Source organism: Accipiter gentilis, chromosome 25 (genome assembly GCF_929443795.1).
Source record: "Accipiter gentilis chromosome 25, bAccGen1.1, whole genome shotgun sequence".
Classification (NCBI taxonomy): domain Eukaryota; kingdom Metazoa; phylum Chordata; class Aves; order Accipitriformes; family Accipitridae; genus Astur; species Astur gentilis.
In genome coordinates, this window is record NC_064904.1 from 11,475,518 (window position 1) to 11,619,696 (window position 144,179).

Consider the following 144,179-nt stretch of genomic DNA (forward strand, 5'->3'; position numbering starts at 1 on the left):
TGTCTTCTGCTCCTGTCCTCAGCTAACCCCGCCGGCAACGCCAGTCTGAGCATCATTCGCCACTGGGACATGCTCTGCCAACGTTTGGCTTTCCCTGGCATCCCGCAAAGAGGCGTGCAGCTGAGGTCCGGTCTCACCATCACCTCCCAATCCCAGAAACACGTTTAGGAGGGCTTTGCAAGGGAGCACCGAGATCGCGCCGGCTCTTTCCAACCACCGTGCCTTCCCTCCTGCCTCCCCGGTGGGGTTCCTGCGCCCGTGGCACCCCTTCCCCTGAACCAGAGCCCCTCCGACCCCGCGCTGCTGCGGCGCCCGGCCGACGGGGCGCTGAGCTCAGGCCACGGGGCAGCAGCTCTCAAGCCCGAGGCTGCCGAGGAGGGATGTAAGGGGAAACGGAGAGTGGACCCACAGTTACAGGAGTGCAAGCAGTCAGGAGAAGGCAGTCCAGACCTGCTCCCACCGTAACAGAAGGCAAGGGCCGGACAGGTGAACTCTACTTTTTGGTGTGTCCCCCTCACTTCTGCCTGCCGGAGCTGCTTCATACAGAGCAGGCAGAGCGTAGACTGGAACATGAGTTGCTCCAGAAGCCCGGCACGCAAGAATACCATCTCTTATTTTTTTCCCTTTTCCTTTTAAAATAGGCTAAACTCAGCAGCAAGACAAGGTTTGTGGTCATGATGTGACACCTTCCTTTGAATGTTACTTTGCTTAAAAGCCCCTAATGGTGCAGTTCAGTTCCCAGAGTCACATCTCCCTCAAGGCTCCCCTGCTTCTCAGTGCTTTAGACTACCGTGCCAGCTCTTAAGATGAGTATGCATCTGCCTTCTCCCAGGGCTGCCTAATCTGGTGTTGTGCAGAACGAGGGTGCCTGGACCTTCAGCATGTCCACCCTGAAGACCCCTCCCTGTGACTGTGTTAAGCACTTACCCCACAAACACGAAGTGAGTGTTTATGCACCCCTCCAGCAGATCACACCCATTTGGGAAGCTGTTTATTTTCAGCACATACGCTGTAGGCAGAGGTGTTGGCAGATGCGTTTAGTTCTTGCATAGCAGGTGACACCAGGATGTATTCCAAAATACGCAGCCTTTTGGGGCAAAGATCTGTGCTAGAAGTGACCAAGTTCTGGCCAGTACACCCATTGCCCCAGCTTTGGGACCTGATGTAATGCCTCTATGGAAATTGAATGGGCAGAGGAACGCAGAGACCAAATTATCCTCGTTCCTTGCAAAACTCAATTCCTCACTTGTGATACTAGACTGGTAGCCTCCAGGGAGAAGAAAGTGCACCGTCAGAAGAATATTTCACATCGAGTCTTGAATTTCTGCATTTCTGAAAGTTCTCCTGAGGGCTTAGGAGGACTCTTTAGGTAACCGGAATCAGAAGCCTTAAGGGAAGAGGTTTGCAAAGGGCTGTGGTACAGGACTTGAGGAGGAATTCTGCTTGGCCAGACTTGAGGGGGGAAAAAAAAAAAAAAAGAAGAGAATAATGTATTCATACTAAGCAATTAATTTATTTTTCTAGAAATGTTCTGCTTAAATTATAACCTAGCCCTGGCAGTGCTGAGTGCTATGATTTAATACCCCCATAATTAAAGACTTTGTTGTCATACGAAGTCCTCACTGCACAGAGAAAAATCAGCTCAAGAACAGTAGAAATGTTTTTTAAAAGTCAAAGGCTGATTAGCATGAATACTTGTGAGAAAGCTTCCGGCACACAGCCCTCAAACCTCCTGTCAGCTATCACCCCAGTCCCCAGGGCAGAGTGCCGGTGCACTTTCCCAACCCGCCCCACCTCAGCCTGCTGGCCTTGCCCAGGTGGGTTTGCTCAAGCGAGGAACAACAGCGTCCATGCCTTTCGACATGCACCTAGGCCTTCCCCATTTAAATAACCTGGAGTAGGATGGGCAAGACAAAGCGAGAAGCAATCCAGGAGCACTTAGGCACTCCATAAGGCATGAGGGACACTTACCCAGGACACACTGGAGATGTTGGCTCTGTTCTGGTCCAGTGAGCTCTGTGGTGCTCAAATACTGGAGCATGAGGGGACCTTTAAAAAAATCCCCTCTATCAGGGGCTGCACCATTCACACACCAGTCCTTGAAATGTTCCCAAGTGTTTCTTTGCAACTACTGCTTTGACAAGAAGTCAAAAGTCTTTATTGTTTTATCACACTTAAGTTGCTTGGTATAGATCCTGCAGCCTCCTTACTGTGCTTTGGCCATAAGGAAATAGTCACATAAATAACTTAAAAATGAATTAATGGGGCCAGCGACTCGATGAAATGACAACTCTAACACAAACCAAGGGCACAAAATTTCAACACTGTATTCCACCAAAAGGACTTCCATCACTCCTGAACATGCATTTACGTGCAGAAACACACACCTTTCTCATAGCATTCAGGTATGGAGCTTCAAAGTATCTTTCAGTTTATGTAAGCTGTCCATGTGAACAAAGTGAATCTACCATGAAACTAAAGCAAGTGTCAGCGGTGGACTGTTTTCACATGTCAAGACAGACGACTATGAACTTTAAAACCTCCCTCTTCTGCTTTATTGACAGGTAAATTGTTCAAAAATGTTCTCACAATTCAATAATTACAAAGACTTAGACTTACATTAAAAAAGTAAAAACCAGAAAACCCCCAAAGCAGTAGTGTCCAGCTCTAACTGAGCCCCTTTATCAAGAATCTGAGAAAAAGAGCAAGTACTGTCGAACACTTAACGTAACAGGATTAAATGTTGACTAGAACACTCAGTTTAAACTAAAGATAAGTGCACGTCCTATACAGTGTTTCAGAAAAGAACATTAGCCATTGGTATATCATTAGCCCATTTAAACCAAATTTTAAATAAGTGACATCCAACTGTCATAAAATTGGCACAGAAGGCACACTAGTGTGACAATGACAAACTGGATATGCCAGCCACTGAATTAATTACAAGCTTTTAATGAAACATGGTCACAAACCTTTGATTACTAAATGTATAATACATGGAAGCATGAGATTAAATATACACGCAAAACATCACCACTGCACGTGGGCCATAGCAAAATATACAGGAGTGTGTTGTGCATTTTTCTACATGATCAATACTTGATTAATAATCATGGGGTCTTCATGCAGGTGAGGATACAATTAATGAGAAAAGCAGCACCCCCAGTTACACATCCTTCACGTTCCACTTTGGTAACCAATACAACAGACTGATGTTTTAGTGTGATATAGTCCCTTAGATCAAGCAGACTTCGAGGGCAATGCGTCCATGGGAAGGCTTGCTAGCTAAACAATGTAGTGTGTCCTTACACCAAAAAACCCAGGAGAAACAGCTTCTCAGAAGGAGATAGGCAGGAACTAGGAGGAACATTTTTTTCACAGCAGTAGTTACCAATATTTTGAAAGCCCTGACTAATGACTGATTGATGAGGACTAAAAAGCAGGGTATGGGTAAAAGATAACTGGCAGTAGTCCTATGTACAAGACTAAAAAGTTGGTAGAAAGATAGAAAGACAGTTATGCAGCTGTATATGTAATGGCTAAATGAATTAAAAGGCCACAAAACTACAACCAACTTTTTTTTTTTTTTTTTTTAACTTCCTGGTGATTCTATTGATGTTGGAAACGACCTACAGCTTCCTAGCATTCTCCTTAAGATTTAGGAAACAAACAGTTATGGGAAAAAGGGAGAAGTGTATTCATCTGAGGATGTAACTAGACCTGCTCACATTTCCTATTTAGAGGTCCAAATTGTGTCTAAAAGGATTTCCTGCTAATGAGACATTACATCATTCTATAGAAAAATAATATTCCTGATATTGTAGCAACATTATCAGTATCTCTCTCTATTTCTTCTTCAGCATAAGAATAAGACTATTTACTGGTGGCCTTAAATGCTCCTATGCAATAAAACCGTCACAGCTGTGCAGAAAGGAATCAACCATAACTGAGCAGTGAACAATTCTGCATAAAAAGCTCAATTGCTATTTAGTAAAGAATTTTCTTCAATAGTTGTATCTACAATCTGGATATATAATTATTCTTGTACAACACTAGAGATTCAGTGTCAGTCTTGGCACTAGCATCTGAGACAGCTTTGCCCTGCTCTTGAATACTCCACGGAGTAGTGGATGATTGAAGCCAGAACGGTGAATGTGGTAGTGTTATGCATCACAGGTTGACTGGTCCAGTCCATCTAGTGTAAGCTGATTCCTATGAGGAGAGTTGGGACTTGGGGGACCACTTGGATTTGAGCTGTTGGATGGAGTAGAATGTTTCGTGGAGTCTGAATCAGGCTGTTAACAAGAAACATAAAAAAAAAAAATAATTATGCTTACTTAAAATCAATTCTTTACACTCAAAAGCTTTCAAAGGCACTCAAAAATGAGGGTGAGCAACACCTACGCAGCGGTGTGTATTAGACTCATTTCATAGCTAAATATTCATGCAAATACTTCCATTATCGTCAACAGGCTGCAGTGCAGTCCTGAAGGTGACCTTCTGACTTCACAGGAATTATGGCAAAGTATGTGGAAATTGCTACATCTCAGTCTCCTCTCCTTTAGCCATTGCAAAGCTTTCCTGATGGAACACATCCGTCTGTCCACTGTTGTTCTGGGTTTACCCGCCTGTGTTTTTTAAGCAATTTTTATAGCCCAGGAGTAGATTTATCCACCCATATAAACATGTAAACAATTACGGTCAAATCATCTTCACTTTGGTGAGAAGGAAGGAAACAAGCATATGAACTGTTTACAAAAGAGCAACAGTGGCAAGCATGTGAAGTGCCTGACAAAAGAGTGAAGGTTGCCAAGTATCAGGCTGGAGATCTGGAAACAGAATATACTTACTGGAGACTCCCTACGTCAATATCTAGTAAAGACAGTCTATCTACACTTGTTTCCCCAGCGTTAGACTGGTTGTTGGATATTTGCCTTCACAGACTCCTCTCACTTCAACAGGATGGCTGGCAAGTTTCCCACTATTTTGGTGAGTTACAACTCTGAGCACTGCACACATTCACAGCTAATGAAATACTGCATAGGAAAAACTGGTACCATCGCAGCAAGTTATTTTCAAGAAAGGGAATATATATTTAATGAATAGCTTGAAAGGTAACATCCTTCAAGTATGCTGTTCACAAGGTTTTGCATGGCTCAAACAGTAATAAGATCATCTATAACAGGATTATCCTAGCATGATCCAGTTCATTCTGTGATAAAGCCAAAAGCCATGGGAAAAATAGTATAAAGCCAAAAGGTGTTATTAGAGCCTCCTTTTTTTAATTTAAGAAGTCATAAGAAATTCTAAGATCTACCAAAAAAGAAAATGTAAAAACCTCAGAATCCACCACTACTTGTGCCTACAAACAGCAATTATCGTTACAGCATGGAATGTAATGGTATTTGGGAAGGATGCTGCAGAATAAGTCAACAAGCATAGTCCATCATCAGCACCTTTGAAAATCAAGAGAGTTTTAAAAATACCTGTGTTTAGAGATCCCTATTTTCACATGCTTTTAATGGCTTACTCAAGGTGACAAAGGAAGTCAGAGCACAGCTGTGATCGGAACTCTGGACAAATGCTTTGACTTGGGGTGTACTAAGGCATCCTGCAAAGGTCTGGCTTCAGGAAAACACCCTTCAAAATCCAGAACATTACATGGGCCTATAGTTGGGTATGAAAAAGCACTAAGAAGATGCAAAGATCTTGATCTAGGCGTTTGCTTCCCAGGAATGATTCCTAACACTTTCCTTGCACAGGCAGTGCTTGAGCAAAGCTTGGAAGAAGCTACACCCATGACAAATCAAGGAAACAAAAATCATACATCTTCTCCCCTTAGATTCAGGGACACCAGTTTTGTACAGCCAGGACACTTTCAGTTTGGTGACTACTGGCACGTACTTTTACTCTTGCTCAAAGCAGCTTTACGTGTTTTAAAATATGATTTCTTCTCAAGTTACGTGACAAAAAGTCTTCCTTAAGGCAGCACAGAAAATTACTTAACTAGTCGTATTACTTTGCTATTCTATGCTAATAGCCCAGAGAACATTTTTAGGAGCTTTGAGGACATTTCATCAATTAGTCACATTTCCCTTGTCTACAAAGCTTAATCCAAGACATAATACACTTCTTAAAATATCACCATAAAAAGATCTCTTCACAGCTTTGCTTTTTTGCTGGCATATCTAACTTGCAAACATGTATTACAGGCTGGGGGAAATATTTGTGGAAGGAAAGCATCGTCAAAATCATGGTCTTTATGAAGTATTTCCTCAGAAATTTAATTTATTGGAAAAAGAAAACCATCTATGGCAACCAGACATCATAAGTCTCCATTTAATAAAAGCTACTTTACCTCTTTGTCAAACTCCTGGTCAGGATCGGACATACTTCGGGAAGGCATGGCTCCTCCCACATCACTGCCACCTATAGAGAAAGAAGGAAAAAAAGGTGGGTTTACACCTCTTGTTGAAGCCATAAATTACAGCTCAGAACTGACAAGCTTGCTTCCAGCCTTACTTGACGAGGGCCATGAAATATAGGTTTTGTTTCTCTGCTGCTGCTGCTGCTGCCGTGAGAGGTTAGCTGTAGGTGGACATGGTTTTTCATCCTGTGCAGCAGGTAGGACACTCTACAGTTGAAACGAAACACCTTGTTAGCCAGCAACAAAAGCTATCCAACTAGGAGTTGTAACTCATGAAAACTTTACTGTGCTTTTGAAGCTATTACAACCCAGTGTTGGTAGAAAAACTCTGAACTTACTTGACCACATCCACATATTTTCAGTAACAGACACAAACCCTGAGAAAGACAGAGAAAGAACTAAGCCCCATAGCAGCCACTGGAACCTGTCAGCCAGCAAACCCTCTATGAAGGGGCAGGGACTGTACCAACAGCGCTGCTTTCCTTCCTCCTCCTGCTGAAAGGACAAATGCATTACCCTCATCTGGGCTAGCTGAGAAGGACAAAAGAAAGCCTGACTAGCAGCTATAAAATGGAGGGTACAGAACATAAAAGTGTATCTTCACACCTTCCTCTCATGGATTTAACACTGAATAGCTCAACAAAATGCTGTATTTTTGAAATACAAAATAAAAATAATGCTATAAAGCACTGCAACTTACATGCATCTTAGTTACCTCCACAGCATTAGTTTTTTCCCCTTTGTTTCTGCTCTAGAATTGGCGAAGTGCCACAAGCACACCATTCCAGTTCCTAACAGTTTGTAGCTACTCCTACCCTTGCTAGGGAAGCAGAGGAGGGACAGGAAGAGGAAGAAAGCAGAGGGGAGCCTTGCAGTGAGGAATGGTCACTCTGGAGAAGTGTGATAGACGTGCTCAAAGCCTGTTGGAGGTGATATCAGAGCAGAATGTCAAGAGGATGAGGGGGAAGGAAATTCATTCTGTTATTTTAAGAAGACAAACAAGAAAAAGGAAGGAGGAGAGACTGATTATTTACAAAACTACTAACAAGCTGTTGGCAGTGATATCTATTTCTTTCAGTGTCTCATTCATAAGTCAGCTATAAGTCAGCAGTATTTCCTTGCACAGGATTTAGAAGCATTGCACATCAGGAAGGTTCACCTTTCTCAAAATGATTAAAAGAAGAATTTGGTACAGAGAGAATACTTGAACCCCACACAGCTCAGCTTCACAGTTTTTCTGAGCACAAACAAATGCACATATATATTCCTCCCTTTTAAATGTATTTTACCAGTGGGAGATCCATGAGAACCTGCATTCCATCTCCTGGTCCCATATGAGCCACATGGTTGAAATTTGTTGGGTTAGAAATCATCTTTGACCTTAGCTCAGGGTCTCTAAGCATTTCCCTAAAAGAACAGAGTGATTTTTACTATTAGCATTCTCAGTGTCTGCATGTCATCATGTATATTAAGCTACAGAGCACGATTAAATTCTTACCGCCTTTGTTGTAATCGCTCTTCCTCGGGAACCTTAAATACAAATCTTCTTTTGCTTCTAGTTCGAAGCATTTGCTTCTTGCTATTGTCAGATGTTTCTGGTACACTGAGGACAGCTCCTGCTGCAATAATATCACAATGGAATTTTACATACATAGGTACATGTTGACCCAGATGCATTCAGTACAAGTTTCATCTCATGCAAAGGTAACATTGCTTAAAATTACCCAGTTAGCTTTGTATCATTTTCCTGTATCTCCCCTTGATCAGTACTCACCTGCAAACTTGTTCTTGAAATATATTAGTCTTGGTGGCTCGCAGTTAAGGAGATTCAGTGTGCCGTCCATGTTTAATGGTCTGATCTGTTTTGAGGAAGGTGACAGAGAATTAACTCAAGCCTAGCATACACACTGAAGAAACATCCCATTTGGAATTAACCCAGTTAAGTTCTATATTCAGAGAAAATTACGTACCCTTCGCAGGCCAATAGTCTGGACCCATTCCATAGTGTTAACATCAAATACATCAACACCATACTCGCTATACACTGTTACATATGAAGAATTGCAACCTGCACAGATTAAAAAAAAAAAAACAGAAAACCCTAATATGGTTTCGGTAGTCCAGAACTACATATAGGTGAGCAAATTTCAATAGTTACATGTTTTCCTCTATGTGCAAGATACATTTTAAAACAATTTTTCCCAGCCCCACTTTCAAACAGATACTTTTGTGATAATAGGTTTGCTAACAACAACTGCCAGCATCATGAAAGATCTAAATTTGACCCTTTCAGTATTTTTAAACTTCAAATTATGATTTCATGAAATTGCAAAATGGCCTCTGAAGTTTTCAGATGCACACAAATTTGCTACTTGGTAGGAACTGAGCAGCTAGCTTTTCTACAGATGCAGATTACTTCATTTCGGAAGCAGCAAACTAACTATACATCTGCTGCGTGCAGGGGAAAAGAGAGGGCCACCATCTGTGAGGTGGGTCATGAAGTCATGATGTGGATCCGTTCTCAATTTCCTTCCTCTTTTGCTAACAATTATCTAGCTTTAGATATTCATGTATGGGTTGCTTTCATCAGGTTAACAGAAAAATGTCAATGCTTAAAGCCCACAACCCATTTTCTCTTTTCAACTTTTTTTTTTTAAAAAAGCATAAAAGGCATCAGCAGACAAGTTCATTTTAGGTCAAACTAAAAGCGGAGATCCCTGGAGCTTCATATCAACACACTTCTGCTCATGTAAAGCCTGTGTCCTGATGTAAAGAGCAGTTACTGGAAATTTATGTCATTTAATAAAGAACTGCTTCAATAAACAAAGGGAAAATAACCCAGTAGGATACTAAACACATCACAGAATCTTTTAAGATCTGAAGTAAGGTTGTGGTGCTATTTTTAAAATTCATTCAAAGAAAGTGTTGGACAGCTATCATAAATATGCATCGCAGCAGTGATTTATAGTCAAGTATTTATTACACGGGGTCACAGTTGGCTTGGACGTCCAAATCAAGAGAGACCACTGAGCATCAGACAGAAACACCAACTGCTTCTGCCTAGCCAGCTTGTAGCCAAGGCCAGCACTTACCAGTCAGAGCTGATGAGCTTGATCAGATCTCAACCGATTCCCAGTCAGACACGTCAGTGTCTGCACTGGGCTTGCCCACGCTACAGCTTTGAGACCCGCTGGCTCCAAGTCTTTGCACTCCACTGTACTCAAGCTAAGCAGCCCCACAATGCCTACACCGACTCAGAACAGAAGCAGCACATTAAGCTGGTTTAACTGCAACCTAGTCAGGCCACCCAACGTAAGAGAGTTGACTGTCTTAGTGCAGACCTCGGCCTCTCCCAGCATGAGGGGACTGAATGCCCTAGAGACAAATTCTCCACTGTATCCTAAAACCTCTCTACAACATGGTCCTTTACCACAGCAGAAACTGCAATGGGGGAGAACCATTTCCACTTCAATGATGTCCTGATGGGACAGTTAAAAAAAGTCACCATCACTAGTGACAGATAACCAGGACTAAGGAGGGAGGACAAGGCTAATGAAAAGGGAAGCAATCCCATTTCCTTTGGTAGCGGAAAAAGTTGCTCTTTCCAAAACAGCCCTAGGCCAACACCACTCAGGATTGCACATACAAGAATGCTATAAAATCGTTTACAGTAAGAACAGCTTCTAATAATAACAGACAAAACCATTAACTAGCAAGCCTAGTTTGCTGAAATGCAAAATACTGTAAAGCTGATAAAGGAAAAGGAAACATTAGCTTTGGCTAATGGTGTTTTAAAGTAAATTTGCAACTACATTGTTTCCTTGGGCCTTTGCTTCAGACTCCTGTACAGAATTAGGTCAGAGTAAAGCAAGCGAACAATTTCAGTTCAAGACAATTAAAATTAAACAAACTGCTATTAGAGCCTGGCCTGATCAAACCAACACGCACCTAACTGTTCGCTGTACTATTTAAACAAAAAGCTATTTCTTGCCTTCAATCATTCAAAACATTTTAATTGCTATTTGAGGTCCAAACAGAAATTCCTGTTTTATCATGAACTGTCTTTGACTACTGAATACTGAAAAATGCTCTGCGTGTGCTTCTATCCTAAATAGCTGATAAACCAATGCTCCCCAAACAAGCAGAGCAGTTGAAAAGTCACCCTCCACCTGCCTATATTATTCTTGGAAATTCTCCACCTAAAAATAAAACCAAACGGTGAAAAATTGCTACCAGTTCTGCCAAAAGCAGTATTTTTACCTGTTACTTTGTTATCTTTATGAACCTTTAGAGTCACAGCTACACCATTTCTTCAACTTTCTATTGTACTTTGAGTACAGGATACAGAAGACATCCTACAGACAACTAGACATTTACACTCTCCAGGGGAGCAAAAATCTTTACAGAATTTCACAGACTGGTAGTCTTGCACTGTCCTGCATCCAGGACTACTCTCTGTAAGAGTTATTTTGCATTCCATTATTTGTTCTTCTGTGTCCTGTAACAAGACAGAGCTTCTTTTCTTGCAGCATCCAGGATCTCAGCCCAGGAGATCGCCAAGTCCAAAACTACCATCAGGAAGAACTATGTATGCTGTTAACTCATCAAAACTTGAACTGTAAATATTGAAAGACAAATCAAAGCAAAATAGAATACAGTGCTGATTATTTTTAGACAAGTAAAGCAGCAACAGGGATATGGCAACAGAAAAACATATACATACTACAGGCAACAGGAGTTGCAGGCCACATTAGTTCCTGCATGCGTGACCTTCGACCTTGCGAATCGACGTATACTCCCATATGGCTGAAGCAAAGCAGGTATTCCTCATTACTGAGCTCCACAGCACAAAGGGCATCAAAAGACTGCTGTGAGAGGAAGATAAGCGAGGGGTCATTAGGATTTACCAGGTTTATAGATTGTCCATCTCCCTGGATGGTCAACAGAGAGAACCCAGACTGGTAGCCAACACAGAGCTTGTCCTTGAACACTGCCATCCACTGTACAGTTCCTGGAGCCTGAATTTCACCAAATTTTTTGTGGAAAGGTTTAGTTCTGTGAATTTCATAGCAAAAAACCTGTCGTTTGACAGCCACAAACAAACAAGTTGAAGAACTCTTCTTTAGTGTTCCAGTTGTAATCAATTGGCAGCCTTTAGTTTCTGTAAGCTTAATGTCAAAGTTTCCTTCCGACCCATCCAGAGAGGTCCAGGGGTAAAGGTGAACGTGGTGGTTCCGACCGCAGATGAGGATGATAATTTTCTCTTTGGGAGCAAGCTCGATCTGGTACACCTTCTTGCAGTCAGCAGCTCGGACTATCACTGCAAAGGAAATAAGAGCTGCCATAAGTTAAACAAGAAAACCATCAGGCCTGGAAACACTGCAGTGTTACATACTGATGTCTGAAAGTGACTCTAAACACATACCAGATAAGAAAGAGCACTTATTACACATTTAATGCTCTGTTATTAATTTTCAGAACAAACAATGAAACAAAGCATTCCTGTAACTCTCTCTATGGATGGATACAAAGTCTCAGCAACACTTTTCAGGAAAAGGCTGCTTAACATCTGGGATAAACAGAAATAATAACATCTGTACTATCTATACACTGTAAGATGCTGTACCTTCTGAAATGGGTCCCACCTTCAGGAAAATATCAGTATCTTCAGTAAATTACAGAGGAAGACCAAATTAGCAGAACGCAAAAAGAAGAAATATAAAGTATTTAATGCTGATAACTGAGGATACAATGCTGTACTGTTGGCAAATGTCTCAGCCAATAAAAAAAGCAGTACAGTAAGTGGGTGTTAAACATTTATATGGAAAGGCAAAAAATTCTGTGTGTGATGGGGAAAGGATAAGAAGGAATGGGCTTAAGCTGTAGGAAGAGAGGTTTAGGACAGGCACCAGGAAAAGCTTTCTCACACTAAGGACTAGTCAGGCTGAGGAGTTTCACTGAAGGATTAGAGGCAGCTAAAGGGGTTAGGTACAATGTGTTCTGCTTTTAGGATCATGGGTATACAGGCACTTTCAAGAAAGTAGTTAGTATTTCATGGGGTACAAATAGAAGAGACTAAGCAATTCCAAACTAGGAAATATAACACACATAAGCCAATTATACTAAAATGGCACTTTCATCTTTCTGTTAGCTGAATGCATTCAAAATATTTGTAAATGATAATTAAAAAGAAATATTAGCTGCAGATTATATGCGGTTTTCAGTAATAGTTGAGTAACCTAGCCAAGTTAGCAAATTCTGTAAACTTTGTAACAAGACTTTAGCTGTTTAGATCACAAAGTCAAGTGCTTTTGTGGCACAGCCCCACTTGCACAAATAGATATATGATATGTCTAAAGAAATGTTCTATGAAATAACCAGCTGTTGGAACTTTGCCGCAGAGACAAGATTTTTTCCCTAACTCCAACTCCAGCTTACAGTTTAGTTTATTTGTCAAGAACTAAGTGATATCCTGACCAAAGACCTATGATATAAGCAGCTGGCAGTTAATTAACACTGAAAATTACAACTGCCATAAAATGAAAAAGAGATTAAAATTTATAAAAATGGTATTAACACACAGGAACCACCCACAGAAAACTCCTGCAAAACATCCTTTAACTTAAAACCAAATTTGATAATTTATTTTCACATTTACATATGACACGGTGATGCAGATAATCATTCCTTTATGAAATGACCTTTCAAATTAAATGTACAATTTTCTTTTATGCAAGAAGCTGTACTGGAATCTCTGGAATTATCTGCATCTAAAGTTATGTTTATATCTAAGTACTTACAGAATTGTGACCACTGGAAGTTTACTCAAAGGAATGGCATTTATTACTGCTAAAAAGAATTTCAAGTATCTGCTGTCTCCATGTATAAAGCAGTTTCTCCTGGAATTGGGCAATGGCTTATTCTAAGCAAGAGGAAGCAGTAATATTTTGCTCTTTGCCCAAAACCCACATCCCTGACTTCATTTGATTTTGAAAGTCAATAAAGTCTTTAAAAATCTGTATTCACTGCTTTATTTTACATTGAAATCCAAGTGTAACTGCAATCCAACTTTCAAATAGCCACAACCTAAATTGCATTGAAAAAGGAAATTCAAACTCTTCCATGAAGGCTAAAATTGAAGAAATATCTTTTCTGATATTTGAGTGACGATGACTAAAAACAATCAAAGGGATATTTCAGGAGCATCTCTGTGATTTTTCTCAAGTTGGAAAAGACACCTTTTAATTTTACAAATCTGTATCACTGACCTCAACATCCTCAACACCCACATAGTTAAGGACACCTGAAGAACATAAGCTCAGAGGTTATAAATATAGGTGAAGAAAGCATTAGGTATTTTGTTAGAAACAATCCTATCAGAGTGCCAAGACTGTTAGCTCTTGTACTACAAAAATTATGGATTTAGAGTGTTGTCTAAATTTAGAGTGCCTCAGGATTTATAAGAAAGCATGGATTTCACAGGGTATGCTTGGTGCTTTTAAAGTCAGAGAGAAAGAAATAACTAATATTTCCTACGGTAACTTGGAAAAGGATCTAAATAGTAGTAGATTATTGTATTTTAAATCTGGGTTGCTTCTTAGAAGTATATTACTTTACTTCTACAAATTCAGTTTAACTCAACTAGTTTTTTCTTTCCTTTTTTTTTTTTTTTTTTTCATTTGTTTGTTCAAAATAAGAATACCTTATTTTGGAAGCAGATTGAAAAATTAACCAGACTTGTTCCTTGCTTTTCTATGTTTAAAATTGCATTTTGTAGATATTGACCCCAAACGATCCCCATGCTCATGTCCTAGTAATCCTTTGGGCCTCCATGCTTTCCCCACCATACCAAGGCACATCTCCCATTGTTATCTGTGTTTGTGCTCAGTGTATCAGGTTAAAGGGAAAAATGCTTCCCTTACTCCGTAGCTGCGATGCCTAATAATTCAACGATAGAGGGATATGACTGTGCTGCCCAGTGACTACACAGCACACACTTTGCTGTGGTGCCTGGAGCACACTCTGTGTGAACTTGTGGAAGGGACACGGTAAGTCTTCAGAAAGAATAGGCTAAACTGATCCCATTTTTCCCAAAGCAGAGGGGAGAGGGTATTAAGAATGGGAAGGGAAAAACAGGTTCAGGAGGAAACACAGGATCAGGGAAATAAAGAGATAATGGAAAGGGGAAAGCAAGGCATTTGCTTTGGCCACCATCGGTCTGAAACAGAATGTGAGTGGTTGTCAAATTTCTGGAAGAAACAGACAACAATATGTGGTGGCTTTAATGGAAAGTCTACAAACTCTTGTGTTGCTTGCACTGGCTGTCTAACTTTGAATTCATGGCAGTTTAAGTCCTCTGATGGTGCAGGTCAGAACAAGTCTGTTTCCATGTCAAGTTTTTCTCACTCAATTCAAGTTCTATTTAGTGAGTGCCTGACAATTTGCTGTGCATCAACTGCTGCTGTGTGTGCGTGCCATGTGTGCTCTGTGTGCTGAAGCATTTTGCTACCTGCTGTGGGAACACAGTTAAGGTGAGAATGTGTCAGAATATGCCCAGTAACTCACCTCTTTAATTTCAGCCAGTCAACTGAATGTAATGATAATGACCAAATTAGTGCTTGTATCTCACATTCACTTTTCCTTCTCATCAATTAACTGAGTGCTTAATACTTACTATACATGAAGGGCTGTTGTGTAACCTATATTATAACAGCACTAGAAGTTATGGAGCTCATTATTCTGTATGTAATTACTGCATGCATTATGGCCCAACTTACCGTCACGGGTCACCTCTATCACATACAGTCCTTCTTCTGAACCAATTGCTATTCTATCTCGATCTAAACCAGGAAGGAGAAAAAAGGCTATTATTTCAGCTACACTCAATCTTGTCTCTAAAACAGACTGTTTGCTTTGAACGGCTGGAAAAGTTTTGGGACAAACAGATTTTCAACAGCAAATCAATTCTGCTTAAGTTCACACAGTCTGCCAAAAGCATGCTATATACCGTATTGCTAAAACAACTAAACAGTATTATTTACTCCAAGTGGATGAAGAAATTTGAATATTGATGCAAGATTAGCATTTCCCCCCCATTATTAAATTCCTATGAAGGAATTCAGCTGAGGAATTTATTTCAAGGTGTCAGTGCTCTCATTACAGAAGCCCATGTAAAAGCTCCAACAACCCTCACACACTTAAAAAGTTAAACCAAACATACCTACAATAGCAGCAGCTAAACTTGCTTTAATAAGAGGCAGCGTACTGTCATAGGCTTCTTGTGGAATATGCACAACCTGGTTTTTCAGTCTGTTTTTGTGCAGGATAGACTGCAACCCTTCTAGGATTCCAACCCACTTTCTCTTCTCATTCTCGTTTTCCGTCAGGATGAGTAGAGAACAAGACTTTGAAGGCAAACCTAAGAGAGAAGCTGTCACCTTTTAACAGATAGAGAAAGTGAAATTAGTAAGGGTAATAAAAGCCCTTTTTGTCGGTATTATATACTTCAGAACTGTGAAAATAAAATACACTTTTTCATAATGTGATGGTGTACCTGAGGGATATGGCCACAGTGCTTCGAAAAAAACCCGCACAAGCCACAGTGGTTTTGTCAGTTTTGCTTAATCATTCTGAAGCCTAAAATATGGGCAAGGAATGCTACATTCTGTTGTGGTTTAACCCCAGGCAGCAACTAAGCACCACGCAGCCGCTCACTCACTCCCCCGCGCCCCCCCCCCTGCAGTGGGATGGGGGAAAGAATTGGAAGGAAGAAGGTAAAGCTCATGGGTTGAGATAAAAACAGTTTAATAGAACAGAAAGGAAGAAACTAATAGTGATGATAATAATAATAAAATGACTATCATAATAAAAGGGTTGGAATATACAAAACAAGTGATGCACAACGCAGTTGCTCACCACCCGCCAACTGATGCCCAGTTAGTTCCTGAGCAGTGACACCCCCCCCCCCCCCCCCCCCCCCCAGGCCCACTCCTCCCAGTTTATGTACTGGGCATGACATCACATGGTGTGGAATACCCCTTTGGCCAGTTTGGGTCAGCTGTCCTGGCTGTGTCCCCTCCCAACTTCTTGTGCCCCTCCAGCCTTCTTGCTGGCTGGGCATGAGAAGCTGAAAAATCCCTGTCTTAGTCTAAACATTACTTAGCAACAGCTGAAAACATCAGTGTGTTATCAACATTCTTCTCATACCGAATCCAAGACATAACACTATACCAGCTACTAGGAAGAAAATTAACTTTATCCCAGCCGAAACCAGGATAATTCCTTTACTACAATAATCAATACATGGTAGTAAAAGGCTCCTTCCTGCTCTGGAATTTCAGTAGCATGCCATAATTTGTCCTGATCCCTCCCCCCACCATCATCTAATAACTTACTGAAAATGACATACATGTTTTCTGAGTCAGATGCATTTAAACCCAATGGCATTTCTATGATCAGTTCTAGATTTTGATTTTCCTGCTTAATTTTCAAAATATTTGTCCAGGGGGAAGAGCACATCATGTCTGCATTAAAAGCTCTGGAGGAAAGCAGTGTTTTGAGACTGAAGTAGTGCATTCTCCCACTTCCCCGTATTAAAAGAAAATCACTATGGCTTCACTTAATTTTCAGGTAAATCATCCTTACATCTCAAAGCAGAATGTACCCTGAATAGAAAAACTATCCAGGAACTTTCTGTTGCCCAAAGTATGCACTTACTATTTCTCAATATTAGTTTTGTGTCCTGTATGAAGAGATCAAAGGGTTTATGAGATCATGGGAACTGTGGCTTTCAGTCACAGACAAACCGGCCATCAGCCAGTATCAGCCCTCACAACAGACTTTTAGAATAACAACAATTAGAGAGAAAAAAAGCAGCAGAAGGTGCAAAAGTGCAAACCTGAAAGCTGTGACTATTCATACATGGAATAACACACCTTCAGTCTATACACCTTTATAAGAAAATCATGGTAAAGATGGATGATGTGGTTATGCAACATACACTTTCTTAAAGAGTAAATTAAGCAATAACATTTGTCTTAAAAGATAAAATATATCTGAAAATAAACTTGGAACAATAGGATGTGAAAGACAGAACTCCAGAAGAGAAAAGTGAAGAGCAATAGGAAAAGAACTTAGTAGCCTGCAATTGCTCAAAGCTCTTATTACTCTGCATCAAGCTGTGTTCATGTCTAAACTGTAACTAAGCATTAATATTTTAAAGATGGATGGAGGCATAATGGATAATATTTCTAAATTTGAAAACAAAACCAAACCAAAGCAGACTTCAGCTATGGTTTTCCCTTTGAAGTACCACCATGTATTACTTCTCAGTCTTTTGAAGGTGGCATCTTATATGCAGTCAAATGCAGAAAACATGGGAGAAGTTGGTCATAATATACCTAGCATTATTCATCATACAAAAATCCAGTACTTACTATGAAACTCAAGGCTTCTTAAATCAAACTGCTAAGCTGTGGAAGGACTCCACTACAGACACACTTACACTATTATCAAAAACGTATTGATGGCAGCACTTAGACTGTAGTGTCTGGATGACAGGACGGCCTAACATCCAGCTTTAAAAACTGGTTAACAAGGAGAGAATGTTGGAGTCTGAGACAAGTTCTTCCTCTTCCTGATTTCATGGGAGGGTCTAAGGTGGCAATATTTTAGTGCTTGGCAGCATTCTAATATTGCTTTCTGCTGGTGGAAGATCCAAAAGAAATTAAAACCTGTCTTTGGTGGGCCACCAATATCATCCTGTGTTACATGAAATAACAGATATGAAAGAAGGACCACATTTTTTACACAGATGACAAAGTAACAGTTTTAACTGTTGTGTAGAAGCCACTTTATGTCATTATGTCAGCAAGATACAAACCTAGAACTAAATGAAATTGAGAAAATAGACTCTCTTGCATCAGATATTAGTGGTTTCCAGTTTAAAAATTCCTTCTTTTAAAGGGGGACAGAAAACTGAGAAAAGAGATAGACTTTGGCAGCACCTTCTCTGGTCCCTGTCAACAGGGTATCTAAATGGTTATACTCACACACCAGGCTTCCAGTTAATTCATCAGATCCCTTTAGTAGGGGACAATCTGATCAAACCGTGGAGACATTTTGTCATGTCTAGCCACACAAATATTCTTACATGGGGATATCTGACAAAAGTTTTTTTCTTAGATACCCTTTCAGTTAAAAACCGCAGGCAGAAATTAGAGCAGCAAGTCAGGCAGGCTAAACGGTATGGATGCTTTTTTCTTAAGCAAATCAACCACCATTCTGCATAGTTCATTTTCTCTCCTTAGAAGTCCTTTCCCATAGTATTCCACATTTGCTAATTTGAGAAGAGAGCAGGCAGATGGGAATAAAAAAATAATTAAAAATACATTTAGAAACAAGTAAGAGGAAAATTAAGGTAAAAGCAGTAGTAAACCAAAGGATGAAAATCCACTGCAGAAAATATTTCTACAAAAAAGCAGAAAAGCAAAGCCACAGGAGCATTCAAACACCCAAGACATTACCTAAGTAAAACCCTAAAGGACCAAATGATTGGCACTGCATGTGACTGTCAGGTCTTTGGCTTCCATGTTCCATTGACTTGATTCTAAATGACTAAGGATCAGAGACGCTGAAAACAGTGAGTTTCTGTATTCAAATGCAAGGGATTATAGATAATGGCTACTAACATACTCTTCTCTGTATTTTAACTCCAGATTAAATATAATTCACATAAAACCCAAGAAAGACGTTCCTGTTGTTAAAACCTAAATACAGCATTCAGATATAATATTCTCTTCGATGTATGTTCTAACTAAGCTAATTATTTTCTCTTAATTTTTTTCTACTATACTTAAATATGAAATTAAGGAAACTAAAATTTCAAATGTATTTTTTTTATACAAGACAATACATGGCAAACTAGAATCAGTGAGCACAACCCAGCTTCAGCCTACTGTGTTACAGCATCAGTTCCTAGACTCCATAGAGTCCTCCAAAGCTAAGAAAGAAAAAGCAGAATCTGGTAATACCAATGGAAGTGGAGACAAAAATATACTGAATTATAATCAAGAAAATAAAAAAAGGCCAAACTTGATATACAAGGAAGCAGCAAAAGAAGGAGAACTTTGTTCTTTACAATTAAGTTATGAGAAGTATCGTATTATTTATTCTTCTACACATTTCAGCACCCCTTGTAAATTCTTATACTTCTGCATAGCTTAATGAACATTTAATATGGATAACATACTTCACTATCAAAACAAAACACGGGTATTTAACTTTTATTTTCTTTAAGAGCAAATTGGTAACCATACCCTGAATATACAAGGGATGTCCTTACGAGTTGCATGTATTACATCCGATGCTAGGACAGAGCTCACACAAAAATCTTCATCTCTAGTAAGAAAGAGAGCAAGAGAATCACATACATGCACACACTAACATTATTCAGCAAAATCTAATTGATATCACAACTGTTTCAACAGCCTGCAATCTCCTAACACCGCACAGAGGTCACAACTGCCATCACTGCTTTATTATGCTCTAACCATCCTTGACCCAAACAACTCACAAGCTTTAGTTATGTTTCTACAGCATTCAGTACATGTAACTCAGTCCACCTGAAGTTAAGTGGGGTGGCTTTGTGTAGTTTTGGTTTACCGACCACACCTACTCTACAATTAGCAGCAAGAATATTGCTCTTCCAGCCCAGCAGACACATTAGAAATGAATAATTCATACCTCAATGTGTAGCAAGAGAGGGGCCTTTGGAAAAAAAGAAAAATCACATAAAAAGCTCTTGGCAACATAATTATAGTTTGTGGGATTCAAATAGGGGTTTTCAAAACAGCTAGATTTTATTCTCTATTACAGTAAAATAAACAGACATCAGAACTTCTGCATTTCAGTGCTCCACCCCAGCAGACTTGTCTACACAAGACTTTTTAAACTGAATTTGACCAAGCTGATCACCATAATTGCCAATTTTAGGGTAAAGATGACACTAATGCCTGAAACTTGCCCATGCTAGAATTCATAGCTGTGGTGGTTAACATCTATTAAAACATCTAAGAATCCTCAGAAGACAGACTTGAAGAGGCAGCTACAATAAGCAGATAAAGCATGGGACAGTTGGTATAATATCTGGCTGAGATGCTTCAAGCAATGTACTGATGTGAATGCTGTTATTTGCAATACTTCCACGCTTCTGCTCCTGCTGCCAAAATGTCAGAGAGAGCTGACACTGATGGTTCTTAGAGAATAAATATGAGAACAGAACAGCAGTACTGATGCAACCCCACGGTACTACTGCCTGGAAAAAAAATATATCAAGGTGCTTGTGAATGCAAACTTTATATTCAACAGAGATAAAAAGTGCTGTAACATGAAAAGGTATTACACTGTCTTGATAATTCCATAAATTGAAATTAAAAAAACTTCTTGGTTACTCTGATCAATGTAAGTCCAAGAACTTTTGTAGACAGCATTCAGTGGTTCAAATGTTTCACCATGGAAAAACTCCTGTGAGAAGGCAGGGTCAGAGCCACTGGCACTGCAAATTACTTGGTGCTTTTCTGAAGACTACTTCAGTTTTTCTAATGTTCCTGAAATGACTGGCTATGGGATGACCTGTGACTCAATGTTAAGGTCAGAGTGCAGGGGAAAAACAATCTACCAAATTCTATTTGTTTTCCATGTGTGCATATGGAATTCTAGGAAGAAGCATGCTAATACTGTAAATATTAGTGATTGTAATATAAGTGACTATAAAGTCACTGAAGTGACTTCTTGTTGAGCCAATTTGTTCAGCCTAAACTTAGCTGCAGTCTATATACAGAAGACAGGTCTTCTCAGACCAGAGCTCTCATGATGTTCAAGTTTCCTGTGTACTATAAATATATATTCCTGTTAGGGGAAAAATACAGAGGATATCTACTCTGTCATAATAATACAAACCTGAGATCCAAGACTTGACTTGCAACAACTCCAGGCTGGGTGGATTTTCCTTCAGGCACATCATATAAGAACAGTTTACAGTCACAGACAACTGCATAAGCCCTCTGCCACCCTTTCTTAACTCCTGTAGGCTTTGGGACCTGTGTATAAATAACTAATTGCTTATTAAATGTAAGCACATGTAGTAGACACAAAAAGCAGGGACATTTAGAAAAGCTTATACTTAGATCAACGGAATTAGAACACGTTCTACTTGCCCTTCAAAACGGAGTGAAAAATGTCAAGTAATCAAGCAATCAGTTTTCCTCCCTTAAGTTCAACCATTCCCTGTTACAATTTAATAAGTATATTAGGCAGCATTAGGACAAACAATGGGGCTTGTATATTCCACAAATGCCAAAATGGTAAGAGTTTACCTTTTATATTATGCTTACATCAACACTGACAGAAATTCTTCCTTAAAGCATGCTTCCCCCCACTCCCCTGCTGCTTATGAACGTTGCAGCTACTAATCTACTAACCTTCAGCTCTTGTAGTAAAACCAACCGTTTCTCCCACATCTAAAGCAACGAAGGTTAAATAAGTTACGTAAGATAGCACAGAAAGCCTTACAGCTTTAGCACAATTCAGGAGATCTGTTTAAACATACTTGGAGGTTCCAAGCTGCATAGCTGTAAGTGAAGTTTAGTATTCTTCTCTTGTCCAAGAACAAAAGACTATTACCTTGACATAACCTTTATAGGCGGTTCCTATTCCTCTTTGCACGTCTACTCCAAGAGGCCTTTTGGCTTGCTCAGGGGGTATGGGGCAGACCTGAGGTGCGCTATCCTTGCAGGAAACATGGCATGCAAATGAACACACTAAGTACAAAAGAGAAAATTCACAGTGAAATGCATGTATGAGTCAATCATAACAGGAGATTAACGCAGTCTACCCTTATGCTCAGCAAATTAATTAATCACACTAAAATAGGCAGTCAAATATTGCAATAGCCCACTATGCTAAAGGAGTAGGACATAGATATTGCACGAGACCCTCCAAAGTGCTTTTATTTTCTCTTTTAAGCCTATTACTTCCATAAAGGGCAGGAACCGAGTCCACATTTCAAGGCAACTTTTGAAAGCACTGTCCAGAAGGAAAAGGAATTGGTCAGCCTCACTGGTATTAAGCAGAAACTAACCCAGTCACAGAAGAGAAAAAGTATTAATAAAGGAGGAATAAAAATTACGGGGCAGTGATAGGGAACAAGACAAATATAGTAGGTGTTTAATTTGATCCAAATATGCAAGAATACTGCAAAGACAAAATAACACTGAATTGGCCAAAAAATTAGAAAGGGTTAAACTAATAAACACAGGCAATAGACTTGTAAAGCATAATAAAGTAGAAGCCAAGGGACAAGGACTGAAACGCCTGTGTGGTGAAACGGGTATATCTATCTATCTTAGAGTTCAAATAAGGAGCAAACATCTATACTAATTGTTGCATTCTTTCTTACCATTTACACCACTTTGTACCAATTTGTGCTACACCAGCAAGGGACAGACATCTCTAAGTCCCTTATCTATACAGCACTTCACACGGAAGCACTACACAGAAAAAACTCAGAATATATGCTACTTCATATGAGACAGACTACCAAGAACTGCAGAACGAATTGACACGTTATATCGAGGAATCTGACCCACAGTTTATGGACCAGATCTTTCCACAGAGATTTTGCCTGGTTTGTCCCAGCTACCCTGTTTCTACCAGTAGGCTTGGGAAGGCAGTGGGAGAGTGGCATGGCACTGTGACCTACCCTGTGTGTCCTCCTAACCATATTCTCGGAAGTGAGCATCTGGCAGATACCCTTTGCACATATAGTCCCATTCTTACAAAGGGTCAAAGGATTCCAGAAAACCTGGAAACAGCCTGCTTCTGCTAGAGCCACAGACTGGGCTGCAAACCAACCGCTCACAATGCCCAAGGGAACAGCCAGGAGAGAGGGCAGCCCAGAGCAGGCTGCCTGGCTTGTTCTTTGAGCTACAGTTGCTCCCACAAGAACCGGGGTTACCAAAAAGTCGTGCGTGCAAAGTATTGTAGGTGCTCCCCAAGACCAGATAATAAATTCAGCTCTTTCAGGAGGCATCATAATTATTCGGGACCATGCATATCAAGGCACACACATTGCAGAACAGGGGAAATCCAAAGGATATAGCCAGTTTTACAGGCCTCTGGAAATGCAGCTGTATTTTACCATACTCTCCAGCATTAAAAAGAGGAGGAACTGGGAAAAGCAAGTCATTGGGAGTGGAACATGGCAAAAGTTTTGTTCTACTGGAGTCATCTCTGTTCTTATGTCAATGTGATTCCAGTTTTTTCTGTAGCTGTCAAGATCTGGAGTAGAAGAGGCAAACTGGAAAACTAATGATGCAGAGCTTAATCAAAATACATGAGGGGAAAAAAAAAAAGACCTAAGTTGATAGCTACACTAAAGGAAAAAGACTGTTTCAAACTTGCAGAAAGAGATGCAAAAACAAGAGTTCAGAACTGCCAGCAATGGGAGACAAAAGGCAGCCCCAGGGCAAGTGCTGGCAGAACAATAGGTGCTCCTGGGGAAAAACTGCCACCAGAAGATCTGCCATGAAAAAAGCCCTGAAGGGCAGATGAAGCAATCTGAATATGATACTGAAGGTGTCACTGGAGAGAGTGTCACTAGCATGAACTAAGCTAGGCACAGAAATGCAATAAGGATATATATACTGTAGTGTCTTCAACAGATTTGTGGACTATTTACTGAGTTCATGTGTCTAATCAAGATACAGATAAGTATTTTCAAATAAAAATACTCCCATATACTCAAACATGAAATTCAATAGAGACACATGCATCAGAGAAAGCATTTTAAATAAAACTAATGGACAGGAAGACAGGCTACAGGCCCAAAAACCTAGCAAATGGTCCTTCCAACATACAGGGTTTATGATCAGGATAGCATAAAACAGACTCAGATTCATGTTCCCAGAGCATTCCCATAGTCTGCTCTACTATGGAAACAGAAAACAGTCCTGCCTTCTCCACCTCCCCCTCCCAACTCACACTGTAACAGCACTAATGGTAGCAGAATTAATTAATAATATGAAAGGAAACCATGAGGGCTTACATTAATTCTTTAACTTTAGAAGTCTGATGATGATGCAAAAGAAAGGAGAACCATTCGGTGGCAGCCACCCCTCTCTTTCATGCCCTCCCCAAAGAAATGGTTGCCTTAAAATACATTAGTGTTTTGGGACGATTTTTTCAGGGTCTTGCTGAAAATATAAAAAGTTTAACTGACTCACCGTCACAGGCATAACCTTGTCGAACTAATCCCACCATAAGAGAGGTGCAATGACTACACTGAGTAGGGCTTGTGAATGACTTGATATTGAGCTGGTGAGCTTTAGGCTGAAAGATACATTCAGGATAAAAATAACTTTTCACTTTCTGTACTTAGGTAATGCAAGCATCTCCCTTCACCACCCTCCAGTATATCAGAGTGTACATTATGAAACCTGGGCTTCTTTTAAGTAAGTGCAGCTTGAAAAAGGTGCTGCAAGACAATAGTAAGACTTTTATTTCCAACTGCACAAGACACTCAAACCCAAACCTACAACCAACTATTTTTTGTCATTCCTTCTGACAAATCAAAACCCATCAACTTGCATTTGGAAACATTTGATTAAAAACACAGACCTAAACAAACAAACACATGACAAACCCAAACAGGACAAGAACAAACATGGAGGGCTAATTTATAAATGGTATTTTTTCCTTTGTTCTTTAGAATAAGGTTAGCACAGTCCCCCTACCTTTGGTACAGCTAGAGAAATGGATTGAATGGTGGGGGAAGGAGCAGCAGGCATCCTCTGAAGCCGAATTGGTTCCTGAATCACAAAAAACTGTAATTGAGCAAAATGAGGCTTCAAGAATTTGCTTCAAGATTGGGGTGGCAAAACTTATTGTTTTCTGATTAGTTTTTTTTTGAAAATTATAAAAAAATGTAATTGTCATAAACATCATAATTCTGATTTAATAGAAACAGATTGTGTTTTAAAGCACTCACAGGAAAGCCTGCACACTAACAAACAAGCAGCAATACAAAAAACATATGAAAATGAGGTACATCAACATACACAGAGCCAGAAAAAAGGTTTCATTTGCAACTGTCCTCAAAGCAGGTGCAATTAACACTGACACATTGCAAATAAGCAACATTCAATACTGCTTCTTCATAATGAATGCTGCAATATGTATTTATCATGAACAAGACACAGAGACTTTCTAGTGAATTACTCTTCAGGGTAAAATAATGGCTCTCTTACTTCTTGTTGTTGCTCTGCAGTTACAACTGAAGTAGATGGTGAAACTTCTGACTTGGGACCCTGTGTTTCCTGCTCACTAATAGAACTGGTCTGCAAAAGTGACAGCAAACATGTTAGATTAGATACCACAGATGTGATGAAGTGTTCTCATGTCAACAAAATGGAAACAAAAAACAATGGTGATTTCTATATGCAGTACACATACATCTAACAACTTTCCACTCTGAAAAAAAAATAATATCTTTCCTCAAAACAAACCCTGCCACCTGACGGAAAAGCTGTAAAGCTGGAAGTACTGAAATGCAAAACCTCATAGTAGGTAGCATAAATGCTGTAACAGCTGCCTTCTCCCAGCAAGGCTGTGTCTAATCTCTTGCATGCAGGTATGGAATGATGTTTGTGAAGCTTGGTGATCATCCATAAAATAGCTTATTTCTCATGGTACTACACTAGGATTTTTCTATCACACAGCATCCAGCAATTCTGCCACAAGAAAAATTCTTAAAGTAGTACTACACAACCTTTTAAAAACTTGTTTAAAAATGGTTGGCCTCTGTCATTAAAAGAATCATGTCTACTTAATCACATTGTCTTTTATTTCACTAAAATTTAAGACTAGCATCCATTACAAGCCTTCTATTAATTTCACACTTAAATTAGCAACTACTAATTGCCAGCACAAGGGGGAAGTATGCTACAATTCCAGAGCTAAAGCAGCTGGGTGTGGAAGTAGGATACTGTATTATCGTACTCTGAGGACATCATGAAAATCATGATTAACAAACATCAGATTAGACTTCACATCAATGATGTAATTAGCACTAAAGGCAACAGTAATGAATCACTCACTTCCCAGCCAGCTTAGACAGGAAGATGGCTCAAGTTCAGTTAGCTCATTAAATATGTTCAGATATTTGGTATTTTTTTTGTTATGAATTGATTGGTAGGCCTGGGCCATTTAAGATCAAATTGTACCATTATGTAAGATGAACTATTTAAAAATGCTAAGTGTGATTCAGCTTTTGCCATATAGATAGTCAAAATACATAATAGTAAGCCTGTGAAGAGATATTAAAAGAAAATTAAACTAGCTCTATTTAGTGGATTAAGTTACAGAGAAGTTAAGGAAATAAAATATCTAGTTTTAGAAGGCCATTTTTACTATGACAGGTCACAATAAAGTAAAGAGACAAAACTACTAGCAAAAACTTACTTCTTCCCAAAAGGCTAGCAGAGAAGATGTAGACGAAGAAGAAACAGAATCCTTTGTTGTAACAGATATGAGGGATAAAAATGATCACTTATCACCCACAAGAAAACTTCAGCTAGAGTATTAGTAGCCTAGCTAAATATAATGTTTTGTATGGCCAAATGATATTTATTCAAATTAAATTAACCCAGAGCAGATGGCATGGACTATCTTTATAAGTACACATGAAAAAAATTGTTAATGGAAATCATTAAGTACAGTATCAGCAATTTTAATGTAATTCATCAGAAAATGCCACCTGCATTTCCATAGCGACTACATATTTATTGCAAGATCTGTAGAATGGAATCTTGATTAGTTATGGGCTTGATATTCTACATGCTAAAGTATATCTGGTACTTTTTAAAGCATATTTTAAAATATCAAGGTTGGTAGATAAAAATTATTATTCAGATAGTAGCATATATCATATATCATGTTTCTCTCTCTTCCATCCACTTCATCCATATAGCACATCTTACTGCTTCACCAAGAAAGGCAGCGTTGACATTTTTTGACTGGGAACAGCACATACACAAAGTGTATGCAAATATCACAGCATGTCCATAGGCTTTCTTTTTAGCCACAGTGACAACTGGGGAGGGGGGTACACATTTCAGATATAAAAATCTAACCAGACTGATGAGTTTTTAACCTGAGCCCCTTTAAATCAGCTCCATAAACATAACAGATTATTCTTTCCAGTTCAAGCTCTTGGTTTTATCCTAAACTGTCTGTATGTTTTGCAAAAAAACATCCCAGAAAATCTTCACAGATCAAGAGTTCACGAAGTAAGGAAATGTGATTCAACATTGCATTTAACAGTTGCTTCCTTGGGGAATGCACAAACCTTTTAAAGTGAAACGCCCGCTTGGAGCTGTGATTTGTATGGTTAGTTTTCTAAGGATCAGAGGGTGTGTCATGATAAACTTGTTATACCAACATCTGTGCCTCCTCTGATTCTCTTCCCAGTTCCTTCTACTTTAACCACTCTATCAAGATCTGGAGCCAATAATTTTATGTATCTGTTTAAACACTCCTTGAACCGTGTGAACACTTTTCCTTGTATTAACCAGCATCTTTCAACTGCAAAGCATTTAATCCCTTATTTGTAACAGGGTGTGCCAGCCCTTCCAAAAAGACCCTGAATATATATTATTTAGCCAAACATTTGAGATTAACCTAAACAAAGAAGTTAGAACAGGTAATAATTAATGTGAACTTCTGGGAATATTTCCCAAAGGTGAGAGCTTCTCTACAAAATACCAAGCAATCTGACATCTACTGGGCATCCAATTCTGTCACACTAATTTTGTTAGTATGCCAGATCCAAACGTGCCATATAGTGCCCAAGTATTACTTCTGTGTAATAAAAATATAATTCTGTTACCGTATTTTTATAGTTACTTTATGTAATAACTCACTCTGAAAGTCAGATCACGTGCAAGAGGAGAGGTGTTGAAATATTCAAAAATGGAATCTTGAAAGTCTGGAAGTTTGAGACCTAAAACACAAAGCAGAACAGGCTTAGCTAAAAGGCAACATTGCAGGTGGTGTTAGAACTCTGTTAAAACACAGTAACTTTAATTACCTGAATCTGTTCTGTATTTTTCTTCCAGTTTTTTCTTCAAACCTTCCATCTCTTCCAACAGTTCCCTATTTTTCGCTTCTGATTCCTTTAATTTACTAAAGCAACAAAATATGATCAAAATGCAATCTGAAATATCTCAAAGGCAGCAATGCCAGTGCACAGGGTTGTTCATTTCTGGTCCCACATCTCAGATGTTTGGAAAATGCCTTTTTTTTGTTTGGTTTTTTTTTTTGAGCAAGTGGTGGTATTTTAAAAGATTTTTTTTTTTAAGCTGATTAATTTTATTTTTCCCCTGAATAGGTACCTCACTACTTGACTAGATAGTGAAAACTGTACTTGAGACTCCTGCTATCATTGCAGATATCTGCCAAACAAAATTATTCTAATAGTAGTTTGGCTTTTAATTCCCAATATATCTACTCTCCAGTTTGTCTAAGAAAAGGTATTGAATTTGCTTTGAATTTGCTCTTACGTTTTTTTTCCTCAGGTGCCCAAGATCTGTATCTTATTACCAAACTATTCACAGCAGTGAAATGTTTACTTGAAATATTTTTTACAGTTCTCATTTGACTACGTAAGAAATGTGTAGTCTGTAGAATGGTATCTTCCTGGCAAAGTCAAATATCCCAGACACAAGGGGCCATTTTAAGAAAGTTGTTACTATTCTTATCAGCAGTTTAGAGCAGTACATTAAAACACAAACAGAGCCAAAGCCCTTATTACCTTTCAAAAGATATGTTTGCATCTTTAACTTTTCGTAGTTCTTCTTGAACTAGTTGTTTGGCACGAATTTCTGCATCAAGGGCAGATTGTAATTCCAGCCTAGCTGACATATCCAACTTCTGACTGCGTCGCACTTTCCAAAGTGGATCCTGTCGTAGTAAGTTACTGAATTTTAATATCAACTGTCTAAAGATATTTCTGCTCTTGTTCAAAGACATGAATTAGCTTTAACAATGGTTCAGAGAATGCTCTTTTAATTAGTTATGGACAGCATACCTGTGGCATAGAAATCTGTCAATAGTCACACTTCGTTACACAAAAATGGAGTAATGAGCAATTTTTATATTGGTTAAAACACTAACATAATATGCTTGAAACCAAAATGCTGGATCACTGAGCATCGAATTCAAACTGAGACGACACATTGAAAATGCCTAGTGTTCATTGTCCAATCTAGAAAAGAGTATAAGACCTGCACAGTGACACACTAGACTTCCAATCATGAGATAAATGTAATATTTAATGTAAAACATACCAATCTAAAACATAGCAAGAGTAACAAAACCATGAAAAAATGAAATAATTCAGGTCTTGAGATACCCAAGATATCTAGAACGTTTGCCTAAACAACTCTTATGCTTGCTAAGTAGTATACTCTATACCTCTTCATACACCATGCAATTCTACCTTACTACCCTCAAAAGCTAATATTCCGAGCTGTTCAGGCATTTTTCAGTGTCGACTACCTATTTTTATATTCCCTGATGGATACCTCTCTAGTCACACATGAACTTGCAAGTAACAGTCATGAAAATGAAAGGAATTTTTTATGTTGAGAAATAATTGCCTTAGATCAGGTTCTGCTGAAGTTACAAAACCAGCTGTAATATAAAGAACAGACAGCGCTCTTTATTCTGGCAGTAGCTAAGAGGAAAATGCCAACTACATTTGATCCGATATTTCTTCCTATTAAACCTCTCAATATTATAACTGTCTCTTGATGATGTAGGCAAATGTTAGTTGATAGGAAGTCATAACTTTCTCTTATTCTCTCCGATTCATAGGTTTGGAAGGGGCAAGTAACTTCTTATCTCTATAAACCAGCAGCAGATGGACTCCTTGCATGGCAGACTGTGCTGACTGGCATTGCTAGGGATGCGAGCTTCCATGCCTAGCTGCAAATGGCTCTCCCTTTCCTTATGGCAGGTATTTAGTACCTGCCAAGGCAAACCAGTGTTTTCGTCTTTGAAACCATGCTCCTTTTTGAGAGCTGTTCTATCTTGCAGATTTTTTTCGGGAAATTCATTTTACTACTGTATGGGAAACTTATGGCATAAGGTCTCATTGTTCTGCATGTAAATAAAGCTACATGCTCTCAGCATGTCACTAGTTTGTAACAATATCAACCAGCTAATACTTGTTCACAAAAGAAAACTAACTTTCTTATCTCACTGTAACTATTCACTTGTAACTGTAACTACCTCACTGTACCTATTCACTTGCTTCTAATGTGGTGAGGTACATTTCTGTACTCCCCTTTAATGGTTTAAGTTACTGTTTCTTCTCTCCTCTGTACTGTTTGAAGCAGTTTATGATGGCAGATTAGTGTGAAACAACTGCCCCCTGTAATTATCAAATTCTGATCAGATTACCTAGATGGATTTCACAAGCAATAGATAAAAACTAGACAAGAAAGCAGAGAATTTATTAGAAAAGAATTCTGATTGTGAACAGATAGCTGAAATTAAAAATGCATCATCTTAGACATCCCCAGGACAGCCCGAATGCTTGCTATTTTCTTACCAGTGTTCGTGACCCCAGACTAGAACTTCTCAATGATTCTAGTTCTTCTGTCATCTTGGAAGCTAATGCTTGGAGATAGCCACGAGCATCCTTCTCATCACTTACCCTGTTGTGCAATTACAAAAACCTGTTATTTAAGTTGCATGGCTCATAGCACCAAATACCGTACCACCAAATAATCAGAGTGTCTGCACTGGATTTAGGGATATAACAGAAATGGACAAAGCAGGGAAAACTCCCAACAACAGAAAACTGAATACATCTTATTTTGTCTGCTTTAGATTTTTCTTTTATCTGATCCTCTTGATTGTGGCTGTTGCTAAGGAAACGAAGTTTCCCGTCTGCCATCAGCAAGAGTTCTGCAGAGATTCACTGTTATTGTTTGGAACATGATCTGCATATTGCTTGCTCAATTTTTATAAGGGCTACCTTCAAGTCCTTCTTGTCTCGCATGCTGAAAATACTTGCACACAGCTTGCTAAAACAGCAAATAACAGGGGGAAGAACTGACCTGTGAATTAAGTTCAAGTGCTTGTCTAGTACAGCTAGTGAGGTTCTTCTATATGTTAACATGGATCTTCCTGAATGAATTTATCAAAATATTCCAAATTGGGTGATTTAATGATCACTTTAGAGACTGAAGCAAGCTGACACCAAAACCCTCTCCTTCGTACTTAATAGCATCTGGCAATTTCACTTGTCATTACTACTCAGCAATACTAGAAAGCAGAAGAGAAACAGCTAATCAGCGCTCAGAAGTACCATGCTTTTGTTGATCCCAGACAAAGAGAAAGGGCCTAGCTATACATTGAAAGAAAAAAAAAAAAGCCAATCAATATTTCAAAAGTTGAAAGTAGCCATCTGGATCTCTAAACAGCACATACCATTGAATAATTTCTGCAATCTGAGCTTCCCAGTGAGCAACAGACTCCTTCTTTGCTGCTAGGTCTTGGAGCTCATCTTCTAGCTGTCTGTTCTGTTCTGTTAATTTGTCCACAAAGGAGCAGAGCTGAAACAAAACATTAATTTAATCTGTGACTTATGTCAGTTTCAGACTTTTTACATATGTGTAGGTCTACACACCTACAGAATCTGAACAAACAAGACCACCCTGGGTTATCTGGAGGTTCTAACACAGACCAAAGAACTGGAAGGGGTTCTTCTTTTGTGGAACTGGAGACTAGCTACTGAGCATAGAAGAACACATTGCTAGTTCACACAAAACAATCCAAAACAAAGGAAAAGTAAATGTAGAGGTCATTGAGAGGAATGAGGTTTAACTGTAACCCATCAGGAAGGCAAGCAGTCTTTGTAAATGCTTCCCTCTCTGTGTGGCCTTCATTAAGAAATCAGAAGGTGGTGCCCTCTGAGTTGTGGGAATCAATGCCACAAAGAGCAGTACTGAGATGCTGAAGTTACTATTTAGCTAGATCTCTGACATTTATATGGCAAAAATGACATTTGTTTTATTCAGATACTGCCTGAACATTCACAGATCTTGTTCTGACCAATGAGTACACTACTTCAACAAAAGAAAGTAATGAAGTAAGAATATATTTTGCTTAAAAATGTTTCCTAAAATAATTACCCTCTCATTTTCTGTTGTCAGCTTTTTGTTATCTTCCAAGAGCATAGATCTTTCGCGCTCGTATTTCTCTTTCATTGTTCCTACTGCTTCCTCCATTTCACTGTGCCTAAGGAGAAGGACAAGAAATAGAAACACTTATACTGTAACATTGCTGAACCTGTAGACTGGATTTTCAAAAAGGAATAAACAGAGTTAAGGTGAAATACCAACCTGCACAGATACCTATGCAATGCAATACACAAAAAAAAGAAATCCATGGTTAATGAATCATGCCCAAAAGCTTACCTCTCTCGCTTTGTTTTCTCTAATTTATCCTTTAATATCATGATCTCTTTCTGCAGTGCAAGCTGATGGCTCTCTGAATCATGTACTTCCTTTTTCACATTTTTTACTTCCAAAACATGTGATGCTTCTCGTCGGACCAGCTCCTCTTCATAAAATAAGATTTTCTTTTCCAGCTCAGACTTAATTTTGGAAAGCTCCTGCTGATGTTCTAGTGTGGCACCTGCTGTCCGGCCTCCCTGCTTCAGCTGTAGAACAAAAGAAACCATCAGGAAGAGACTATGATCTTTACATTTTGGGAATATTATTTAAAATTAGAACTGTCCAACTGGTGGCACCTGGGAAAATTTTTATTTGGGCCCCAAGTGATTATAAGGTGCCTGTCTCCAACCATTAAGACCCATAAGTGACTGCTGTGCTTACATGACCCTAATAAGGGGTTCAAATGGGTTGCAGAGATAACAGATTTGGACCATATTGGTTTAGTATCTGCTTAGAATTTATATAAACTGGACATTTTCAAGATGTTCATGTCCAATGAGATACTAAAGTCTTTCAAGCAAAAAAGCAAATAAATCTGAACAGGATAGGTCAGGTTTCTAGTAATGTTGTAGTTTTTAAGTTTCCCACAGGTATCAACAGTTGTGCAAGCAAAACTATTGCAGCTCCTGTGCCATGAGTAAACATTTATCAAAAAACATGTAACCTTTAAAGCTTCCAGTTCATTTTCCAGTTGTTTGGAGAAGACCTCACTGTGCTCCCGAAGCTTGCGTTCTTTTGATGCTTCTGCTACAACTTCTTCAAGTTGGGCTTCCAGCTGTAACAGAAGTAAATTTAAGTCATTTCAACACAAGATAGTGTATTATTTCCTTTCCTCCACATGGACGAGCAGCAAGTTTTCCTTATTTCTATTTTACGTTACACCACTATAACAATCATCTTGGAATGTCATGATAATTGTTTTGCCTTCAGCGATCCAGGCATCTGTCTCATTCAGTAGAACTATTACTATCTGACTTTTGTACTGATATGAACTACACCAAGCATATGCAGGGAAACTGCTCAGCTTCTGTTAATGCTAAGAGAAGGAAATGACACTAGGAAGTCATTCCAGTTGTGAAAGAAGAAAGTCTCATACATTTACAGGTTAGCTCCATGCCTCAGTATCTACTAAGGCAGTTTAAAAATCCCAACCTTTGAGCCAAACTATTGCAAAATACTTCAAATTTGAACACTGAACACTTTTATTTTGCAGTTATGGAACAAAGTAAGCTTGATCATCCATTTATTGACTTCAGAAAGCTTATCAGAAAGACGATTTATATTTAGAAGCAACTGTTGGAATTCAACCAACAGTAGCACAGTTTTAAAACATGACAGGAAGAGTAAGATTTGTTTTTCTTCATTCAAATGCAACTAGCAAAGTTGTTTTTGAAACAACCATATTTACAATTGTGGGCCAAGATAATGAATTTATAGACTATGTTCTGAATAGAAGATTAATACAGCTGTTGGGAAAGGCAGAACAGAGGAATTTGGGAGAACAAAGACAGGAGATTATAAAGCCCTGCATGGAGATATTTAACTGAATAAGCAACAATACTTGAATACCTGCTGCACTCTACTGTAGAGATGAGGTGCCACAGCCCTTCACCTTTCCCAATGAACTACTACTTATTCATGGATAAAAGTCCGAGAAACTTCATCTCTTACTACATTTTCATAGACTGCCCTTCAATTTGCTAGAAGTTTTGTAGCAATGTTTATAAAGCTCTTGAATTTCTCTTCTACACTTCACCCAAAGAATATACAAAATTTAATGTTTTTCAGTAATTAAAACACTCCGGGTTAACTACAATAGCTGTTTCTTCTGCCCTCTTCTGGTTATCTACTTCATCTCATGTAAAACTATAGATTACCTAGAATACTAATTGGAAATAAATTTGCTTAAAGATATTACAGACATTCTCTACAATGACTAACTATAGAGGAAGGAAAACCATGTATTTAGTCTGTATCACTATTCCTCCCTCCAGCTGAAGAGAAAAATTCAGTTAAAACAAACAAACTCAGAATACTCCAACCTTAAAACACATGAAGACATTAAGCTTTCTAGGTTTCAAGCTGACTATGAGTCAGAGTCTACAAGAATCAAAACACAAGAACTAAGAAGCTGGGCATATAGCAAGAATAGTTTCCTCCAGACTAAAATCAGCCTGAGTACAAATAAAAAAAGACGACTCAGTTTCCTGCTACATGAGTAAAACATTTAGAAACAAATTCAAGATCTATTTTGTGACCTGTAGCAAAGTCATATGGAAGAGTTACTGGGGCAATTTCTTACAGATGGACAAAGTAAATTATCATTAACAGTCCCAATTTTTCAATACAATCACATATGAGATACTGGATAAGCAGCAGCTGAAACATGTTGTTAGCTATTTTATCAAGCTACCTCTTTTCTGATCTTCTCTGATTTACGGATGTCCTGTCGCATAGCATCAATTTTCTGCATGCTCACTTCCACCTCTTCTTCTTTGTCACGAAGTTGCCGGGACAGCTTCTGCTTTTGAGACCGCAAGTCTCCCATCCTCTCACTGAGCTCAGAGAACTCCTGCACAGCTAGCTTTCTTTGTTGGTGGGCATCCCTCAATTCTTTGGATTGTGTCTTTAATCTCTCTGAGGCTTCTACAAGTTGCTGGTTTAAATAAAAAAAAATGTAATAAAGAGAGTCATTTGAACTTCATATATTCTTTCCAAGAACAAAGGAACTGCACCTACATAAGCATGACTTGAAAGCTCAACCACCTCACATAACTTCTAAATATTATTTCTAATTCTTAATTCACACTTTTTCTTTTTTCCTGGCTAAGCAGTAGTAACAGTAACATACCAAGACAGCAGTTATTCTGCTTCTAATGTGGCAGCTCCAAAAGCGTCTTTGGTGTTCCAGAAGTTTTTCTAATAAATCTGACTACACAAGGCCACCCCACTTCTAAATACCTTAATATTAGATTACCATAATGTACCTGCATAACAGTAACCTTTTTTAAAGGAATGTTTTAGCAGACAGCACATTCAAGGGACATATCAGATATGCTGTACCAACACTGAGATGCTGCAGCCAATCTTGTGAAGTTCTTCAGAAAACTGAGGAATATTCCTTAGAACAAACTGTGAAGCTCTAATACTTCAACTGAAAGTATAAAAGCTGGTTTTTTTACAGCAAGTAGTTAACAAAAATTAACAAGATTAAAATAAAAATTGAATCTTCTACATAAAATCATTTGAAAGTGGGAGGAAAAAAAATAAGAAAAAGAGCAGAACTAGACAGGATAAATGTATACTGGCCAAGGGACTTCTAAAAATTTCTGCTGTTAGTAGGAGTATTGCAGGAGCATTCATTAACTTCCCAAAAGGCATGTGTTCAAACCAGAAGGAGCAGATTTTCCTTCTCTGCTACTCATACACTCTGGTAAATAACCCTTACCAGTGGTTAACAGACAGGAGAGAGGCTGTTAAATTCTCGTGGACAAAAACCCCAGAGATTTTGGCCCATGGATTACTTTTGGGTCCATTTAAATGCCACATGAGCAATACAGCTGCTAGACTTTTCCAAAACTAGCTCTTTGCATAGATACAGTTTTCTTGATATTACTGAAAGTGGGATGTAGTATATGCAAACCCATATTTACTTTACTGCAAAATATTTTGCTGACAAACTAAGATACTGTTACACTTTAGGAACCAAACAAATGTGTAATTTACAGAAGAGTAAATAAGTCCAGCAATTACATAAAAGTCAACCTCAGCCTTAAGCAATAATTAACCTTTTGGTATTACAAAGAGTAAGTGGGCTCAAGCTAGAGCAGTGACCTAGCTCTATTAACTCTTTCATATATATATGCTTTTTGGTATCTACAGGACTGATGACTAGCCATAGATCCGAGTTTAACTCCTGTGCATATTATCATAGAATCATTTAAGTTGGGCGCTGGGCACCTGAGAAACAACTGGTCTTACTATTAAACACTGAGACAAAGTAGGCATTAAGTACCTCAGCCTTTTCCTCATCCTTTGTCACCCTGTTTCCCACTGCATCCAATGAAGGATGGAGATACTCTTTAGACTTCTTTTTGTTGCTAATGTATTTATAGAAACGTTTTTTATTGTCTTTTACAGCAGTAGCCAGATTAAGTTCTAGCTGGACTTTAGCCCTTCTAATTTTCTCCCTGCATAACCTCACGACATCTTTGTAGTCCCCCAAGTTGCCTGCCCCTTCTTCCAAAGGCCATAAATTCTCCCCTTTTTCCTGAGTTCCAGCCAAAGCTCTCTGTTCAGCCAGGCTGGTCTTCCCTGCTGGCTTGTCTTTCAGCACATGGGGATGGCCTGCTCCTGCGCCTTTCAGATTTTCTCTTGAAGAATGTCCAGCCTTCCTGGACTCCTTTGCCCTTCAGGACTACCTCCCAAGGGACTGTGCCAAACAGTCTCCGAAACAGGCCAAATCTGCCCTTCGGAAGTCCAAGGTAGCAGTTCTGCTGACCCCCCTCCTTACTTCTCTGAGAATCAAAAACTCTTTGTGATGGCTGTGCCCGAGACAGCCTCCAACCATCACATCCCCCACAGGTCCTCCTCTGTTTGCAAACAACAGGTCCAGCAGAGCACCTTCCCTAGTTGGCTCACTCACCAGCTGTGTCAGGAAATTACCTTCCAACCACTCCAGGAACCTCTTGGACTGTTTCCTCTCTGCTGTACTGTATTGCCAGCAGACATCTGGCAAGTTGAAGTCCCCCATGAGAACAAGGGCTAGCGATTGTGAGACTTCTCCTAGCTGCTTACAGAATATTTTGTCTGCCTCTTCATCCTGGTTGGGAAGTCTATAACAGACTCCCACCATGATATCTGCCTTGTTGGCCTTCCCCCCGCTTCTTACCCATAAACACTCAACCCTATCATCATCATTGTCAAGCTCTGGACAGTCAAAACATTCCCTGACAGGGCTACCCCACCACCTCTCTGTCCTTGCCTAACCCCTTCTGAAGAGTTTATAGCCATCCATGGCAGCGCTCCAGTTACAGGAGTCATCCCACCATGTTTCTGTAACAGCAACTATATCATAGTTTTCCTGCTGCACAATGGCTTCCAGCTCCTCCTGTTGCCCATGCTGCATGCATTGGTGTAGATGCACTTCAGTTGGGCTGTTGATCCTGCCACCATTTTTGGGGGAGAAGCCCTAATCCTACTTGACCATCCTCAGGCACTTCTGTGGTTTCTAACACATCAATAACCCTTGAGTCTTTGCCGTCACATGGCTCGCCGTCCCATACCTCCACTGTGATGGCAGACCGCAAGACCTCACTAGCACACCATCCCTCAAACACTGGTGTGCCAACCACAGGCTTATCTCTAGCAAGCAGGTTTTATCCCTTTCCCCCTTCAAATCTAGTTTAAAGCTCTTTCAATGAGCCCTACTAACTCCTGTGCAAAGATCCTTTCCCGCTTTGAGACAGGTGTACCCCTGTCTGTCGCCAGCAGGCCTGGTGTCATGTAAACCGACCCATGACCAAAATCCCCCAAATTCTGGCAGTGACACAAGCCTTGGAGCCAGGTATTGATCTGCTGCCTCTTCCTGTTTCTTCCCACATCATTCCCTGCAACTGGAAGGATAGAAGAGAAGACTACTTGTAATCCTGATCCCTTAACCAGTCATCCCAAGGCGCTGAAGTCTCTCTTCATTGCCCTCAGACTTATAGTGAAACAGCTGAGAAAAATTAAACAGGTAAACTAAAACCATCTTTAAGTTTTTGTTCCATCTAGCGGAACACATCTGAAATAAGTGAGATGCCTATCAATTTCCAAAAAACCAAAGTGTGCTCCTTTGGAAAACTACTTTATTGCTAATGAAATTAACAGGTTTGCTAACATTGTGGTACAGTTTTAAAAAGAAGCATTTAAAACACTAAAATTGCAATCACAACAGAACTGTTCTATAACTACTTTACATGACCATTTTTAAACATATCTGTCTTTGGATCAATACCTTATGAAGGTCCTCCTTTTCTTGCCGCAGTACTCTGCACTGTTTTTCTAGTCCTTTCAGCTTGTGTATAGAGTCTTCATGTTCTTGTCGAAAAGCCACTGCATCTGCAAGCTGTCCTTCCAGCTTACTTATATCTGTAGATTAATACATATTAAAGGTAACTGGTCCCAAATTTACACCAATAAAGCAAGCAACATTATTCAACCAAATTGGCATCACTTTGCTTGAAAAATCAACTTCTTTTCCTTTCCCATGATTTTAGACTGTTTAAGGTAATATTGGGGCACTGACACCAAATAATTTTAATTTTGTCAGCCTATTAAAGAAATCCTCACAAAGACTGTGATCTCTAAGTGAAAAAGCCTTAGCACAGGGCTTTGGCTTGAGGAATGCAACTTCTAGCCCTTTAAAAAATTGATATAAACTTGAGTTGTTCTAATTCTAGTTCTAGTAATTTGTCTCCTAAATAGTTTTAATTATATGACAAGCAAGGCTACAGTCAATCATTAGTGCATCTAGCAAGACATGAAAGGACTATTTATTTCCTAGAGTAGACAAGAACCAACAATCTGGGAAGGAAATACCATCCTATATGAGGCAGGCTGGAGACCCAACTGCCCATGTTCCTGGCAGCATGTTCTCCTGGTAGTTCTCTCTTTACTCTCAAAGATAATTAAAGAAATTTGATTTGAAATTATCATCTTTAAGCACAACAAACTAACCATCTTTATATATTTCTGCTCAATCTTAGAGCTGGTAAGAAAATAAACTGCCATTCTCCATTTGGTTTTAATTACTACTTCTTTTAATCAAATAAATAAGAAATTGCACAGGGAATAACTTTCTGAAGTTCCACTGATGTCTGTGGCAGAACAGGAAAATTAGACATATGTATTCAGGGATCCCAAGCACTGCTGTAATGATTAAAGTATTATTCCTTTCATCATTTCAGCACAAACGTCCTCCCACCGTACATCAACCAATACTACTTCTTTTTAAAACTCAGTCCATACTGCTAGTTTTTATATTTAACAGGACACCATTGGCTGAAGAGCTAGATAAACATGAACCATTTGCAGAAGTAGCACCTTAATCTAACTATTTTGACTCAAACCTAATTACAGAAAACACAAGAATAGCTTTTTTTGGAAGGATAATCTACGTAGGAGAGCTGAGCTGATTTTTGCAATGCACACACCTACAAAGGGAGTATATTGCCAAACTGCAGTTGCATCAGCAACTCGGGATCTGAACTCACTTATGCTATACTACAGGCCCCTATAAACCTCTCAGCCAAGTCATCAGGAATTCAAACCTACAATTTTATCACTGATTCCCACTTAAAAATTAGACGCTAACAGTTTTGGATAAACTAATAGCACTGTCAAGCAACAAATTTTTAGTGATATGGATGAGTCAGTCTTCTCTCAGGACAGATGCCAGTATTTGTTTTTCTGCAATGCTCAGTGCTTCCTAATTAATGCATCACCAGACAGAAACACAAAGGGAGCAGGAGCTCAGAAACATTTAAATGTGAACTATTATTATACATCCTCCCCACCTATCCCCTTATGTTACTAAAGAGCAACTAGTCTTCTCTCCCCACTGCCTCTTACACCTGCCTCCAAGTAAAAGCCCTCCAAAACAATACTCCCCCAAAAAAGAAGTAAGGGAACAGGATGTCCTGGGATTTTTAGGGAAATAAACACCACACAAAATATTTAACTGAATCCATCCATACAATTCATTGTACTCTAGACTCTCCATGCTAGTATATGCTATCAGGCCAAGCAAGTGGAAGAAAAAGTTAAGTGCTCATCTGGAAAAACTGAAATGCCTCTTAATATTGAACGAGACTTTAAAAACCCTTTGGTTTTTTAGCACCTCAAGAACATTAATTTTTCTTATTGCAAAAACACAATACCTAATGTTACCAGGAGTAGCAAAATAAATTGCATTACTATAATTACCATGCCAGAGGCTTACCTGTTAATTTGTTCTTCAGCCGTTCGATTTCTTCATTTAATTTTTTAATCTCCTTATCACGGCTTGTATTTACTGTAACACACACTGGACCTTGGAGGTTCTGCATTGTCTGTGTAGATTCTTAAAATCAGAAGAGGAAGGAAAAGGTTTTCAATAAAATACACTCCAATTCCTCCTAATGAACAGAACTAAGAATCCAAACAAATATAAATCACTAACCTTGCAGTTTTCTGTTCAAATCCTGCTTTTCTTGCTCTAATTTCCGTATTTTCTTTTCATAGCCTTCTATTTGTGAAGTGTTCTTTAAGTCACGCTGTACATCCATATCTTTGGTTACAGTGTCAGACTGCATCGCACTCTTTAAAGTGCCTCTATCAGATAAAGAGCTGAAAACAAATAGATAAGTTAGAACATTTTAATAAATACTCACAGCAATCTACAGCAGTGACATGCTGCGATTCCACCAAATACGCACCTCAATTTTACATAAACAATTAGTGCAGTAATTATTACTGTTGAGACAACTGTCAGGGTAGATAAAGTTACTATTCCCTAGCTACTGTGTATGCTGCTGTAGAATGAAGATACCTGCATTCAGGACTTCAATGATGTGGACGTACATTCAGTTTACAAACTGCCTAAATAACTGAAAATGTTAACTCTCCTACGCCAAAGGTTACTACTACCTGACAGCGAAGTAAGCAGGTAAATGTACCTGTGCCGAGAGCTGAGAAACAAACCCAAAAGTTGAGTTTAAAATGTGACAAAGATGGATTTAAGTTAAGCCACATGATCTCACTCTGAAAAGGATGAGCGTACTGGGTTCTTTCTGAAATAGTGTTGCATGGGCTAACAAACCCCAGCAAAGGCAAATAACAGAATAACAAACAGGGCAGAATAACCTTAAGATCAGAGACAAGTATATGTTTGAGGGATCTCTGAAGTTAGATGGAGGCCATTTCAAAGATGTGCAAAGTGAGCCACTTTGACCATGCTCAGAACCATCTATGTTAAGTTAGACTACCAGCAGGACTTCGGAGCAATGAGCTAATCCTGAACTGTTCCTGGCAGATGTGCAATGTGGACAAGACTTGCTCTCAGCCTCTCAGTGCAGGAACAGCAAGTTTCTACCCAATTGCAAGTGGCATGTCTAGTCCCTTAAATTTCATTTATTTCAAATAGATAAAATATTAAATACAAAAGCATCTAATCTTGACAAGCATGATCAAAACATGTTCAGAAACCTGGGGGAAAAAAAGGGATAAAGGTTTGTCACCTAGGGACATCAGCCTTTCTAAATGTTTATAAAAATGAGAATTTCCTAGAATTAGCTGCATTTAGGAAACAAGTTTAATGAGCAACATATCCTTTACTTACCTATCAGTTGTGTATGTAAACCCAACGAATGGCAAATGCAATCCAGAAAACCCTGTATGAGAACTTGGTGGCACCACTTCCTGCATGAAAACAATGTGCATGAAAACCCGAAAGAGAACCCATACAGAGCTAAAGGCATTTGATTTAGCCTCAACAGTTAAAGAGAGACAGCTAATGGAAAGACTTTTCTTAGCGCTTGACAATTGGCAGTAATGCTTCATTGTATAGCCTTCTATTGTCCCTGGATGAACTTTATTTCAGATTAGGTCACTTAATATAATGACCAGAATTTAGGAGCCTCTTGAACTGCCATTTGGAAGGGCAGCATTTCAACAAGTTCAAAGCACAATGCAACCAACAAAAGAAAACCTGAAATTTGAAGTTTCTAATTAAAGGTGACCTGACAACAAAATGCATGCTGTTAGTTTTAGTATGCTAGTTACTGTTAGATATGTAACCAAAAAAACATGCCAAAAGCTCTTCATTTCTTGGAATACAAGCTGATGAACAAATTACCACATAAGCCCTCTGCTTCTCCTCACCCAAATTTGTAAACTGCTACACAACAGAAATGGAGGAGGGGAACACCGATGTCCCCACTCCAAAAACCAACCTCCTGGTTCTTATGCGAGTGGAGAAATAGCAGTGTGAGCTCTCTCACCTGGACAGCTCTGACTGCAAGCTGCATGGAGAATATATGTGTATTTCTGAAGACAGATTATTTATTTTTTTTCCACCTTTGAAAAGGAATAAATCCAAATACTAGCTCCTGGTAAAGGTAAACTAAAAGGGCAACTAAGGGGTTTTTTCCCCACCTAAATATGTTTTAGCTTTGACTGACTGTGTAACAGTAGTCCATTTTGGCAAGTCCATTTAGAAAAGCAGCTCACAATTTCTGATAACCCAAAATGCCAAAGAGATTAAAAACTTGAATTTTTCACATTTGAAATGGCTTATTTTTCATTTCTTACATTACTTATTTTGAAATAAGTTCTCACTACTACCTTATAGTGCAGCAAGGTTGCATATTTGCATTAGTAATATTTAAAACCGGACTCACTGGATTTCTTAATACATCATCATCTACATCAAAGTTTGAGGTGTCAGAAGGACTGCTAACATCTGGAATGTAAGGTGCTTCTAGGTTTCGGATATTATCCCAATTAAGTCCTTCAAAAAATGCATGAGACTTAAAATCTTCTATTCCATTCTGTCCCAGTCTACGCTCCCTACTGCAGATAAGTCGCTGAATAAGATCTTTTGCTTCTTCAGATACATCTGTAACATGGGATGGAAACTGAAATCGTTCCTAGAAAACAAAACAAATAGAGAAATTTTTAGAGGAAGAATCCATTCCATAACTTTCAACAGTAGTTTCAAAAAGAACATGCTAAGTTACGCCAATAAAACTGGAAATGAATAGTCAAACATTGCTCTTCCAGCAAGCAGCGGCAAAGCACAATGCAATACATTCAGTGTTAGACTTGTCTTAAAATGGATTTCGAGGACAAGTAATCATTTCTCAATTTGTTTAACACAGATCTGTTTGAAACTAACTGCAATTGCAGTAACTCTATTTGGGAAAGCAAACTTCTTTTTTTAAGACATACAGGAATTTTGACACACTACAATATATTAAAGATCATACAATAAAGGCAGACTCTCACTGGTATTCTTAGTCACAGATCCACTGTTCTCCTGAAGATGTACTCCTTGAGATTTTATTAATTTCAATTCTTAAAAACCCATGATGGTAGTAAATTCTTTATAAAACATTCTTCTATTTAAGGATGTATTTTTCTAATTCATAGGTTAAATACCTGGGTTTCTTACCAAAATATAACCTACATTTAGCAAAAAAGATCTAAAAATTGTAGTTACCACTAACATCTGAAATTACTTTAGATAAAAATTGGGAAAACTTTTTCTGTATTTTAGCTTGCTACTACTACCACTGCATAGTCAAAAAGGGCTTTTTGGTTTGTTTTTTTTTTCAATAAAGGACAATAGCATGCACACACACACATATATATATATTTATATATATATAAACCCCCCAACTTTCCAAGTTTAAAATGAGATCATTAGGGACCAAACCAGCATAATTGAAATTAAAGTTTAAAACTTCCACTAAAAACCACACAATCATATTGATTATGTGTCCAAATGAGATTAAAACACTAAGTCTGCAGGACAGCAGTTTCAAACTTCCTCCCAAATAGCTTAAGAGCCACATAGCCAGAATTTACACTGGTTACATTTGCAACCAGTTAGTTCGTTGAAGCAATTAAAGCAAGAGAGAGATTAATATTCATCACAGTAAGGGTGTCAGCTCTGGCAAGGATTTCACATCTTATCCATCACTGCTTCACTATGGGATCACAGCTTTGTAAAAACCAGTAAACTGCATGCATCTTGCGGAGAAGAAAATGCAACAACACACCCTATGCAATAGCTTCTGGCTACCTAGGATGAGCATGCACATAAATACATCCTTCTAATACAGCTCTTGAAAGGACACCATGAACTGGTGTTCTTACTTCTCTGATGTTCAAAATGCACCCAGAAGTTCGAACACTTGTCTACCACTTTGACCCTGGACAAACCCCCCCTACCTCATGTTCTTCATGCAGCTCATGTCTACACTGGATGACTTGCCTTTTCCCTTTTTTGTACTGTTACCAGTGTGACAGAAAATGTGCACAGCTGTGTAAATAATGCATTACTTCATTTCTCCTTCACAGTCCGGAGGAAACTTTCAATGGGCCCAACACGAGAGTTGGTTTTAATTTCAATTTTGTGATGATTGCTTAGGTTTTCCAAAAAGAACAATGTCAGCATTTAGAGAAAAATTTCAATTTGACAAAGAATTCAGTTTCTGCAGTTCAGAGAAGCAAATGTTCCTATAAACCTGAACCAACAAACCTATACAATATGGTTCTAAAACATTGTGAAAAAGCAAAGACCTACTATCACTTCAGTATCTTTCAGTGATACCAGTTTCTCTGTTAACATTATAAACTCAGTGAGTACACAGAGATTTAATATAGCTCTTACTTCATGATTCATAATCTTCCCATAGGTTTCCACTAACGACTCTGCATAAAAGGGTGTTTCACCATACAGCATTTCATACATGCAGACACCCAATGACCACCAGTCACATTCAGGCCCATATTTTCCCATTCCATCTTCCATTGCTTGCAGTATCTCAGGGGAGATGTAGTCAGGTGTACCCACTGCTACTGATGACTGTACCTTAAAAATAAGGCAAACAATAATTCTTGTAAGATTTCAGGTTCTCTCAGCAACTTCCTCACTCACACGCTAGTATTTCTGACCAACAGAGACACCACAACATGATTTTGGAAAAAGAAGAGATTTATAAAATCACTGCAACAACATAAAGAAAATATTAAGAAAGTAGCAAAGACTGCACAGATTAAGTTCGGATCTACTTCTACATAAAATCAGTTGATATGCTTTATTCTGAACACAGTAGAAACCCCAAATAATCACAGCTACTGTGAAAGCAGAAAGACAAGAGAACAATGTTTTGCCTTTGTGACTGTTTATACTTCAAAATTGCAATTGGCTGCCAGAAGTTGAACTGAAAAATTAGTAAGTAGGAAGTTCAAGTCATATGCCCAAATTTTACAGTTTCATTTGAAGATCACAAAACAAGGTGCTCGGGCAAGTAGTCCCTTATTTTTAGTATGACAGAAATTGGTTTAATGCTTATTGCATAATGTGCAACTGGTTGCAATACAGGGATAAGGTGGGGAATTGTCGTGCACCCAAGTACTAGGGAAGCCTGGACCATCATGGCAGTGGCAGAGCAGCTCTAACCTCTAGGAACGTGTTCTCAGATTTCACACAGAGTTACAATGGCTCCTTCCAAATTATTTTGTATGTTATATGGTAAATCCTTGGCAGGCATTTTATGGCTAAAGAATGTCACCAAGACATGAGTTTGTGCCAAAATTGGTGAATGATTTTGCATGTCATACCTTGGCAGGACTGGAACCCCTGGAAGCACCCAAAACTAGGCAAAACAAACAAAACCTATCATGAGTGATTTAGTTTTTAGGGGTGTATCCAATCTGGTGGACAAGATGGCCACTTATCATAACGTTGCTGTTCCATTTGTAAGAAGCATATAAAACAAACTATTTTTTAATTATAGAGTCATTTAGGTTGGAAAGGACCTTTAAGATCATCAAGTCCAACTGTTAACCTAACACTGCCAAGTCCACCACTAAACCATGTCCCTAAGCACCACATCTACACATATTTAAATACCTCCGGGGATGGTGACTCCACTGCCTCCCTGGGCAGCCTGTTCCAATGCTTGACAACCCTTTCAGTGACGAAATTTTTCCTGATATCCAATCTGAACCTCCCCTGGCGCAACTTGAGGCTGTATCCTCTCATGCTATCGCTTGTTACTTGGGAGAAGAGACCAACACCCACCTCGCTACAACCTCCTTGCAGGCAGTTGTAGAGAGCGATAAGGTCTCCCCCTCAGCCTCCTTTTCTCCAGGCTGAACAACCCCAGTTCCCTCAGCTGCTCCTCATAAGACTTGTGCTCTAGACCCTTCACCAGCTTGGTTGCCCTTCTCTGGACACGCTCCAGCACCTCAATGTCTTTCTTGTAGTGAGGGGCCCAAAACTGAACACACTGTTTGAGGTGCAGCCTCACCAGTGCCAAGTACAGGGGGACGATCACTTCCCTAGTCCCGCTGGCCACACTATCTCTGATACAGGCCAGGATGCCATTGGCCTTCTTGGCCACCTGGGCACACTGCTGGCTCATACTCAGCTGGCTGCTGACCGACACCCCCAGGTCCTTTTCCACCAGGCAGCTTTCCAGCCACTCTTCCCCAAGCCTGTAGCATTGCATGGGGTTGTTGTGAACTAAGTGCAGGACCCAATATTTAGCCTTGCTGAACCTCATACAGTTGGCCTCAGCCCATCGATCCAGCCTGTCCAGATCCCACTGTAGAGCCTTCCTACCCTCAAGCAGATCAACGCTCCCGCCCAAGTTGCTGTCATCTGCAAACTTACTGAGGGCACACTCGATTCCCTCATCAGATTGTTATTGAAGATATTAAACTGGCCCCAATACCAAGCCCTGGGGAACACCACTTATGACCAGCTGCCAACTGGATTTAACACCATTCACCACCACTCTTTGGGCCTGGGCACCCAGCCATTTTTTTACCCAGCAAAGAGTACGCCCGTCCAAGCCATGAGCAGCCAGTTTCTCCAGAAGAATGCTGTGGGAAACGGCGTCAAAGGCTTCATTAAAGTCTAGGTAGTCAACATCCACAGCCTTTCCCTCATCCTCTAAGTGGGTCACCTTGTCATGGAAGGGGATCAGGTTAGTCAAGCAGGACCTGCCTTTCATAAACCCATGCTGCCTGGGCCCGATTGCCTTGTTGTCCTGTACATGCCGTCTTGATGGCACTCAAGATGATCTGCTCCATTACCTTCCCTGGCACCAAGGTCAGACTGACAGGCCTGTAGTTCCCTGGATCCTCCTTCCGGCCCTTCTTGTAGATGGGCATCACATTTGCTAACCTCCAGTCAACTGGGACCTCCCCAGTTAGCCAGGACTGCTGATAAATGATTGAAAGTGGCTTGGTGAGCACTTCTACCAGCTCCCTCAGTACCCTTGGGTGGATCCCATCTGGCCCCATAGACTTGTGTGTGTCTTAAGTGGTGTAGCTGGTTGCTAACCATTTCCCCTGGCATTATGGGGGCTTCATTCTGCTCCTCATCCCTGTCTTCCAGCTCAGGGCGCTGGGCACCTGAGGAACAACTGGTCTTACTATTAAAGACTGAGACAAAGCAGGCATTAAGTACCTCAGCCTTTTCCTCATCCTTTGTCACCCTGTTTCCCACTGCATCCAATGAGGGATGGAGATACTCCTTAGACCTCTTTTTGTTGTTAGTGTATTTATAGAAATGTTTTTTATGGTCTTTTACAGCAGTAGCCAGATTAAGTTCCTGTTGTGCTTAGTTATGTCCTCATTTTGGATGACTTATACTTCAAGTCTGTCACAGCTTCTAGGTTCCTGGTCACCTGTGATTCCAATACATAATTAGTATCAAATTTCTATCCTTTTTGAACAAAGGGTGTTTGGACAGTTCATAATAATCTCATGAGAACTGAAATGGCCAGTAGAAGAAAACATGAAAGACAGAAAACCAGCAAAGGATAACTTTAAACGGTAGCAACCTGTAAAACAAGGAGATGAAGATGTCAAAACAGTTTTTAGAAGTATGTTGAATTATACTCTTCCCTAAATTTTTAGCATGTTAATAAGCTTACAATCTATCACCTCCCTGATGCACGCTGACAATGTCTAATAGCTTTAAGACCAGGAACTTGCTCACAAGGTCCCACTACCAGTGACCCGATTAAATTTTGCTTCATACATACTGTGCCATCTTCACTCATTTTCAGACAGGACCCAAAGTCTGCCAGTCGTATGTGACCATTCATGTCCAAAAGAACATTATCAGGCTTTATGTCCCTGTTACAATAGAAAGAAGTGAGAAGATTTAAATATATAGTATTAGCTCTGCTTGTAAAGATTAATCTTGCAACAGAAGAACAAAGAATTTTATGTTGGATATCCACTGATGCAAACTCTCTTTACTGCACTACTTACGACCGTCTCCTCCTGCCCAAATTAAAACTTTGCCCGCAATATTGAAGCTTTAGATTACAACAGTTTTTCAAGCTCATCAAAGTTGAACTCTGAATGGTCAAATAACCAAGCATTATAATTACAGTGAGTCATACTGACTGTAAAAGATAGGCAGTTTACTTCACCAGCATTATTTCAAGATTATATGCATCACAATATACTGTTTACAGGCAAGATAGATAGAAGAGAAAAGGCAATCTTTTAATCTCATGTTTTTTACCCAGACTTAACAACTAACTCCTAGCTTCTTATCTAGGAAGATTTTTTTTCCCCCACTGATTCTCTAAATTTTGTCCAGCGTTTCTGTTGGCCATTATTTTTCATTTGCTATTCAAGACTTTCTATACACTACTGCACAGCACATTTGGTTCTACGGATACCTAAAGACTTTTGCATCCCATCTACATGCAGCAGTTACTCTACAAGCCACTGAATTCCCCCAGCTCTGGGATCAGGGCAATGCCATTTCAACAGGATACAGTAACATTAGAAAGTCTCCAATATCAAACAATTTTTGTCCTATTCTTACACATATATAGCAGGTTATAAAATGATATACAGCATGCTAAAATGATATACAGCATGCTAATGCTACTAAATGACATAGAACTAAGATTCCAATTTCATTCTAGCTCATTACTTGATATTCTTTTTGATATCAGGAAGATAGGCAAAAAGAATTTATTAAAGAGCACGTTAATTAAATTTAGTCTACCGATTAACCACATTTTATTTCACCACTTTGTACTCAAATTCACACAAACTAAAGTATCAGTAAAAGATCAATCATCTGGACAACTTAAGAAGACAGTCCCAATCCATATTATGCTGGGGTTTTTTGTTTTGGTTTTTTTTTTTGTTGTTTGTTTGGTTTTTTTTTGGTTTTTTTTTTAATAGCTTTAAAATATCCGTAATGGATTGTAAGAGCACCTAGCCAAGATGTTGGGAAGGTGACAAGAAAGGAAGAGAGAAGAGCAAGTGCAGAAAACAAAACAAACTCAGTTATGCACCAATTCTGCAGGCTAAAAAGGAGAACATCCATGTCTTCCAAGGTAACATATGCCAGTCTTCTTCCCTTTCTTTACCCAACACTATCCAGGATCAGCTCCCAACATGGCAGCATATCATCATGCTATTCTGAAATATTATTATTTATCTGAGATAGCCAAAAAGGATAACCAAGCCTATAAATGTGTTGATTTGGTGGGGTTTTTTAGATATCATACTTAAATAATACTATCTATTAGTAATAAATAAAACCACGTGCTTTACCTTAAACCCACCAGTCTTGTTGCACCATAAAATCCTGTATTTCTTTTCAAATGCTCAAAAACTTAAAAATTGTATAATAGCTTCAGCTTAATTTTTGAGAGACTAGAATTACTAGGAACAAAGAAAAAAAGTGCTGTGATACACCTTGCTACATAGATGTGTAAGCTGACAATGTCTGATTTTTAAGATGCTGAATTACACAGTTTCACACCTGAGGAGACTTATGAGAAAAACCATGATAGGTTTAACAAAGGGTCCTCATATGTGTAAAAATCCTGCCAATCTGATAAATTTTTCAAACACAAACTTGGATTAACACTTTTTAACCAAGGGCTAATGCTTTGAAATTAATTACTGAAACTTCACTAATACTGTTGCTCATTAGCCGTATTAAGACAAAATAGTAAATGCTAATCTATGCCCGTCAACATAAATTAAATGCATACTTGCTTGTTATAATACAGAAAAATATGCATTAACACAGAAGATTAGACCATCTCACTATGCTTTCCCTATAAACTCTTTAGTAATTTTCTACTGTTAAACTTATTCCATACATTTCAGTTCCAGATACTGTTAACATTTCCTTACAGGCCAATGACCACAAGTCAAGCTCAGTAGGTGCAGAGAACTATTAAAGCTTATATATAACTATACACCAATTTGTTTGTTTGTTTTTTAAAGAACACCGCTCACAGTGCCACTCAAAGCATGAGCCAATCTCATCCAACACATCTCCTCTTTTCTGCTTTGCATGCAGATCTCGCTGGCCTAAGGGAACACTGTTTCTGTTCAGAAAAGCTTAATGCCTCATCTCTGAGCTCTACTGTTTCCTATCTACAGCTAACAGGTCATATAAGCCTTTAAAGGGTCCTTGAAATCCTCTCCAGAGCAATCATGCTTCCTCCTAATCCATTCCAGTTGCCAAGCAGTAATTTCTTGGGCATTCATATATCTCCTATTCAAAGCGTATGTTTTGGCCTCAGAGCCATTCATTCTTATTGCCACAACAGACATTCATTCAGTCTCATGCAAAGATGTAGCTGGTCAGTTAGTCAGGCCACTTTCCTCAGAAATGGGTGCAATGGTGCCTCTGGTGAACTTCTCTGAGTCTGTAACATTTTTATATCTCCACATATTGTCCACATTCACTCACAGGCGTATTAGAGTTTATGCATCTTTTCTTTTTTTTATTTTTGAAACAGTGATCAAAGTCTGAACAGAAGAATTCGAAGTTTTATAGTCTGAGAATTCCCTGTGTCTTTTAAACAATGATTGTAAATAAAAATCACCTCAATTACCTAATGGTTTTCACCCATAAATTTCACAAAACAGACAGTAAAACTGTCCTTATTTCACAGTCTAAGAAATAAAGGCATAAAGAGGTAAAGGGACCTGGCCGAGAGGGACCTGCCAAGTCAGATACAATGCTAGTATGAAGTCCACTTCTCCTGAGCTGGGACTTTCAGTGACCTTCCGTGAACCTACACATACAGCCATAAGCAGTATTCAGTTAACTGAAAAACTTCACTGCTCTCACACTCTGTATTTTCTAACTTCTCTGTTTATTGAAATCAAGCTGCAAAGGCTTCCAGAATTAGTTTAATTTTGCTTTCTAACTGACATCTCATACACAGTTGTTAAACCTGAAAAGCAAACAAAGGATAGAAATTCTCCCCGATCAAGACTCTTACAATGATGAAAAAATATTTATCAAATGCCTCCCTTGCACTACTCACAGCTCTTCTAAAACAGCTGTTCCAAGCAGCAGCCAAAAAAGCATCACACAAAGTATACTCTACCTTCCTGACCTGTTTCCTCTGACAGAGAATGAGGAATATTATATACTCCTAACTACTACAGAACACAACCTAAGTTAACATGATGGCAGGCACTGAGCCGGAATACAAAACCTGTGCACAGAAACAATTAGACCAGCACATACCACTCATTACAAAAACCGTTTGAGGATGACCTCAGGTAAATAGATGCATTAATGTTATCATGGGCTTACTGTGCGTAAATTTTGCAGAATGTCTAAACTTTTGCAGAGAATTCAAACTGCTTCAAACTTTTGGCTGGCTTGGACAAAGGCAGATAAATATTCATGAAATGAATTGAGAATAAGTCAAGAAGCCTGATTAGAAATAAAAGCTTTAGTAAAAGCTTAGTCAGATAAATGTCACTGCTTCTAATATCAATCCATCAAAACCTGATATTCAAAGTGTAATAGCTTATACAGGTATTTTACAGTATATAGTAAGCAAGTACCCACAGTAGTTTGCCTGTGGCTACTGTGTCCATCTGTATACATAGCAGTATCTTTACAATTAGCTTCATATAACTGTGCATGTATTCTTTGCCAAGTGAGACGGTATTTTACCTGTGCACATAATGCAGCTCATGTATGGAATGTATAGCAAGCACCATTTCACCAATGTAGAACCTAGCCATATCTTCAGGAAGCTTGTCTTCAAACTTACTGAGAAGTGTCAGTAAGTCACCACCAACATAGTAGTCCATCACTAGATACTGAAAAGGGAGAAATAAAGCAGTCAAGTACTGAGAGACAGCTGGTAAGAAAAAAAAAAAAAAGAAAGTTTATCAGTTAACCCCTGAAAAAAACTCTTTCACTAATTTTTTTCTGTACCTGGGGAAAGTAGTCAAAATTAGTAATCTTTTGCATTACTTTTACTTCCTTATTTAGTTTAAAAAGATATCATATTCCTTTAATAATAACAGTAAGGATGACACATCAGCATTCAGTTCTCACCATGAAAAAAAAAACACAACAAACACCCAAGATACAGCAGCAACAAACAAGTAAATTGGGGTGAGTTTGTCTTAACTACAGTGTCACACAAAGAAAATGATCTAACATCACGAAAACTACTGTAGGTTATGAACCCTTAAGGTGAGAACTTCCAGAGGATGCAGGAAGAAAAAAAGATATTTAAAACCAGTACTTGATGCAGCGTAGTATAAAATATACACTTCCTTACTCTTTTTAGTTTTGGTACCATTTCAATACTACTAGTGGTTCCAAAAGTAGAACTTATCACATCAACATCTTCAAATATTTATCTTGGCACATGCCACATCATGGATGCATAACATAGCTGGCAAGAGCTTGATGACATGATATATTAGGGATGCCCATGACAAGCCAGAAGCACTGTCAAGCCAAAGGCACTACAGTGGGAAATTAAAAAACAACAACAACAACAAAAAAACCAACAAAAAAACCCAAACAAACAAACAAAAAAATCAAACATTAATGTTCTTTTGAATATATTTCAATGAAAAAGTAAATAGCCTCCTAGGCCAAACAGCCATTATCCTCTCCATGGAAAGGACCAACACAGATGGGGTAATATGAAAAGAAAAGGACTCAGACTTGCTATTTTATTTCTTATACCACAAACTGAGGATTGCATTATAGTTATTTCCTAGCACTATCCACCTAAATACAGACCATCACTTCAGGTATAATGACTTTATCTAGTACTACCAGTCTTGAGCCATTTTGTTCCATGCTTCCCAAGATGATTTGATAAGTGGTTTTAGGAATAACTTTGCTTATTCTGGAATTAACTTCCCAAAGCAGTCATCTTATTTTTCTCCTCAAGGTAAAGCAACCTACAATCCACTGTCCCTGCCACAGATTCATCTTCCACAAGGGAAGCAAATTAAAGAAGATAGGAACCCAAAGGAACATAAAGTGGAATACTATCTCACTATCTTTTGGCTTAAAAAAGCGACTCCGAAAGGCACAGGTTGTGATATTTTTCTCCATCTTATTCAAATTATAGCTTAATCTGATAGGCAAATTTCATCACTTATGTTGAAATCAATCCGTTCATATTGCACCACCCATCAAGGAATTTTAAGTGTGTGTTGGAACACTGTAGACATGCAACAATTACATTTGAAAACAAAAAGCTACAGACAGGAACCAGCAATGTTTTAAAAGGGATATTGTATTAAAGGATTTTCTCTCAAATTCAAGGCTAAGAGAGCTTATAGAGGCTTCTGTGGGAGCAGAAATATCCTGCCTGTCAGAGACAAGGTAATGCACTTCCCTCAGCTCCCACAGCATTCATAACTCAGCAAGAACTCAGCTGACCCATGAAATGAAGCACTTGGATCAGAGGAAGGTTGTGAGACCTCTTCTGTAAGAAAGTCTAATTTTATTCATCTTCCAATTCACAACAATCTTCTTGCCAGGAGGCACTTCTCCCTTCACATGGGGTTAAAATAAAGGCTATTCTGATGCTGAAATCTAGCGGTATTGCATTTCTTCTAGGGAAGTGACTACATCAAATAGGGACAGTAGTTGGAAATCAAAGGAAAAAATACATCATAATACTCTTATGAATACTCAGATGCCTTTAAGAAGCTGACAGAAGACAAACACACATATGTCCTTCTTCATGAATAAGACTGAACGAAAATTTTTCTGGTAAGTCACAAGAAAACTAAAAGATTTTAATCTGGAAGAGATTAAGAACTTCAGGTCCCATACATGTTTCTAATATTCATGGACTATGTTTCACCTACACCATATCTGCTTCAGCAAAATCACAGAAGGTTTACTTAACCCATCTTGACTCAAACTGTCTCTATGAAAGCTTTCTAAGAACCAGAAAAAAGCCATGCTAGCATTTCCATATAATGTCATTTAAGAGTTGGCTGTTTAGAAAACAATACCACAGGGTGTATTTGCCTCTCAAACATTTTAAAACTACAGGAGCAGAACCAGAAAATGAACCCCAGAATATATAAATTTCATGGAATTTTGTGTTTCTTGCTTATACTTAAGTTCTGCATCATCACATATTCTACTAATATTAAATAGAGGGAATGAAACCTCAATTAATTCTAGACTCTCAAGGGCAGCTACTACTTTTCTACCTTAACATCTTACCTTCTTTTTATTTGTCTTGTTCAGAACCCTTTATCATGCAGCCAGAGGAGGATGGCAAAGCCCTAGGTGTGGGAAGACACCAAGGTTCTCTCTCTGCTTCAGGGTTAGCTTATGTGGTTTTGCATTTAAGAATCACTAGCTATAATGCACAAACATCACTGGGAGCAGATACCAGAACCTAGAGCTTTCTCTTTCAGAGGACCGATGTCCACTCTAGGTTGAAGAACCAAGCTCTCTTGCCTGTTCTTGTTTTGTTCTCAGCTTTACATTCCATTCTACAACGATCAAGGATGCACAGCACAACTGAAAAATAAACCAAATCTGCCCAAGTTCTGTAACATGGCAGCACTCTCCCAGGATGTGCAAAAACGTGGCTACAAACTTCTTCAAGATGAGCAGAGATCTTTTAGCCCCTGGACAAGTGAATCACTAAGATGTTATAGAAGAGAACCTTCTGCCCAGGTTCTTGGATGAAAGTCACTTCCTAACGTGTTTCACCTTTTCTTCACGCATCATTTACAATAGAGTGACTGAGATGCAGACACACTCCATCTGTGAGCACCAGACATTTACATAAGATGGATGCTGAGTAACAAACAGACCAAATTGGAAGGCAGCATCTCAGCACACACAGAGCCAGACCTCAGGCAAGCTGGGAATCTGCTGACTTTGGCTGCTAGGCAGAGTTGTTGCTTTCTGAGATACTGGATCTTAAATTAGATGCTAGATGTCTAAATTCTGCTGTCAAGTGAAACTTCAACATCTAAATGTCTTTGGGAACTTGAGGAAAAGAAATGTATTATACTGCTATAGCTTATTGGAACAGATTTGTATAAAACAGTATTAGCAACGCTAGAACCATCTCTATACTGTCATTGTTACTGCTTGCTATCTTGCACAGTTAACAATTTTTTGTTAGGTAGCTCCATTCTTACAAGCTACTTGGAAGTACATTACAGGATGTCTTAGGTTATTTTTATGCAAGTCTGAAGGCTGTTTGGTTCCAAGGGAATTTGAAATTATGAGCTATCTTCATGAGGCAGTGCCAGAGATGACTAAACTTTGAGAGGTTGAAAATCTGGATCCATCACAAAGCATTCAATAGAAATAGCTTGCAAATGAGGGTAAGACCGGACTACTTATTTGCTTACAATGTGCTTGTTATTCTGAAAATACTTTTAACATGACAGTCAAAATAATTTGTTTTGTTTCAGCACCTGTGAAAACATTTGAGTATCTCCTAACTCTTTCATATACTCAGTTCCTGAACTCGCTGACAGCCTTTTATCAATACATTTTTCTCTTATTTATAACCATGACTTGCTACTGTGGTACTCTCTAAAAAGCATTAAGAAGGTGAAAACTTTCACGTTACAACTATGTCAGTTGTTACAGAAATAGCAGGTTTGCAAATGCAGCCTCAAGTAACCATTTGTTACTGTATGGTTCAGTATATTGCAGTATGTTGGGGCTTTACTGACTTTGCTCCTGACCAGTACTCTCCTGATTTCTGTGACTACAGTGACATAGCTTATATGTTACAGTTCTAGTAACTCACCATTAAAAAAAACATAACAGGAGTAATTACTTACTTTATAAACATATTTTATTTAAATACTTTTAAGAAATGGGCTATTTTTTTTCCTGAGGCCTTTAAAATACCAGTTTAATATTTTTTAAATAAAATTTTAAATTACTTTTGTCATTTTAAAACAAGCTCTTGCTCCAAAAGACATTCTGAAAGTTTAAAATAAAATAAAAATATTCTTTACTTTTGCAGGGTTAACTCCTCTCAAATTATTTAACTGCAGTGTTATCCAAAACATTAAACTTAAGCATGACATATTTTATGCAAGAGTAGATTAGTTAAAGTGCTTAACTAAACCTCTATATACCATAGTACTACACGTCTTTCTCACTCTCCTGGAATTACAGTCAGTCCCTTTGAAGTTTCTCTTCAAGAAGAAAACAAGAATGTTGAAACACTTTTGAGGCATGAGGTGGACTGATTTATTGCACAAATATCCTTACATGTATAAAAAATAAAGTTTTTTCATAACCTAAAGCTTTTATTTGCTGATGAATCAAACATACCAAATAGTTCTCGTCTTGAAAGGCATAGTGCAACGTAGTAATCCACTGACAATCTCCATTCACGAGGACATTTCTCTCCTCTCGGAAGCAAGCTGTCTAAAGGAAGAGAGAGGAAAAAGCCATTGTCAACATCAACAAGTAGTTTTCACAGGATGAATATATATGGATGTTTTATGGGATTATTTAAAATTACTGAACAGAGGTCTCTATTCATTGGAATTCAGTCTGCACAAGTGACAAGCCAGGGAATCTGTGCAGGCTTGTAGTCAGGCATTCAGTCACTCTAATCCTGACTGTGACCTTAAAAAAACTGAAACAAAACAAAACAACCCAGCCAACACACACCCACCACAACACCAAAAAGCCCACAAACCAATTTCAGTCAACACTGAATCTTTGTTCCATAATGTATTTTTAAAAGCCAGAAAAATGGTAACTTGTCACTGCAATCTGTAGCCGAAAGATATCAGCTCTAAGAAAGTAAGTCTGGTGGTTCTGAAAAAGACCTTTGTGAAAATAGAGTTTCATGTATACTTTTCTTACATTACAGTTCCAGTTCCAGACACTGCCAACACACTACAGGAAATAAGCAGATTTTACTATTACTGTCTTATCTTTGTTCAGTATAATACATTTTCATTTTCAATAATCTTTCCTCTACTTCAAACAACACACTGCAACACTTCAGAGAAGCAAGCTCTGTGTAACAACAGGTTTTTCTCAGCATCTTTACATAAAACCAACTTTCATAAACTTCAAGTGAGTCCTCCTTAATAAAAATATATTAACGTTTTTATTGGATCAGAACCATCAAGATGCAGACCTTGGGACTCTTATGCTACTCTCAACTCAGAGAGCCATTATTAAGATATTCTGTAGCCGCAGATTCAAGTGTTTGGGTTCTAGATAATAATTGTTGGGTTTTTTTGTCATTACCACTTGTCCAGATGTCTTAGAAAATGCACTATGGAAGACACATGCCTAGGAAGCCCAAGCCTTACCATATACTGATTGCACCTTATAAAGGTATCTCAACCATTTTTCTCCCCAAGGAAGCAAAAGTCAATCTACAGTTCTACTGAAGACGACCATACTGTGGCCACATTGTAAAGTCAGCAATTATTGGTGCAGAGAGATGTAAATTGTAATTAAATGTTAACTGAGAGTGGTTTAACCGTTTATGAATGCAAGGGCAAAGTATCACTCTACAAAAAGTTTGGCAGCAACAGCAACTCCAAGTAATCCCATCGCCTGCCTGCAGGACCAGAGCACAGGACTTCACAGTTTTTCTGGCACCACAATGTGGGGAGGCTGCCAACACAGAAAACTAGTTTGTTTATTTTCAAATACATCAGTTCCTTGATCCAGTTCACTGTGCAACCTCAAATAGCAAGGGAATGTTATGAACCCTCCAAAACCAGTAATGCTGCTGAACACTTTGCATCATGACTTCGAAGTATAAAACTCTCTTTCTCTGCTTACACTATCTTAAAAGGCCTTGAGATGTGCCTTGAAAAAGCACGACAGGCTACCTAATCAGAGAGTCAGGACTTATTTGGAGCTGTCAACAGTAATACGCTAATGACTATGTATTTTGCTGTCAGAACAACAAATACAAATGGTCCACCTTATCAACATAAATGGCATGCCTATTTTTGCTTGCAACCCATTTAAGGATGTCAGCTGATATTCACTAATCTTTCCTGTATTTTAGTGGCTTCCGACCATATGTTTTTTTCCTGCAGCTAGTGCACAAATAAGCAGTATTTAGATAACTTTTTGCTATTTTTAATAAGTCATACAAAACAAATAAACCAGTACAAAAATGTGCTTCTTAGACCACTCATACAGTGGATAAGAAACCACCTGAAGTCTGCTTTTCAGTGGAACTACCCACTTAAGAGGCTACTGTATTCTTGCAGGCTTCATTTTAAAAACTAACAAGTTTTACCACATTTGGGAAATTTTAACACACAGATGTTTTATGAACTTGATATGCAGGTTATGAAGCCTTGCTTATCCAGAAAAGCCAAATCAAGTAGCAAACTTTACTGGAAAAGACAAAGGGGCACAGCAGGGAAGACAGTTCCTTTATTGCCCTTTGTAGATGGGGAAAATCAGTGGAAAGAGAACTTAGCTGGACTGTTACTTGTCCTAAGTGTGTACTGGGAAAACTATTGCTCATTATACATCTTTCTTGGTGGATAATTCTCTTCTACCTCTCACCTGCCTGAGAGGGCAAGAGGAGTTAGTCGCATAATTTGAAGACAACTTGTAAACATCTGTCTTCTCGGGACATCTCTACATGTAAAAGTTTCAGCTATTTAGGTAGGCCATTTAATTAAGTCACTTTAAAAATGACTGAAGTAAGCCAGTGTAGCTGTATTTCCATTAGTGTTTGGGAGCCCTCTACAAGCATTTGGGTTTAAAACAATTCTATACTGACCAATGAATTAACCCAACTGAAATCTGTGTAGAAAGGGCACCAAATTTCCCCTGTACAAGGGAAGGCTTAATGCAGAACCACTGATGCAGCACAGCCAAGAGTGTGAACACTCCTGACAGCTCAAAGAACAGCCGAGTGGCAGTGGCTGCCGCCGCTTGTAAAGAAGAGCATGGACCGATGGACAGAGTGTGACTAAATTAAACTTAACAAGAGGGAGAAGATTTATTCACAGGAAAAGAGCTGGCACTGATTCACTGAAAGGAAGGGAGGGACTAGGAAGGCTAGGCTGGGGGGAGGAGGTGTCAGGAAGGGGACAGAAGAATGGGACAAGGAAGGGTCAGCAGGCTCAATCCTCAGCAAGCAGCTAGCTTTCGCCCCTTAACAGAACTGCTGCAAGTATTGATGCACTACATGTATTTTCCCCTCAAATCTACTGCTCATTTACCTGCTGACTTATGTAATATTACATTTGCCGTAACATTTTCCTCTACCATGCAAGAGTAGGTATCCTAGGAATATGCCACTTCCCATGGCATATTCTTAGTAGGTCTTTTCCTAATCTGTGAAGTACCCATTCACATTTACATAATTTGTTGTGACAACGTACATATCCTTTAATCAAAAATACTCTTCTGAAACAGATTTACCTTCTTAACACATTTTGTTTTACAGTCTGAATCTGTGATTCCAAAATACTTAGTTATAGTTTCACCAGTTATATAAATCCTGTTACAAACTGTAGGATGCAAAGCTCCTTAATGTATGCTTTCTGAATGCAAGGCAAACAAGACCTTTTCATAACGTTTTTGTATACAGCTGTGAATGTCATAGTAGCACCAATCTCAGCTTTCATGTAGTCTTTAACTTGCCTTTATTGTAAACAAAAATCTGGCCAATAAATTCAGGGTAAGAACTAGGGCAGACTGTCTGGTAAACGAATACACAGTAATGCTGAGAACAGATGCCTGGAAGGGACTGTCAGACTTGATTGCATTAAAACAGCTTAAGAAAAAAAGAAAAAAGAATGAAGCTCCTATGTTCATGAAATAATTCTTCCTAATCTGGAAGAGCTTCAATGTAATTTTCTTAATACCATTTAAAAAATTCTCTGCATTAAAGAACCATATTACTTACCTCTGCCCTTTTAAGCATTTCCCACTTATTTAGAATTTTCATTGCATAAATGCGCTCTGTACACTTCATTTTAACAACTGCAACCTGAAATAGTAAGATATCTTTATTTAACAAAAGCATGGTCAGAAGAGAAATACAATTTTCAAACAGCTTATTGGTCACAAATTAATGAAGTAAGTTACTAAGGAGTCATCAGCAATCAACTCACACATTGATAAACTACAGCTTGAGTCTTTGCTCCTTCTATATTCCTCCTACATTATTACTATGTGCTTGATGCATAGCACACCATGTGTGGTCAAGTGCTCATGATTAAGTACACTGGGGATGATACAGGAGGAGCATGAAGCTTTTCATATGAAGATGCACAGTAAAGTTGCATTGTTTGCCAAGAACAAGTGATGCTTGTACGTCATGCCTTCAGCCAATGAGGCAACATTTAAAAGGGCAGCCTGAGAAAACAAGAAAGACTGCTGTCAACAGAAATACACTGCCATTTGACTAATTTGTTTTCACATTTCAGGTTTCAAAAACTTGAAAGACATTTGCAAATTAACAGGCTTTTGTGTACTCTATGCAGATATTTAAAAAGAAGCAAAAACAGTATTCATTTACTTATTCATCATTTTGCTTGAAGCATTTTACTATGCATCCTGTGTATCAGACTTGCTTGGACTGGTCTATTACAAACAGTAGCTGTGCACATAGTTGTACAGTGAAAGAAAAAACAGAAGACTACAAAAACTTCAAGGCTTAGGAATGCAAAGACTTTATTTTGACCAAGACTTGTATTCTTCAAGACCAAAACTAATTTTTCTTGTGGTAAAGCCATCATTTCCACAAAATTCTTCCAGCTGGCAAAAGAAAAGCAGGCATCATGACTAAGACAGCAACACTTTCACAGGACTATACATGGACTGCTTGAATATTTCTGCTGCTTCTCAGCTCATCTCTATTTCAGAAATAGAAAACCAACCGGCTTTCATTGCTTTCAACAGGGCTCTGAGTAGCAGTGGGAAATGTAACAGCTTACCCCTTCTGTTGCTTAAAAACTCTTGTCTATAAGGGATTCAGGAACTACAGCAGCTCTAAGACGACACTGACTATAAAACAAGGTTGGAATAGTGCGTCAAGCAGAGCAATACTATACAAAGTCAGAAGTTCTAAGGAGGGAAGAGGGAAATACACCACCTCCCTGCACCTTATCAGTAAAGGACTTCCAGATGAGGGGCAGGGAGACAACTGCTTCTCCAGTAACACAAGAATGGGATTTTCACATTCAGACAGACACCTCACTCTGCAGATGCATACCTAAGCCTTCCACCCCTCAGTGTGTGAAGCTCCACTCACCAGGTCACGTCACAGATGGGCAACACCTAATACACACCTCCACACAGTCATGTAATGGAAACAGCTTAAGAAAAGGACTAGCAGGCACCCATCACAGGAAAGACGAGGGAACCTGGCCTTAAACGCAGCCAGGAAAGACACTAAGAAGAAGCTTCTGTAAGCAATGCAGAATATCCACAGCTACATTACATCCCAGTGTCTCCTGGCCTACAAACACATCCCGCAGACACTGCTCGTGCTGTGGGGGAAGGATGAGTAAGGCAAGAAAGTCTCAACCAAACACATGAGGTTCCTTGGCACATAAGAAAGTGCTCAACACTGACTTTCAGTAATGGCCTAAAATGTTGAGCCTTGCTTCTAGCCTCATCACGGCCTTGCAGTTAAAAGCCATTGTAACAACCTCTCTTCATACACTTAATTGAATCATTACCCTGATACAGCTGAAGGCACACTAAGTCAAACTGCAGATTAAAAGCTTTGAGAAACTGCAAGATGCTGACATTACCCGCTATACACTTTAAACTCTGTTCCATACAGAACATGATGACTCAGGAAATACCCCCATTTCCACGGAAGGGACAGACCAGAATTGAGTGCAATTACCCGCTGCAGACGAACAAAAGCTCTGGGGCAGAAGCAATTTGCAAGCATAGCTCTGCAAGCCCTGAAGAAGCAACATTCAAGTTTCATTACACCACAGCACTAGAACTGCTCAGCCATTTACGTACAAATATAGTGCACAAATCAGAACCCAGATATGCATCTACTGCACTTTATCCAAGGCCATCACTGTCTGAAAGCACTGCAGGATGGCAGAAGTTTGAAGCGTGCTCAACTGCTGAGGAATGATGTGAGCCTGGCATCCCGAGCACCGGCACAGCTGAGGAGCTGTGCAAATGTTAGAACAAAGTAGTAAATGAGAACAGGCCTGGAAAAAGAAAAAAAGAAAAGAAGGAAGCCGAATCTGTAGGACCTATTTAGCAATTCCCCAGTTGCTATCTGTATTAGTGCTATTTATTTTCAACTGAAAGGACTGCTTAAAAAAGCCCAATTTAAACTTTCTGGAGGAAGATAATTGTCTTCTGTGGAAGAAAAGTAGAATTAATAAAAGGAAAGTTGACTCATTTTCACATTAAGGGGATGTCAAGTTATGGCACCAGTAAACACACTGCTGCTTTAGTTGTAAGGGTGACAGTAGGATAGATTCTCGTGCCAGTAGAAAAATTCATGCAACCATACAGCAAAACAGGTAATTCCCCAAGAATTTTACCTCTGAAAAGAAACCTGAAAAGTGCAGACGATGCCTCACAGAAGGAATAGAATTTTGGCCTCACTGGACCTGACTCCTCAACGCATTCTAATCATTAGAATTTTTATTTTTTAAGAAAACGAACAAACAGACATGCACAACCTAAACCTCACTGATGCCTGAACTGAAACAGGAAATAAACTAAATTATGCCTTGATAAATTCAGTACTATTATAAGAAAGAATATTTTCACAATATTGCAAAAAGTCCTACACCCTTTGTTCTATGAAACACCTCAGTGTTTCCTTGAGTTAGCTTTCTTTCGCTTTCTTTGTCAGGTGGCAGTATTTTTAAGTTTATATTTGTCATATAATGCTTTGGCTGCTTCTGAGATGCCATGGTATAGCTGCCTTTTCTTACTTTTGTATTAATTCCTCTTTCTCTGGCATACCTCAAATTCAACTACAATAACCACACTGACCACTTTACGAGATCAAACAGAAACCTCTTATATTGCAATTGTGCTAACCATGCAAGATGTCAGGTTTCAAATATGATGGCTCCTATACTACATACCAATCCACCACATCTACTAATGCAAGAAAAAATACTCGGTGTTCAGAGGTATTCCAAAATTCCAAAGGATGCAGATTTGTACACTGCTGCAAATGCCTACTTTAAGAACAAAAGCATTGCTTCTATTTTCAAAGTTTAAAAGGCTACTGGCTGAACAAGTGCTCATGTTATGCACAGACTGTAAAAGACCAGGATTTAATTTTGATGCTCACTCTTCACTTCCAAGACTATTACACTGTAACAGGAGTTAAAAAAAAAAAAGTATGTTAAGAATAATGAAATGAAAAAAAGGCACAAGCAGAGGTATAAAATAGCTTCTGAAGAAGATTTAATAACCTAAAACATTCCAGGCCTGGAAGAGATAACAGCTATGATAGGCATACAAAACCATGAATGTTGCAGAGAAGATGAACAGAGAACAATTATTTGCTGTTTCTAGCACAGAAATTGAAAAGCATCAAATAAAATAAAAAGGTAGCAAGATTAAGGAAGTATTATTGTCACACAACAGTTCTGGAACTCGGCCACAGGCTGCTGTGGACACCTTAAGTATTCAGAGAGTATCTAAGTACATGCTTAATACCCGAGTAACACACCTAGTAGAAGTCTCAGTGACTACTGACCACAGAGTTACAGGTGTGGTTAGGGAGTCCCTGAACCCTCAGCCACTGGGAGCTGGGAGGCTTCAGCTCTGCTCCATCCTTGGAGTCTTTTCCTACACCTCTCTACCTGCCCAAAGGAATGGGAAGTGGGCTAACTAATCCACACACCTTTGACCCAGAACAACTATCTTTGATACCTGTGTCAAATTAAGGAAATTAAAACTTACTCAACTTGCATCTCATTATGCTAGGCTGGAATGGAGAATCAGGGGTTCCGAACACTCAACAATTACAGAGTGGTTTAGTAGATAGATTTAAATGACTCTGTTTTACCAAGACTAATAACACTGACAAGGAAAAATTCCACATGCAGGGGTTCCCCCACCACTGCAACTCCCCTTCCAGGCAAGCCCGTATGGGTCTAATCTGTCACCAGCCGATTTGATTACCATCACTGTGACTTGTCATGCTCAAAATTCACAGCAACAGGGACACTGCAATAAAAATCAAGAATGTTTCCTCAGGGACCTCAGAAAGCCTAATGAATCCTAGTGTCTACAGTTCAACCAACTTCAGACATATTTACATGAAAAAAATGTACGAGAACTGGGGCTAAAGCATAAGTGAGAGCCAGCTGTGGTAACTACATACCACAACACCCTATCAGATTTGTATTACTTCTGCTATCCATTTTCTTGTCATGCTTTTTGCCTCAAAGCTCTGTTTCACTTGTACTGCAATAAAATAAAAAAAGAACCAATATAGCTAAAATAACATTCTTAGAGTTTGGCAAGAGCTAGTATTTTGCTTCTTGAATTGCTTTATAGAATTATTTTGCTGTGTTTTGAACTTCAAAACCCACTTCATATTGACATTTAGGGCAGTAATTCACAAAGCCATCCTAGGCCAAGTTCTGCCTTTCTTCATGCCCTGATGAAACCTACAGGGTGGGAATCTGAGCCAAATCAGCCTCTACAAACATGACAGAACTTCCCACCACTGTACTCTGCCCTTTGAGTGACACGATCAGCATTAGTAAGCAGCATCAAGTTACAAATTATCTTTTATGTAAATGATAAGTATGGCATAAGAAAGTGCAGAAATCATTTAAATGCAAGACTGGATTTCCAGAAAACAGTTAAGATAGTTAACAAAAAGACTTCTTGGAAACCATGCTGGCATTAATTTCAAAGCAAAGATAAAAAAGCTAAGTAGGACACTATTCATGCTCATGGCATGTTGCAAGTAAAACTTATCCTCAAGGACTGGACTTTCAGGAATAAGGCGAAACACAAATGCAAAAAGTTCTCAGCTGAGAAGAGGAACACAGACAGGTGATAACCCTCATGCAATCAGCTTATAACAGCAGGTAGTTAAGACAAACACAACTCTGGAATTCATAGGCAGATACACACCACTAGAGATGGGTAAACATTACTGCCTTGTAGAAATACAAACTCACTGGAAACTCCACACACAGCCACACCTCAGAGAAATAAACTTTATCTGGAGCAGATGTCAAGGAGGGCTATTGACATGATCAAGGAACTAAAGAGCCTCTCACACTACTGTGGGAATAGAAAAAGCTTTACTTGTTAAAAAAAAAAAGTGGATATGATTGCTGCCTACAAATAAAATTGAAAGGAAGGACATCAGTAATAAGGATGATAAAAGATCTGTTTAGGCTAATGGACAATAAAATTACATAGATAAAGTAGTGTAAAATTACCATGAGTTAACCTTTGGCAGGAACTTGGAATGGTTCTAGACATTTGAGCAGAGATTTTAGACAAGCCTTTCAACCGGGAGAAGAGTTGAAATGTCACTTCAGATGTAAACAATTTATCCATAATGTCTTACTACCAGATTCATAATTGAGTATTACAGCCATTTCCCTCAGTTAAAGCTTGTATATGCCAATTTTACTCTACTATTTCAGTCTCATGCTATTGATAACTTGGTCACTAGCTACTGAAAAAACACTGCAGGAACTGCTTTACCCTCTTGATACTTCACATATGAGAAGTCTTTGATATATAGCTCATTAGTTAACAGTTTTAATACTGCATCTTTGAGGAAAAACTGGTCTGGACTGCTTTATCAGTTTTTTTCATGTCTATTTTACATTTAAAATGAGCAACCAGAGTGTCTTTTGGTAGGGTTCATATGCCACAGTGCACATTCCCAAAGCAAAATCATATTTTTGAACACACAGTGTGGATCTTCATGTTGTGCAAGTACGAAATCACATAGAAGTGCCAGACAGAAAAGTTCTGCAAAAGAAGAATAAAGGCCCCGAAAAACACCTAAGCTCTTCCTCAGCAATCAGGGGACTGCAGAGACAAATGGCTGGTCTCGCAGCAGCACTACAATGAACTGTGTCTCTCCAGCTCCTTGCAACCTGCCTGTCACCATAGTAACTTGGTGCTGCCATACAAACAGACACGGAGCTGGGGAGGACTAAGATTGCAACCAGCTCTTTTGAAGCATTTTCAAAACAAAGCAGCTTCTTTCTTTGTCCATTTCCACAGCAGAAAATAGCTTGCTTTGGTATTTTTCTTGTGAAGACCACACTATAGAAAAGCAAAGCTAATAAAATATTTCTTCTGCATCATATTCTGAATGCTCCGACTCTTTGAATAGCTGGATGAAAAGTGTCATATGTCGTGTGCGATACTTAGGAATTCAGTTCATCTACAATGTAGGAGGGTATAGTCCCTGCTGGGTACCTAATACCAATCACCAAAGCTTCTGAATAGGCGAGACAGCCTTAATTGCAGTCCGTAGGCTCATTGGGCCCCAGGTTAATTTCTAGAAGTACATAAAAACATTAAACTCAGTACCCTACAGCTGCGGGAAAAGGCACAAACAGCTCTGCATCTCACTGCCAAACACAACTGTCCACAGGAAGCTTAGGTTTTGCATATTCACTTTTGAGTCTCACTGCACCCTTAGCCAGTATATCTCTCATTAGGAACCACATAATTTATCAGAAACCGGTGGTACACAGGGGATCATCTTGTTCTCTCAACCATTATTTTTTGTCTTCTGGAAACACTTTTTTTTTGTGTCTGTTGATTCCAGCTCAGACTCTGACTAAGCATCCTTAGTCAAGGTAACACATCCTATTGCTGAACACTACAGAGATCAAGTCTGTACACAACAGCATTTATATGAAAAGGTATTTCTAATCCATCCAGAGCAGTAATACTTAGGTGGGGCACATTAGGAGTTTTAGTTATTTTTGTGCTAAGCAAGACCAAGCAGTTCCACCCTTCCGCTGGAACCACAGTAAGCGTTGCTCATTCAAGAAATCCTTGCTAACAAACAAGGGAAGGAAAACAATTGTTTCAGTCCCATGCTGCCAAATTTCCAGGAGGTGTCAGCCACGTTATACAATCCAAGTTCTCAAACAAGGTAGATCATGACCCGGTTCTTCCTTCAACAGCTGCTCTTCATTGAAATGCGTTAATCTACAGCAGTGTGCCTAAATTGTCCTTTAAACAAAATGAGGAAAAGTGATCTTAAAGACTTACAAGTACATTACTAAGAGGTCAGATAAAGCTTGCAGAAAAGCAAGCACAAGTATTTAGAGCCAGACAGCCCCTATACCCAGGATCCTCCTCCCATCCCTCTCACCATACTGTAGCACTAGTACTCCCAGTTCCTTTGACATGCAGAGGCAAACACCAAGCAGACAGAAGGCACTTCTTAGGCTGGCATAAGTTCCTCAGGCAAGCAAATCCCACCCAGCCGAGGTTCTCAGGACATTATTTCATTTCAAATAATGGTCCACTGTATTTCCAGATAGAAGGAATAGTCAGGCACTTGCAAACTTCAAGCCACAGGTGGTTTGGGTTCTTTGTTTTGGTGTGGTTTTTTAAAGGTCTAAAAGCTGGAGGAATTTTCCATTCCATGCTCATATTATTTAAAACTTCTCTCCTAAAGAATGTGTATTTTCACTAGTTAACAAAAACCTTCACCATACACAACATACTCGTTCTTGTCTACAAAGACAGACTTCTACGTTAAATTTATTAATAGAAACCAGAATTAAGATTATAGAAAGCCATTTTAGTTCTGATTTTATTTCAGGTGGATTTTTAATTATTATTAGTTTTATTCCTCATAGAGGTTGCCCCCCTGTACACGAGCTATCTGCCTATCTGACCCACAAAAAAGAAAGACTGAAAGTAATATTGGGGCACTCATGAAAATGTTCTACCCAGCTGGGTGTATACCCAGGCGAATACAACATAGACAGGGAAGAGTCAGGAGTAGTTTATCCTTCTTACAGCTAGCATTTTAAATTATATGCTATTCTAAGTGTCATGCACTTAAAGAACATTTCAAACTTTTCTTCGTTAACTATGAAACTTCTGAAAATATTAAATTATGTTCTCAAGCCAGTAACTCCAGGAGTCAAGAGCCTTAAATTAGGTAGTGGGTCTGCATGGCAAGGTTTTGGTAGTGGGGTGGGCTACAGGGGTGGCTTCTGTAAGAAGCTGCTAGAAGCTTCCCTTATGTCTGACAGAGCCAATGCCAGCTGGCTCTGAGACAGACCCGCTGCTGGCCAAGGCCGAGCCCATCAGCGATGGTGGTAGCGCCTTTGTGATAACACATTTAAGAAGGGGAAAAAAAAGTTGATGCGCAACAGAAACTGCAGCTGGAGAGAGGAGTGAGAACATGTGAGAGCAACAACCCTGCAGACCCCCAGGTCAGTGAAGGAGGAGGGGGAGGAGATGCTCCAGGTGCTGGAGCAGAGATTCCCCTGCAGCCCATGGGGAAGACCCTGGTGAGGCAGGCTGTCCCCCTGCAGCCCACGGAGGTCCACGGGGGAGCAGATCTCCACCTGCAGCCCGGGGAGGACCCCACACCAGAGCAGCTGGATGCCCGAAGGAGGCTGTGACCCCGTGGGAAGCCCGTGCTGGAGCAGGCTCCTGGCAGGACCTGTGGCCCCGTGGAGAGAGAAGCCCATGGTAGAGCAGGTTTTCTGGCAGGACTTGTGACCCGGCAGGGGACCCACGCTGGAGCAGTGTGCTCCTGAAGGACTGCACCCTGTGGAAGGGACCCATGCTGCAGCAGTTCACGAAGAACTGCAGCCTGTGGGAAGGACCCACATCGGAGATTTTCGTGGAGAACTGTCTCCTGTGGGAGGAACCTCACTCTGGAGCAGGGGAAGAATGTGAGGAGTCCTACCGCTGAGGAGGAAAGAGTGGCAGAGATAACATGTAATGAACCAACCCCAATCCCCATTCCCCATCCCCCTGCGCCACTCGGGGGGAGGAGGCAGAGAATTGGGGAGTGAAGCTGTGCCCAGGAAGAAGGGATGGGTGGGGGAAGGTGTTTTTAAGATTTGGGTTTATTTCTCTTTACCCTACTCTTATTTGATTGGTAATAAATTAAATAATTTCCCCAAGTTGAGTCTGTTTTGCCTGTGACAGTAATTGGTGAGTGATCTCTCCCTGTCCTTATCTCGACCCATGAGCCTTTCGTTACATTTTCTCTCCCCTGTCCAGCTTAGGATGGGGAGTGATAGATGTGGCTTTGGTGGGCACCTGGCATCCAGCCAGGGTCAACCCACCACAGTTGCTGTAAAGGATATTCAGACTTTCAGCTTACCCAGCATGCAAAGTGGCTGGCTTAGTTTACGAGAAAAGGAGAACGGCGTGTTTTGGCAGGTGGCTAGAGAAGAAATCTCTATGTTCTGAGCTAGGCTATTTGTGTGCTAGCATAATAATGAGAACTTTAAGGAACATTTTTTTCTCTTGCTTTCTCAGATCTCCTGTGCTATGAGAACTTTCACTCAGGTGGGTTTGGATTACCAGTTAGGTTTTGTTCTCATATTGCTGGAGAAAGTGTAAAGAACCAGGCTGAGTTCTCCTGGTTTGAAAAGGAAAAAGAAAGAAAAAGGCACTGACATGCCAGTACAGATATGTACTGGTGATTATATTAATTTGCCTTACATTAGATACTGATTTTGCAGTTGTGTTCACAGGGACCAGCTCACATCTGGTCTCAATCCTCTCTCCAGTCAAAGACCATGTTTCCTTGGCTTACATGTTGTATGGCAAAAATTGACCACTGATCCTGACTAATAACTAATAGCACACCTTTATTTTGTTTAAGCTATCTTTCTTCAAAAGCTACTGATTTACACAAAAGTTCTTTGGTAAGACTAAAGCCCCTGGCATTCACCAAAAAGTCCAAAGTAGCTAAACTGGGAAGAATGGAATGTAGTTTTCATCCTTTTTCAAGTCTGCCTTGTTTAGCTGTTCAGCATTTAATTTAAACTACTTAATTCTAATAGGAGTATGTTTAGTTTAATTCTGATTAATTTCTTTATGCATTCTAACAAATATTTTATAGGTATTTTTAAAATGTATTTCTAGCAGATAGTTGTGTTTGGGTTGTTTGTTGTTTTTTTTAAACAAGAACTAACGAATAACTTTATAACCACTACAATCTCATCAACTAATTTCTAACATAGCTCCTACGTATGTGTGAACATACTATGGAAAAATTACAGCTCCTCCATTCAGTTTTCTCAGAGTGTTACTTTATACCACTCAGATGCCAGAAGTCCCTCTCAAGAAACTAGATTTTATTTTCTTATTATGGAATGCCAACCTTTTTATAATTGCTACCTTATAATGCCTACAATATTTGGCAGTTATAGCAGTGTAGTATACACAACAGTCAAAGGATTCATTCATAAGCAAAACCCACAAAATATTCTCTGGCAAGTGGGATTAAAGTATAACGAACTTAAAATCAATGACTCCTGCATAATTTAAACTGATAAAAAAGTTTCAAGCTGCTACAACTATAAACTGAAACTTTTATAATTAAAAGATGAACAAGTCAAGGTGATATTGACAGATAACTAACACCACTGACTTTGTGAGCACTCACAGCTCTAACAGAAGGATGAAATTCAGATACTTTCTCATTTCACTTCTGGGAAATTTCATTTCCACTTGGGGGGGGGGGGGGGGGGGGGGGGGAGATGTACAAATTTCTTTAGTTAAGTTCCATGCTTTTCCAAATGAAAGAATATGTAAGACATTGTTGATTCAGGCACTCCAAACACTATCAATACAAGTTTCCACCCAGAATTTGTATCTTTTATACACCTTAAGACTCTTGATCCAAAGCTAAGAAAGGTCATCCTAAACACCCTAGCAAGCATAAACTCAAGTATCCTGAAGTTCATATAAATACTTCATCTGCTGTTTTACTGGGATTTCCAGTTGGTCAATCCCTTAAGTGGAGAAGAGCATCTCTCTGGAAAAGAACAGAGCAAGTACTATGGAAAACAGCCCTTCCTTAAAGTTACACTGTGTGAAGGAATTCCCAACACTGACTCCATCTGCAAGTCACTATAAAGGGCTCCCTTGACCTGAAAGCATTTTTGATAGCTATAGCATTCACAAGTCTTGCTCTGAAAAGATCCAGAAAGCACTTCTAATCTCACAAAAAGACAAACTGCCAAAACACTAATCTAAAATTCTTTAGATATCAGTGGTCACAGCCACTATAGCAAGTAATTTGGCACAGCACGACCAGAACGACAGATGAAAGCAGCCTGTGCTGTGCCTTCCCATCTATACTGTATGCAGTTTGGGAATTTTGCTTCAGACTGTATCTAGCCTAGTCTCCTGGACCAAACATGCTTTGAAGCTGTTAGGAGAGTCAAACCCAGTGATTGATTCTTATGTACTCCTTGGGGCCAGAAGCACATTTGGTGCACACCTGAAACAGAGGTTCTGGCTTAGTTTCCTCCAAAAGAAAGCCAGCTCATGCATAGCAAAATCATTCCGCAGTAAGTGGGGGCAATCTCTTCAAAACCGTGCTACTGCTTTGAATTAAAACCCTAATGGAGAGATAGACAGTTACCTACTACTGTCTTGATTCTCTAGGCCTTTTATCTATTTATAAACCTCTTCGCTCAGACCTCTTTTGTGGACTTAATTTGTAGCTTTCAGCCCTTCCTTAGACTTATCTAATTTTTTTTCCCATTTCTGCTTTTTCCTGTCCAACTCTTTGTAGTAACTTTTCTAACAGCCATGTTCAAATAATACATGCCAGCTAAAATCAAACACTCAAGTAAAAGAACCAACTGATTTTCATGCAGTATTTCTACTACCCCAAGAGAACAATTTCTTTTTGTAACAAATATTACAACTTCTCAAGTTCAACATCCACTAGAAAGTGAACTTTTGTCTTACATGTCAAGATGTTACTATTTATCTGGACATTTTACTTAAATTTCCTTCAGCGGCTATGCTCACAATGTTTACATGTGAGCTACATGTTACCCATCACATCATTAGATGATGGCACAGATGAAAAGATGTTCTTTAAACACTAATTTCTGTCTTAGGTGTCCACCTTTCTCCAAAGCAGTCTCTAAGGTAAATTATGTGGATATGAAGCTATTACTTCACGCACTACCAAGTGCATATGCACATAGAAACCTCATTGCTTTCTGAACCTAGCTCAAGTAGGGTCCTGGCATTTTTCTAGCTTAGTTTCTGGTCTGCCCCCGATACCTCTGTACCACAATCAAACCCTATGAGAAAGAGTTTGACATGTCCAGGGCACACCATGCCTGGAAGGAGAGCCCTGCACAGCACACAGTCCTGCTCTCTGTGGAGAAAATGGGAGATGAAAATAAGGAAGCCCAGCCTTAGCCATTGGCAGCAGAAGTTGTAACAAAGTGCTAATGGGCTGAAGTGAGCCGCTAATGGCTGTCACTACATTTGACTTTAGTATGGGACTACTTAAAAGAAGCTTCCTGAAAGAAATCTAAGGCATTTTCTACTTACAGAAATTCTCTAGTTAATAAACTCTTTTGCTGACACCTATGGCTTTAGTTACACATACTTAAATGCTGAAAGGGTTTTCTTTGAGGTTCTCCAGAAGTCTCAGGTATCCTATTCCTACTGGAGGGGACATACCCATGAATGCTTTTGCCAGTGGCAAGCCCTATCAGACTTCTGTGACTGGTGAGACTTTCATCAAGTATATTAAGTAAAGCTTCAGTCCAGGGTCCTGGGACTGGCGAGTCCTCAAAACACAAGGCGTTCCTATCATCCCAGCATGATTCAACTTGCTGTCCAAAAAACAGATCCAGCAGCCTTTGATCTTCAAAGATGACAGGGAACAGCCTTTGAGGCAGCCAAATGCGTCTTTCTGCATTACCAGATTGCTACAGAGACAGGCAGATGGGTGGAGCAGCCTCCACGTTCCTACCATAGAAGCAGTCCAGTTCTGTGTTAAATTATAGCAGCACAGAAGAGTACATATGGCAAGTGGGAGAAGAGATCCCAAATTCAGCTGTGCAGCTGCTAGGTGGGACCACCCTGTTCATACACACATTGAAGAGACACTTGTTTTGCTACACTGAAGTCAGAAGAGCCAGTCACAGAAATGGCAGAACTGGACACTAAATATGCTGCTTCAAAAGGACCTTTCACTAGTACCTAGCTACATCCCACATTTGGTAGTATTTTAACACATCTGTGTGAATCTTTTGTCTTTAGGACAAGTACAGCTCAACTGTAGCAAGAAATCAGATGCACAGACGATGAAAGTTACATTACTACAACATTAAAAATCTCTTACCTCACCAAATGCACCTCTTCCAATCACTTTTATAATTTCAAAGTCATCTCGATGCAGTTGCATTTCCTTTACCAATTTTGTAAATGGTCTTGCTGTTTAAGAAAAAAAAGAATCAATTATGAAGAGAAATACTGTAAGCCAAAATAATCCATAAACCAGAGGTCAAAAGTACTCGTTGCATAGCCAGTGCAATAATATTTTTTCAACTACTATTAGAACTATAGAAGTAAAAAATATTAATTACGCTATTTAATTAACACTTAGAATTTTTTAAAACATTCAATCCTATGATTGGTTCTGCCTTGCTGCCAGTGAGTAAAGACCAAAGTAGTCTTTCAGAATGATTTCCCACCACCCCCTTTCTTTAGGGTTTTGTGAATCGGTGAAGGACCATATGAAAGGAACAGAGCTGATTCCTTATTGGTAAACCCTAGAGAAAATCTGTCCTATCCTTTAGTCACTAGACTAATTCTCTTCTTAAGCAGAGTTCAGCTTTACTTTTTATTATTTCAGCTAGTACCAGCTAAAGCTTTAACAACCCACTCTCAAGAGGTAGCTGTATCTACTCAATAGCAATGCAACCATTTTCTACAAGATCTGTGGCTAATTTAAGATTCTTTACTTTGAACTATCTTTCCTGTTAAGCAACATTCACCACATCTCAATTAGACCAAGTATTGAAGGGTTGCAGCCTAAAAGATGTCCAGCAATTAACTAAGCTACACTTACTTTATTGTTGTGGTCCCACTGGATTCAAGATATTTCTCAAAATACCTGGTTGATAAAGTTCCACTGTACCTGCAGATCCTATCAATTTTCTCCTCTCCAGTTCTGTCCTGGGTTCAGCTGGGATAGAGTTAATTTTTACAGGAACCTGGGAGGTGGGGGCATAGCCGGGGCAGCTGACCTGAACTAGCCAAGGAGCTATTCCATACCATGTGACATCCTGCCCAGTATATAAATGGGGAGCGGGCCGGGGGGTGGTCTCTGTTTTTTTTCGGTGGGGGAAGTGGCGGAGCGTCGGGTCCCGGGTGGTGAGCAGTTGCACTGTGCATCACTCTTTTTTGTATACCTTTTTTCATTAGTGCCGTTGTTGTTGTTGTAATCTCTTTTGTGTTTGTCCCAGTAAACTGCCTTTATCTCAACCCTCGAGGTTCCAGTTTCTTTTCCTTTTCTCTCCTCCGTCTCCTCCCCATCCCACCGGAGGGGGGCGGAGGAGTGAGCGAGCGGCTGCGTGGTCCTTTGTTACCGGCCGGGCTGAAACCACGACAGTCCTTTTTGGCGCCCAACGTGGGGCAGAAGGGTTGAGATAACGACAGATCTGGCCAGAGCGTGTTGAAACAAATTTGCCAAACGCATTTCTTAGATATATAGATGTTAGTCACAATGTTGTTTCATTTGTTTACATGGTGGCGTTTTGTAAGCTCTTATATGCTCTATGTATTGCCTGTAGTTGCGTATCTCATCTCTGGGAGAGTGATTGGGATTATCATTTTGCTGTACTGGGCAATGTCGACTTATGAAATGATTACATCACTGGTCATGAGGTTAAGCTGGTATCTGTATGAGGCAGTGATATCATTTCCATACTTTGGGCGCCTTCTGTCGGATTTTATTGGTAATTACACCCAATCCATGGGGAAATTAGGGGGGGATACCTCCCCCCGTCCGTTCACCTCCCTCTTCTCCTTCCGACTAATTACAACAGCTTTTGAGAATTTTGAATATCCTTGGGATGCGCAAGCCAATGTGCTGTTAGTGCTATGCCTCCTGAATATGTTTCAGGTCTTGTTTAGGGCTACAAAAACGCTCTTTAAGAGTACCACTCAGAGATCTCCCCCAAAGCTGGAGACTCATGGGTGGCACGGCATGTGGGAGCATATGGGCAAGTATCTAGAGAACTTCTCACCGCCAGTGACTTGGAAGTTCACTCCCGAACAACTACAGAACCCTTATGAAGTGACAGAATATTTGAAAGAAAAATGCTGTGGCTATTCCAAAGACATACAACTCGCTGCACTGTGCTGGGCTCTGGCCAATATCTACCAAACACTGCTTGATATTATGCAGCACCCTCGGGGGGAAAAGGGGGAAAAGATGGAAAACAGGACAACATGTACCGTGGCTACCCAAACCCTGACAACAGACACCGTGGCTGCCCCTACCCCGACAACAAGCACCGTGGCTGCCCCTACCACGACAACAGGTACCATGACTACCCCTACCCCGGTGACAGACACTGCAGCTGAACCAGAGAACCAGCCTGTGCCAGTATCAGTCGCCCCTGTACAGAAAAAGAAACACACAAAGAAATCAGTTCGCTTAGCGAGAGATGAAGATGAACCAGGGTCATCGCGAGAACAGGAGGTAGAGGCAGAACCTGAAATAATTACCCGATCTCTATCCATGAGTGAGTTGCGTGACATGCGAAAAGATTTTAGCCGCCACCCAGGTGAGCACATTGTTACCTGGCTGCTCCGATGCTGGGATAGCGGGGCTAGTAGTGTGGAATTAGAGGGTAAGGAAGCCAAGCAGCTGGGATCTCTGTCTAGGGAAGGGGGCATCGACAAGGCGATTGGGAGAAAAACACAAGTCCTCAGCCTCTGGAGGCGACTTCTGTTAGGTGTAAAGGAAAGATACCCCTTCAGGGATGAAGTTACATGTCACCAAGGCAAGTGGACCACCATGGAGAGAGGTATTCAGTACCTGAGAGAATTAGCCGTGCTGGAGGTGATTTACAATGATCCAGAAAATGCGCAGTCACCCACAGATCCAGATGAAGTCCAATGCACACAACCCATGTGGCGGAAGTTTCTACGAAGTGCACCACCAACCTATGCCAACTCATTGGCAGTAATGTCCTGGAGAGAAGGCTATGGACAAACGGTGGATGAATTGGCTGTCCAACTCCGGCAATACGAAGGGAGTCTCTCTTCCTCCCTACGGGCCTGTGTCTCAGCTGTGGAGGAGTTGTCCCGAGAGTTCCAGCAATTCAAAGTGGATCTGTCCTCCTCCTCACCTGTACAGGCCCGCATCGCAGTTATTGGGAGTAAGCGTTCCTCTGCCCAAGAGAGAGGAGAGAGAAAGTACACTCGACGGGCTAACCTGTGGTTTTACCTGCGTGACCATGGAGAGGACATGAGGAAGTGGGATGGAAAACCCACTTCAGTCTTGGATGCACGGGTACAGGAATTGCGAGAAAAAGCAACCAGAAAAGAGAATTCTTGGAAAACTGCTGCTCCAGTTTCCCGTGAGCAGTCCCCCAGACGCAGTAGATGGGCTGATCTCATTTCCGATCCCCTTGAAGGGACTTCCGATTTACGTGTGCAGAAAGTGAGTAACGGATGTTCTAACCAGGATTAGAGGGGCCCTGCCTCCAGCCAGGTGGAGGAGAGGGACAACCGAGTCTACTGGACAGTGTGGATTCGATGGCCTGGCACATCAGACCCACAGGAATATAAGGCTCTAGTGGACACTGGTGCACAATGTACCCTAATGCCATCTAGTTATAAAGGGGCAGAACCCATCTGTATCTCTGGTGTGACAGGGGGATCCCAAGAGCTAACCGTATTGGAAGCTGAAATGAGTCTAACCGGGAATGAGTGGCATAAACACCCCATTGCGACTGGCCCAGAGGCCCCGTGCATCCTTGGTATAGATTATCTCAGGAGGGGGTATTTCAAGGACCCAAAAGGGTACCGTTGGGCCTTTGGTATAGCTGCATTGGAGACGGAGGAGATTGAACAGCTGTCTACCCTGCCGGGTCTCTCCCAAGACCCTTCGGTTGTGGGGTTGCTGAAGGTTGAAGAACAACAGGTGCCAATTGCTACCACGACGGTGCACCGGCGACAATATCGCACCAACCGAGACTCCCTGATCCCAATCCATAAGCTGATTTGCCAACTGGAGAGCCAAGGAGTGATCAGCAAGACTCACTCACCCTTTAATAGTCCCATATGGCCCGTGCAGAAATCCAATGGGGAATGGCGACTAACAGTAGATTATCGTGGGCTGAATGAAGTCACGCCACCGCTAAGCGCTGCTGTGCCAGATATGTTAGAGCTTCAATATGAACTGGAATCAAAGGCAGCTAAGTGGTATGCCACAATTGACATTGCTAATGCATTTTTCTCCATTCCCTTGGCAGCGGAGTGCAGGCCTCAGTTTGCTTTCACTTGGAGGGGCGTCCAGTACACCTGGAATCGACTGCCCCAGGGGTGGAAACACAGCCCCACCATTTGTCATGGACTGATCCAGGCTGCACTAGAAAAAGGTGAAGCTCCAGAGCACCTGCAATATATTGATGACATCATCGTATGGGGCAACACGGCAGAAGAAGTTTTTGAGAAAGGGAAGAAAATAATCCAAATCCTTTTGAAGGCTGGTTTTGCCATAAAAGAAAGTAAGGTCAAGGGACCTGCGCAGGAGATCCAGTTCTTAGGAGTAAAATGGCAAGATGGGCGTCGTCAGATCCCTGTGGACGTCATCAACAAAATAGCAGCTATGTCCTCACCGACTAATAAAAAGGAAACACAGGCTTTCTTAGGTGTTGTGGGTTTTTGGAGAATGCATATTCCAAATTACAGTCAAATTGTAAGCCCTCTCTACCAAGTTACTCGGAAGAAGAACGATTTTAAATGGGGGCCTGAGCAACGACAAGCCTTTGAACAGATTAAGCAGGAGATTGTTCACGCAGTAGCTCTTGGGCCAGTCCGGACAGGACAAGATATTAAAAATATGCTCTACACTGCAGCTGGGGAGAATGGCCCTACCTGGAGCCTTTGGCAGAAAGCACCTGGGGAGACCCGTGGCCGACCTCTGGGGTTTTGGAGTCGGGGATATCGAGGATCCGAGGCTCGCTATACTCCAACTGAAAAAGAGATCTTGGCAGCATATGAAGGAGTTCGAGCCGCCTCAGAAGTGGTTGGTACTGAAACACAGCTCTTCTTAGCACCTCGACTGCCAGTGCTGGGCTGGATGTTCAAAGGGAAAGTTTCCTCTACGCATCACGCGACTGACGCCACGTGGAGTAAGTGGATCGCACTGATCACACAGCGAGCTCGCATAGGAAACCCCGGTCGCCCAGGAATGTTAGAAGTGATTACGGACTGGCCAGAAGGCAAAGATTTTGGAATGTCGCCAGAGAAAGAGGTGACACGGGCCGAAGAAGCCCCGCTGTATAATAAACTGCCAGAAAATGAGAGGCAATATGCCCTGTTCACTGATGGGTCCTGTCGCATTGTGGGAAAACATCGAAGGTGGAAGGCTGCTGTATGGAGTCCTACACGACTAGTCGCAGAAACTGCTGAAGGAGAAGGTGAATCGAGTCAGTTTGCAGAGGTGAAAGCCATCCAGCTAGCGTTAGACATTGCTGAAAGAGAAAAGTGGCCAGTGCTCTATCTCTATACTGACTCGTGGATGGTGGCAAATGCCCTATGGGGGTGGCTACAGCAATGGAAGAAGGGCAACTGGCAGCGCAGAGGTAAACCCATCTGGGCTGCCGCACTGTGGCAAGATATCGCTGTTCGGATAGAGAAGCTAGTGGTAAAAGTACGTCACGTAGATGCTCATGTACCCAAGAGTCGAGCCACTGAAGAACATCAAAACAACCACCAGGCAGATCAGGCCGCCAAGATTGAAGTGTCTCAGGTGGACCTGGACTGGCAACGTAGAGGTGAGCTATTTATGGCTCAGTGGGCCCACGATACCTCAGGCCATCAGGGAAGAGATGCAACATATAGATGGGCTCGAGATCGAGGGGTGGACTTGACCATGGACACTATCTCACAGGTCATCCATGAATGTGAAACATGTGCTGCAATTAAGCAAGCCAAGCGGCAAAAACCCCTGTCACATGGAGGACGATGGCTGAAATATAAACAGTGGGAGGCCTGGCAGATTGACTATATCACACTCCCACGAACACGCCAAGGCAAGTGCCATGTGCTTACAATGGTGGAAGCAACCACTGGGTGGCTGGAAACATACCCTGTGTCCCATGCCACTGCCCAGAACACTATCCTGGGCCTTGAAGAGAAAATTTTATGGCAACACGGCACCCCAGAAAGAATCGAGTCGGACAACGGGACTCACTTCCGAAACAACCTCGTAGACACCTGGGCCAAAGAACATGGCATTGAGTGGGTGTATCACATCCCTTATCACGCACCAGCCTCCGGAAAAATTGAACGGTACAATGGACTGCTGAAAACTACATTGAGAGCGATGGGGGGTGGAACTTTCAAGCATTGGGATACACATTTAACAAAAGCCACCTGGTTAGTTAATACTAGAGGATCCGCCAATCGGGCTGGCCCCGCCCAACCAAGAGATCCACATACTGTAGAAGGGGATAAAGTCCCTGTAGTGCGCATGAGGAGTATGTTAGGAAAGACAGTCTGGGTTAGTCCTCCCTCAAGCAGAAGCAAACCCATTCAAGGGGTTGTTTTTGCTCAAGGACCTGGGTACACCTGGTGGGTGATGCAGAAGGATGGGGAGGTTCGATGTGTACCTCAGGGAGATTTGATTTTGGGAGAGAATAGCCAGTGAATTGGGCTGTATGATATTTAACTGCTAAATAACCTGCCAATGCATGTCATTGTATCTATAGTGTCTATATGCCATATCAAGGGTATTATTGTGAGAATTATCCAAATGACTACAGGATGGACTTTTGAAACTGAGCCAAGTACAACAGCGATAGAACTTGAACTGGCACCCACCAATTTCCTCAAGATCAACATCTTCGACCTGCAGACCAGGGGCATGAGTTGCACCAAATGTACTAGCCACAAGTTCCAGAGGCAGCGTACAACAACCCAACATCTCACACCATCTCTCTCTTATCCTGAAGAACTGTTACAACAGATAGAGCCCCAAAATTGATGGACACATTAGAGGGATAGCCCATAGGCTAAAGGAACACCGTGTGTGTGTGTGCGAGGTCAGGGGGTGGAGTCCATATACTTATATATAAGACAAGGAAAGTTGTAGTGGTTGATTGGAAAAAAAAATAAAAAAAGTAAGATCTGGGCATGATGTAGATGGTATAGAATAAGGGGTGGATAATGTCCTGGGTTCAGCTGGGATAGAGTTAATTTTTACAGGAACCTGGGAGGTGGGGGCATAGCCGGGGCAGCTGACCTGAACTAGCCAAGGAGCTATTCCATACCATGTGACATCCTGCCCAGTATATAAATGGGGAGCGGGCCGGGGGGTGGTCTCTGTTTTTTTTCGGTGGGGGAAGTGGCGGAGCGTCGGGTCCCGGGTGGTGAGCAGTTGCACTGTGCATCACTCTTTTTTGTATACCTTTTTTCATTAGTGCCGTTGTTGTTGTTGTAATCTCTTTTGTGTTTGTCCCAGTAAACTGCCTTTATCTCAACCCTCGAGGTTCCAGTTTCTTTTCCTTTTCTCTCCTCCGTCTCCTCCCCATCCCACCGGAGGGGGGCGGAGGAGTGAGCGAGCGGCTGCGTGGTCCTTTGTTACCGGCCGGGCTGAAACCACGACAAGTTCCCATTCAGAATATTTTATTTGTTTCTAGCATATCACAGGATAAGGATTACTGTTTAGATAAAACCTGTTACAATTCACTACTCTGATTATGAAGACCAAATCAATAAGGAAAAAACAGTGGTGCAAGCTAAACTCCATAACAGCAAGTATGGTGTCTACAAAGCAGCAGCTTACACTTCTTACTAACCACAAAAAAGATTGCTCTTCTTCATCTCATCACAAACATCATTAAAGAGACTGAAGTTTTTAAACACATGTATTTTTCCCATTTGCAACTGAACAAAACATCACAGAACTACTACTTGTAATTCAGCTCAGACTCCCGTTTTACCTCACCTTACGTTATGATTAAGCTAATGAGTTATAAACCAAACAGAATCCCTGCAAGAGGGGTCACTGCTTATTGATGTATTTCAGACACTAACACAAACAAACAAAACCTTACAAACACACAGAAGATATGGAAGTCTGAACTGGAGATTACAGACTTCATACTAAGTCTAACCAAGAAAGCCTGAAAACCTCTCATCAAAAATTCATATAACAACTAATAAAATGAAGAAATAGCTGTACTGAAGAATAGCCATGCTGCTGCTTTGTATTTCGGAGAGGTGTTATTGAAAAGGTTTCCCCCACAAGTAATACCCCTTTCACTGGATGTTTCTTTTGTATCTGATTTTCTGCTAGATTCCTCATTTCAGCTGGGCAGAAAATGCCTACCACATTCTGCCCCACCACAAGGCCATTGAGACTACCATCCCAAAACCCCAAATTGTTTCTAACAAACTTACCCAGCAACGCCAACTCAAACCAGTTAGAGACCTATACGAGTCCAATCAGACACCTATACAACTAAATACCACTGCTGATGGCTGTGATATATATCCATTATTTTGCCAGGTTCTCTTGCCCTCTTTCCTTCCCATCAAATCAGGACAGACTGAGGAAACACAGCTACAGATAAGAGATAAACATGTAAGTTCTATTATCAAGTTATGGATGACTATGACAGAATGCAGGTCATTAGACTAATTTTGCAGAACACCAGCTTCTGTTATTGAAATTCAAGCAGAGGGGAAGCAAAATCTAGTCATTTTACTTCTGGGGGATACTAATGAAATAATTTTATTTTTTTTTAAAGAAATAACCAATTTTAGCAATAATTCTGGTCAATAAACAGAATACAAAAGTAATTGGTTTAAATATTTATAAAAAAACCCTGCTGCTATAAAGTGATCACAAGCAACTTTCAAAGCAGGAAGACGCAAACCTACGCAAGCTTAAGCTGTCTTGTACACTCAAAAAAATCACCCTTGTTTCTTACATTTTTCTTGTTTTGTCAACTGGTGACAAAATATTTTATTATTTGTCTACAGTTTTCCTTGAAGTGTATCAAACTTCACCTCGCTAAAATTGGGATTCGGTTTAGAAATGCATTAAGTTGTATTAAAGCGAGTGAATCCAATTAGTTTTCTGTTTTAAAAGATAATAAATATTATGTATCAAGCAGAGCATGTACTTAAATTTGAGTAAACAGAAGAAACAGTGTCTGCAGAGAAAGGCATTAATGCTATATTTCTAGGAATTGTATCCTTTAGGAAGGAAGGATTAGCAGACCTCATTCTCTTTACCGCTATTACAGTTGGAAAACTGCAAGAGTCCTAGATTGGTCCTGCTTTTTTGAACTCAATTGGTCAACTGAAGTAGTACATATTAAAATGAATTAGTTTAATACATATAAATGAAAAAAAGTATTCCCTCCTAAAAGGAAGCTACTATTTTTACAAGGTATTTGTGCACTTAACTCATGTTGGCTTTTAGTATTTAGCAGGTGTGTTGGTATTCAGAACCACTGCAGCTTCAGTGGTCTCTCTCTTGGAAAGCTAAGCACCAAACATGAATATTTGAATGTACAGAAAAACTTTAAATTGGATAGGACTTCCACTGAAATGCAAAAATTGATTCTTTGTCAAGGTATCTAAGATTCCTTAAAAGTAAATAAAATTTGAAAATAAAACCTAATATCCACAGAATCTCATCATCACAGAGACTGTAGCAGAGGTTATGCAGCAGATCAGAGCTCAAGCAGCAGATCAGAGCTCAGAGGAGGCAACACACCATTAATTCATTTAAATTGATATTCACCTTATTGGCATTTTTGGAGTAGAACCTTGTTTACACCAGGATCTGACCTGCTGCTTTTAAGCACTGGATTGCACGATTTTTACCTCTTAGTAAGTTAAATCAAAAAATATTTCCAATTTGTTTTCCTGCTCCCCCCTCAGGAGGTTGCTGTTCCTCAACACTCTCATATCCAGATCAATAGCATGTACAGAACTGGCACAATTGAGTGAGCAGAAACTTGCACCAAAAAGTATCAGAGAACTGTGTTCACTGTGCTTGCCAGAATGATGCCAAGTGATAGACCCACCACTACATAACTGGTAAAAAGCTCCAGCTTCTCCTTTTATATATCACTATTTTACAAATAGGGAACTCAAAGCAAACTTCTCTCCATGTAATGGAATGGATAATTACACTTTACTCTTTAGTTTTGATCCCAATATTGAAAGCAGGACTTATGGAGTTGATTTAATAATTAATGAAAGTATTTCATCCTGGCAAACAGAAGCGTTAGCTGTACTGGGGGTTGTGTTGGCAGTGATTACTGAATTTTGTTATATATACACTGTTGTCAGGGTAACATTAGCGGAGAGCAATTGCAAGAGTTTGTTTATTCGTGACTATGAGGCTGTAATCATAATTTGGGATAGGCCTTCTATGTGCAATATATTTGTATGCATCACTGCCTTTTCTCTCAAGCTGATTTTGCATTATTATACTTACATTTGTTTGGAAGAAGGGTATTCTCCATAAGGCCACACAAGAAAAAAACTCAACTAATTTTAAGGAGCCAAGAAATCCATGCTCTCAAGAATAAAATACAAAACAGTAACAGTCGATGTTTTGATCAATATTCATAACAGGAAGTGAAATGCCAGCATTTATTTCTTCATTGAAAACCAGGTTATGTATTAAAGACATAATTCTCCACCCACAAACAAATTCTATTCCGATCATATTCTCCTCTTCCCCGATAGATGGGACTAGGATGTTTTGTTTGCACAAAAAGAAAACATCAATTTGAATAATTTGAAAACATAATTTGAAGCGCAGTCATACGTAAACAGGTTTGTGATTTAGGTTTGTAAGCTGGTGCATCTACACTGAAGTCAATTAGTATTGTGCCACCTGATAAAAGATATTTGAAGACTGTTCAGAATGACTAAAAGGTGCAGGAAATGCCGGCAGAGATAATCTGATGCAGCAGATCGGGCACTCTGCACTGCTACCCCAGGAATCGGTGCATGCTGGCCTCTGTCAAGATCAGAAGCATATGCAAACTTGCACTCATTTCCGAAAGCAGGTCAGGGAAGGATGGTAGTATTGTCAACATCACCCTCAAAAAAATAATAGGACAACTCTTCCCAAGCTAGAATGTGGTTAAAAATGAGAAGTGTTGAGGTATGTTTTGGATTTTTACTTTCTGTTCAGATTCTGAACCATTCAATTTATGTCAATAGTATACTATCTGGAATCACAAAAGCTAAGCACCTTTATATTACAGTGGACAAAAGACTACCCGCTGGGATTATGATAACTACTGCTTCAGTGGTGGAACTACCCAACAGCTCTAATTTGAGGACTCCTGAGAATTCTGTCAGGCAGTGCAAGTTTCCAGAAATTCAGAGTCACAAAAATCACTGAGTCAAAGCTGCCAAATGTTCAAGAACATCTGATGTTTTGTATCATTGGCAGCTTCAAGTTTTAAATAAATGTGACAACTGCAGGAAAATAATACACAGACTTACAAGTCTCTCCCAACAATTCAGGTTGAAAGGGACCTCAGGAGGTCTCTAGTCCAACCTCCTCAAATCACAGTCAATATTGATTTCAGACCAGGTTACTCAGAGTTTTGCCTGGTCAGGTCTTAAAAACTTCCAAGGATGGAGACTCCATGGCCTCTCTGGACAACCTATTCATATACTGGACTGCCCTGCACCAGACAGTTTCACAGTTTGGAACTGATCATGTAAGTGATTTGGGGTTTAAGTCATTATATAACATGATGATAACATTCAGGTATATCTACCCAGAAAGTATGTCCAAACTGTCTGGTCATACAGAAATTCATCTGCCACCACGCTCCCTTTATCTACTCATCCCCTTTACAAAACATTGTGGTAGGAAAACTATGCGAATTGCAAAATATTAATGTCAGGGAAACAACAAAATGACGCAGATAATTGTCTGTGGAGCCATACTCCCACCAGGCAGATGCAATATTTTATTTAAGATGTTTTCTTTGGAGGAAGAACATGAAAGAGCAGCAAGTTTTACCATTTCCCTCAACCATTCCCCTTAACTTACATTCTAGAAATCAAGTAACTTGTTTGCCCTTTGTGCACCCTTTTCAAAGAAACAGCATTCCTGTGATATTGCTACTAAAACAGTAGGCTGACAGGTTTAACAAGTTAGTGCTTGTATACATGTCTTGGGAGATACCCACACCCAGGTAGCCCCAACCTGCTTACTAGAGTGATAAATACCAGTTACAACCCACACTTGAGTTTTAAAGAAGTACAATCCTCTTGCAACCTGACTGTGAAATTTTCCCTGTATTTTAGAAATGTAAATTTTTGTTAATTCTTCCATCCTTTGTTGACTCCAGTCTTAATTTTTCCAGTATAAATTTTGCCAATAGATCCTTGCCTCCCTTTTCCTGTGCTGGCCTGTTTCCTCTTACTGTCTACCCCTGTGCATGTTTTTTTCAGTCTGGTTTCCTAAGGAAGTAAAGTATGTGTGATCATACTGTTTGGCAGTCCGAGTCCATTCCTCCTGCCTGCTACCTTTTGATCCCAGTGAAGACCCTTAATATCCTCTTTACAAAATGTCACTGAAGTTGTCCAAAGATACCAAGTTGCTACAAGTTTTATAAAAAAAAAAGGCAGTTAATAGGAAAGCCACCCACAGTATCATCTCCACTAAGGGAAAGGCTGCAGCAGGAATAGAGCAATCACCTGCTTAGCTGGACAACCAGCACATACTAAGGTGCAAAGCAGACGTATCTTGCTGTCCATAGTCATGGAAGGACAGTAGAGCAATACTGACACAGAAGAGGGAAGAAAAGAAGCATACAGCAAAAAAGGGAAGGTAGTACAGTGGGAAGGGCAGGAGTTTATTCCACCGAGCGTTGTAAAGGAGGCAGATCCCAGTTCTGCAGGAAGCCAAACTTCACCAAGTTCTGCTGTTTACAAGCAAAAGGTGACACGTTCTGTGTTCTCTGACACATTTTCTGCCGGGCCTTTGACTTCTGCCATGCCCTCCCTCCCGTTTTTATAACATACATACACACGGTTCACTTACTCTGCCTCCTGCTCAATGATCCGATTCTTCATCATTCATCAACATCCATTAGACAATAAATTCAGTGGTGCAAGACTTTGATTATCATTAAAATGACACAAGCTCCACTGGGTAGAAACCTGAGAAGCACACCTGGTTACCTTTTGCAAAGTGCTTACAGCCCTTGCAGAACAGCCTCTTGATACAGGGACACTGCTTCACACACTGTCAGAGTCCCCTGTCCACCTAGCCAGTGCCTACCTAGTTAGTACTTCCCAATTTTAAGATGTTCTCATCTAACAGTATTTATCTGAACTGAAATGCCAGCAGAAACAGATATATACACTAATACAACACCAAGAAAGTCTGAATCTTCTTGAGGCCGATTGCCAGCATTTTTCAAGAAAGTGGTAAATATTATTAAATTAAATATTGTATTGTGATACTTAATCTGGTATACAAATGATTTAAAGAAACCTCAAACTTTTCTGAAGCAGCAGCACACAAAGATAGCCACTTGCAGCCATGATTATGGATTTTGCTTCAATTTATGAAAGCCTTCTGACATATGCAAAAGAGTGCCTGACCACTTTCAATCAGATACCTTGCTGGTATGAGTTTGGACAAGATTTGGATTAGATAATTACGTGTGAAATCCTCAAAGGTTTAAAAGGATAAAACTGTCATTACTTTTAGGCATAAACCAAGACTGAGTGCTCATAGCTTCTCCATTTTGCTCCACGAGCATCTTTATCAGTTACAGAAAAACTGATCCTGGCATTTAGAATTTGTGTGCTAGTTTGAGATAACTGCATGAAAAATTTATCACTGTGCTAAAGGGTAATGGCATCGGGAAATGTTTTGAAGAAAAATATTGAGTAGTAGTTCTGGTGCTGAACCTATTAGCGTTGCTAAATTTGCCAGCAGAAGAGCAAGGCACTTACCTTGAAATATTATCCATGTTCACTGTTATTCTTTTTGTGTGGCAAGCCCCAAAAGCAAGTACCACATAGGACTAAATCCGCAGCAATATGCTACCATTTGCCAGCTCGTTGATGAATGTTACCACAAACACTTAATAGCTGGCTATATGCCTGACTAGCCCATTCACTGCCTTTCATACTTACAATGAAAGGACACCAAAGATAATACTCAAGATTTGTACAGACAAGTACTGAGGAACATGCAGATGGTTCCAAGTAGTCCAAGCAACAAAACATGTTGCCAGTTTAACTGCTGTCTAAGCCACCCTGCCTCTCTTTGAGAGCTAGACAACAACAGAGTTCTAGCAGGCGAGAGGAAGTAAGTGTTGGCTTACATATCCAAGAACAAACAACAAATTACTATTCTCTGTATTCACATATATATATGTATATATATAAAAAAAAGACAGTAGCTTACATTTTTATATATATTTATTTATTTTATATATATATATATAAAAAAGACAGTAGCTTACCTACAGAATAATAATGGTCTGGTAAAATAAAAACCACACCCAAAGGTAATGGTATACACTAATGCTAAAATGGATGCAAGTCCAAGGAAGATGAAGCTTGTATCTGAGATCTAACAGAGGAGGAAGCTCACTGCCCAATTTCTCCTCTTCATGTTGTGTTACTGTCATGGAATGATCCATAATTTAGGAAAGTACAACTTGGTCTCTAGAACCAATTCAGGCAGGGTTTGTCTTTTTTTTTTTTTTTCCTTAAAAAAAAATACTGAAGTGGACCTTAGAAGGCAGAACTATTAGTACTAGGACTGAAAAAAAATGTGACTGTGAATAGCATTTAGTTTAGGAAACCCAGAAGTGACTCACCATCCACACAAGCTTGGTGCAGCCTCACAATACATAACATTTTAGCATAGAGCTGTCAGGACACAGACTTTTTTAAGAAGGATGACACATTCTGAACAAGAAAACCTGCACCTTTATTAGTACTAACCAGGTTATTTCAAAAAACACTCAGCAGCTTCTAGCCCAACTCATGGGAGAACTAAGAAAGCTCCTAGAGAAATTCTGTTCTTGACTGCAGTTTGTAGTCCAGTTTTTCCTACCTCTTTCCAACTTGTTACATTTGTTTGGGAGAGGGAAAGCTGCCAGGCCCCTCTAACCTTTTCCTAAGGTTCCCAGCTCTTTCAGCAGACTATACACCTACGATGGAATCCCTGGCGGTCTATCAGCCTCTTCAGCTTTAAAGACTTCACTGACTAATCTATTGTGCAGAAGCTCAGTAATGTCTGCAAGTTGTCACTTTATGAAGAGACTGAAATATCAGATCTTCTACTTGAAGTTCCTACGGTTTTCAAACATGGTTCTTTCCTTCCTCGTAAGCCTTGCTAAAAGAATGTAAAGATTACTGTTCCACAATAAGAATATTTTCTGCTCTTGAATAACTGTCAATATCCAATGCCTTCTTAAGCTTCATCTTCAGGCCTTTTATTTTCCTCAAGATGATCATACCCAGCCCCGAAGACACATGCACATCAAGTCATACACAAGCTCTTGAATTACGGATTTTCCCTGGGACTGTCTGACATCCCAGACATTTGAGACAGCTGAATGGGGAGCTACACAACCACTTTAATCCAGGAAATCCATTCTGCTGCTGAAAAAGCTCCTCGTTCCTTCCCACCACACTCCACCCCTCCATTGCCTGGATCATCACTAGTGTTCATGTGGTATGTCAAATCAGGAAACATTTCCAGGTGAAAGCTAACTTGTCCATCCCATCCCCTCCCACCGAACCATTCACCCAGTGTGACTCACATACAGCTGTCACATTGGAGCCGCAGCCCAGGCGGGCAGCAGGATGAGGCTGGAGAACGGCAAAATGGCCTTTTTTGGAATTGATGTGGATCTGCCTCAGACTGCAGTGAGCATGGGAGTGCTACGCTGTTTCTAGCCAACCTACAGCACATTAGGACAGGATCTTCCAAGATACATGTCAAAACACTGTAAGAAATGGATGACGACAAACATCACAGGGTACGATCTCTGTTTAATACAGCTTTATTTGTACCTGAATCTTTCTGTACTCCTAGTCCAGGGCCAGATTTTGCAGGTATCGGAGAGGTCATTTAAGCCACGTCAAATGGCGATCACATATTGAAGCACATCAGTAATGGAAAACTTGTTTCAGGCTTCTACATGAATCACTAGTTCCAAACAGTAAAATTTCAATGATTCAATTTCTTTCATTCCATAATGAAGTTGTAAATATTGCTAAAATCCACTTATTTTACTGCATGATGAATAATCTAAAACGCAGAGTTAATTTTTTTTGTAGAATAGTTTGAGAATTAGGACTGCTCAGAAAAACCCTTTGATATCGTCACTTATTTTTTCAGATAGTTTCAAACTAGATTAAGAAAATCTCAAATTTGAGCTCACTCAAACTTCAGTAACAATGTATGAATGAATCTAAATTTCATCAGACTTGGCACCTTTTGCACACTCTGCTAAGAAATAAAACAATTCCAATCTGATGACCACACTGTGCTGATATAAACTTACACACACTTACATTAATTAAGAAGCCACCACTTACATCATCGACACATAAGCAAAGTTCTGGTTTTCTGACTGCCTGCTTCATTTAATCTTGAAAGTAAAACTTAGCAAGACAAGCAGCATAACTGTTTTATCAATTATTTACAGTAAACGCATAACTTTTGTTTTCTCCAGATATATGGAAGATATATGGAAGATGTTCTCTCAAGTTGCTAAAAACTTAATACATGCATTATGTAACAGAACAATTCATACTTTACATTGGTACATTTACCACGTCACCTCCTTTATTTTAGAAGCTAGAGGTTTCTATTAATAAAGCTTTTCTTGACAAAGCACCCTACACAAATGCACTTACAGTGACAGGAGAGAAATCCACTTAGGAGGCATCCCTTTTCTCTGCTTATAAATTTGGAGTGAAGTAAAGATGCAGTTCAATGACACAGTTGAAATGGATCACTGCGACCAGAGGGGCAGTTACACAGATCTGCTCTCTTCCTTAAATCAGCTGTAACAAATTTGGCTGGTCTCACCTCACTGACCTGATTCTGCTCACTAAACCAGCAGAAACCCAACCTACCAAGACACATAATGCAACTATCATCCTGTGGCCCAACAAACTGAATCATCATCACTGAAGGCTCGGAAGAGGCTGCTACACCAGCGCAAGCAAGCAAGAAGGGTAAAGGAGCGCAGCTCTTTTTCAGAGGCCATCATCTTAAGTACCACAGACCACGGTGAGATGAACTGCCCATGCAACGGCCTTCACGGCCGTCTAGCTGCTGCAGAGGTGGCCTGCCTTGGTGCTAACACCCAGGCAGCTGCACGGCAAGTTGGGTAAGGGAGCAGAGTCAAATGACAATTACCTTCTTCCTGAATACTTCAGTTCTCAGCCAGATCAACACCACTATGGTGGAAATAGGAAATGTAAGATTAAGGGGATGGGGCATTCCATCAGCTTACGGTGCTACAGAACTGCAGCCGATTTTTTTTTGATGGCTCAAGGCTGTAACACTATGCATATAAACACCCTGAACTGTTCTTCAATTTCAAGAGTTCAGATAGCAACATCTACTTTAAGCACAGGTGTGACAGATCTTTCTCTTCATTCCACTTCCTTTTAAATGGCAGCGGGCAGGAAGACATTTTCTCAGACATTACTCACCCTGTTTCAGAACCTCCCTGGAGCTCCAGATCTAATTAAAAGGTCAATGAAAGTCAGATTTTGCCATAGGAAAAGGCCACAAAGGCATGAGACAAGCAATTACTGTAACCAGGCACTAGAATATTTGGAGTAGCTCAAGCTACCCAGAAGCAGAGAGGAGAAGGACTGTCTTTAAATCTGCAGAGAATACTAACAAATCCTGTACTAAGATTTGCTACACAAGACAGTGGAAGGCTCAGAGCATGTTTTTTTTATTATTATAAGTACTTTCATTTCTTCAGCTCCCTCTCTGGATGAGGAATTCTAGCCCTGCTCCTTCCAATGCCCCTGGCTGGGAGCGATGAAGAGGAAGACCATTTACAGCAGCACTATTTTCAATGACTCAAAGCGCTGAAAGTCACTACCAACAAAACACAAGGCAAGCAGGGCATTAGGAGTATGGTCAGCCACCTGTAACAGAAAAAACCCTGGGGTTTGGGGTATTCAGAAGGCAAGCACATCTCCAGCGGGCAGGATGCTTCCTGACACTTGCTCAGAGGATGTAAAGAGAGTAGAAAGGGAAGAGAAATACACTCAGCCTTCCAAGGTGTGATGAAAACTTTATCCAGATAAAGCAATGTGCTTTTAATTTCACTATGCAACTTTTCCTTAATGTTCTACACTGACTCAGCACACTTCAAAATATGTCTATATCTATCCCCACACTTTCCATATACTACAGTTAAAATTTAAATTGAAAAAGGGAAGTCTAGCTTTTGCAGGGGGACAAAAAAAAATAATAAAAATCTGCTGGAAATCTATGAGGAGATCCTAAACCTGGCCTTAGATGTAGATGTCCAGAAATGCAGTCAAACTGTGTGGTACATGGATCATTAGCAGTACAGATTTTTTAAAACTGCTCATGGATCAAAGAAAAAAAGCCAAAAATTGTCATTATTAAGAAATAAACCAAGAAGCCTGCAGAATTCTGGTTTATAATTTAGTTATCAGATGCTAAATAGCATCAACTAATTGTTCTGAAGTTTCAAACTGACCAAAATCATAACACCTGCTATTAAATAAGAATAAAAATCTATCTAAACCTTGCCTGGGGGAGGGGCAGTTAATACACACTGAATAGCCCTGAAAGAAAACATTTTGGATAAAAGATAATTTAGAATATTAGAATGACAGTTTATACATGTTCATTTTTTTAAACTCTCCTTTAAATCAAATAGTCATCCTTAAGGAAGCCAAACCCTGGAACAGTTAAGAGTAAAGTTTTAAAATCCAACTGATTTAGTGCACGACTAAGGAGCTTTAACATTGCATGTATATGCAAAGCATATGCAACAAGAGTCTAAAAACAGAACACCATGCCTTTTCCTAGAGACATTTCCAAGTCTCTGAGCATTATAAATTCAGCTTTATCTAGTACAGTTAGGATAGAGTTCTTCCTTCTTCTCTTCCCCTCATTCTGCATTTTTTCATCCCTTCTTATCCAACTTCTTCCTAATTTATGTACAGTACACTGAATAAGCTCTTTCCCCTTATCTCAGTATTTTGTGTATCAAAGAACACACTTTTGCTTTTGTTTAGTATTTTTAGCCCATCTTTTCCTAACACCTTTGCCCTGATGTCTTTCAGAAATTCTTAAATCCAGTTCCTGGATCATGATTTTAGACAGCAAGCTCTCAACAGACTGCCAGCCCACATGACACACTGTTTAATGGACATGCTTCTAGGCATTCCCAAACCTCCTGTAGGCTCCTGGAAGCTTGCATCTCCACACCACCATTCCAAAACAGAACATACCTCCTATTACTGCACACCTTAGCATGATCAACAGCAGCCCAAGCTCCCTGGGCTCTAGCTTCTCCCTCTTTCTTGCATATGTTTAAAGCCAGTAGGAAACAAAAATCTCCTCATTGTCCTTAGCTCATACCAAAATTACTGCCATTAAAATATGAAAAGTATTTCAATCATTACACTCACACTTGTAAACACCACATGGCACCTTTACAACTTGCTCCTCAGCTTTTCAAGGTAAGCATATCAAATGAGGATCATCTGAGCAAGTTTTTATATCAGATGCAGTATCTGATACAACATTCTGCTTTTAAAAACCATCATTTTAAACACAACTTCTCAGTTTCGTACACTCCTCTTCACTTGAATTTAAGAGTAAGATTATCCGCATGCCGTTTTTTTTAAAATAAGCACTACATCCACAATCCTTTTGCCCTAAGATTTATTTCCATGCATTTAAGTAGAGAATTCCTTTTCCTTCCTCATTTACAGCCTATCTAGACAGGTGTGTTGATTTGAAAACAGAAAATCAAGTACCAGGACATACAGAACAAGCTTGTAGTAGGCTGGCAATCTCAAAACTTCACCTGTACCTCAGGATCCATTCTGTTGGCTCCCAACCTTTTCCTTTACTCATACTTGAAAATAACAATCAAACGTTTAGATGCTCCAATGCGACACCGGCGTGAGCACCTGCATGCCAGTACAGATGCAGTTGGAAAACCCTACCAGTGTAGATGTGCTTTTACAGCTTTCCATTTCCAGAGTAGGAGCCAGTGAAGATGCATTAACTTCCTTCCAGAAATCCTCTGACATACTACATGGCCTCAGAAGAGGCCACAAGCAGAAGATGAGACCACAAGCAGAAGGAGGAGGAATTTCTGCCGCTCTTCAAAATACTTCAAGGTGTTGCAATGTAACTTCAAACTGGTATAGACATTGAGTCAACCATTTATGCAGAGAAAAGCCGAATGGTTGCCTTCCTACTTCCTTACACATCATTTTAGCTATACCCCATTCCCTTCTCTTTTTCCATGCAGAATATAATATTTTCATTTACCAATTTATCTCCAGTGTCATCTATGTAAACCTTAGCTACTTGGCCCATTCAGTGATTGTTTTAGCCCTTAAATAATATTTTCCACTTGCATTGACTCAATTTAAAAAAAACATTCAGTCCCAGACCACAATCTTTTAAAGGCTGTCAAGCTCTTCATCCTTGATACTGTAGTTCAGACATGCTAGTTTCATTTTTTATGCTAGTATTGTGGAGCTGAGGCTACATAATACTTTTGTTCCATAAACTTCTTTTGAATTTTCTAACGGCAAAGTCTGGAAGAGATGTAATCTTTCTTTTTTTTCCCTTTACTTTTTAATCTCTTAAGATTCTCAATATTCATGCCGCTTACATCTTTTTTTTTTTAACCTACATGAAAAAGGTGCTCAGGACTGCTTGTTTAGTAACACATCATTCCATCTCTGGGTTGCCACTGTGAATCCAGCAAGGACATGAATATTACCAAAAATGTTTTTTAATCTCTTGGTAGTTTCATGGCCTTTAAAGTAACACACAAGATTTGATCTGATTCTTATGGGCAGGTACACGCACAAGTCTTTGTGAATGGTCTCCAAGACAGAGATAACCATGCAGCACTGAGGGGAAAGAAGGCTGTGCTTATAAAGCTTGCATTTTTGTTTTTCAGATCTTCTGCAAAGGAGTTCAAGTCTTGAAGACTGTTCTTCTGGCAACCATCTTAATGTTTATACCCTAACAGACCAGCAATTTCACTATTATCATAATTTCTTGATGCTTAACTCATTTTCTTTATAGTTTGAATTTTAAAACAAAGTGCATAGCAGCATCATGAAAAAAAAAATCTAGGTCCACAAAATCTTTGAAAAGAAGTATCAGGAACAGCGATGTGTTGAACTATTCCACTGTATTATTTGCATGAGCAGCAAGTGTCACTTTGTCACAATTTCTAATACAGTGCTCAGACTGCACTAGTAGTTACTCTTACAGGACAAAAATGTACCTAATTATTTAAAGAAATTTTACAATAGCTGAGTAGTTTGGGCAGTTGCCTGCAAAACTTCACCCCTGACTGTTCAGCTGTATTTTAAAGGAAGGAAAGAAGCCAGGAGTGTTTACAGCTGTATTACACGAAATCAAAATTTAAGAAGTTGTCCTTTTCTGAAGAGCTACTCTATAAGAAACACATTTTCAAAGAACCAAGAAGTCAATCTGGAGTCTTATCTTTCTTATGTGAACATATTTTAACATATCAAAACCCCCAAAAGTCTAGTAAGAATCTTTCAGTTATCACATATGAAAAATTTTTCTTCGAGTATCATCGGTTCCATCTCTCTCCTTCAAAATCTTATTTAACAGACATTTTAGTACATAAGCTCATATTAGAAGTTTTCCTTAAAGTACAGGCTATCACTGCTGGAAGTACCAGGTAAAGATGTCTGGCCTAACCATGGTTTGTAGTAGTACTGTAGATCAATATTTAGAACTTGAAGTGATGCTTTGCCCAGTCCTTTTCCAATTCATGTACCTGCTTATTTTTTATTCCAATACTGCAAATTTTAATTCAAATACCATGAATCCTCAATAATCTATTTCTGGACAAGTGTTAAAAGATTACAAGTAGACAGTGTTGACTTCCTCTTCCACAAATTGTTATGCACAGCTGAATTTATTTCCTTGCCAATTTTTTTTTTTTTTTTTTTTTTTTTAAACACAAAAGTGGTAACTAACAGCAAGTCCCTTAGAAAACGGAGAGGACAAGTTCTTAAGTGTTATATGGCACATGAGGGGGGAGGGAGAGATGAGGGCAAGGAGATTGAAGTAAGAAGTAGGTCTTGCCCATGCCTCTCTCTTGCAGAAAGATTATCCATTATCTTTCACCAGCTGTCACCCATTTCAGAGCTCCCCACAGAGCTCTGAAGGTAAATTACTGGAGCACATTTTCCAGTAAAGTCTCTGTATTATTTATTCTGTAGCTATCGAGCATATACTTGAAGTACGAGCTATTATTACCAACATGCATAATGACCTATTACAGCACTGACGCAAAAGATCATTGCAGCACTATGTGTACAAACATGCATTGCTGTTTTAAAGACAACACTGCAAAGTGCCTTCTCTAAACACAAATAGGAAATAAAAAGTTTAAAAGTCTGAACAATGAAAGAAAAGAGGAAATTAAGGACATGAGAGGAGGGGGATGATATTTCTCAGTAGTGTTAGTCAGCAAGACTCAGTTCAATAAAGAAGTTATTGCCATTACTTCACGATCTGCTGAGGGCTCACAACCACAGCATTTGAAACAACTATACAACACTTGGAACAAAGTTTCTTCTGAAAAATTAACACATATTATAAATTGCTCACATACAGTCCTTGCCCCAGAAGGGTAATGGACCATTACATGATATAGTGCTGTCAATGAATGCCTTCATGACATAGCCGACAGCCTATGTTCTCTGGCAAGGATGTCTACCAAACTTGTGGGCATTTAGGAATCATGAGAATTTTGAAAAATCTTATTATTTTCCCAGGAATTTTCTGCAAGCAATGTACTCAAAAACACAGATATGAATTGTATGGAAAGTCAAGTGTCATTTAAGACACCATATTAATAATTACAACACACCACTAATAAAGGATTCAGTTCTTTGCTTTTGTCCCATTTGTACACTGTTATTCTCATCATTGACAGCACTTCCTGTGCTATTTTCCATATATCAATATAATTTTGAAACACTGAATTTGTTGTGTGTTTTGGTTTGTTAAATGCACTATCATCAAGAAAGAGCGTCAGCATTAAAATGACGTAGCAAGTCCAACTTCATGCAATTCATACAAGTTCTTATTTTAAAGAGGAAACCAAAAACCAGTGAATACCTTCCATTAGATCTTTACAACTATGAGGAAGATTTGCTTCACCCTGTTATTAGCAACTGCTTAGTCAGACTCCTTATAATGTCCGATATAAGGATATTAGGAACCCTATTACAGATCCCTTTGTGATACGAGAGCATATCTAGCAGAACAGCTGAACCTGTATTTTTCATAAAGGATGATTCAGGCTCACAGTCATGCAGGGACTGCAGGCTCTTCTGACAGCTCCTTGGAACAAAGCTTTAAAATACTTCAACTGCTATCAAGGCTAACAACTAGACATAAGGAAGTCACACTTGGGAAAAAGCAGTAGACATAAAACACAGGTTCAAAGTTCTTGAAACCTGTTCTGGAAATTCTCCTCCAGGAACATGGAAACCGGTGCTTTTGTTAAATATACAGCAGAACAACATGAACAAAATTTAGTTTTCCATCATTTACAAGCCTAAAATTTAGTTAAAACCTTGTCGATACTTACGTTCAGACTACGTGGTAAAAAATGCCAACCAATCAGGTAAACATCTAAGATTACAAAAAAATGAATAGTAAATTTATACACATGTCAACTACTTTACCTACAACAAGAAGATTCTATTTCACATATTTATTTTCATTCTGAGAAGTATGAAGAACAACTGTTTTCTATTAGAACAGCCATGATGTTAAATAAATTTTCTAACACAGGAGAAAAAACCCAACAAACATGATACTGAATGATAGAATAATTTTAGGTTGGAAGGGACCTCAGGAGATCAGAGTCCAACCTCCTACTCAAAGCTGATACAAAGTTGAAGTTCAATCAGGTTGCTCAAAGCCTTGTCCAGCTGAGGTTTATCTCCTAGAATGGAGACTACCACCTCTCTTGAGTGCCTCTTCCAGTGCCTGATCAGCCTCAGGAGGAATATTTTTTTCCCTTTTCCACATAGTCAGAATCCTCCTTGCCATAGCCTGTGTCCATTGCCTCTCCTTCTTGGCAGTACACCTGAGAAGAGTCTGCCTCTGTGTCCTCCCTAACCACACACCTGGCAGTTGAGGATCATGATCAGATTCCCCTTCTCCAGGCTCACCAAACCCAGGTATCTCAGGCTTTTCTTGCACATCACACGCTTCAGGCCTCCAACCATCAGTGGTTATCTGCTGGACTTACTTCAGTTTCCAAGTGTTTTTTCTGTACTGGGAAGCTCAGAAATGGCCTCACAAGTGCTGTAAAGAGCAGAATAACCACTTCCCTCAACCTGCTGGCTACACTCTTGCTGATGCAGTCCAGTACACAGGCAGCTTCCATTTCTACGATGATGCACTACTGACTTTTCCAACTAACTGTCTACCAGGATCCCCAAATCTTTTTCTGCGAGGCTGTTTTCTAGTTGGTCGTTTCCCAACTTTCACAGCTTCACAGTGCAAGACTTCGCACTTAGTCGTGCTGAACTTTGTGAGGTTTTACAGCATGAAGGCAATATAATGCTGGTATGGAAAAGGTAAAGTATAGAATGTAATCTCCGCTATCCCTGCCCTGAAAAAGTGCCTGAAACATTAAACAAAACCTTTACAATGTTTAATACTACCCAGAAGAACAGGAAGTTTATAACTAGACTACCTGTAGCTCTGATTCTGTCAAAATGAACCAGGGCACTTCTGCTCCAGCTTTGAGCCACTCCAATGCATGCATACCTTTAACATTGAGGATAATTTCTGCAAAGCCCTTTCCCAAGTACAGTAAAAGCTTCTGCATCACCGATTTATTTTTAAAACGAAAAATCCCTCCCCTCCCTCCTTCTCAAAGCATCAGGTCTTTTGTCTTTACAATTCACATCAGACACAGTCAACTTCAGGATGCACAATGATTGATTTTTTTCTAGCCATGGATGTAGACTTGCCTGGGTCAAGCCTGACCAGTATAGCCCTGTTGGTTGGTATGGCACTACATCCCATCCAGTAAATCCTGCTGGCCCACAATAACGTACACAGAGCGATAACCACAGTTCAGTTGCCATAATAAGCAGTAAATACTTCTAAGGGCAAGATAAAGACAGTCCGTGGGCCTGATACAGCCTCCAGTTAGGTATCCCCACTGGATGATGTTGTCCTGTATTATGTTATCTGGAGTACTAGGCCAGCAGAACCACATTTTAAAAACAGCTGTTTGATATTGTCATTATTCCCAACTTAAATACTAACTGCCCAGGAAACCAAAGGCTGAACTTACTGGTAAGGGACATCTTCAGTTACATAACAGAGTAAGTTAACACAGTCAAACTTAATTCCTCTGTGCAGCGACACCATGCCACATGACTAAGGCATTTTGCTACAACTAGTTAAAGCTGGTCTGGAAGGAAAATGGGCTTCTTCCCTGTGACACAACAGGCTAACTCATCTGCAACTTCTCAGAAAGTCTGCTCTGAAAGATGAACTGTTGTGAGTTTAGGAAAAATACCATATTACCCATAAAAGGCAGAAAAATTAAATGCCACAGACTCCAGCCTTCACTCTGCATTTATAACCCAACATCTAGCAGTTACTAGCTACCAGTTATTCCATTAAGACCTTTAGATCACTTTTACCCATTTGTACATGTAAAAATTTTATTCCCCCAGCCTCCTGTAGTAAGTCATACAGGGTGAGGTTCTGAATCACAAAAATGTAGTTTCCTTTTTTTAGGTAACTTGAGAGGGTTGCAGGGCAACAAAGCCATCCTACAAGGAACCACTAATAGCAAGTACGCGGTGAGATCCTCTCCTTGCCTTAAAGAGCATACAAACTAAAAAGAAAGAAAATGTGGACAGATATTACGTTCCCAATTTACTCAGACGCAGTGCAAATGATCACAGACTAAATAACGGAAACCAAATTCCTTAATTTAAAATTTGCAATACAAACTTCTTACTCAAGGTACCTTTTGTACCTTGCGTACAAAAAATACATTTGCTACTCATCTTTGGATCCACCATCCAAGAATAGCCAGAAGCCTGCAGAACAAAGCCTGCAGAGCATGCACACCAGGCATCCATCTCTCAGCGCTAACAAGAGGCAAGGAGACCATAGCCACCATACACAGAAACGGGGGTGGAGGGAACGACGACACATGATAACCTAACTAATCCTATCAGAAAAAGAGCTAAATTTAAAGACTAAACATGCATCTTAAAAAGCAAACCCTTGGGAACATATTTCAAAATGATAATAGGATCTTCATGCCTGAAGTCACCCTCCTGCTGTTTCTACTCTGCTTTAATTACAGTAAAATAAAAGACACTCAGAACAGTCCAGCTTTCAGTATTGATAATCCAAGTCACACGGGCAGCAATAAAGCCGGCAGCACACAGAAAAGCTCCGTGAAGAAGCCAACTTTTGAGGAAGGATGTGCAAAATGAAGATCATAGAAGTCATGCTGTAACAACAGCAGAAATCCAAAGGCATGCAAGGCAATGGAGATGACCCCCACCCACCCTGAAGGTACACATGGATCTCTGGGAGAGGGGGGGAACCAGGGACAGAGGAGTTCCTTGAGAGTGGGGAAAAAGGTTTCAGATGCCCCAGAAGTATTACTAGAAACCTAGTCCTTCCTCAGATGAGGACGGAGATTTCCCACACCTCACTTGGCACAACTCTAAAAGGGAATCAGGTTTTTAATGCCTTCAATTAAAAAAATGGGTTCTTTGCTGGGACAGGGTATTTGTTGCCTTTTTTCCCAGTATTACAGGGTTTAAACCAATTTAAGGCATGATCTATTTTTATGTACCTTTGGAGAATTTCTAGTGACCCAAAGCTTTTCCTTAAGTCTCATCTATCCAGGGAAGGCATACAGTTTAGTTCTTAGGCTAAGGGACCATTACTACCAGGAAAATCACAATATACTAAAAACCCACACACTTCTATAGGGGTTGCTGTATTTTTGGGTAAAGTTACACCATCTATAAATAGAGCAGATCTACATCCCATGAACTACACAGTCCCAAATAAAAGTACAATATTGCCAGAATAGCTGCAACACTCCTTTAAGACTGACTTCCGCATATCTACTTAAGTGAGTTTAAAACTGGTTTCATCTTATTTCTTACTTCATCTTTCACTGAACTTTTTGATGAAAATTAGAACAATATAACCTAGGCTTAAACGGAATTAAAAGTCCAGACAGAATTTTGTATAGACTTTTCTAAAATCCTGAATATGCATGTCTCACTAAACTAGCACAAACACATTTCAAGTAGGACTTCACGAAGCAATTATCCGTGTTTATTTTTATGTTGGAGAACAATTATAAATGGTGAAAAGAATTTGGGATATATCTGGAATTGATGCTGCTTCTGATCTTTTCTCTTCTTGGCCTTTTTAGGAAAGGCAGCTATACATATTCAGCCCTCAACAGCGCTACACTTAAGCAAATTAAGAACTATACCTCAGCCTTCACTAATGCACACCTGATGAATAAACTCCATACATTTTCAATCATTCAATATTTGGTGAAGACTTTTCCACCATTTTCCAAAGCTCATACTCCTTTATAGAGGTCTCATGTTGGGCATCCAGAGGTACTAGTCACATTTGAAGCTTCGGGCCATGGTTAAGTAATAACAGGTTTCAGTGTTAAGACCCTGACGACATGAATGACAGAAATTAAGATCTCGGGCACTTCAGGATGCCTAAGGCCTCAGCTGGCAATGATGGATGCACACACTTAATCTGAATGCACTCTAAGTGTATCTACAGACATGATTACTGAGGTCTATGCAAAATCAAGGCTTAAGAAAACAGCGTGCAGCCTCCTATTGAAGAGGAGCTACATTCATTATAGTGAATAAAGATCTTTATAAATGAAAGTTTGCTTTCTGGAAATCTGCATACGCTGATGAGAAAAATAGAGTATTTCAGTATTAGGAGACTGCTAAAATGAACACATCACATTGAACCACAGACCAAATGTACTTTGAAATTTTTAGATGTGGCAAAGCTTTTTAAAATTAAATCCCTTTTCTTAAAAACACACACACACACACACCCCCCGCCAAAACCAACCCTAGAGCTTCAGTGGGATACATCAGTGAGCACGATACAATACAAGCTCTTTGGTAACTACATCAAGAATATATTGGAATTCTCAAGTGTACCTTATGAAACACTTAGAAATCTCAACTCTGTTCAAAGCATTATCAAACACAAAAATAGAGTAAAAAGCTTTAGCAAGTCCCTTCTGTTTTCCTAAACAGATTTGCGTGTGGTCCATCACCCTATTTATCTTTTCAGACATGGATAATAAAAGGATGAATCTGTAAAATTTTTCCTAATCCTAGGCACTATATTCTGTTAATGGCTGAAATAAATTTGCGATTGTTTAGGTAAGTATTATAATTCTTCCTTTTTGTAATACACATCTAAAACAGCTTGCATGAATTGCCTCAAATTACAAGCAACGGATAAAATGTAAGTTTCATAAATTTGAAGAATCTGTAGTAGTTTAACATTCCCAACTAATCTCAGCTACAGATCAACATTTCTAAAACTCAAAACATTAACATATAACCATGAAGTAAAAGCAACTTGGTAAAAAAAGCTAATGAAACGAGTCTTTTCAGTTCCGACTCACACAGTTAAAATCATTTGTTTCTAGTAGGTGTGGAAGAAACTGACTCACTCCCACATGTGAATTATTTGAAAAAAAATGTTAGTTCAACTTCATTTGTTAAAAAAGTTCATTGCACTGAATCTGCTGACTAAACCAACATCCAAGTCATTTCCACTGATAATGCATAACTGTGCCAACCACAGAAGTTTTAAGGATGCAAATTACTCTTTTTTTTTCCAAAATACTAGATTTTAATATTACCTATGAAAAAGCAATAAGAAAATAATTTAGATTTCTAAGTGAAACAAGTCGGAAAAAATGTTAGATTTATGGATGCTTATGAAACCTTACTTCTGCATTCTATGTCTACCTTATCATGTACCATGAGTGAAAAACTACTAGCTGCACACATTTTTTTCTAGATGTAGACAAATTTATCAATGACTTATTTACCCCTTTCTGAGTTTTCATATATAAACAAAATTAAAATACAAAATACAGGTCACAGCCTTTAACATACTGCATAATTCCTCAAGCCCTCACTAAAGACAGTTGCTATTTATTAGCAACTTTATCCACAGGAGAAGAGATACCGACTTCCTTCTATGGAACAAAAGACCAGCTTCACTCAGGATGTCTGTCATTTTAACAGCACATGCCAGTGTATCTCTCATCCTTCCAGACCACATTACCTTCCCACTCTCAAAACATGACTGTGGCATTCAGTGCCAATGTTTCACAGCATAAAGTTTTACAGAAAAAGTCATGAAAAAATATTGCCTCATTCTAAAAATAACAGACTAGAACAGATGTACTGTAAAGTGTCCATCATACATACAGCACCAGACTTTGAACTTCACGCTTTCAGATCACTCACCAGCCCTGACTACAATGCTATCAAAGCTAACATGGCAGTTTGGGCTACTTAAGGTGAGTTAATCCGAACACCTATTTTTCGAAAGAACAAAACTAGTCTACTCAAAGCAGAGAACGCAGCAAACCGGGATTCAGCAGTCATGCTCACACTATTCTGCCAGATGACCATAAAAGACTTCATTAGCAAAGGCGATGCAAGCTACCATGCCCCATCTCTGACCACAGGAAAGCCTTCAGGGAGCAGGAAAGGGCTCCAGCCGCATCCACACTGCACTGTGCACAAAGAAACCATGGCCACCACCACCACTGGCCTTTCCAGAACCTCTGCAAGGCACCTGTAGCTTTGCCCTGTCCCAGTGGGCCCTCATCCACACCCTCCTGCTGCTAGCTCTAGTATAAGGGATAATAATAGGCTTTGGTAGATAGAGGATGGAAATAGAGGAACTTAGGCCGGAATCTGAAATTCAGTTTTCTTGTTCATCAGCTGCCTTCATTATCCAACCACACTCACTTCACACATGTGCCCAACAGGCTTATGCTCACCGCACAGCTTTTGCCTGCACAGAAAAGGACATTATACAAGCTAGCAGAGCCTGAGGTCCCTTCCTGGCTTTCTATGTGTGTTTCTGCAAGCAGGGGAGTGAGGAGCAGTGCTAAAGGGAAAAGAGAGGAATTTAAGCCCTCAAGAGATACGTCATGTTATCAAGAGACAGTTTTTCCTGGTGTAACCCAAAAAGGCCAAAGAAAAGATCCTCATAAGGAACCCTCAAAGTCCGACAACTCTAAAGTCATCTCAAAAATACTCAGGGATAGTTTCTGCCTCCTATACTACCCGCCCAGTCAGCCACACATCGTGCCCCCACCTTCACCTAGCACTTTTTCCAGTACATCAGTGCCTGTGGCAGTCAGAGGACTAGGTCTATCCTGCAGCTAGTTTTTGAGATGCTCTAATGCAGGCTGGGAAGAACTTTTCGCAGGTCCACATCTACACTTCTGAATACAACTGCTTTCAGGCTGAGAGAAAAGACTCTACACTCTTCTGACAGAAAGGCCACCCTGCAAGGTCCTTCCTTCCCTCATTAGATTTTTATTTTTTTTTATTTGAAAGGTTAAGGTGCCTCTTTAAGCAGACTGGAAAGAGAAGAAAGTAGGTCTGGGAGTAGACTTTCAAAGTTCACAGAGCCCCCCCAACAGCAAGATCCAAATTTGAAGCACCAGTCCTGACAGTGACCCAAAGTTGTGAATCGCTGCACCACCAGCAGCAGCATGACAGCAACCCTTTCCGGTGAACTATCTGTGCGTGAATTTTCCATCTATGGTCCACCCTCAAGTGTAACAGATATATACCCAAAAGTGGCAGCTGGAGTCTAGGCTAGAGAGGTTGCTTTGAGTGCTCTGCATGCATGTTTTCCCCTCCTGTAGCCCAGACTGGGAATATATTGCTGTTACTACACCATCATCCACTGCCTATTATGCCAGGCTGTCTTCAAGGGCTCAGCAGCAGGTGCCCAGTCGGCCAACTTGTGGTAATCTTCTGCAATCTTCTTTCCCCCACAGCTTCAGCCCCCTTAAAGCTCCTCTCAGGAAAAATAAAAACAAACATCCAAGCAAAAAAACCCACCACCACCATCCAAAAGCAGAACACCAGTCTAGCTGGGTAGCAAACTTTGCACAAACTAAGAACACAGAAGATAAGTCAGCATTCAGACAGCTCATAACACATCAGGAGAAATAGTCCATAGAAGTATCTCGCACACCTGCTTCAAGGAAAAAAAACCCACATTTCAGATCAGTCTAAACTACTCTGACATTGATTTTGAGGTGTTCTCACAGAGAGGACTAGCTAGTAGATAGTCCAGGATTGAGACAACACTGAATGAACTATGTGGGGGCATGTGCCATCTTGCCCTCTGTAGCATGCCAGCGGTACAAAACAGGGTCAGAGGAAACAAAGGCTGGAGCAAGAGAGTCTATGCAGCACCAAGAGCATTTGGAATACAAATAAGGCCCATTCCTGTTAGACTCTTCTCTGAACATGCTTGCCTACTGGCTGCAAACTGTGCCAAGTAGCTGTTCAAAAATGGAGCAGCCGGTTGCGCCAGTCCCTGCTGAGTGGAAGTAAGGGGCAGTAAGCACCAGCCACAGCCAACTAAGATAACTCCTGAAAAACAAGGTGATGTCAGACAAGCATGAATGTGATGCCAGCCAGCAAGGTGCCCTGCAAGCAGCCATTCTAGCACAGGATTATGAAAGATTCAGATCCCTCACTATGACAGAGCAAGGGGCTCCGTAGGGAGGAATACGCTGTACCTGAAAGCCAAAGGATAGGTGATGCACGGACACCTAAGCTGCAGCCATACTGCTCCAGCACTCCTGTACTTCTCTCCTTGTCACATGAAACACGGGACAGCACACATTTTTTGCAGGAAGAGTCTCTTAGGAGGTCCCTCTGCAGTGCATGGACAATACCACCCTACAGCACCCAAGCACTGGCGTGCACCATAATCTAAGTTGAAAAGCCACGCAGCCTCCTCTGTGCTTGCTGAGAGCTTTAGGTAGTCTTCACTAGTGGTCTAGGTCAGCTCTACCAAGGGAAGTACCTCCATAGACTTCCAGAGCTATGCAGACTGTTTTAACAGGCTTTCTAGGACCCAGGACTGTCCAGTTCCAGCATCTCCCCAGATAGCAGCCAGGTTGCTCTTGTGACAACTCCAAGGATGAGCAGAGATGGTCAAGCAATTTGGCCTCAGAGGCACAAGGGCTGTAGCAGCCCAGTCTCACTGATGACTTTCAGAGAGGAATGAGCAAGTACACCTAGAATAAAAAGGACTCCTCACTGTTAGGATTCTTCACTATTTCTCACTCTAGGAGCAGCAGATGTAGCAACAGTTTAAAAGACACTAAGCACAAATTTGGAAAATTCTTTTGGAACATGTAGACATAGGTCTGCTATCTAACAGACTTGGATTCAATTCCCACTAAGAATACTGAGCATTATTTCAATAACTATTATATAAACCATACAGTGATAACCAATTGGGTGAGACGTTATTCAACAGGAGTTATAAATAAAAATAACTAGAAGACTTTTGAACTCCTCGCAGCTCGGCTAGCTCTTCTCCAAAGACGCTTGGCATAAAGATACGTGTATTACACTTCCAGTACAGGGAAAAAATATAGGCTGTTTTTGAAGCTCCATTCACCATGGGAAAGCTACAATCGCCAAGGTTAAAATGGCAGATTCTTACAACATTTCTAAAGCGATGGAAGCCACAAGTTGCCTCAAGGCGAACAGCCGCACCCTAAGCTCTTCTATGATTAGCAAATAGGAAGAAGATTTTGAAGAAATAAGCCTGTGGCAGGACTGCAAGGAAGCAGCAGCAGGATTTATAGGACAGAGGCAACGAGATCCACCATTTGGGGCTCACCAGCCTCTGCAGGTGAAGTGCAAGGCTTCTACAGATTTTGAATGGGGAGAAGGTGGCTTAAGTCTCACAGGATAAATGTGGGACTTAAGTTTTCTGGACTCCCCACTTCCCTTCTCCCACAGTCACAAGCTCCAGAATACCAGCAGCATCATGCTGCTGTCAGAGAGCAGAGATGTCCACATCCAGCAGCTATACCAGACAACTCAGCATCTCCTCTGCACCCCAAAGCCAGGAAACAACTCTGCCTCAACTACCACGCCTGAACTCTGTCTTCTCTTGGCAATTAAAGATGCAAGCAAGTCCATTAGCCACGCTGAATCATTTTAAGGGAATTTTACGTGTGTGATACCTCACACCCAGTTTTAAATCCAAAATAGTAAAGAAATGCTTGTTATATAGTTCAGTTTAATTTAACCTTAATACCTATGCAGCTTATTTTCATTGTCAGTGATAAGTCTCCATTTTGTCAAAAGGAAACTCCTTCCGTCTCCAGCTGATAAAGAAACACTGATCTTCAAAGTATATCCCAAATATTTAACTACACTCTCATGCTTTTGCAGACACATAACAGCACACAAAACTTATGTACATCAATCCAGAATATCTTCTAACAGAGAATCAGGCTGTAATTAAGACTGCACATCATGACATGAGGAAGATTAGTGTGTTTGGCATGATATTCTCCTTATTAGCTGGAGGCAGAAACAAGTTCCTTGTCAGTGGAAACATACTGTGAGGGCATTAGGACACAGATAAAAGGTGTCTCGTTGTTGGCATTTATTTGTTTTTAACAGCTTGAAGGAAAGGGAGGAACACACAGTATCAACTGTAATTGGTTTTAAGGGTATTCCTTGTTGATGGAACACAAATATACAGCAGTCCAGATTTAGGCCATCCCCTTACCATCCAGGGCCTGGATTATAAACTTTTATCCCCACTCCGCAGCACCAGATGGTAGCTCACATACATTTCAATTATTTATTGAATAGGCACTTTGTTATACTAGGGTAATCCCACACTGCAGTAAGAACTACACACTGTTTTTATTGCGAGCTATACTTTTCATCAAGTCAGTAACCTTTTCACATTCAGTGAACACAATAAATAGAATTAAAGAAGCAATTTTATAAACAATTGGATAATCGGCCTCTCCATCACACAGAAAATGACAACGCAGGGATCAATCAGTAAGACACAACCACCAGCAGTGCTATAGAAAAAGCATATCATTCTTTGGCCTGCCCCAAATCCTTTCCTCAACTTCAGTGCTCAAAGTATCGTTGTAGTCTGATCCATCACATTTAACAGTTTGTAGGTGCTCACTTGTTCAAGCCATCAGCTTGAAAACAAGAATATAAAACCAGACTGCACTTTGCAGAAGACGTACAAAGCTCCCACCACAAAACAAATAATCAATGTTCCCCAGGCTGCAGCCTTGCAGGGCAGATGTGATAAAGCGGTTAATTATTCAGTTGGCAATCGCATTACTGACGTCAATAGAAGAGTCCAGGAAGTGAATCCTCTTAGTTTGTTAGTGTATGACAAAGAGTGGTGGTCCCCACAGAAATTAAGGAAAACCAGCTGTCCCTACATGTTAGTGCTCTGGTCTGTAGTGCTAAAGACACACATTTGCATTTACTGAAGTAAATCAGCCCCTCCCTCTCCCTTAGGAAATCCTTTGTTTTGTTTCTTTTCTTTTTTTTTAAGAGGGCTCTTTAAAAGCCTAATTAACTGTACATGCATGGAACAGCTGATAAACGGGACAATATACTCGTGAGCAATGATCCCTCCTCCCTCCCCTCCAATTCTTATTCCATGGAGAAGTTAAGTCACCTCCGTCATACATTATTATTCATAACTTACTCAGCTGAATAAACCAGTCAGCCACCATGGCCATTTTAACATAATTTCATTTAAGCATGCAGCAGGGAAGGATCTCTACTATCCACATACCTGTAGTCAATAGTCTTAGCTAAACAACACTGGACAGAAAACTTTTATCCTAGGCGTTATCACAAGTATCCACGTTTTCTTTTGTCAGCACGCTCCGGATTATTGGAGGTTCTCATTATCAGGCTGCTTAACAGTAGGAAACCATTAAACAAAGCTGTTATAAAGGCTGCCTAGAATTGCTCTGTCCTTCGGGGGCATGCCCAAATTAAAAAGACTGCATGATGAACGGTAACTGTTGTTCCTTCAAGACACACACGCACACACATACGCCCTCTCTAGCAGCAACGAATCCGGCACAAGAGCAGCGTTTCAAAGCCCGAGCCTGCTGCTCTCCCCCTCCCCCAGGTAGGAAACCCTCCGAGGAGCACGGGATTAGCCTGACATTTCGGGTTAAGCCGAGCAGGGTTGCAGGCCAAGGACACTCCGGTGCTGCTCCTGCTGCCAAGCGGTTCGCTTGGGACCGAGCGGAGCTGGGAGGAGACCCGCGAGGGGTCAAGGCCCGGCTGGCGGCGGGGGTGTTCCCCAGGGACGCTCCGCATCCAGGGGCGGCGTCTCCCCACCCCGGCCCGGCCCGGCTGCAGGGAGCGGCGGACTCCCGGGGCCGGGCCGCGCTCCCGGGCCAGCTCGGGGATCAGGCCGGCGGGGATCCCACCACCCCACCCCCCCCCGGCACACCCCCCCGCTATCCGGGTCCCGTCCCTCCCCCTCACGGCCCCGGCCCGGCAACGTCGTGTCCCCGTCCCCGTCGTCGTCCCCCATCCCCGCGGCTCGCCCCCGTCCTCACCCCACTCGAGGAAGTCGGAGACGTATCGGTCGCGGCGGAGCGGCGAGTCGCGGCTGCACTCGGCGTAGACGCCGACCAGGAGGTCGAGCAGGGTCTCCACGCTCAGCACGCTGTCGTGCCGCTGCGGCCCGTCCAGCACCAGCTGCTCCAGCCGCTTCAGCCGCACCTTGGCCGACATGGTGCCGCGGCGGCGGGCGCAAGGCAGGGCACGGCCGGGCCGGGCCGAGCCGGGCCGCTCGGGCGGCGGCGAAGCCGGCGGACGGCGGCGCGCAAAGGCCCGGGGCGCCGCGCTCAGCCGCGCCGCACCGCCCGCGCCCCGCGCCGCCTCCCGCCCCTCACGGCCGCGCCGGGGCCGAGCGGCTCCTTCCACGGGCTCCGCCTCAGGCCCGGACGGTCCATGGGCCGCGCCCGGCCACCCCCCCTCCCCGCTCCGGCCTCTCCCCGGCGGCGGGGAAGGGCTGCTCCCGCTCCCGCTCCTCCTCCTCCTCCTCCTCCTCCTCCTCCCCCGGCAGCGGCGGCCCCGGCGAACGCGGCCCGGCGCGTCCCACGGAGCAGCCCCGGCGGCGCCCGGCCACGCCCACCACGCAGCGTCCGCGCGCTCCGACGTGGGCAGCGCCGCGCGAAGCCGCGCAGGAAGATTGGGACGAGCGCCGCGCCGTAGCGGCGGCGGTGGCGGCGGGCGGGTGGGAGGGGGGCCGGGCCGGGGTCGGGCCTGCCCGCTCCGTGCAGCGCCTCGGCAGATTCGCCGCGGAGGGCGTGAGGGGCGGAGGCAGCGCGGGCTGCGCGTTCCCATCCGCACTTTCGTCCCCCAGCCTGTGCCACCCCGACAGGGTTTCGGGGGCGAGGTCTCCTCCCCGCCCGCCCGCCCGGCCGGGACCGCGGCGCTCTGGAGGCCGGGTCGCCTGCCCCGAGCCACCCCGGCCCGTAGCAGGCTGTGCCGGGCCGTGGTTCCCCTCGAAGGCCAGGGGTGACCCCGGGGGCCGCCATCCCCACAGGCCTTTGCGGGCTGCTGCCTGCCCAGCGCCGATGTCGGGCTCGGGAGGCTTCTCCGGCCGCGGCTGGAGCAGGGCCTCCCCTTGCCCTGCCTCGGCCGCAGTTCCCTGCTCTCTGGCCAGGCTTGCCTCGGTGGAGCCCCTGGCAACAGACGCGGGGCCGGCAGGGTAGGCGAGGCCCCGCAGCAGGACGTGACATCTGGAAGCTGTGGCTTTCTGCGCTTTTCAAAACCTACCTGGTGATGGGGCTTTACTTCAAAGCAGCGGCAGCAGCAGCTAGCCTGGGCAAAGAGAGCCCTGTGCGTTAACAGCTGCTGTTCACGCTCCCTTGAAGGAGAAGGGAGCTGGGTGTAAGGCACTCAAACTTTCTGCTGTGCTTTTTTGTTATTATTTTTGTATTACAACTTAGTCTGAGAACTGTTCTCTCCGGAGGCTGCAGCACCTTAAGGCAAGATGCTGAGTAGCTTGAGATGGGAGTTTACGTCTCTAGGAATGCAGCCAGTCAAGTCCTGATGCAAAGCTGAACTGGGAAAGATGCCTTTTCCTTGCTCGTCTCCCCTGGAGAGTAGATGGAGCACTGCGTGCTGAAAATCATCCCACCGGAAAGAGAGCCAGCTGGGTGCTGGTTCTGTAGAGCTGGGAAAACCCCTGCCCCCAGGAGCTGGAGCTAGACAGGGGTTTGCACCGTGGTAGCTGCAGTTGCCAGGGGTCCTCCACAGTCAGACGTGACATGTCGTCATTGAAAGACCTAAATGTTCTCAATCATCACCTTCAGGGCCAGTGGCTATGCCAAACCCGACCAGTGCTGCATACAGGCTGCTGCCCTTTTCAAAAGGGCAAGAGCATAACCAGACAGAGCTAGATGGAGTATTGCGTAGCAGAAAGTATTGCTCCCAACGTGACAAGAGAGGTCCAGCAAATGATTACAGAAATACTTGTTTCTTGGAGCCCTTGCCCCTCAAGCATGTCTGATAGGTATCTCTTTGACACCAAATACCTGTTATATATGAGAGCTCTTCAGGTTGTAATAATACTGTGAAGTGCATTTGGACCTGCTACCTGGATCAAGAGGTACGGCTGTGTTGGGACCTGTTAATTCTAAAAAGTGCAATTCGATAGAAGATCCCATGAATCATACTTTTATACGGAGAACCTATAATTTCAAAACAAAGAAAACCCACAGTGGACTAAAATAACTTTGTTTTGTTTTCTTTTTCCTAAATTACTTCTATCTCTTTGTACTTCCTTCTGCAAGCATCCACTTGAAAAAAAAAATTTCACAGTGTATCTTGAAGTTTGCATTGTTTCTCTGTGTTCCTCCCTGGTTACAGTTGTTTCATCTGGCCTCAAACTGTTTAATATCACAGATACATTCATTTGCAGGATCCTTAGCATTTTAACAATCCCAATTGTTTTTCCGGTGCTGTTGCTTTATTTTAAAGGAGAGTTTAACATTTTCCGCTCATTACCACTTTGGAGACTCATTTTGGGGCAGTTGACCAGAATAATGGCTAGGGAGAACAGTTGACCAGAGTAATGGCTAGGGAGAACAGAGTTTTAAAGATCCTGTTACAATATCTATCTGTCCCCTTCTTATCTGTTCCTGCAGATGGTCATTATCACCACCTCCTTCAGCAAGGAAGAGATTATAAAGGAAACTGCAGCTGGATGAAGAAATAGCCATTTTCTGTCTACCAGTCGCTCGAATGTTTCCAGTTTCCTCAGTCTGTTTTACATTAGTAGAATACAGGGATTTCAAGAGCAATTCCTGACTTACACCAGTCACAGGGAAGAATCAGGTCCTGTGCTGGGAAAACGACAGATGGGTGACAGATGATATTGAAGCCTGCTTTAACAGCTATGGAAGGTTTAGTATATCAGACCAGCACATGCAGGATTATTTATGAGCGATACTGTAGGTATTCCAGAATTAGTTCAAAGATTTCAAAAACTCTTGCAAAGAGTTAAAAGCCTTGTGTGTTGTGAATAATGCTGGGTTTTCACAGCATTTTTTCAGTTACAAAAAATGTACCTAGCTGAAAAGTGACATTTGATATACATACTAAAAAATGTATGTAAGCTTGAAAATGTAGCTGAATGTATTCTGCTTCTGTTACTCATCTGTGCCAATTCCATATACTAACAATAAATGTGGTCTGGCTAAAATGAATTAAATGATCCATCTTAACAGTTCCCTTTTTCTGTGGCATATTTCAGTGGAAAAATACAGCCCCTTTGTCGGGGACTGATCTGATTTTAAAAATCCTCTCTTTTTTTGTGAGAAAAAAAAAGTAAGTGAATGGGTTCTCACTTATATATTTTCGGGAATCATTGTAGAGCCACAGAACTGAAGGCACAAAGTCCATATGGCTACTGGAAAGTTTTTTCAGATCCAATCAACTTAGGTCTCCTTTTTTTTTTTCTTTTTTTTTTTTTTTTGGTTTTTTTTTTGTTTTTGTTTTTGGCTGTACTCCAAGTAACTTAGTAACTAGTAGAGGGAGAAATTCTGTTACAGAATTTTGATGGCAACAGGAAATAGCTCTGTCACCACTTTATGACTTCAGGAAAATCCACCCACAGATCATTTTGGAATTGAGAAGAATGAAGAAGTATGAAGAGTATGGACAGAAATTGCAAACATAGCTCATTGACAATGAAGACCCCCATGCTAAAAAAAAAAGCAAAGATGTGGCAAATATTTACTTTGTCACATTCAGACAGATAATTCTAGAAAAAGAGAAAAAAGCATCAAGTTTCAATCTTTTATTTGCTTTTTGGTTTAATTGTTTTTACATTAATAAGCAAGGGGAGATGCTGAACAGCTAGAAAACCTAGCTAGAAGACCTAAATATATTCTACTCATTAAGGAAATGAGCTGAAATTTCTAACTGAGAGAGGAGCTGACTAACGTGCAGCAAGGGAGGAGTTTTCTAATTATTCAGAATGCAAAATATAATTAAATTGAAATCAGAGAAAGCTCATAGTAATGAGTTCCAAAGGTAGAATATAAGAAAGAGTTAAACATGCTTAAAAGCAACATGACTGGTTTATATCTTCTTGTTATCATAGACTTTCCTTCCTGGAATTATTTTTTAGGAAACTGTCACCTTTCCAGCTCTGTTTGTATTTGGTAATATTCGAAAAAATTCCTTCTTGCCAAAAGCAGTGTAAATCTACAGCTGCCATCCATACTGGGAGCCAAAAATAGGCTATCAGCGGGGGCTGCCTTTGATGACCTTGCATCATGTAAGTTTGAGCATTGAGCTAATGTACTCAGTATTAAAAACAACAGCAGCTAAGTCACCATTGGTGTGATATTAGCCACGGTGGGAAGTACATGGAAAATTTCTCAAGGAAGACAAGGTCTCTTCTCTTTTGGTGATGAATGCTAGAACTCTGCTTCAGCTTCCAGGGAGCTCTGTCTGCCTCAGCTCACTGGTAATGCACTAGCTGAGCAAGGAAGTTTCACAAATGCTCTTGTCTTTGCACATGATGATGAGTGAAGTGGGAGGAAAGAAAGGGCAGTTGTTCACGGAGAAATGCTGGGAAGGGCTAAGAGTCTAGTCATTTCCAATTTTCATTTTCCAAATGCTTTCTCATAACAATAATTTAAAAAAAGAGCAGCAAAGCCATTTGGCAGGCTACCTTCTGTTAAGTGCATTCTGCCATTAAGTGCATTTGTTGACAGTTCTTCTGTTTTGCTTTTGTAAGTATCTAGATTTTGGTGATGGTATAACCCAACATTTTGAACTGAAGGTGAGGCAAACTGGAATATGAAAAGATTTTGCACTTGGTGCATGCTTTCTTAAAGAGAAAAAAACCTAAAGAAGCAAAAAGTCTTTAGGTGTATTAGTAGAGACCCTTAGGGATATTATCACTTCTGACTCATTTGCTTTGCAGGATTTAGCAAGTGGAGTGCCATCATAGGCAAAGAAACCATGCTAATCCCTCACTTCTTCCAGTCTAGATGCAGCAGGTTCCCAAACACATTGGTTTTTACTTCAGTATTTCTTCTTACTCCTATAGTTTTCTTACTCAATAATTTATGCCTATTTAAAGTTCACCTGAAAGAAGGGAACTTGCCTCCCTGCTGCTGTTTCAGGAAACCGTCAGTCTTATTGATCAGTATGTTTCCTGATTACAGGCAGTTTAACACAAGGAGCCTGAAATGGCTCACATCAAATTAACGGGCTTCCCATTCCATTCACACTTTGAGAGCCGCATTAACTGAAGTGGGCAGCTGCTTCCATCAAAATCATTATGAGGCCACTTGTTCTTTTTTTTTCCCAGAATTTGTCTGAAAAATGACTGAAGTGTAGGAAACTAGCGGTTTAGATGAGGTCATTGTCATGGACATCTGGAACAGAATGTCATCACCACATTTAGGCAACACAAGAGCTCATTTTTTTCAGTTCTGATTTCAAGTCCACAATATCCTAAGGAAAGCATTGGCTCAATGATCCAGTCTGTTCAGGCACACGGCAGTGTTGAAAGAGTGACAAAACAAATATACCTCCCCCCCTTAGGCTCATGCTACTTCAGAGATCTTAAAGGAGATGGAAGCAGTGGTACAGAGTTGATATTAAAGAACCCAAATACTCTTCTAAAATTATGGCATCTTGCAAGTAGCAGTACCACGTCTTGCTCTCTGTGCAGCTGCCATTTTGTCATTTAATAGTGTTGTGTTACTGCAACTTCACATCTGCCAGACTCAGTCAGATCAATCTTTGTACAAAGTGTGAAAAGCATCATGTTGCTAGAGGCAATTTTTTCGCTTGAGTTGATGCTAGACTAAGATTATCCGATTTTGTTTTGTGGGCTTTTTTATTTTTTGCTAGATACTCTGGCACTCTGGTTCAGCCAAGCTGACAGTAGTACTGTTCGTTGAAGAGAATAAGATGAGTTTTAGGTGATACGTGCAAAAAATTGATTGCAAATGTGTTCCTTTTTCTTAGGTAATCTGTAGGATTAGTTCTCTCGGGTTGCTGAGAGTAGCAGTGTTATTCATATTATATTTTATATTAATACTGCATTTTATTATTTTTTTTATGTCTTGAGAGGAATGACTGGAGATGAAAAATAAAACTTCTCCAGTCTTCTCTCTTGAACCTTTAAAAATCTGTCACTGACTTTAATAGGAGTGTTCCCATGGAGATAAGCACAACTAGTCTACCTACAAGGAAAAGAAATAATCTGCTTTGAATGAAATATTTTTGCATTTTAAGTGATGTTACTTTAATATACACTTCTTTCTTCTATGACAAAGTGGTCTTTGATTTTCAGAAACTGTATAATCAAAATAAAAAGCAAGTTCTATTGTATTCTCTTCCCTGGTTCCCTCTCCACAATGGACAATCCATAGATAATAATTGTGTGGCAATAAGAAGTTGAAATCAGAAAATATTCCAATCTATTTCTAAGATACATTCAGGAAAAATACAGCTGTACACTGCCCTGAAAGCAGCAGGAGATATTGTGCAGAAAATAATTTTACTTCTTCAGTAACGAAGACCTGGCAAATCATTCTCAGCTGATCGTTCTTTATTATAAACTTCCAACCACTGTTCAGAAAGGCAGAGGTGAGACCAGAATGGCTTCAATTTATTCACAGTATCCTGGGACAGTGAAAAAATAACTGTACCAACTTCAGCATCAAATATCCTGACAGGCTGCTCCTGATAATTCTCACTTTTCTGTTCGACAGAACCTCTTCCAAAAAAAGTGATTTTTCTGACAATGTGCAAAAAAGACATTTTGCTCCTATTCATTTGCTCCGAACAAAGATTGTACCCAAGCTTCAGGTTGATCTTGGCTGCACCATTACCCATCCAGAGGCACTCAGTCTGGATTTATACAAATGCTACTATCTTTGGCTTCTGCCTTACCCCATCTCAGCAGAGCTGTGCAGAAGCACTCCGTCTTACATGTTATGCCAGCAATTACCAAGATTTGTATCAGCATTGACAGCAATTCAGAAGAGACCTGAACTTCACAGCACTGCAGGCAAGTGTGAATGCTACCCCTGCCTGACTCCCCTTCTCCCAGCCACTGCCAGTCCCCCACCCCATGGGAAATACTTGATCCCCCCCTTCCCACCTTCCTGCTGGGGGCTGGCTCCCTGTCATCCCTCATGTCAACCCCCTTCTCTTTGGGACTAGCGATGAGCTACTCATCGTCCGGTAGCAGACGCTGCAGGAGTGGGTGGTGGCACCCAGCTGGAGTCTTCGGAGGTCTGGGGAGATCATGCAGTCTGCAGGAATCAAGGGGAAGGGCAGACAAAAAGCCAGGGAGGACCCTGAAGAGCTGGATATGTACCTGCTGATTTGGGGTTGGGGGCTGAATGGCGATGCTCCTGGAAGGGCATTCACCTGCTCTCGGAAGGTGTAGCAGCAAGCCTCACTCTTCCACCTTCAGTGAAGAAGGAAAGGACAACTGCTGGCCCTGCACAGGTCTCCAGCTGGCTCCATAGTTGCCAGCCCTCAACCACTCCTGGCAATAAGAAGTTATCTGCAGTCCCCACTCTTTTATCTTGTTTTCTTTTTAGCTCTATATAGTTGTCTCCATACAATGTTGAAATGATCCACACATTTCAGAACAACTTGAGGTTTTGAAAATTGAATCTGCGGTGAACTGCTTCAGTTGGGATTTCAACTTTGCAGACAAGATGAACCACGACGTTACAGGTGTGGGTGCAATTCCTACTAACATGGGGGGTAGAGACTGCATCTGCTAGTGCATGAGACAGTGTCAAACATACACTTTATGGCATCACACATGTTTTATCAAAGCCCTGTTTTCAGTGACAAAAGACCAGGCAGTAATTACCACATGGTGCCAAGACACCGTAGACCCAGGCGAGGAGGTCCTCCAACCAGCAAGCACCAAGGGAGGAGCAGCAAGGAGGGATTCCCCAAGTGGGCTTGGGTTCAGAGAGCTGCTTCCCCGCCGTGAGATACAAGGGCAGATGTATGGTGTAAGAGGAAGCAGCTGCTGTGATTATGACTTGTTGTTCTGAGTCTGTTAGCTGTGATGGGGAAATGGGGACTTTTCTGAGCGCAGAAATGAAGAATCTACAGTCGCCATTGCCACAGGCTGAGTGCTCAGGCTGGACAACCCAGAATAGCATGAAAGTGTGATTGCTCTTTCTGAGAGGATCACCTCGAATACTGTGTGTAGTTCTGGGCCCCACAATTTAAGAAGGATGTTAAGGTCCTTGAATGCATCCAGAGGAGGGCAACAAAGTTGGTGAGGGGACTGGAAGGAATGCCATATGAGGAGCGGCTAAGGACTTTGGGCTTGTCTCATTTGGAGAAAAGGAGGCTGAGGGGCGACCTTATTGTACTCTACAGCTTCCTGAGGAGGAGAAGTGGAGAGGGAGGTGCTGATCTCTTCTCCCTGGTATCCAGTGATGGGATGCATGAGAATGACTCAAAGCTGCGCCAGGGAAGTTTAGGCTGGAGATTAGGAAGCATTTTTTACCGAGTGGGTGGTCAAACACCGGAACAGGCTTCCTAGAGAGGTGGTCCATGCCCCAAGCCTGTCAGTTTTTAAGCAGCATTTGGACAATGCCCTTAATAAATGCTTTAACTTGGTCAGCCCTTAAGTGGTCAGGCAGTTGGACTAGCTGATTGTTGTAGGTCCCTTTCAACTGAAATATTCTGTTCTATTCTGTTCTATTCTATTCTAAATGGATACTGCTTCTGTTCCTGACATGAAGTAGGAGGGGGGTAGATTCTCAGCTACAGTAAATTGTCGTGACTTCATTGAAGTCAATAGCAAATTGCAGAGACTCACTGTCAATAACTGAACTCCCCAGGGCTGATCTTCAGCTGGTAGAAATGGTCATAACTTCATTGAAATCCACTGATGTCCAGCTGACCCTGAGGTTTTGCTATTGATTATGCTGGGAGTAGGTCAAGACCTAAATTTAATTTTGTGATGGTTTGGGAACAGGATACATTATTTCAAAGCATCCATCATTACTGCAATTAATTGGTGCCTGTCCTGGGTAAGGCTGTGTCTTTCAATCATTGAAATGCTGCTTGCCAATCTATGATTTGCCCTGCAGATGTGAAAATCTGCACTGACATAATATATGTAAAGCAGAAGGGGTTTGACTATTTCAGGTTTCATTTAGGTGTGTAGCCTATGGTTGCCTCAGGTAACACCAAGGTACTACTTAATCATGATAACATGATTAGGATGCAAATACACATGCCTAATTTAAATACATTTGTTCTCTGAACCATCCAGCTGGGTGTAGTTTCTAAGAGTAAATGCAAAGTACTCACAGCAGGCTTCAGCTCAAGCAGAATCTCAGGGACAGCTTCCAAATGTAATCACTCATTGTCATAGTAGAAAGTTGAGGTCACCTTTTTAAAAGTGCTGGGAGTCCAGGTGTTACACATGATCCTCACTGCTTGTATTACAGAATCATAGATCACAGAATGGTTGGGGTTGGAAGGGGCCTCTGTAGGTCATCCTGTCCAGCCCCGCTGCTCAATCAGGGTCACCTAGAGCCAGTTGCCCCGGACCATGGGCAGTATCTCCAGGGATGAGAGAATCATAGAATCATAGAATGGTTTGGGTTGGAAGGGACCTTAAAGATCATCTAGTTCCAAGCCCTCTGCCATGGGCAGGGACACCTTCCACTAGACCAGGTTGCTCAAAGTTCCCAATATTTCCAGGGATGGAGACTCCACAACCTCCCTGGGTAACCTGTACCAGTGCTTGGTCACCCTTACAGAGAAAAAGTGTTTCTTGATCTTCAGATGGACACTCCCAGGTTTCAGTTTGTGCCCGCTGCCTCTCCTCCTGTCACTGGGCACCACTGAAAAGAGCCTGGCTCCGTCCTCTTTGCACTCCCCCTTCAGGTACTTATGTATGTTGATAAGATCCCCCCAGAGCCTTCTCTTCTCCAGACTGAACAGTCCCAGCTCTCTGAGCCTTTCCTCATAAGAGAGATGCTCTAGTCTCGTAATTATCTTAGTGGCCCTTCACTGGTCTCTCTCCACTATGTCCATGTCCGCCTTGTACTGGAGAGCCCAGAACTGGACGCAGTGCTCCAGATATGGCCTCACCTGTGTTGAGTAGAGGGGAAGGATCACTCTCGACCTCCTGGCAACATTCCTCCTACCGCAGCCCAGAGTATCTTTGGCCTTCTTTGTCACAAGGACACATTGCTGGCTCATCTAACTGCCATCTTTTTGGGGAAAACGGGCTTTGTGCAGGAGTAGAGAGGGTATCACCCCTCAAGCCAAACCTCACAGAGAACCTCCTGAGACACTGCTCAGCAGGGCTGATACAGTCTCTCCTCTGAACATAACAAAGACTGCTCTAAGTTAACAAATGGACCTACCTTGTCAGGTCCTCACTAGTCATGTCCATGCATCTATCTTGCCCCAAAACTGTCTGGTGTGTTACTACTGAGAAAGCCTCCTTGAGGAGCAGCCACCACTGAACAGGCTGATGTGCAGATCCCATTGTGGGATCCTGCTGGAGCCCTAGCAAAGCACGAGGATGGCCTTGGCTGGTGGCACACACAGGAACATGGGGCAGCAACCCAAGGTTTGAGCCACGCTGAGCCCTGGGTGGAAACCTATCCCAGGATTTTGACCCTGATGTCATGTAGGCAGACTCATGTATCTAAAGTGCCTTGTAGCAGCCTCCGACTTGCTAAGATGCAGCCTGGTCAGATTGGCCATTGCCCCTCTAGCTTTACTGGTATTGCTGTGAGTAGCTGTCGTGCCTGTGTGGGACAGGCCGTGACATTGGCAGTGGATTTGGCAGTGTTAGGTTTAGGTTTACAGTTGGACTCGATCTTAAAGGTCTTTTCCAACCTAAATCATTCTATCATTCTATGATTCTGTGATTCTAATGCAGTTGGCATGCAGTCTCCAGTCCTGTTCTGCCTGCACCTCCTCCTGCCTACTGCATTTCCCCTTGAGAATAACTCCTGAGGCTCCAGTGAAGGTTTGCTTAATTTTCACTACCTTGAGGCAGGGCTGTGGGCCTCATTCATCACAAAGTATGAGCTCTAATGGTGTTTTAATGGCCCTTTCTAGTTAGCATATGACCATGCAGAAGGGCTTTTGTATTCCCATGGGCACACAGCTAAACCTCTAGTAGTTTTGCTTGCAGACTCCTTCCCCCATCACACTGAAGGAAAGTGGCCAGATTAAGAAGCCTGGTCCTTTAGACTGTAGGCTGGGCATATGCTTAATATCTCTTTCCTATAAAAGCCCTGATTTGCAAGAAACTCAAATACACTTTGGGAAAGCACCATCTATAATACGTGCAAATGACTTATGATGGAAAAGGACTAGAAACTTGGAACGTGGAATGTTTTGATCTTATGCAGTTCAGGCCACCTCCAAAATACGGCATTGCAACCAGAGGAGTGTCACAGCCATGCAAAAGTTGAGAGAGCTGGAAGACTGTCTTTTAAAAATGAGCAAACCCACTGTTTTGTAGTAGAAGCAAGCCAGCTAGATATGCAGTGTAAGCATGTATTATGATGAGCCTCGGTTATTAGCAGTCACCGGTTTGGAAGCCATCAGTGAATAAATTTGCTGTTTCAGGATAAAAAAGAGAGCACGGTATCTGCTTCGTCAGTAGCCACTGCAGAAGTGAATGATGAAATAATAGGAACAGTCCATGAAGGACTGTACTGATGCATGCTGGTTTTCTCAAGTTTGACATAAGAAATGGGCAAGAGAACTACAGTGCTAAAACAGAGGGAGAAACCAATCACATGGTAAAACCGTCCTTGGGCTATGAATACTTATAAGGGAAGGAGATCCGCTGACTGTGCCACATTTAAAGATACGGCTGTGCAGAACTCCGGAGATCAGGTCACTGTTAATCATGTAAATCAGTTAGTCAGTATTGATCCAGGATGGAGGGGGCACATGAGCACCTGAACTAAGGAACCTTTTTCCAGTGGATCTGTGCCCTGTGCACTAACGCTCATTCCTCCACTTGGCCTCTGTATCATTTCGACAGCAGCATCCTCAGATCTGCTCTGCATCCAGCTCTCCAGTCCCGTTCCCACCTTTCCCGCTCATGCTTCCCGTGTCCCTGTCCTCCAGCCCTGCAGCATGCCAAAGTGTTTACAACTTCCTTCTGGCTAATCACAGTATTTCCAGTTCCCCTCTTGTTTCCCACCCACCTCTTGTGGGCTCTCAACCAAGTGCCGCGAGCATCCTGGCTGTGTTTGTTGCCAGACCTGGTAGGTAAGGGCTGGAGGCAGTCTTGCCTTTCTCTCTGGGAGGGTACAAATGCACCATCTCTCTCCTCTATTAAATCATCCATTTGCACAGAACTTGCAAGAAGACAGCGTCTTTGCTATTTCTGTGCTTTTGCCAGATTTGGTAGAAATTGGATTCAGTAGTTCCTGGTGCAGGGAGAACACCAGACACATAACCAGAAGACAGGCTGCTAAGTAAATCAGAAACGACCAGAACACCAGGCGCCTGAGGAGCTCCGACTGTGACTTGTAAGAATGCCGATAGCAGAAATACCTGCATGATGAAGCAGCAGATGAAGAACAGCCATAGAAATACCCCGGAGGCTTTGAGGAACCCAAATCTAGATAGGGACGTCACAGAAATGCTAAGAGTTTGAGGTTTTGACTGAGTGTTGTATGAGAGTTATGAAAGATGTTGGTATCTACAAGATAACACGAGGAAGATGACACAAAAGCAGCTGAGGATTAACATGCAGTGTGATGGACTGTTTGCATTCATAATCCAACTCAGTCTCTTGCAGAGGGTTATGATATTGCTGAAAGTGTATACAAAAAGCTGATAGGATGAAGCAAAAGATATTTTTGTGGCTTGCCGGACACGATGGGGCAGAGTGGAAGTCCTAACAGCATGTGAGCATTTTACAAAAGTGGCAGTGAAGGGAAGATAGCAAGTGGGAGTGAGTCCAATAAAGAACAAAAATGGGAGCTTTTAGTTCTAAAGAATTCAATTGCAGAAAGGCAGAGGAACACTTTAATGAGCTCCTTAACAGAGAAGTGGGCAAAGGTGAAGAGTAAGTGGCCGTTTTCCAGACAGCTGAGCTGTTTGCAGCAGAAATTTTGAAAAAAAGGATGCAAAAGATGCTTGGGAAGCTCAGGACCAACAAAGCGTCAGGGCACAGTGTTCCTGCTGAATTACTAAAAAATGGGTGGTGGAGATAAGATGAAAGCCATTACAAGCTATTTTTATTGGCTTGGAGGTTTGAAACAATAATGGAAGGGTTGACCGTGACCTAAATTGCATGCCCAGTTTCGAGAAAGGAGGAAAATGAGAGTGTGAGAATGTCAGAAACTGCTCTTCAAGGCTTGTAAAATGGAACTGTGACACCCGGGAGAGGCAGACCCCTTGCTGCAGGGAGCTGGTCAGGCTTTCCCAAACACAGGACTCAAGACAGTCCGAGATGGTTTTGCTGCTGACAGCTCTGGAGGCCTTTCAGCCTGTGCCCTGATCCGAATGAGCAGCTCTCTGGGTGCAGGCACGGCAGACCCAGGGACAAAAAGCCCCACAAGCTCCCCCCCGACTGCTGGGGCTGTGTTTTTAATGTATCTCCTGTGTCTGTTTCTGGATGGCCTCTGAGTTTCTTCTCTGTCTCTCAACCCTTGTCACTCAGCTCCAAACACTACCCAGACAAAACCATGCTATCCAGAACAGTGGAATTCCTGAGCAGCCTCCCCTATATGAAACATATGTTTACTGAGTCTTAAAGATCCCTTAAATGGAAGAGCAGCATAGAAACCTACCATAGCTCTATCTCATGAGATTTAACCCAATCCTAAACCAGCATTTACGGAACTACTGCTTTTGTTTTGTGCTATAATCTCAGCAAAATGCACCTACCACAGGCCATATGGTGCAGATGCTGCATTCAGTACCACCAGTGATGGCGTTATTCCTCCCAGTTTTATTGCAGTTACATACAATGCTGACGAGCTCGAAACTTTTCTGAATAGGACTCCTGAATACTTGGCAGTGTATTGCATGACAGTGCTATTTGCAGCTTGGCACTTCTCCCTGATTTATTGTTTCACATTAGTCATCAACATTAAAGCCCATCTCTCCTTTATTGGCTTCGGGTCAGAGACTGATGCCCTGATTCACTTTGAGAAGCACCCAACTTTACAAATATTCCCACTGACGTTCAAGGTTCTCTGGTTCAGTTTGCAGAGCAGGTGGTTATGAAACTGTCATTTGCTTGTACATGAAATATAACCGTGTAAAAAAATTCCAGTATGTAATTTTCACAGTCACCTTTCAGAGTAGAGCTGTATTGCACACAGACCAGGTCCCTTCCTGCTTATTAAATTCTACTGTTGTCTTAACCTGCAAATTTTGGTAACTAATATTTCATATCCCAACCTAGTCATTTAAAAATACAAGGCATACAGATAATTAAAATCTTAAAAATCAAGTGCTTGCTGGTTTGCTTATGTCCTAGCCTTCCCTCATAAGCTGTTTTCAAGCCAGTTGTCTATCTAACTAGATGCTTTACTGCATTATCATACCACAGCCAATACTTAATTAATCCTTAACTTTTCTCTTTATGAAGTGCTTTTTAAAAATCTTGGCACAAAATATCCTCTCTATTTTCTTTTACTATCATCCCACTAACAGCTTTGAAACATTGCAATGAATTAGTTATGCAAGACTTCTCATCATTTCACATGGCCTGTCTCATCATTGTAAATAAGGCACTGAAGCGCTGATTTACCAAGACCTGTCTCAAACAGATTACTGCATCCTTCAGAAATAACAGTATTTTCTTCCTAATACATGTTTGTGTTGGGTTTTCCCCCCCCATATTTGACTGCATTTTTCTTTTGGGAATATTGCCTCACTCTGATAGGATCGGTTCAAGTATTTTTGAACTCTGCAAATTCTATGATGACTCGCCTTTAATTGCTTCTGATGTCTTTCACCTTTTTGCTGGGCTGGCTGGCAAGTTCAACCAGCTCTACGTTCCCAAGGTAGAGAAAAAAACAACAGATTTCTGCAGCTTCTGTAATCATTCCCCTCAGCAGAGTTGCTGAAAGGCTGAGGAACACCAGCCTTTGCCCTGGCAGCATATCATTGCTTAAGCATGCTTTATAGGTACTTCAACTGCTAGGACATATGGTGCAAAATATGTGCCGGCAAATCATTTCCAACTGTCATGGTCTTTAAGGCCCCGAGATACCTCGTTCAGCAGCCTAGGCTGCGGCAAGCACATTGCTATGTCCTGTGGCATCCTCCTTTTCCCTGACTTATAACCACTTGAGCAGAAGGAAAACAGTAGCAGCAGATTGATTGCAATATAGTTACCGTTTTTCGACACAGAAAGTTTTATTTTAAAATCACATTTGCCCTTTATCTTGTATCTTGCTTGTACCTGTCATGTCGGTAGTTACCAGGTAGGGAAAGGAAAGAAATGCAACCCCAGATAACCCAGCAAATAAACATGTGATGGGCTAATTTTTACTGAAGAACTTTTTCCACTTTGCAATGATTCAGCAGCAGCTGCCATAAAATCTTTGATTTTTTTTTTTTTTTTTTTGCGATAGTGGAATAAATACAGTGTTATTAATGCTCAGAAAAAAAACCAAACCAAAACCCAGAGATTTTTTTCAGCTTGCTAATAAACCTGGCAGTTTACTGTTCCAACAAAAGCAATATATCTAGGAAAGCAGCAAGTAAAATTAATTCACACTTGACCTGATGCAAGTGTCCAAAGATGCAGAGTGATCTAAGCTGCAGGGCAAAAGCAACTTAATTCTTGCTTTTAGGACACTACAAAGCGAACAAAGTGCCCTGAAATGGCTTTTACACGCAGGACACAGCCAGGCCTGCCCAGCAGCCGCCCATGGCACTTGGCAGGCGTGCAGGGCACATGGGCTCATCCTTCGCTTCAGTGGGAGCACTCCCACTTAGTTCACTCAAAGCTGGCCGGGGTCCATCGTAGCCGGTAAACCGGCAATCCCCTTTTCTCCAGCATGCTGACACAGCGTGCCACACGGCACAGCGCCGACAGCTAGCATTTTTGGTGTGCGTGGCTGGCACACCGTGCTGGCGCGCAGAGGAGGGCTGCAGCCCACTGCCCACCCGGCTGAGCCTGGACTAGCCCAGCCACCGGAGCCTCTCCTGCCTCCCCATGGGCTGTGGTGGCTGAAGGAGCCTTCTGGTCCTGCTTGGGAGAACCATCTCCGAGCGTGAGCAGGGGATGCCAGCCCAGCTGCCGCTCCTCATCGCTGGCTGTCATTTGCCACACTGCAACAGCAGGTTCGGTGCTGCAGGTAACAACCTGAGCCCTGGAGAGCTCGGGGCCGTGTCCTCACTGGTGCAGACTAGTGCATCCTCCTTCCCTACCTCATGCTTTCTACACAGGTGTCTTTTACTTCAGCGTGAGGAGAGCAGCAAAGGAAACTAAAGCCAATACAAGCCCCTGGAAGGGACAGAGGGTGGGCTGAGTTCCCTGTAACACAGTGACTGCTGCAGCCAGCAAGGGCAATGCTCACAGCTCTGCTCCTTCCTAGGGGAGATGCCACTGAAAGCTGGCACGGCCAAAAGAGCTCATGGCTCCACGCCAGTGGAGATCCTTGAGAGGCAGGGTGTAACTCAGCAGGCAGTAGGTCATTTTTTCCAGTCTGAGGTAAGATGGGCATCTGTGGAGAAGGGAGATGGGATGGTCTGAGTCACCCCACAGCCAACTCACCCTGCAAGGACTCATGCCTGTGCAAGGGAAGGGACACTGGCCAGTGGCTGTAGAAATGGAGAAGTGGAGGGCAGCTGTGCCTGGTGGAGCCTGGGCTTAAGCCCAAGCTGCAGCTTCAGTCTCCTGAGACTCTTTCTGCTTGCCGGAGGGAGACAGGCTCCTCTGGGGCTCCGTCAGAGCAGAAATCCAATTTGGATGGCCAGATGTGCCTTCTGTTTCTCCTCCTCTGTGGGTCTCGAGGAATCCCACTTCCTCCAAGCATGCACGCATATGAGTGTGTAACACAGGTAAGCCAGTCTCAATAGATGCTCAGAAACATTTGAAACATAAATCTGAGTGGTCAAAATCGGAAGTAGACACAGAAATATATATAAAAAAAATACAGAAATACATAGAAAATAACTAGTCGAGAAAGCTACATATGGGAGCAGTTTTGAATTAAATACCACTTAAAAGTGGTATTTAAAAGTGTGATGGTTACTTTAACCACAAAAGGGTTGGTCTTATGCTGCAACAGTCACAGTGTCAGAGCACATGAGAGATGCGGGGAGTGAGCACATATGACGCAGCTGAGTCGTGGAGAAAGAGAGAGAAAAAGAGAAAGATGGATTTAACCCTCAGGTTGTGGTTGAAGAGTTCCAGACCTCCAGCAGCAAGACCTCCTCCTGCTGCTCGCTCCTTTGTGGGGCTGGGTGCGTGATGCTCTGTCCCTGCACTCCTGCTAGCGTGGCTATTTGCAGCTCCTCCGTCCACTTCATGGTGAGACCAGGCAGGGAAAGGAGCAGAGGGGGCAGAAACCGCTGTCGTGTCTCAGGGCCGGGCGGGAAGCGAGCAGGGGCAGGGAGATACCTGCAGAAGCACCGCTGCCAGAGGCAACTCTTCCTGGATCCCCAGACTTGGCAGGATGGTTTCATAGAGAAGTGAGGCATGGGGCGTAGGAAAATATCTGGGTTTTCTCCCCCTGGGTGATGGAAAACATTTCATGATTAAACTGAAAGAATTCTTTCATAGCAATTGGAACGACAATTAGTGACAATGGCAGGCAGCTGTTGTACTGTGACCACGGCTTATTAAGCTAATCATAATTGTCTCCCTGTTACCTTGTGCTCCTCCCTGTCTGTATGGGGCATCCATCTGTTGTCGCTTGTTCTGTAATTAAACCGGAAGCTCTTTGGGGCAGGGACCATCTTTTCATTATGTCTTGCACAAGGGGGTCCCAATCAGAGCCTCTAGCTGCTACTCCAGTGCAAATAAAGTGGCAATAAATAAGGGAAAATATGCTACTTCTCTTTGATTTGAATACCAGTTACAGCTTAGAAAGCATTACTGCTAATGAGACGTGGTTTCTGAGAGGGAAATGAGCTTCATCAGTGGAGAGAGACACACACTTTGCTGCTGGCGAAGGCTCGAGGGTCGTGGTGAGACTGACCCTCCTGAGACTGCAGTGTGCGAGCTCCAGTGTCCCGTGGGAGGGCGAAGGCTTCGCCCCCAGCCGAGTGCTCAGCAGTCAGTGGAGGAGGCATCAGTGAATTTACCACAGGTCACTTACCCCCTGGGCCAGGGCTGGCCCCGATCGGTTGAGGGAACCCGGGAACCGTAACCCTAAGCGCCCGTCACAGCCTTGCTCCTCGGAGCTGCCCCCTGTGCCAGCTGCTGGCTGCTCCTGGGGCACGTGCCAATGGTGCCCCGTGTGCTGATCTGTGTGCGCGTGTGTCTGCACACGCACCTGTGGGCAGGACACGGGGAGGACCTGGCGTGGGGCATCCTGCAGCTGGGAAAGCGCAAAGCACGGCGCTGAGCCGGGGAGGCTGGCCCACGGCGCCTGCGCCCAGGGCGGCGGTGCTGCTCCGGCTCGGGATGGCACGTGGGCAGCAGCTGGACCCTGCTCCAGCGGGGACACCAGTAGCCTTAGTGTCAGGTCAAAATTGGGGGAAAACCCCCTCCACCTGAGGCCTGCAGTGCAACACCTTGATGCAGGCAGTTCATCGCTCACATCTCCTCTTTCTACAGGATCTTTTCCACGTCCCTATAGAAGTATATTACTTCACCGCTGTGTTAGTAGTCTGCTTCAGAGGCAGTAAACAAAAGCCCGCACAGCTAGTTCACACTTCACCAGGCATCAAGCTTCGGATGTGTCAGTACTCTTATTTTATTTGAAGCTCCAGGGGCTGAGAGTTTGCTGCAATTAGCGCTTTACTGAAAGCCCTGCAAGGCCAGGACCCATCTCTTTCTCCGGCACCGCTTTGAGGCGCAGCAAGAAGGGGTCCCAGGTATGGCGGGCGCAGCAGCCTGCGCAGCACACGCCGTGCACGCACCATTTCTGGCGCTGCCGTCAGCCCCTGCGGCATCCCCTCTGAAAACAGGCACTGCCTTTGCGATCGCTCCCGCTCCCTGCAAACCAGCTGGAAAAAAATTCTCCACTCCCCTAAGAGAATATTGCCAACCCGCCCCAAGAGCGCGGTGCATGTTATGAATATTAATACTGAAGACTTGGTGGAAAAAATAACCCGAGTGCCCTCTAGTGACACGGGAGCTGAGCCGTGCCGGGGCTCCGGGCGGGGATCCGTGGATTTGGGGTGCGGAGGTCTGGCTGAGCAGGGGTGGTGGGAACCCAGGCAGGTCCGAGGCGGTGATTTGGGGGAGAGACCTTTGCAAGGGTGAGGACTGATAAAAATAAGCTGTGGCCTTGCCACTGTAGCCTGCTGGAAACCCCGGCTGTCGGCAGCAGCCCTGCAGTCGGTATGTTCAAGCTGGCCACCCAGAAAGCCCACCAGTAAGATACTGGTGCCATCCCTGACCTGCCTTTTCCCAGCTGCCCTGGCCCAGCGGCAGCAGCCCCGTTATCCAGCTTCTCCAGTTCTTCAGCTTTTTCCTGCCTTGAATTCACGCTCCCCTGTGACACAGTATTTTCCATGGAAACCAGTGATAAAGTCACAGACAAATGTTCCTCGCAGTTCTGTCACCAGCTGCCCTTTCAAATAAATGAGGCAAGAGAGGCGGCCGGCAGTACCTTACCTCAGCCCGCTCCCCTCGCCTCTGCAGCCTCAGGGCTTCGAGCCAGGGGCTAGCAGGCACGGGCATCTCTCCTCTCCCTCTGTGCAGCCCTGCACCCGGCAAGGGTGAAGAAACGTCTCTTCTTCCAGCTGTCCCCTGTGTGGGGACTGTATCTGTCCCAGGCAACTCCCTAGTTTTTGTTGGGATTTTGGTGTGTCTCTCCATTCGCCTTATTGCAATGTTTCCTCCGGTGGGCTCGGGTAGGAGCCTACCTGTTCCTTGGCTTCCTGGTAGAAATCCATTTACTGGAATAAGTCAAGTGAGGAGATGAAGAGCTGAGCAAATTGCCGGCGTCCTCAGCTGGCAGGCCCTCGCTCTGCATGCAGGCTGGACCGGCGTTCCCATTGCTAAAATGAGGGCAATTCAAATGGGCGGCTTGACTGCCAATATATCTTCCCAGTCCGATGTAGTTGCTTGGAATAGAGAGAGGCTCTCATGCGATAATGCAAATTATCATCATAAGTCAAATAACAATAATAAAGAGCCAGGGTGATAATACTGATTGTAATTATTGCATTTATTACAGCAAGGCAAGACAAGAGTGAAACGTGGCTGAGCTGATCTTGTAAACCATCCTTGCCCTAAGCGGGCCGCAGTCTCAACACAGCGGTCCTGCACAGCAGCAGAAGGATGGGGACATTCAAACTCGCCACACAGCTCCTCAGGAAAGTTTGCAGGTTGCGACACGTTCAGTCAGAGATACTGGGTTGTCTAATGCACTCCTAGTATTCTGATGGTTTTCCACATTTTGTTTTAAAAATGAGCTTAAAATAAGCGAGAGCCGAGTGGATTATTACTTGGCTGTAGTCTGCTGAAGGATGAGGCTTTTAATATGCACGGCCAGTTTGAAAAGCTTTTTCTTTTCTGTTGCTCTTTTGCAAAGCATTTAAACATATTGACTTGGAACCATAAAGCAAATCCCTGAACATTAATTCCAGACAAAAAGCCTTTTTTTTTTTGCCCTGGGAACTCTGATTGGGAAGATGTAGCCAGTAGATGCACTTGATTTATAAAGGAGCATCCTTGCAGCTCTGACCCTTTGAATACAATTTTTCAAGCCCTGACTGCCTGTGAGAGGCCAGGATGTGACTGCTGTGACCGCTGGGCCGGGTGTTATCCTGGAGGAGGACCCCAGGGTGGGTCTCTCCGGGGTCAGGAGCGGCAGGCCTGTCTCTTCCCAGCCGTGGAGACCGCACAGCAGCGCTTTCCCCCCTTCAGCTACTGGCAGCTGCAGCCTGCGTTGCACTGCAGAGAGGAACGGGCAATCGCTACTGCAAGTCTGCATCCATAAACCGGCTCGTAAATCACCCCAGCAGCAGCCCAGGGAGAGGACAGGAGCTTGTGATAATAATTATCTGTCATTTCCAGCCAGAACCCTCTTTCCAAAGGGCCATTTTCCCCACTCTTAAATCCCAATCCAATCCAGTGGCCTTTACAGTGTCCTGCTCAGCGCAAGCCAAGGTGGCACAGGATTCCCCTTGTCTGCTGCAGACCCTGCTCGCTGCCATGGGAAACCATAACCGTGCCCTCTAACCGTGCCGGGTTTTGTAACCGCAGCCCTGTGTTGTAACTGCAGCGGGAGCAGGAACCATGTCGGCAAGGCTTCTGGCCGCTTTCTGCCTGTCAGATGCTATGTCTTTCCAGGATATTTCTCCCTGTGTAATGGTTATCAAATAAGATGAATGAATCGAGCAATAAGATGCCACATTGCTGCCTGTGACTGGACTTCTCCAGCCTGACTAACTGCAAATACTCTCCTAAGTCAGCCGCCCGCCAGTCCCTGGGGGATTAGTCAGAGTTTCCAGCACTCAGGATCACTGCAGACGAAGCCACGGTGCCACTCCTGGTTTCGTGCAAGTCGACGTGTACGCACAAGCCTGGGCATGAGGACAAGCAGGGCATCCAGCTCACAGCCACCAGCTCTTCTATGGAGCCCTGAATTTACAGATTCGACAGTTCAGTAATAATAAAAATGAAGGAAAGGTAACTTTTGTGCTGCATCATAAGATCGCCATAAGACCAAGGCTATGCCATTTTGCCTCCTGGCTCAGAAACCTTACTCCAGCCAGACCCCAGGCTCCGTCTTGAAATCATGCACCCTGCTGTGTCCCACCTCAGCCACTTTGCTTCCCCCATGTAAGCAGTATTGATGCCTGATTTGTGATTATGCTTCTGCCTCCCCCCTTCAGCAGCTGCTAGAAAGCCCTCCCCAAATCCCCCTGCCGACTGCAGCGATCTCTCTTAAGTCATCTCCAAAATTTTCTAGAAGTTGTGTGGTGAACCAGGACAAGTGGAGCAGCAAACCACAGGCAGCAAAGTGGCTGGTTTTACTGCTGCCCTCTGCTTTATGGACATATTGAAGCCCCTTGTCCCATCCTTTGGCATGAAGATCCTGGGGGAGAAGGGGACTGTTCCTGAGGATGTGTTTGCACAGCACCTCACCCTGCATGACCCACCAAGGAGCCCACCAAGGCACAGCAAGGGTGGGTGGCATGCACACCCAGCGGGTTAAGAGGGACCATCAAGTGGGATTCAGCACAGAGGTCTGGGCACAACTGTGGACCAAGTCCCACAGCTGTGGGGCGAGGAAAGTGCGTGCTTTTGTCTCCCCTAAGCACCTGCTGGTTGCCTTTCCAGGGCACGGGCTAGAGAGGACTTTGTTCAGCCATTTTGTGTAACATTAATTTGAAAAATAAATAGAGAAAAATAAAAATAACCTGCCCTTGAAACAGGATCAGTGCTACAGTGGTGAATAAAGGTAAGCAATAGTCCCTGCTTGGGGCTCTAGGCACCTGGTGAGGAACGAGTAAACTCTTGCTGCCCAAATGAGAAGTGAATAAACTCCATTTGCTTGCCTTCACCTTTGACTTTGATGTGCAGAATCAAAATCTCCAGACTTCCCACGTTGATGGAAACAGCACAAAGACGTCAAGGCTTCCTCAGGATGCTTAGGGTCCTGCGATCTCCCCTCCTTCCCCTGCTCTCTGCCCCTTCAGTCGCTGATCAAACATCTGAATTCAGAGGCTGGTCCCAAGGTAAGAGCTATGTCTTCACTCGTTTCTAGTATACATCAAGACAGCATCTGGTCCTCTGAAATAAAAATGGATCCAACAGCGAAGGAATCAAAAGGCAGAGCCCAGCTCCGGTCGCGGCCTTTCTCCAACCGGGACACTAACACCCAGCCCCTCACTGCTGCTCCTGGGCAATAAGTAATTCCTGCTGAAGACAAAGGAGACAGGGAGAGGCAGACGGAGAGCACATGCTGCTTCGTTTAGCAGCACATTCCCTGCTTGAAACGCACCGAGCGGCCAAGCCACTGGCCAGCATTCATCCCTCCGATAAAAGAATGTGTTGGGAAGTGGGTTGCAGGCTGCCAGGATGGAGACGGCAGCGACGTGAGTGGCTACCCTCTCCGGCAAACACTGGGAAATGAATGTCACACACCTTCCTCTGTGCCCAAGCTGCACGGGGCGCTGCGGTAGGGGTTGGTCAGCAGCAGGAGCGAGGGCAAGGAAAGAGATTTGCCGGCTGCTGGCCTTGCAAGGGGCTGTGCCTCAGTGCATTCGCTCTGGCAAGGGTCAAACCCGGTGTCTGCAGACTGCAGTGGGAATCTGGTGGCTGGACTCAGTGGGAGCCAAGCTGGTGCTTTAAGCTAGTAGCCTGGGTCCCCCTGACAGGGCCAGCTCTGAGCTGGAGCCCATGCCATCAGCACTGAAAACAAGCCCCACGCTGATGGCAGTGAGAGCAGGAGCCGGCTCCTCTTTCCCATCTCATGAGAGATGAGAGGCATCCCATTTCTGCTTAAAGAGGAAAGAGTTTGCACTCTCACGGCAGTGGCTGGTCAGTGGGCAGCGACTGGTGCTGTGCTGCCGGAGGTCAGGTCTCCACTGGTGGTGCTGGTGGTCATTTTGGAAGGATCTGCTGGAGAAAAGGGCTAGCACCAAGCAAGGAAAAAAAAAGACCTGAGTCTTTCTATTCACCTCTCTTATCTTAGGCTTTGATTGTTCATTGGGGTGGTTGGAAAGGCTTATTCTGCCTTCAGCCCAGCACCTTGCATCTTGTCTCCTTTCAACAGGCAGAGCAGGGGGCCAAGGCTGGGTGTGGGGTGTCTTGCTAGAAGATGGCAGCTTTCTGTCAAGAGGGAGCATGGGGCTCAAGAGGAAAGGAAGGCAGAAGACAGTCTGAGAACAAGAAGACAGAACCCCAGAAACAGGAGAGAGAGAGGACTGCCAGAAGAAAGAGAAGAAGGAGAAGTGGGAGTTGTAGGAACAGACAAAACAAAGAAAGACTAGGAAAGAGAACTGCAGCAGATAGATATTTATATTGCTTTGACTTCCAAAGATTTAAACCCATCTTTGCTACTCACTCATGGTGCTGGACATGCTTTAAATAACCGCCTGACCTTCCTCCTTTGCCCTCTGACTTGTCTTCTCCTGCAGCTGGCTGCTTTTGTTGCCCACAACGCATAGAGCCCTCAGGGCCACCGGTGGCTCTGGCCAGCGAGGTTGGCCTCGCAGGGCGGTGGAGCGCCCAGGGGCTGCATAAACGAAACACGTCATCCTCATCGGAGTGATGGCAAGCCAGGGAGATGCTTCTTGCCTGTGCTTTGCCCCATGTGGACCCTGCTTGCTGCAGCCCAGCTAGCTCATCCACCTCTTGCTCTGGGCGGGCGGCTCAGCTCACTCCCATCACCCTTTCCTCTTTCTCCTCTTCCAAAGGCTATGGGGTCTCCTGCCCCTTCTACTTTTGCTCTTTTTCAGGCAAGTCTTAAGGCAATCAGCTGCTCCTTTCACAGCCCAGTTCAGGCCTTCTGTCTTGCTCTCCATTTTGTTGCAGGCTACTTCTTTCACATCCTGGCAATGCCACTTCTCTAAATAATGTATGTGGTGGGGATAGCCACGTGGTCTTTCTGGTCCTCATGCATATGTACCTTTGTATGTAAGTACCAGCTTGTGCTGTGGGAGGACATCACAGGATCCATCAGGTGGACATCCCATAAGCTGCCCAGCACTCTACCCTGTGTTTTAATAAAATTTTACTCAGCTTTTGGCTGGTCCCACAGGGTGCACAAGACTGTAAAGGCACATAGAACCCTTGAAATCTACTATGTGGGCTTAGAAATTTGGGTTAGGGCTAGGCATCTCTGCACCACCTTGTACAGGTCTCTAGCACAGCTGGGCCTCAAAGTGCAAAGCTGAGCTGTGTAGGGGCAGCAACTTTGTAAGCTTTCCTGCTGAGCCAGTGATGTTTGCCTGCTGACATTTTCTGTATGAGGACTTTGTTTCCCCCCTGCAAGCTCTCCCCAGAGGAAATCCTGCTTCTCACTGTATGCCTGGTGTGCTGGAGCAGAACGTGCCTGGGGCTTCTTCCGACATCTTTTCAACGGTTAGTGAGTGAGGTCAACACAAAAGCATTTCTAGTTCCACGACAGCTCATATGCCGTTGATGTTGCTGAGATCTGGATGGCCAGACTGAAGAGACACAGTCAAAGCAAAACCGATTTGCTCTGTCAGCTGTGCGCTATCTTGCTACCTAATAGCCAAGTTCCGTCTGGATGGGGAAACCACCAGTCTGAATGATACATTATGAAATAGCCTTGCTTTGTTTTCCAAAGACTTCAGACATTTCTAACACACACAGTCCTTGCTGAATTTTCCAAGTGAGTGAGATGTAAATAGTAGTTCTTGCAGAAAAAGAAAGTATGTTTTCCATTTCACTTACACCCTTTGTACCGTGACGCAAAGGAGCTCTTGGATGGATCTGGGGCATAGAAGACCCAGCTGCGGCCAGTCACGGTCCTCCTTGCTAAATGCACCAGGGAGCCCAAAGAAACCTATCTGGTGAGGAGGGCAAGGCAGAAGCATCACCAAATGGTATCGTTCTCCATAAATTTTCAGTACACAGTGATTTATGTTTCTGAATAAAGCACATCAAGCGTACTGGATGGCTCAGTGGCTGTTCTACACCAAAACGCTTTCTAGCTCCTTTTTCACGTACTGTCACTAAGTCTTATGGAGTATCTCACAAGTGGAAAATGAGGTGGAATTGAAATAAATTGTCCTGGAGGGAGCTGCAGGCTCATGGGTGTTTAACGTGTAAAAGTCTAGCAAGCATCACTTCACTTACAAGATATCTATTTGCCAAAGGTTTATTTTACAAGCTCTATACGCTGCTGTTATTATTTGTGTTATCAGGCCTTAGATTCGCACAGAAAATAGGACCTCTCTGAATCTGACACCTTATCACAAGAGAATAAGAAATTGTCCTGCACTCAGCAGCTTAAGTTTGAAATACAGAGAATGGATGAAGGAGGGAAAGAAAGGTATGGGAAGGTTCAGTTACCTACCTGAGTTCATGCAGCAAAGCAGCAGACCCTAATTCACAGCCTCGCAGCTGCAGGCACGTCCTGAGCCTCATGCCAGCTCCACGTCCCCAGCGGAGCTTTCGGTGGCATGGCTTGTCTCTCCTTGTTTGCGTCTCAGAATGAGTTACAGCTGGAATAAGGGATACAGCTGGGACTGAAACACGAAAACATAAGAGGGAAAAGAATAAAAGGAAGGAGTGAAGGAGGATAAAGAACATTTTCAGATGGTTTGGGGTCACAGGGATCAAAGGAAGGGGTCAGGCAACAGAGGCAGTCAGCAGTGCTGACAGTGCCCTGGCAGACAACAGCGTAGAAGGTGCCGAGAGAGAGAAGGAAGAGGGGTGAAAGGGCCGCCGAGCAGGTGCGGGGCCATGGCTGGTGAAAAGGGAGGTGAGAGCCAGGGAGAAGGGGGTTGAAAAGGGGCAGAGGAGCTGGCAGACAGGCTGGGCACGAGGAGGAAGGTGACAGCTCTCTGAAAGCGCTGCAAGCTGAAGACTTAGATGAAGATTTAAGCCAGGTTGTGGGTAGATGGAGGATGCTATGGAGACAGGAAGGCCCAACCCAGTGGGACAGAGGGAAGCGGCAGGGGAAGGAAATGCGGCAACGCTGCCAGGGACACAGCCACTGCAGACTTCAGCTTGAGGGAGCGCAGGGAAGGGCAGAGGAGTGACAACCATGGATGGTCTTTTTGCTTGGGAGAAAGCAGTTCTGTCCCTAAAACTGCTCACAAGGCATGAAAGCAAGAGCATTAAACGAGCACCTCCCCATAGCTGGGGCCACGAGCGTAGCTGTGAAGCCGAACACGCCCTGGAAAACTCAAACTACCGTATTTTACCTTGCAAGCAGAACGAGGCACCTGGCTGGGTACCGCGGCCCAAACTGCAGCGCCGTTCCCTACCCACCCCCGCAGCTCCCTGGGCTGAATGGCGGGGGGGGGGGGGGTACCGGCCGCGGGGCCGCCGGAGTTGTGCTTTTGGGGAGGCCCACGAGAGGGAGCCAGGAGTAAAGGAAAGGCGGCTGCTGCCTCCGCCGCGGCCCGCGGAGCCCCCGTGTCCGTCCGTCCGTCCGTCCGTCCGTCCCCGCCCGGCGGCTGCGGGGGCTCCGCGGGAGGGGCCCGGGGGGCCTCGCACCCCGCCGGCCCCACGCACGACCCGCACAGCTGGGGTCTGGCCGCCGAGTAACGTATTTAGACAGCATTTGGGGCTTTAAGCACGAGATAAACGCTGCCGGCGACATCCCCGTGAATACCCGCGGAATGAATTTAGGACGTAACCTTTGCCGTCAAAGGCTAAACCTGATGCAAGTGGCAAAGGTGGCCGGAGGGCCCGGGGATGATCCTTTGGGCTCTAAGCTGGCGAGGAAGGTGAGCACATGCTTGTGCTGAGCCTCTGTTTAAGCGGTTTTCTGGATGTGGGCTACAGAGCTCAGCGCCTTGCAGGGGGAGATCTGGAGCCAGGGGAGCTCCGTCCACTTCTTCGGGGATCAGCCTCGTGTTGCCGAGGTCCGCGGGAGATGCGGTGTCGGCCCAGAGAGCAGGGAGGTCATCGGTACCCGCGCACCTCCCTCCCTGCGAGGGCTACGAAACGCTGCCTGTGCCGCTGCGCTGCGGGGAGGGAGCAGCTCAGCGGGCCGGAGCGAAGGAAACTCTCGAGGCGAGGCTGCGTTGGTAACCTGACGCGTAGAAATGGCTGGTTTGAAAAGTGGCTGCAAAGGAAAAATGCAGCCCTTTATTGGAAGGCGAATTAGCGGCAGGCTCTCTCCAGCGAGCGTTCAGGGAAAGCATACAGGGCCCGCGTTGTTATTACTCTCCTGAAGCTTCTTACCACACTGGGAGAGGCACAGCCAGGGCTGGATAAATAATACATCATAATTGTCAAGTCCCCGAGAGGTGACTTGGAGGTAGTTCAAAAGTTCAATGAATTATCAGTTCCCCTCGGGTTCTTTATTTCTCTTGCAAAGGATGCTATCAATCTCGATAACTCACTAGCTACCAAAAATAATAAGTAAAAGATCATTATGTTGAAATATGTGTTGTAAAGCAGCATAGCAATTTGGAAGATTAATTCAGTCCAGAAGGGGCAATAGCTGCTGGCTAGAGATGGGCTGGACACCAATTACTGCTCTCACTCATTACTTCCATGGACAGGGATTGGGAAAACACCTGCAGTGCATGAATAATTCTCCTTGAGTTAATATGCTTTCATTCAGTGCTGATTAACTCTATTTATACCTCATCTATGGTGATGAGAGCAATGTGATTCATTCCTTTATTTCCATAACTCTCTGATAAATTGCATTTATTTGCCGTGTCTGACCTCCTCACGTGCGCGCTGCCTATTAATCCTTCTCAGCCCGGGCTGCTGCTGCCGCCATCCCAGGCCCTTCAGTAGCCATCAAACAGCTGCTTCTCCTTTTCTTTCCCCCGTTTAAAAGCACCTGCTACAAAAATGTGGGTCAAGGGAAAAAACAGACTGCAAATTTCTCCTTGAAGATGGATGACGGGGTATATTTTGTGCACACGATATCTGGGTCTGTAGGGTGCTTGTCCTATAGTGAAGCCTCAAGGTTCTAGTGAAGAAATAATGATCAAATGTAATCTTTTGGGGATATTCAGTCCTGGGTGACTGAGAACTGCAAGGTAAGTCATCCTGGCCGTGCCTCAATATGCAAGGCATGACCAGCTTGAAATCAAATGTTGCCATTGGCGTCACAGAGGACTAGTCTGTGTCATGGGATATTTTTTTTTCCACTTTTGTTTTTCAGGTTTATTTTAATTTTTATTTCTCTAGCTCCTGCTCCGAGTCAGGTCTATAGGGTTCATGACCTGGGGCTTACTCTTCCACAGGCTTATTGAAACACATTGTGGCCAAACACTGTCTCCTGAGGCAGGCAGGATGCAGTCTGCAGGGAGACCTCGAGTGTAGGAAATGTTCCTGCTTCTCCCCCATCAGCACAGCCCTACCCAAGCTCAGCATTAAAACTTGCCTTAAGATGGGTTGTAAAGTAAATGCAAGATGCTTGAAAGCAGTAGAGATGTTCTTTTGCTGATTTGCAAGTGGAGATGCATTGCCCAAGTGGAAATGCTGGTTGGTAAAATCCCTCACATTTTCAATAGGAGCACACACATGTAATCTGCCCCAGTCTGTGAGCAAACTGGGGAAGATTGACTTTGGTTGTCAGAGTCATTCTAGGAATGGCTTAGGTTTTGCTGAGCTGGCAGATGGCCTGCATTTTCTTGTAAGCTGCCTTCCAGCTTTCTAAGTCCAAGTATTGCAGTGCTTGGGTTTCCAGTACAGCAGGCAAACATCTTAAAACTTTAAAATATTACCCTGAGATCATTTCAGATCATAGTTACAGAATCAAGGAGCAATTTAGGTTGGAAGGAACTGCCAGAGATCATTTGATTCAATCCTCAGTTCAAAGCAAGACTAACTTCAAGATTAAATCAGGTTACCCAGGGCCTTTCCTAGTCAAGCTTTGAAAATCTCTAAGGATGGAGATTGTACAACCTCTGTATGTGACCTGCTCCAGCATTTGACCAGCCTTGCTGTGAAAATTTTTTCCTTTACATATATTATCGTATTTTTTACACATCCTTCCATGCCATCACAGATCCAACACTTAGGACCTGCGGCATTTCCCATAATCTAGGCAGGAGGAAACTTGGCCTTTTTGCTCAGCCCTGCCCATGGTCTCCCCGCAGCATGAGCGTGTGCTTTCCTGGGGTGGGACAGGCTGGATTCCCTGGAGGAGCTGAAATACCTCCTCTAATACCTGATCCCCACTGCTGAGCTATGAATCTTTTTCCTGACTTTCTGAGGGCACGTTCCTCTCTTGCATTTTCCTTTGATCATTGTTTCAAAATCTTGAGGGGATTCAGCTGCCTGCTCTGTTTATCTTGCTACCCTTTCTTCTCATTCAAGGTCTCCAAACACCTTCCCTAGGAATGAGATAAAAGCTTGCACTGAGGCCCTGGCCCTTTTGTCTAATTCCCCAGTCTGCCTGCATCTCCTCACCAGCCTTGTCAGGATTAAATGTCATCGTACGGTTCATGTAGATGCTTCAAGATAGCTCACTGTCCTCCCTCTCCCTGTGTTTCGAACCGCACTTTTATTTCTGGCGTGTCCAAGGTCTTTCTTTTTCTCAGTAGAGAGCTGTGCTCAGCAGCCCACTCTGCTCTGGTGGCACTTCAGAGCCAGGTCACCCTGGCCAAGCCTTCGGTGCAGAATTTGTTGTAAATGGCCTTCTACCACTGATGGCTCTGGTTCAGGCAGTGCCTCTGCCGGTGTTTTTTGTCATCATCTCGTACCCATCGAATTATAACTGGAGGGTGGTGAAGGATTGTTGCAGGTGGCACATGGGGGAGTTTGGGGACAAGAGGGTCAGAGCTGGCAAGGGTGGGTTTAATCCACCCTTTAACAGTACCATGGCAGTGATGGATGTTCAGCTGCAGGGCTTGCTGGCTCTAGAATTAGCAGCTTTGCTTCCTCCCTGTAAGCTAGAAGGGAAGATCTCCCTTTACCCCCCCCCCCCCCCCCCCCCGCCCCTAAATCCGAGAGGACCCCTGAGATGCCAGCTGGACATTTGGGGAGAATGGGTTCAGGCTTCAGTCCCGCCGATCAGGGTTGTTTTGCCATGACACAGTGCCTTTACCTGCTTTGGAGGCTGAACATCAGAGTAAGTCTCCCTTTGGCTTCTCTTGGCTTATTTCAGTGTGACCTCTTCAATTTTGGCTCTTTCCTGAGACTTTTCTCACCTGCAAGCCAACACAATGCTCCCCAGAACCAGCCCTCCCACGACAACGGGGAGGATTCGCTCCAACAGCAACACTCCTCGCTCCCTGCCGTGGGCTCCCAGGGCTTCTCTCCCCACAGGCTCCCAACGCTTGCCCAGGCTGCTTGCTCTCGACGTGGTCCAGGCGAGGTTGGCAGCGGGTGCAGATCAAACACTGTTTGATTACACCAGTTTGTGGTGGCTGAGGCTGGGACCTGCCACTTGCTTACTCCTGCCCCGAACAGCTCAGTGCCTCCTGCTAGTGTGAAACAGCCCCAAGTCAACCAAGGGCATGTTGCATCTGGAGATGTTTTCTGCCTCCAGAAGATCAGCAGGATGTCAAAGGCTTAAATAAGAAAGAGGAAGGCCCTTAAAATAAGCTTTTATAGCTCCACTGTTGCACTTCAGCATGGCAGAGGGATGTTTCGTGTGTAGGTGAGGTCGAATAACTGCCAGCAGCACACTGGGTGGTCGAGGGAACACCAACGGGCTGGCCAGGAAAGGCTTCATCAAACAACACTGAGATATGCGCTTGGGAAAAATACCATCACTTGGAAAAATTCACATAATTTGGTTTTGAAGGAAAGTCATCAGTACTGAGAGATGGTTAGATCTGAGAGGTGGCACAACCATCCACAGATGGATGGACATTGGGGTCAGGCCGTATGGGGATTGCTGCAAGCCCAGAAAATAAGTGTAAAGGGATAACACAGCTGCTGCTGTAAAAAGCAAACCTCTCGGCTTCTTGCACCGCCCCACGTGCGGTGTCCCCCTCCCCGCTCCCCGTACGTGCTGCCATAAGGCACATCCTGGAGCTGCAGTTAATGGAGAAGTGATTTGTCTCATAACTGCAGCTTTACACAGTGTGCTACTGTGGGCGTTACAAATTGCTAAGCAGATTTAAAGTGTTCTTTGAGTTGCAAACTGCAGTATTTCTCCACATAGTGATTATTATTCATCTTTTCCAAGACACCGTGGGCCTGATCCTGCAATCTGCACTCCTATTAAAGTCAGTGCTGTGGGAGTACTGCCGGCGTACAGACAGCAGGAGTAAGACCCAATTAATTTAGCCGCAGGGAAGAGAAGGGCAGCAAACAAGCTTTTTTTCTTTCTTTCTTTCTTTCTTTCTTTCTTTTTTTTCTTTTTTCCTGTGCATGTATGCGAATTTTCTTGTTCTGTCGGCACTTTCAGAGACATATGTCTGGGTGCAGGCTGCTGGCCAGTGCAACACAGGTGTGCTTGCAAGCTTCCAGGCTCTCTGGAGACATGTCCTCCCTTACTCTGCCTCTTTCTTTCTTTCTTTCATTTTGGTCAGATGACCAGTAACTCTTTCTCAATGGAAATGTCATCAAAACTGGTTCACAGCCATAGGAAGTTTTCCTTTGGTCCAGCTGATGATGTCCAACACTACCATGTGTGGTTTAAAACAGGCATGCCTGTTGTGCTTTAGGGCTGGTAATTCTGGTGCTTCCTCCTGAGCCGTGAGCGTGGTGGCAAGGGGCACAGGTAGAGACTTAAAATGCTATGTTTGGAAAAGCAGGAGGTCTAAAAATGTGGTGTGGGTGTATGCCTTGAGCCCTGGCCCACACCAGCAGGCCTGCAGGGGCTGGTTCCCACCGAGAGCATCCCCTGTGGGATGCTGCAGAGAGCATTTATGGGTCTGTTCCCTACCCAGCACCAGGGTCTGTCTGTGAGCAATGTGGAAAAGGTCTCTGACCCTCATTCACCCTCTTCTTCTAAGGAAGACAGCTCAGACCTTGTGAAGGAGTAGGCAACTCTCCTTCAGCGACTGGTCCCCTGTGTTCTCCCTGCCTGGAGGTGGTGGCACCAAGGTGGTGACCTACTGCTGCACTTCGAGGACCATAAAACCCAGGACGGCTGCCATGGTGGCCCAGCCCCTGGGCTGTGCCACTGGTTCTTCTGTCACAGGAAGGTGGCTGCTGCTGCAGGACATGGCAGCAGGGGTGGAGGGAGCTGTGCCACCTCCTACCTCCATCCAAGGATGGAGACCTTGCATCAGGCTCAGTCGATGAGCGATGAGACAACAGCGAGCCTCATGGCGTGAGGTGTTCATGGAAACGTGTGTTGCTAAGCAAAGGGGATATTGTGCTTTGTACCAACTAGAGTGTTTTTAGCTTGTGAGATTGCATGCCTCAAGAAGAGTTGTAACAGCTGAGTCTAGGAGTCACAAATACATGGTCTTCAGGCTAAGGATGAGCTGGAGTTGTCCCGTCTGGAGGGTGCTTCTGTGTCTGTGACACTGGGATACTTGGTGTCCTTAGCAAGGGCTCCTCAAGTCCTGCTGGGCTTTGGACGAGAGTTTCCACCATGCTGGGAAACTCTGCCTCCTTGCCCCAGACCCCAGCAGCACAGGGTGATGCCTGGGTGAAAGCCAACATCTCCCCCTTACTTGCTTCTGAAACCTCTCAGGGATTCTTCCTGGCCTCATAGAAAGCCATGAAAAATCTCCTATCACCTCCCAGGGAGGCAGTGTGAGCCAGGAACATCTTAGGGAGTGAGTGAAAAATACTGTCAAAAACATAAGGAAAAGCAAGTGGAAAAAGGTCATGATTAGTTACTTTTCTGCCATGTGCATGTATAATAATGAACCTTGGGAGTGAGGCCACATTAGTCCTAATTACAGCTCTTCAAATATTTATATAGCTTAATCTGTTCACCTTGCTCTTTGGCATGGTCCAACGTATCTGTAGGGCTGACCTTTCCAACGCAGCCCCATTTGCATGCTTTGCAGGCCTCTGGGTAGCTATTACTTTGCTTCATCTGAGAGGGGGAAAATGCATCACATCAGAAGAGTAAATCCCAGGTAATAAGAGTACAATGTTAAATAAAACCAAGAGGATATAAACACAATCTCCTCTTTCAAAGTCACCTATGCAGATTCTTAACTAATGCAAAACCAGGAGATTTCAGGAAAATTAGCCACCAGATATGCCCTGAAGAATCAGCTGAGACAACCATGCTTATTTTCTTGTGATGTCCATCAAATTGGAAATGATACC

General features: G+C 42.2%; 1 protein-coding gene across 12 annotated transcripts; it reads right to left on the bottom strand.

Moving 5' to 3' along the window:
• Positions 1–2,529: 2,529 nt before the first annotated feature.
• CDC42BPB (CDC42 binding protein kinase beta) lies at positions 2,530–110,761 on the bottom strand. 12 transcript variants are annotated; one of them, XM_049828985.1, is made up of 39 exons: positions 110,266–110,761; positions 74,370–74,461; positions 60,963–61,046; positions 57,383–57,478; positions 52,745–52,893; positions 48,819–48,912; positions 45,428–45,628; positions 43,431–43,679; positions 42,371–42,450; positions 41,213–41,379; positions 40,994–41,113; positions 39,008–39,141; positions 35,423–35,665; positions 33,674–33,784; positions 32,971–33,215; positions 32,686–32,791; positions 31,982–32,106; positions 31,098–31,203; positions 29,295–29,443; positions 28,572–28,666; positions 28,405–28,484; positions 26,945–26,995; positions 25,732–25,821; positions 25,219–25,293; positions 24,709–24,814; positions 22,109–22,245; positions 21,386–21,525; positions 20,171–20,194; positions 19,744–19,825; positions 15,648–15,864; positions 15,205–15,267; positions 11,151–11,747; positions 8,398–8,495; positions 8,202–8,286; positions 7,926–8,046; positions 7,717–7,834; positions 6,523–6,634; positions 6,359–6,429; positions 2,530–4,295 (listed from the first exon to the last, which is right to left on the bottom strand). In XM_049828985.1, the coding sequence occupies exons 1-39, from the start codon at positions 110,441–110,443 to the stop codon at positions 4,164–4,166; spliced, it is 5,223 nt and encodes a 1,740-aa protein (XP_049684942.1). In that variant the 5' UTR covers positions 110,444–110,761; the 3' UTR covers positions 2,530–4,163. The 12 variants fall into 12 exon arrangements, 11 of the variants coding, with proteins under 11 accessions (XP_049684942.1, XP_049684934.1, XP_049684937.1 ...); XM_049828977.1 differs by having other exon boundaries at positions 7,926–8,043; positions 110,266–110,526; XM_049828980.1 differs by lacking the exon at positions 26,945–26,995 and having other exon boundaries at positions 110,266–110,525.
• Between the last annotated feature and the right edge of the window lie 33,418 nt (positions 110,762–144,179).

Bases quoted from the DNA above. Each gene is read 5' to 3' on its own strand.
- CDC42BPB (XM_049828985.1), bottom strand. From the start codon at position 110,443: ATGTCGGCCAAGGTGCGGCTGAAGCGGCTGGAGCAGCTGGTGCTGGAC. The intron at 21,526-22,108 runs GTAATAGTCTTT...ATTTATACACAG, and splicing joins CCTATAAAGGTTATGTCAAG to GTCCCAAAGCCTACAGGAGT. The intron at 11,748-15,204 runs GTAAGTTGGGCC...TTTCCTTTGCAG, and splicing joins GATAGAGGTGACCCGTGACG to TGATAGTCCGAGCTGCTGAC.